Source organism: Apium graveolens, chromosome 5 (assembly GCF_009905375.1).
Source record: "Apium graveolens cultivar Ventura chromosome 5, ASM990537v1, whole genome shotgun sequence".
Lineage (NCBI taxonomy): Eukaryota > Viridiplantae > Streptophyta > Magnoliopsida > Apiales > Apiaceae > Apium > Apium graveolens.
This window is the reverse complement of record NC_133651.1, coordinates 237,197,877-237,342,055: the sequence shown is the minus strand read 5'-3', so window position 1 is coordinate 237,342,055 and position 144,179 is coordinate 237,197,877. Positions and strand designations below refer to the sequence as shown.

The window sequence follows — 144,179 nt, the reverse complement described above, 5'->3', positions numbered from 1 at the left end:
AGGAAGGGAAACCACTAGTCATATCTTCTAGCATTGTACCTATAGCAGATGGGTTCTAAACAAGCTTTTCTCCGTTATTGACATCCCAGTAAGCAACAACACCTGGGTGGATTTTCTGGTCAGCATTACACAAGTTGAGGATCGAGCCAAACGTACTTTGGCCCTGTGCTTTGCTCAAGTTTTTTGCTATCACATATGGAGGGACAGTGTAATAACCCCAATTTTTGGAAATTTTTGAAACCCTTATGAATAGTGATTTTGCAGATTATGCTGAATGAGAAAACTTTTCATGCCACACTATGTAGGGGTTCTGTTATTGATCTTCTGGAATATTATTAGTACTCTATGTGGTATATAAGTGTATGTAAAGATCGTTAGAATCCAATTTCCGAACACTTTGATTTTCCCGGAAATCCACTAGATACGGAAATAATTGAGTATAAGGTAACAGGATAAAAAGGATTTAAATTAAAGGATTATAAGAGAGGATCATAAAAGGAATACAATATATTCAGAAAGGCTAAGGGAACCTAAGTAATAAGATCCCAGGTATGATCCCTCAAATGATAAACGAAAACGAAAGTTAAGCGAACCGTATAACAGATCAGCGGTCATTAGGCAAACAATTAGGAAGTTAATCAAAGGGATTAGAGAGGATGGTGTCATCCAACCAATAGAAAGAGGACAAAGGAGGGGTGATGACATCACAAAGTGATGCAAGCATGACATAAGAGGGAAGGAAATGTGGTGGAATATTAACCACACAAAATCAAGGGTAAATGGGTAATTGACCTAAAACAAAACAAAAAAAAACCTAGCAACCAAGCAAAACAAATCACAAAACACCAAACCCTCTATTTCTTTATGAAGCTCTCGGCTTCTTTCTTAAGAATTGGGAAGTCCAAGCTCCTCCACTTGCTATTTTACAAAGTAATTATCCTAGCTTCTCCTAGTTAAGTTACATACTTCCTAGAAATCTTAGCTTCAAAATCCTTTCCTAGAATTTCCTATAAATCATTCAAGAAGATGGTGAATAGTACTTTCTTGAAATTAATTTTTGTGTTCTTGATTTCTTTTAAAGAACAAGCTTGTAGGAGGTTAGATTAAGGCTTCCATGGGCATTCCAAGGACCTTTCATGGATTAAAAGCTTCAAGGAAGGTATAACTCTTCATGGTCTTAGTTTTAAGTTTTGTTGTTTAGATTTCCTAATGTTTAGATGATGGGTTAGTGTAATGGGTGTGTAATCATGTTTAGAGCTTGTTATGAGTAGTTTAGTTGGTGAGAGGCATGATTATTGTGTGTTTAGAGATTGGTTGATTTTGTGATATTTTTGGAGTTGGAAATCTTGGTTATTAGTTAATGAACTTAAGTAAACTCTTAGTTCATAATTGAGAAATAAGTATAAATTGAAAATATTGAATTGTTGGGGCTGTTGTAGTATGGTATGGATGGATGTTGGTTGTATGAATGATTTGTGGTTGAATTGTGGTTGTTTTGAATTGGTTTAAATTTGGGAAATCGCGTAAACATAGCCGTCGTAATGTCCGATTTACTTTAGACTGCTTTTGTTCATAACATTAGGACCCTAGAACTCACTGCTAGGTTTTTACCATTGCCATGTTTAGATAGTTCATGTTACAAGCTTCGTTTTGATATGTAGTTCGTTTGATTCCGATGTACAGTTTAGGAGAAACGGCCGTTTTAAGTAACGACGTTTCGCGAACAAAACTTTTCCCCTCGCCTTACTTTGAAACATAGGTTAAAGACCAAAAAGGGTTAATTAGAGTATGAAACAATTATGGTAAGAGTGTTAGGCAGTTGGTAAGACACTCGCGAAGGAATCGCCTTAAAACTCGTAATGGTTAAATTATTAAAAATGGTGGAGCCGAGGGTACTCGAGTGACTTAAGAGAATCAGTAAGCGCAAAACAAGCGTTAGAGTCTAAGTTAGTTAAAGTATAGATTTACAAGTAACTTTGGTTTAATTCCAACTTACTTGTTGTTTATAGGTTACCAGACTCATCCCGAGCCATTTGTAACCCCCAGTCGCTCAGGCAAGTTTTCTACCCGTTATACTGTTGTTGTGATGTATATATGTATATGCATTATCTTGTGATAGATGCGTGTTGGTTAATTAGCAAATATTGCGATATATTGAAGCATGCTGATATGGTATATATATGCATGCCTGTTTCGTATTCTTGCCATATATATCTGTTGGTTCAATTGATAATATCTATGCTAGATAATAGCAGTAATTTGCATATACCCTTAGTATAGGGACCCAAAGGTGAAAATATTTTCTAAAACCGGGAGTCGAGGATCCTGAGTAGATTATATATATATATATATATTTATATATATATATGGTTATAGTTTTCAAAACTATTAATCGAATAAGGTTTATTCGATAACTTTAACTTTATTTTATTATTGAATATTATTTCGAATATTCATCCGAGGACTTATGACTCCTTTATTTTATTATTGAATATTATTTCGAATATTCATCCGAGGACTTATGACTCCTTTATTTTATTATTGAATATTATTTCGAATATTCATCCGAGGGCTTATGACTCAGTTATATTATTAATGATTATTAATTGAATATTCATTTGAGGATGTATGACTCCGTTATTTTATTTATTGAATATTATTTATAATATTCATTCGAGGTATTATGACTCCGCTTATTACATAAATATATTCTTTATTTCATTAAAGAATAAGGTATCAATAATCAAACTTATTTTCGATTATTCAAATAAAGATAGTACTTTTATATAAGTATATCTTTGGTTATTTAATATCCATTTCAAGTATAAGTTTTAATACTTCTACTTCGATTATTTTTATAAGGATTATCTTTATGAGAATATTATTTAAATAATAATATTCAGACATTTTCTAAATACATTGGGACTGATTTATCTTATTAAATCAGCATTACTCCAAACACTCTTTAAAGTGTTTTCGAGTCTTCAAAATGATTTTTAAAAGTTAGAGCGGATCCCAAAACTCATTTTTATATTTAAGATCTTCCTTTTAAAAAGGGGATTTAAATACTCGCTCAAAACCTGAGGGATCCGGCTCTATGGTGTATTTTATATTCGCAACAAGGTTGCAGTTTTGGTAAATGAATTGATTACTTACCCAACGTTCGGGAAGTAAGTCCATCTATCGAGTCGGCATAAGCAACATGGGCTCAGTGGGCGTCCATGATAGTGTAAGTGGCTTAGTGGGAGTCCATCAAATGCAAAAGTGGCTGAGTGGCAGTCCAGCATAAGGTCCTATTGCGACCAGAGTGATGACCAGTAGGGAATTCGTCCATCTACTAGTAGAAAAGGTTACTTATTGGTATATTTGCCTGATCAGCAAGATATCAGGTTTATGCCAAAATTCTTTCCTTTCCAAATTTATTGGATATTGCAATTCTGTTCATACTTTACATGACAGAGGTTTTCAGGAAACGTATTTATATATATAGGTGTATATATATATCGGGACTTAATGAAGTATATTATAACTTCATTTCCTTCAAAATATTTCAAAGATTGAATCGATTCAAGTCTTATCTTGTAGTCTCATCAGTGTGATGAACTTTTGAAACTAATTATAACTTGAACGGTGGTATTTCAAGTAGTATTCGGAAAAGATATAAGTATATTGGAGTATCTTGTAACTTCATCTTTTAAACTTATATCTAGTTAATGATTATCTTATGCATGACAAAGATTTTCAGAAAAACGTTGAGACAAGGTTAGATATATGAGATCACCTTGCAACGATATTTTTATACAGTTATACACTGGAACTCTGTGTGTATTATGCATGGAAGAGGACTTCCAATATTTTGAAAAGTATATATGTATATATATATATACTGAATATTTTGCGACTTCATCGCATTAAGATATCAACTTGGTTCATTTCTTTTGACCAAGACTTTCATGAGTACTATGAGAAGGCTCATATATTGTTAATCATTATACATATTATTTTGGTGGGCTTGCTGCTCACCCTTGCTTCTTCTTTCATCACACAACATCAGATAGACAAGATGAACAGGACCAAGCTCCCGATTCGCGAGCGGATAGGAAACGTTCCGCAGTTTCCTATAGGCGTTGATGTCGCTATAGCTGAGGTAGGAGCTACCAATAGGCTAGGCTTTCAACTTTTGATGTACCAGATTTATGTATATTTATGAATTGTAATAATGGCAAAGAAATGTAAATTTATTCAGAAACCTTTTAAGGTATATTAACATATAATTGTGGAATAAAACGACTTGTGATTATTTTTGGATATTCATCTTTGAGACTATAACTTGTGGTGTGTGTGTTTATTGCGGGGTCACAGTATAGAGTAGTTGATTGTGTATTAAGATTGGGTGATATTAAGGGAAATGGAACTCGTGACAACCCGGATCCCCGACCCCGGATTTGGGGGTGTTACAGAGAGGAATGCTAGAGCTCACGAGAAGGGTATTTTTGGCCCCTACAAGCTTCTCCAAGGAATTATTGTCGATATTAAAGCTAGGCTACTTTCTTCTAGTTGGTATCATTCTGTTGTATGCTCTAGGTCAAATATTGATATTTCTAATATTCATCTTCTGTAGTTGCTTAGTTGCTTAACTTTTTACTTTCTATCTCCAATCTAGTTTGTTAGATTGGTTATAGATAGTCCTATCTATGACTTGTCATAGAACTTAGGGTCAATCCCTTATATATTCTTTTCTCTTCTATTTCAAAGCAATTTAGCAAAAAAAAAAATATGAGATACATTTTCAAACTGAAAAAAGATTAATGAATTAGATAATAATACATTTATGTACTATGTCTTATATTATATTAATTTTTTAAAATTAATTGTACAAATATTAAAGTAACTATATTTTTTTACGGAATTCAAGTAATTATCTTTAAAGTTAAATAAAATATTCATTTAGCACAATTACATATTATGTGTATGATAAAAAACACATGTGATATTATGGTGTAGTGATATGAGGTCATATAGTTTAATGAAATATCTGGAGTTCGATTTCCACAAAACAAATCTTTTATATAAAAATTAAAAACAGGGGTATTTTAATCTTTTAAATGAGACTTTTTAATCTCACTAATTATCTATTATATATAGAAAAGAAGATATATATGAAACTAAAAATCAAGTAAAAAAGGGCGGAATATATTAAAAAGACTACGTCATAAATGACCAAATACTATAATTTGCTGGTAACACTCATTTTCTATTACAATAGACCCATATTTTTGCGGAACTACAACAATACAAAATTAGTGTTACATTATCTTAAAAACTTGTGTTGTACCTTAACTTAATTTTTATGTTCCACATTCAAACACTAAATTGTTATGTTGCACCTTGGATAGCACTAAGAAGATCAACTGCTGGATTTGCTAAATTATTGAATCATAAATTGCTGACCTGACATGGGGACACACGAAGCGGGCCCATATTTTTATCATGTGGCCAACCACATCACGAGGTGGACACATAATATGATTTCCGGTGGCCATGGCCGCTATAAGACTCTGAGATGAAATTTTTTTACATATATATAGGGGTTACTCCATTAGAAACCACTTTAAAATAAAAACTAGAAACAAAACCTAGCCCATTAAAATCGAAGCATCCCCCGACCAAGCATGATTGACATACACGCTCATACAAATATTTTCACTCATGTTACCAATAAACACATACAGTATATTTTTTACATTTGATAACCACCATCTCCTCTAACTACCATCAATTTTACATTCATAAATTATTCACGCTTCTACCATTGTTAACCTGCGATCAATAACTCATTCTCACAAATATCTAGTCATCAACACTCAATCTCTTATTGTGTTGATTAATATATCTCTGACGACTTTCATCTTCTCCAGCCTTCAGAAAAACTCACCTTCATTTCCTTCTTTTTCACACAGCAGTATTTACTTTTGATTCACAACATACTCACTATCAATACCAGCCTAACTTCAAAAAATCACCACCAACATATCAAGTATCAATTTGAATACAATAAATCAATATAATTAAGTTAGATCTAAACTCCGATCACTAATTTGTATTACATAAATCACTAATTTGAATCATAGAAATCACTAACTTGTTTTACTAAAATCACAAAATTCTTGAACAGATCTACCAACGTTTTTAGTCTCAAAATGACTAATTTCTTTGTTTTTTGATAAATTAAATTATTACTTGAGTTGTATTCCATTCACCGCAAATAAAGGGGCATTTTAATCTACTAGAAGGAAGTGGAAAAGTAAGTACATGGAAGAAAGACATATAATCTATTATAGAAACAGCGATGAGGGAGATGATGAGATGTTCCGAATAAAAGGTGGAATTGCTGAAATAAAATCAACATTGTGAATATCATTATTTGTTGGAAGTGATGATACACATATAGATAGTTGTATGTATATATATTTGGGTATACGTGTATCGGGTGAAAGGGGGTGGTGGGTAGGTGATGAGAGTGAAGTGTGCCCTGGGTGAAAAAAGAGTAAGATGGGAGAGATCACAAAAGTGAAGTCTTGGTAAAAATCGTGCGCTTCATTTTGATTATAATTTGAAATTGAATGTATATGACAAGTTTCTAGTTTTTACTATAATGTTGGTTTTTATTTGATCATCTCCCTAGATATATACACAAATGTGTTATTGTTTGGGCTATTGTTTGGTAATTTAAATAACTTGGCCCTACTAACTTTTTAAATTTTCTTGACCATTTGGCCCAATAATATCATCTCATAACTTTAAAAATATCATAGCACTCCTCCAATTGAATTTAGTTGATAATTTTTATTTAATTTTTATATACATAATTGAATTTAGGATGACTTACAATCATAATATACAATAATGTAAAATTTACAATATTGTTAATGTAAAAATTGATTTTAATAAAAAATGTTAGTTTTTGAAATTCAACGTATATATGCATGAAAAAATGTTAGTTTATTATTTACACTACGGTTACCAAATTAATATTAAGTTATATGTGTGTGTCACCATATAAATTGTCGTATGTTACATTTCTTAGTAAATTACGATGGTTTCATTTATTTATATATGGTATTCATATTATCACTGACAAATAATCTATATCTAGTTTTTACGCAACTGAGTATCAATCATGGTTGTAACATAAAAATAAATCATATATTATAAAGACTTATGATTGATATTCATGATTTTTTTTCAAGGATTCGAATGAAAAATTATAATTATATCGTTATTTAAACCTTTTTTAAGTTCCTTTCATTACTACTCTAATATTTCTTCATATAATAATTTGAGAACATTGTATACTATTCTCTTAAATATTTTTCAATTTGATAAAGTTTTTTAAATATCAATTGAACTGGTTAATTCATTCAGATTATTGAACGATGTATATTTTTTCCTTAAATAGTACAAAAGAAAATGAATCAAAAGTTACAATATAGTATGGATATAACTTTTATTTGAATAATTCAAAATATAAAAATAATTCAAAGTATTTGTAAATATTATCTTGATCAATGAATATTATTTATCTAGAAGAATTCTTTTTAAAAAGCTTATTTTTTAAAAGTCAAAAATAAAAACTAAATCGATTTAATATATCATCGTAATTTTAAAAAAAACTTGTGATATCTCATATCAAATTTCGAATATTTTTGAAATCGGGACAAGTCCCAAAAATAATAATGCGCTATCAGTGAAGTTAGTAATTTTAATATAAATAATCAATTGACTTGATCTTATAAATATCTCAAACACATTAATTTATATTAACATAAGATATTAAAAAAATAGCATTATTGGTAAGATATTCTCGTCAAACTTGTAATTTAAATTTGCTAAACTTAGAATGCGACGATGTTTTTCGGCCGGGTCATGTAGTCAAATTTCGAGTATTTTTTGAAAAATGGGTCAAGTTCTAATTTCAAATTGGAATAAAATAAAATATTTTGACTCATTATAATTCCAGCTCATCTAAATATGTAATACCATTATAGATTATTTATATATAAGCGATTCTATTTTCAACATTTTCTATAAAAAATATATATATGTATATTTTAATTACTTTATGTTAAAAATATATGAGATACATTTTCAAACTGAAAAAAGATTAATGAATAAGATAATAATACATTTATGTACTATGTCTAATTTTGTATTAATTTTTTAAAATTAATTATACAAATATTAAAGTAACTATATTTTTTTACGGAATTCAAGTAACTATCTTTAAAGTTAAATAAAATATTAATTTAGCACAATTACATATTATGTGTATGATAAAAAACACTTGTGATATTAAGGTGTAGTGATATGAGGTCGTATAGTTTAATGAAATATCTCGAGTTCGATTCCCAAAAAACAAAACTTTTATAAAAAAATTAAAAACAGGAATATTTTAGTCTTTTTAATGAGATTTTTTAATCTCACTAATTATCTATTATATATAGAAAAGAAGATATATATGAAAATGGAATGATATCAATAGATTTGTAAAAGGAATTAAAAAATTTGCCTGTGCAAAGAGAAACCCTCCAAACGGAAGTTTGAAAAAAGTCATGAAGGTGATGAAGTTGCTGACAGGATACTCTTGCCAAGCGTTGCACTGCACTGCATGCCTTAATTACCCTATTCGTATTTTTCTATCATCAAGCTTACCTATTTTCTTATTATTTACATCAACAATTTAACAATATATTATATATACACACACAAGCATCACCGACCTAGAAAACTTTCATTCTCACCTAAGCTCACCCAAAATCTCCAGGTACGAACTTGCACTAATTCGAGATTAAAATTATTTATCTAATTTATTATATTGATTTTTTTTCATTGTTCTTCCATTCGTGATTACTAATTTTTCAGTTCATGTACTTGTTTGTGATACTTGGAGACTAGGTGTCGATTTTAGGGTTTCTGTGTGCGTGTGTGTGATTTTTAGGGCTTCCCGAACGTTTAAGAGTATCTCAATTATATAAATATTCAACTTCTGTATGTTTCGAGGACTATTTAGCGTTAATTGGCAATTTATAGTGTATGTGAACTCTGCGACCTTCCTTGATTCTCAACTCTTTTGGGTCTTTGGTAACTCTGAGAAGTCGGTAGGGAATTATCTGGATAATTGTCTTCTGATTGAAGTGAATTTTAGGTTTGCAAACATGCTAGTCAGTTTTAGTGGGGCTGCTTGGAATTTTCTTCCGTCGGATTTAACCAGTTTTGTTGTATTTAAAAGCCAATTTCAGTTTTAATTGTTGATGAAAGTGTTTAACTTTTCAAAGTGTCAGCGTTGTTCTTCCTGTCTTCAAATTACAAATTCATGTTAACTGTTTAAATTGTATATAGTCATCTGCATATGCTTTCTGTTGCGATGTTTTTGTGGGTAATTAAAACAATCTCTATGTTACTGGCACAAGAGAATATCTCTAATTTAGATACCTCCCTGTAGATTATTAATATTGTAATTACTTGTTAATTAAATTTTTGAAACATTGAACTGAGACAACACATGCATTTGTCTTTGGCTAATGGTATGTGAAAATGTCCAGAAAGTTTGCACGGACGGTTGAGGCACTTGGAAGATGAATAACGCTCACAGCCACCGACTTACCTCATCTGTTCGCAGCAATGCTTATAATCCAAATAATCTTTCAATTTTCCCTGAATTGCTACAACCAGTTAATGCAACTGAAACTCAGCAACATCTTGAGCCTGTCGTACCACAACATTCTTCCGTAGAAGATTCAATGCTTCCTCTAGTAGAGAGATTATTTATGGTATGAGTGTGTGTGTGTGTGTATATATATATATGTTTTGTGTTTGTCCCATTTTCAAGTAATCATGCCTTCATATATCTTTGTGTAAGATGACTCATATTTTCTTTATGATCATAATAACTTTTAATTATGTCTATTTTATCAATGAGTAAAGAATATTGTCGAGCATTTAACAAACACGACATTGGAGTTAAATGGTCGGATTGCATCCCAGGGAGCAGGCCATGCTGGTTTGTTTAACCTTCTTTTCTCTCAGTTTTAAAATCTTATAAATTAAAAAGTTTAGTCTATTTGACCCACTTGTGAGTTTAGGAAAGTGTTGAGATGCCTCTACAGTTTATCTAGCACGATGAGTTATGTGATGATGCTTATATTGTTGAATTTCCTGGCGGTTTTTGAATCTATTGCAATAACGTTTTCTATATACTCTGTATACGACCTAGCTACACAACAGGATAATATATCACCAGAAGGAAGACCATGCACTTTAATTGGAAGGATGACAAGTCTTAAGTGCTAAAAAAGATCTGTGGAACATAATTTAAAATATGTACAAAATTTTTGTCAGTTATGGAGCCTTTACTTTTAATTAGGTCATTAAATTTTGAAGCATATGCGACGGACCAGTCCCCCAAACCTTTTAGAATCTTGAAATGTATTAAAAATGACGGAGCCTCGCTTTAAGGTTTCTATAAATTTTTGAACATTCTTAATACAGCCATATATGCTTTGATATTTGATGGATCAACTATATATACTATTATTAATCCAGAGTAGAGGTTTAACCATATCTGATATCCACATTCTATATATAAAGTATGATGGTATTAGATTTGTAACTAACTTGATGTTAAATATCTTCTATTTTCTGCTCATCATAATTTTGTTGCATGTGTGCTTGTAGTTACACCTAGGTCAACATCGAACACCCATCATCGAAGAACAAGAGCAACAAGGCCAAGGACTCTGGAAAGGCAACGAGATTCTTGTGCGGTATATCATCTATTCAATTTTGTTTTCTTCAATATTATTTTAGCTAGAATCTGTTGCAAATCTGTCTCATATAGTATGCTTTTAACCTGTTTGAAGCATTTAGTGCATGTTGCACACACCTTGGCTAGCGATGTTTGTTGCAAAATTATTGGATACTAGATATCACAGACGCGTGACCTTGTGTTATTAATTAATTTCCTGTATCTGTTAGTCGCTAGGGACCTTTATGTAGAATGCAACCTCAAAGAACAACCAAGCCTACCTGATGAACACTCTCATATATTCACCAGAATCTGACTGACTTCCACCTTATTGTATCTACTTACAATTAAATAATTGAGGATGGAGGTGAACTTAATGATTAAACTAGAAGAAGGGGTAAAGACTTAGCAAAAAAATGATAGGGGTAAAGCCTACTGAAAACGCTGATGGGATTTGAGAAGGGGTCAATTTTAGGCATATATATCCGTATAAGTGTTGTCAGGTCAGGTTTAACCTGGTCGGTTTTAGTTTTTCAATCGGAAGGAAACATGTCTGATGCAAGAAATGAGTCACATTAACTTGTGGTCTATATCCATCAGCAGAGGTTGGGAGGAGAATTTAGCGCGGGCCTAAAACTGACCGCTAATGTGATTAGAATTTTGTCTGTTTGCTGAGTTCTTGCTTACATAAACATTTTCAGACAGAAATGTGTTTTTGTAGGGCGCACTTTGATCGTCAGTCTGGTTGGTCCCATTTTCGGATTTGTATAGGAATGCAGCAAAGTAGGAAGCCGGTCGGCGTTACCGTTTAAAAAATAACACAGTCTGTACTAATGACCTGTTTTTTGTAAAGTCATTGTACAAACAATCATATACTACCTTGCCGTACCAGCACAACCACAAATTAAATTAATAGTCATATAGGTTCGTGCTTTAAACAATTAATGTACATCCTTTTTCTAGTAACAAATACATAGATGAATTATCGAGATATACACATCTTTCTTAGTAGAAGTATCTTATTTACCAATTGAGTGTTTATTATGATCTCCCTGCAGTACTTTATTTACGGGGTACAATTAAATATAAACAAATCTCGGCTATCTTGCAGAGAGAAAGCTACAATTTTTCTTTGAAACAAAGATGCAATCAATAAGATTATTTACCTTATTAAGAATGAAACTGTTTCTTTCAGAATCCAAATTCAGGTGTGCCTCAACTACCTCAGCAAGAACCTGAAGCTGAAGTTCCTAGAGAGAACAATGTCGACTGTCCAATTTGCATGGCTCCGTTTTTTCAACCCACGACATCGAGATGCGGGCATGTGTTCTGTAAGAATTGTATAAGTCATGCATTGGTAGAGAAGAAGCATTGCCCAATCTGCCGCAAGCGGGTTACAAAGAGAGACCTGTTCAGGATTTATCTTTCCTGAATGTACTATGTAAGGGGTTCTTTGCCACATTTTCATCACACTCACACCCACACCTATGCACATACCCACTCATGCACACAAACTTAATTAGCCAATATCTGTTTTCAAGAACAAAAAATTATACAGGAAACTCCAACAAAGATTTACTGCTTCATCCATCTCAAAATAATAGTCTTGTTTCGATGTTTTAGTTAAATTGACCAAATTTTGACTAAAAATTACCCTAATATTTAATTAAGATAATTGTAAAAATTGTACTATTAAAAAGTATATCTAATCTAATTTAATATGTTTTTTTAGTGTTTTAAAATTATAGTTATATAATTTATAAATTTTAGTTAAAAAATTGACCAAATAAATGCCGCACTTGATTATAATTTGATGGAGGGATTGTAGTTGTAGTGAGAAATATGTTCATTATGATTTCAAATGTATATGTTACTCTTCACGTTTGTATGGTTTTGTGAAATGATAGGAGGGGGGACACATGCATTATGTTAATTGTTTAGGATTTTAATTATATGTTTGTTAGTAGGAGTTTTTTTTGTTTACACTACAAGGAAAACAAGCTTCAACAACGGTTTATGTCCGTTGTCTGATATCCTATTTTTCCGTTGACTATTGAGCCGCCGTCTGTTAGTTGGATCAGACAACGGCTGTTGTCTGAGATTATACAGACAATGATTATGGATTAAGCCCGTTGTATTACATCCAGAAAAGATAACGTTTTTTGCTTGTTTTCGTCGTAACAAGCGACATTACTCAAGGGTTCTCACAAACTCAGAAAACCGTTGTGTAGGGTATAACATTAAAACCAATCCTACAACACTTATTATTGTATAAACGTTGTTGTGTATCCAGATAGATAACAAAAATGAAATTGAGCTCGTAGAACTCTTGTAATAAATTTCTACACACAAAAGTTTTGGATTTTAATGTATGGCATGATCTGATACATACAACTGTTTATTTGTCCAAACATATTGCATGAATACCTTTGATACAATATCTTAATATTTTATAGACAATGGTTTACTAGTGTTGTGAGAGTTAATTTTGCACCAAAGTTTTTTGTTCGAAAGCATTGTTTTAGTATTAAAGACATGATATTTTAATGAAGCTTGGTTGTTTAAAGCGTTGTCTTACACAAAATATAACAAGTAATCAAATGAAATTAACTTTGCAAATGTAAACAAAAGTTCTAAAGTTAATCTATGATCGAAAATCATAGCAACATAGTTATACAAAAGCTAAAAGCATATTGATATCACTGCCTTCATGAGTCTAAGATTTCTACTACAAATTAAAGAAAATATAGAGTCTACAAGGATTTGATGTTGGCTACCAGAGCTCACTTGGCCTTTTCAGCTTCTCTTCACGTCTTCCGCAAGAGCTATGTTGTCCTTGCAATATCATTACAGCATGTGATAGGCAATTTTCCAATCTGGAGAAAACAATCTTCAAAATAAATCGACAACATAATTACATAATTAAAACATAATCACATACAACATAATTACATAGAAAATTATTTATCCTTCTGCCAAACTTTTGGATGTGATTGACCTAAATGTACATTAGATACTGTTAGATATCATAAAGGGATGTACACTAGATTTTTTTTAAATAAGAAAGAGTAATTTGAGAGAGATTTAAAATCTGTAAGTTTTAAGAAAAATAGAACTTGACACCTGATTTTTTCTGTACATGTGGATGGTAGCAACTCTACTGGTCAGGACTATCAACATCAACAGATCACTTGCTGAATTGATTGGATTCAGTAAAAAATTACTGAATCCACTTAAAATTACCGGCTTAAAATTACTGTATGGTAAAAATTACTAAGCTTGGAAAATTACCCACTTAAAATTACCATCTCAGCTTTTTATAAACATACGATTGGATTTTTAGATAAGCGTTTAACCTTACAAATTGATTTTTCTATAGTGCAGAACTGCAGGTTAGCTATGGCTTGCCACAAATTGAAACCCATATACCTTAACAAAGTGATTAACCAGTGTATACACACTACATGAAACCTTAAACTTAACTACCAAGTACAAATAATGTACCGCAAATACTCTTGTACTTGGCATGCTATAGATATACAACAATGTATATGTTTGTCAGCACACAAATGCTTGCTTAAATGATATCATATCATTTTTTGCTCCCACTCCAGCAATAACAACTCCTAATGCAGCAAGTAGATCTCGCCTCATTTACAAAAAAAACTAATTAAGGTCCGCTTCTTTCTTATAGATGGCTTTCCTGATGAAACTATAAAAGTTAAATTCTTCACTTAACCCCTGAGAGGTTAAAATTAGAACGATTAAAGCAAACAGCATATTTAAAAGTTATACATTTCATAAGCTCAAATAATTGGTGGTCTAAATCAGAATCAAAATAATTTAATCATATTTAAATAAATGAGTTTGTACATCTAGGCATGACAAAGTACCTACCTGATTCAGTGATCGCAGCGGTATGTGTTCCACTGGTAGATACATGACATATAGGTTTGTCCCAAGGGCCTTCCACTAATCTAGGAATCAGTTCTCTTGTATAAACAGTCACCAAGAGCTCCAAAACCACCATAACCCCTGAAATTTTAAATTCCAAAACTTCATGTAGTGCAAACCATAAAAACATATCCACAAACCCGTTATGTGATATCAATAGTGCAACTGTTAGTTTTTCCATAAACATGCCAGAAATGGATAGATGCATGGATAGCATTAACTTATTCTTATCATAACATAAACTGGTCACACTTCAATTAACATGATCATAAAGTTTTATTATGCAACAACATGATTGTGGGACAAGAAAAACAATAATGAACAACTTTCAAAATATAAGTAAGAGACAAGCTAACTATGTAACGTAAACATAAAAATTTGAACTTGACCAAATATCTTGATCCTGAGGGGACGCCTCACACTAAGCAGCGTCTGAAGTGCATTAGAGAGATGTCTACCTACATGTTTAATTTTAAACATCAAATAAGGGACTATTAACAGATCACTCTGCTGGTCAGGACTATCAACAGATCAACATATCACTCTGTTTGTCTTGTTCTTCTCCTGCACGACAAAAAATAAAATCAAACTGCACTTGACATAAACATAAACATGCACATTCTCAAGGTCATAAACATGTAAACGGGCTCCAAACAACACATGAAACATGAATACATACAAAATAACTGAAAACAGGCTTAGTCATTCCAAAATATATTCTTCTCACACTAATTAACATCACAATGCTACCCTCACTCTATCAATAAATATATTTATAAGCTCAGAAACCAATAAGCCATCACAATCCTTGCAAACAAAACCTACAATTCACCAAATCTACAAAACAACTAACTCATCCTCCAACTTCAATATATACGCGGATAAACAAACGACCTCAGATAAAATAGAACATAAAAGCACTCAATTCATCACCAATATCAATACAAGCACCTATCCAAAGTTATAAATAATCATCTCTCCATAAATTCAAAAATCCGTAATCGTGCAGATCGGAAAACCAAATTGATCAAACAAACCTACACAAATCATCAAAATACTCAATTTTCTTCTTGCCTTCAATTTTCCCCTCCACATCCCCTTTACTTTTTTGTACGCACAAAATATGAACTAAAATCAGCATAAAATAAGAACTAAAATGACAGAGAGAGAAAGAGAGAGAGAGAGAGTGATACCTCAAAATTAAAGACAAGCACCTTCCATTGAATCCACAAATAAGCCCTATAGCCCTAGTTTTGAACACGAACTAAAACCCCAAATTGAAGTCGAATTGAAACCCTAAACGGAACCATACTCCATTAAAGAAACATACAAATCAATCAAATGAGGCTCAAATATATTTATGTATGTATAGATTTTTCATAACAAGGAGAGTAGAGGGGGAGAAAGAGAGGGAGAGAGGGAAGGGGAGAGACCACAACCTAAATCAAAACTCTATACATAGGTAGGGGCAAAAAATGGAACTAACGGTGGAGAGTGATGTTGAATAATCAGGAAAGAAGCAGTACCTTGAATCCAACGACCAAAGCTCTAAATTACTCCTTTTTAATTGAAGATATAGAAGAGAAAGAGAGAGATATAGAAAGAAACATCAAAGACAATGAAAACTAATCAATAATCGGTGAAACCTAATCCAAGAAAGAGAGGGAGAGGGAATTTATTCTCAGATCTAGATTTAAAGGGGGGAACGAAATTTTGTTTAGGGTGGAAATGAAAGATTGGCCCAAGGACCAAAACAAATTATTGGTTTCATATTATTAAAAAATCAAATTTTTAAATGATTGTTTTTCATATAATAATTTTTTCATTTAACCAAACTTAATATAAAAATCTAGCTAAATTTTAAACTTTTTTAATACCTTAATATTTGTACGGTTGAATTGTCGACGAGATATATTAAAAAAATTATTTATTCAATCACCTATCAATATCATGTCCAGGAGTAGTATTTTTTTTAGTTTTTCCAGTTTCCAACAAGCTAAATAAATTAAAATTATTTCATTTATATTTTTTTAATTTATCTCGTTGTCAGGATGGGTACTTTTACCAGATTTTTCTAATCCTGACATGCAAGATGAATTTCAAATTTTTTAATAATTTTTTCATATGACTAAAATTGATATATCCTAACATCCGTAAAGTTGGATCGTCAAAAAAAAAATTTTAAAAATTAATCTTGTAAATCGGGAACGAGTCTCGTTGTCGGGAGGGGTACTTTTACCGGATTTTTCTAATCTTGACGTGCAAGATGAATTTCAAATTTTTTAATAATTTTTTCTTATGACTAAAATTGATATTTTCTAACATCCATACGGTTGGATCGTCGAAAAAATCATTTTAAAAATGCATCCTGTAAATCGGGAACGAGTCTCGTTTTCGGGAGGGGTACTTTTACAGGATTTTTCCAATCCTGACATGCAAAATGAATTTCAAATTTTTTAATAATTTTTTATTATGACTAAAATCGAAATATCTTAACATCCGTACGGTTGGATCGTCGAAAAATTATTTTAAAAAATTAATCCTGTAAATCGGGAACGAGTCTTGTTGTCGGGAGGGGTACTTTTACCAGATTTTTCTAATCCGGACATGCAAAATGAATTTCAAATTTGTTAATAATTTTTTCTTATGACTAAAATCAATATATATTAACATCCGTACGGTTGGATCGTCGAAAAATCATTTTAAAAAATTAATACTGTAAATCGGGAACGAGTCTCGTTGTCGGGATTGGTACTTTTACCAGCTTTTTCTAATCCTGACATACAAAATGAATTTCAATTTTTTTAATAATTTTTTCTTATGACTAAAATCGATATATCTTAACATCCGTACGGTTAGATCATCGAAAAATCATTTTAAAAATTAATCCTGTAAATCAGGAACGAGTCTCGTTGTCGGGAGGGGTACTTTTACCAGATTTTTCTAATCCTGACATGCAAAATGAATTTCAAATTTTTTAATAATTTTTTCTTATGACTAAAATCGATATATCTTAACATCCGTACGGTTAGATCGTCGAAAATCATTTTAAAAAATTATTCATGTAAATCGGGAACGAGTCTCGTTGTCGGGAGGGGTACTTTTACCAGATTTTTCTAATCTTGACATGCAAAATGAATTTCAAATTTTTTAATAATTTTTTATTATGACTAAAATCGATATATCTTAACATCCGTACGGTTAGATCGTCGAAAAATTATTTTAAGAAATTAATCCTGTAAATCGGGAACGAGTCTCGTTGTGAGGAGGGGTACTTTTATCAGATTTATCTAATCTTGACATGCAAGATGAATTTCAAATTTTTTATTAATTTTTTCTTATGAATAAAATTGATATATCTTAACATCCGTACGGTTGGATCGTCGAAAAAATCATTTTAAAAAATAATCCTGTAAATCGGGAACGAGTTTCGTTGTCGGAAGGGGTACTTTTACCAGATTTAATTTTTCTAATCCTGACATGCAAGATGAATTTCAAATTTTTTAATAATTTTTTCATATGTCTAAAATTGATATATCTTAACATTTGTACGGTTGGATCGTTGAAAAAATCATTTTAAAAATTAATCCTGTAAATCGGGAACGAATCTCGTGTTGGGAAGTAGCGCTTTTACCAGATTTTTCTAATCCTGGCATTTGAGATGAATTTGAAATTTTTTAATACTTTTTTCATGTGACTAAAATGAGTATTTCTTAACATCCGTACGGTTGGATCCTCTAAAAAATCATTTAAAAAATTTATCTTTTTTCATGAGGTATGAAAAAAATCTAGTACGAGGCAACACCCAACGGTTTTTTTATGAAAAAGTCTTGCCTGAAAAAAATTGTGACAACAGTTTTTTTGAAAAAAAATCGTTGTCTTAGATGATCAACTTTTTAAAATCTTACGGCTGATATTAAATCTATTTTTAATCAACGGCTCTTATTATACCAACTTAGCAATCCAAGTGAATGTTTTTTCACCAATCACATGGTGCCACCTCATCACAAGCAACGCTTCAGAAATTTCAAGAATCAAACTTACAAACAACGGTTTTCTATGAAAAAGGTTGACTTAGATGAACATTGACAACATTTATAATATACACGTTATTTCCTCATCAATGTGATTATCTGTTGATACTATTAATATTCGTGTAACGTCTAGTACTAATAGGTAAAAGAATTCAAAAATCTATGAAAAAGATGATTTCAAATCTTAATACACACAAATTAATTTAGTGTAAGTTATTGGTTACTCATATAAATTAATTAACAGTGGCATATAATTTTTCCGAAAAAATTTTAAAACTAGTAAAAATATAGACAACGGTTTTTTCTAAAATCATCTTGTGATAAGTTACTTTACATAAGTGTTTTTCAGGAAATGTCGTTGTTGGAATTCTACAACAGTTTTTCTTTAAGACTGTTGTAGTATTACATATTTTATAACAGATTATAAATATTGATAACGGTTGTCTAACTGTTACAAGTGTTTTATTTTAAAAATACTTGTATAAGGTAGATTAATATAACGTGTTTTTTTGAAAAACACTTGTTTAGATTGAATAATTAACAATGTAAACTTGAAGCACTTATGATTAATTTTTTTTATTAATTATAAAGTGGATAATTAAACTATTTTGAAATATAAAATTTAAATATTTAATCTAGATGAAAGTGGATGTAATTAGAGTTTGTTGTTTTTAAAAAATTTAAAATGAATTGTCTGGAAATTATTTTTTTTGAAATTATTACTACTTTTATTGTAATAAACTAGACAACGATTTTTTTGAATATTTTGTTGTGCAATACGTTTTTAAATTTAGTAAGAAAGACAACGATTTTAAGAATTAGTCTATTGTCTGATATTGGTGACATACAATTATGTAAAACACTTGTCTATGAGATATCATTTAGACAACACCTAATTTGTACATTGTGTGATTCGAGCTTAAATAACTAGTAGAAAAAACACTTGTCTCATTTCCACAACCGTTAAACAAGATGTTATCTCAATCATTTTCAGACAATGTATTTTAAAAATCGTTGTACGATTTTACACATTTGCACAACATCACTTTAGAAAGGGTTGTCTGTCTCCATCAACTAGACAATGGATTTTAAAGCGTTGTAGTAATACTAAAGCCTTCCCATTCACACAACATCTTAATTTTGAAAACACTTGTCTGACTTGTTTTACTAGACAACATTTTTTTATCGCTTGTAGTAATCAACGTCAGACAACGCCAATTTTTTGGTTGCAAAAAAACCATTGTATGAAAAATTCGGGCAACACTTTTTTGGTCGAGTGTTGTCTAATCGGTGTTGTCTGATTGCTTTTTTCTTGTAGTGTTAATAAAACATGTAATGTGAGTATTGACTATGGATGGGTTTATAATTAGTTCAATTCAATCTAGGCTAGGTATGGCAAATTAGCAGAGCGGACAACTTTTACCATGTCATCATCCCACGTTATAATTAATTAGTTCAGTTAGTTGAGTACAAACTTTTGCAGTTTAGTTGTTTAGTTGCACAATTGTAAATTGAGAGTCTCGGTTCAATTCTCAAACCTGGTATATATCTAAGAACACAAGTATGAATATTATTTATTTAGAGCTATTGGGATATTTTTTGTTGTTGTTTAAGCCCAAATTGTGCCAAGGGGGTATTTTTTCTAAATCAAATGCTATCACATTATTCTTTAAAATTACTTCAAATATTTTAAATTCACATATATATGACTTATATTATAAAACTTAATATTATGTTCTATCCAAAATAAAATGTTTTATTCAATTTTAAACAAGCTCATTTTGTTTAAAAATAAATGATACTGTATTAAGTCCAAGCCCATGGTTGGCACGAGCACTACGTGATGCCAATTAGTTAGCGAACACAGTTGTCTACATAGGCATTTAGCTTATTTATCTAGAACCAATTAATTAGCGAACTCAGTCCATTAATTAAATTTTATATTCTCGTTTTAAGTAGTGTCCCTTATTTTCTCCCTTCTCCCGCCGAGAAAGGTGAGTGGAAACGATTTTTCTTGCATCTAGTGTTTTTGCTAACACTATATAAATTAGTTTATGAAATGTGTTGCCACAATTTTAAATTATCTTTTGGTATATCAATCCCCGAGCTAAGCATATAGAAAAATATCATTCACTACCCTTCATGAACATATGTTGCAGGGGTTGTGAAAAAGAGCCAGCAGATGTTTGGATAAGAATATAGAGAGGTTGGCAAGAAGTTCAGAAAGAAAAGCAGATGTTAATAGAACCAAGTTGTGTACTTTTTGATATGGCAGACAAATAGTTAGAAATATTTTATTGTAAATGATTGTGACCAACAGTACTTTGAAGTCGTGGTTCGGCTACGGCACGGCCCTTATATGTATACAAAGGAGAATCGGTTGTGATATATTTTATGCTGCAAAACTAAAAATGAAGTAAAAAAGGGCGGAATATATTAAAAAGACTACGTCATAAATGACCATGTACTATAATTTGCCGGTAACACTCATTTTCTGTTACAATAGACCCATATTTTTGCGAAACTACAACAATACAAAATTACTGTTATATTATCTTAAAAACTTGTGTTGTACCATAGCTTAATTTTTATGTTCCACATTCCAACACTAAATTGTTATGTTGCATCTTGGAGAGCACTAAGAAAAGCAACTGTTGGATTTACTAAATTATTGAATCATAAATTGCTGACCTGACATGGGGACACACGAAGCGGGCCCACATTTCGATCATGTGGCCTGCCACATCCCGAGGTGGACACACAATATGATTTCCGGTGGCCATGGCCACTATAAGACTCTGAGATGAAAAGTTTCTACATATATATATATATATATAGGGGTTACTCCACTGAAAACCAATTTAAAATAAAAACTAGAAACTAAACATAGCCCATTAAAATGAAAGCAGCCCCCGACCAAGTGTCATAGACATACACTATAACGACTCGTGTACTTTAATTTTATTTCTAATATTTGAAAGTGTAATAAAAGTTTAAGTAAATAAATAAAAGATGTGTATTGATTTTGGCAGCGGTTATTGATTGTTATTTAAATAATTATGATTTGTTGATACGTGGGATTGGAATTATGTGATTTATTGGTGAGTTATGTGATTTTATTTTGCTTGTAAAAGTGACTTTATTGTAATTTTAATTCCATAAATATTTGGGTTGTCTTTAAAATTGGTTTTCTAATTTTATAATTTCAATGATTATTTTTAGGACTTTATAAAATTGAGAAATTAATATTTTGTTAATTATTCATTTTCAAATGATTTTCTCCATTCGAGAAATTGACACGTATCCAATTAACAGATACGTGTCAGCAGTTGGCTTTGGGGAGAATTAAAACATCATCTCTCTATTGTTTCTCTCCCTGTTGCTCTCTCTCTTCTCTCTCGTTCTCGGTTCCTTTTTCATTTTCTTCTTCCTTCGCTTGCTTCCACCTCCTCTCGGTAATTACTATGCTTCCTGTTTTCTTGTATTCCATTGCTGTCTCTTCCTTTCTCTGGCCGCTGTTGCCGCCGGTTTACGGTTGGCGGCGGCAGTAGGCGATTGTGTGTGATTGTGTGTGATTGTGTGTGTATTGTGTGTTGTTGTGTGTGTTGTGTGTGTTGTGTGTGTTATGAGTGTGAGTTGTGTGTGTTGTGTGCGGTGTGTGCGCGCGAGCCGCGGCGCGTGTAAGCTGTGGTCGTGTGGTTTCTGTGCTGTGCTGTTTCCTTGTGTTGGATTCTGTTGGGCTTGATTCTTTTGGTTCTGTTGGGCCTGTTATTGGACCTGGCAGTTGGGTTTTGTAGTGGGCTCTAATTATGGGCTTAATTATTGTGCAGTTGGTTTAATATGAATTAATTTGTGTTATTGCAGGGATTTATGTTGACTGATTTTGTGAAATAAAATACCGTGCGGTAAAAAAATAATTTTAAAAAAATCGGTGAAATGTTGGTTGGAATCCGAATTATCGGGTACCCCGAAAATTTTGCCGCCGTACCGCGATGACTCGCTACGAGCGGACGGTGGACGGTGATGACGATGTTCTGAGTCCTAAATTCTATAAATAAATAAAATAAAATAATTATGTAAAATATTTTCGGACTTAAATAATTAGTTGTGATTGGTGTTGGGATGTAAGTTGTATAAAAGGATAAATAATATTGTGGATTATTGAGAATTGTTGACGTCGATTATAAACGACGGGTAGTCTTATAAATAAAGAAGTTGCTGCCAAAATTTTCTAAAATATATTTGTAATCATACATAATTATGTTTTACGTGATATCCCTATTTATGTTCGAGAAATATAATTGCATGATTATGTGTATAATAATAATACGAGTCGGGTTGTCGGATTTGGGTTATTAGGATTTGAGGATATCAAGCATGTCGGTATAACTAATTAGGGTATTCTGTAATTATAGATCCCAGTCGAGTTGTTCCAGGATCAAAGTCAGCGTGAAAGCTATTAGGGTTGTAAAGCGTTGCAAGGCAAGTACCCCTGACCATTCTGTTATGGTACAGTGTATATGAATAGCTAAATGTTTTATTCTCGTAATGGAACAGAAACGTTTTAAGTTACGTATCCCCCGTAGTTATAAAATCACTGTTTTCGAATTGTTTTGGGGAGAAGTAACTTCAAAAGGTACCTATCTCGAATGAAATGATTTGCAAACTGGATTTTTATATGTGTGCTGGTTAAATAAATGGTTTTGAAATGAAATAGGTACGAGTGTTTTAAAAACTGGATAAAACGGTCAGATATGGGATACATTGGGGCCAGAGTAGGCCTATTGAGGTGGCGTAAGAGGCTAATTCGGTTGCGCGTATTATAAAACCGATTAGTCCAGCAGGTCAGAGACCTAGCTAGTCTCTGAGTTCCGAAACAGGTAAATGGGATGGCAGTTAGAGCCGTCTGGTGTTGATAGCTTGATCAACTGTCTTCACATATCCGCTATGTATCTGATTGGGATTTGTGAATTATATGAAAGCATGATTTATTGATACAGCGGTTTTTATAAAATGATTAGCATGCTAAAATTGGACTCTGGTACTATGCAGCACACTATAATGTTGTTTTCACAAAGCATGTTAGTTAGTGATATCCAGTTACTTTGATTATCATTATGAAATGTTGATATCATGATTACAGCTCTGTTCCCATTATTGTTGTATTATTGTTTTAATCTGTTATTCATATTTGGTACTGCTGAGCGATTATGCTCACCCTTGCAAACTGTTACGTATATTTCGCAGATGCCTAGAAGATCTGTCAGACCGACCCGTGTTCCCGCCCCTTCTGGACCTGGCTCCTCTGAGGTAGTTTGTATCAGACCATGAGGTCTGAAGAGTTGCTGAATAAAGTTAGTGTGTCGTAGATAGTGAATAAAGAGTTTATAATAATGAGAAACCTGAATTATACTTGAACCTGGATCGGATCTTGGTTTGGGGTCAAGTTAGTATATTCTAATAATAATAACTCTGTTGTTATAATTTTTGGGTAATTGTGTTTAGTGACGTCAACTCCTGACCCCGGGGTTGAGGCCGTCACAGTTGGTATCAGAGCTACAGGTTCAAGTCCCTGATTCAGGTTAGGGATTATGTTAAGTAGGTGATAGCTTGAGTCTTTAAATGTGAGTCAGCAACTCATATAGAGGAGCAAACCTTTAGAGTCAGTCGAGGGTTCCGACGGCGTTACCCTGGCATCTATTAAATGTTTTGATAGAATTGCCTTGACCTGGTTGTGTCTTGCCTGTATATTTATTATGTTGGTAGTGGCCTATCGCGATTTCGTGTTCTCCATCTCGGGCTTCTGATTCGGATAGCTCAGATTCGGAGAAACCCCTTGATGCTGTTGCCGAGGAGACCCCTATGCCTCCTCCACCAGTCCCTTCTTTTGTGCCTCGAGACATCCCTGGATCTGGTCCTCGTCCCCGTTGGGTACGTAGGTCTGTGTCTGCTGTCAGGGATTTCCCTCCCGGCTGCGGTCCCAGTTCTTCTATGATGAGACCTCCGGCACCTCCTGTGGCCCCTAGTAGTATTTCTTCACCGATCCCTTATCATGTGCATAGGGCGGTGAATACTTCCTTTATCAGAGATCAGAGTCCAGAGTTTGCTGCCCAGTTGGACCAGGTACCTATTGCACCATTTCAGAGTATTTCTGCCCCTTCCCCTGAGGTGCGAGCCCGTGTGAGAGCATTGACCCAGATGGCTGTAGAGAGGGCTAGGTCTGTTGACCATTTCATTAGTTCAGAGTTCAGAGCTGTGCAGTATCAGGACCTAGTGAATTGGCTAGTGTTTGAGCTAGGTTCCATTGGTGGCAGTGGTAGAGACTAGACAGAGCTGCAGTAGAGGGATGCAGAGCTCAGAGTTGACTTCTAGGAGTTCTGTGGTTGTTTACTTTGTATATGTACATTATGTTGTGATAGTTTGTAGTAGGCGAGGCTGTTATGACAGCCAATTTTGGCATGTATTCGGATGGTTCTTTGTATTTGGATTTTCAGTTGTACTAGTTGGATTCTGTTGGTTACTATAGTTCAGCTGCTTTATATTATCGTTCAATTTTTATATATCGTGTGTTGCTATTATTGTTGCTATTATTATTGTTGTTTCTGTTGCTGGCATTTTTAGATTATAATCATTCACTCAGGACGGATCCAATTATAATGGGGGATGAGAATAATGTCTTGGTGGCAACGCTCTCTTGATGTATAAATATAAACTGCTGGAGCAATCCATTTTCTTATATATGACTATTATGTTTCAGGAGATGCCACCAAAGAAAAATTCTCAGCCCAATAACGGATCTGCTGGGGATCCTTCCATGAGTGATTTGATGAACTTGTTGCGTCAGCAGACTGTACAGCTGGCCCAACAGCAACAACAATTCCAGCAACAGCAGCAACAATTGCAACAGCAATAACAACAGCAACAACAGCTCATACAGCAACAACAACAGCAAATCCAACAGCAGCAACTACAAATCCAACAGCAACATGAGATGAGAGGGGCAAATCAAGGTGTTAGTTTTAAGTCTTTTCAAGCAGTGAAGCCCCCAGAGTTTAAAGGAGAGGTAGATCCTGTTGCTGCCAGGATATGGTTAAAGGAAATGGAAAAGGTGTTTGCGCTCACCAAGGTGAGTGAGAATTTAAAAACTGATTATGCTAGTTATTTTCTGAGAAATGATTCGAATTATTGGTGGAAATCTACGCGAGCCCTAGAAGGAGAAGGTCCAGTTCCCTGGGCCAGATTCACAGAGTTGTTCTTGGAAAAGTATTTTTCAGCTTGTCTCTAAAGTCAAATGGAGATGGAGTTTTTGAGCTAAAACAAGGAAATAGGAGTGTCACAGAATATGAAGCGAAGTTTACGGAGTTGGCCCGTATAGCACCGGAATATGTGAGTTCAGAAGCCCAAAGAGTGAAGCGGTTTCAACAAGGGTTGAAGCCAGAAATAAGGAGTGGAGTTGTAGCCTTACAACTCAAGACATATACTTCGGTAGTTCGGGCTGCCCTGGTGATAGAGAGTGATCAGAAGTTAGCTGCAAAGGAGCAGGGTGAAAAGAAAAGGAAATTTGAAAGTGGACCTGCAAAGTCAGAATCAGGAATAGCAAGTCGAAAGTTTCAGCGTTGGTTCGGCAGAAATAAGAATAAAAAGTTTAAAGGGCAGAACTTTCCCCAAGTTAAGCCCGGTATAACATCAGTTAACTCTGCCCCGACGAGGATGAGTAAGCTAGTAGTTGATTGTAAGACGTGTGGGAAAAAGCATAGTGGACAGTGCCGAAAGAATGTTAATTGTTTTAAGTGTGGACAGAAAGGTCACTATTCCACGGAGTGTAAGTCTGAGATTCAAGGAGTTACTTGTTTTAGTTGCGGCAAAGTGGGACACATAGCTAGGAATTGCAAGTCAGTGACCCAAGGTAATGCGGGAAGGAGTGTGTCTCAAGGACCAGCAACCAGTACTGCGAGAGCTACGACTTTTAAGATGACCCAGAAGTCTCCAGTTCATGATTCTGATGTGGTTGCAGGTACGCTTACTCTAAATTCCGTACCTGTTAACGTTTTATTTGATTCAGGAGCATCCAAATCTTTTATATCTGTGAGTTGTGTGAATAAAATGCAATTGATGCTAGAAGATTTAGATGAACCCTTAACTATATAAGTGGCTAATAAGGATAAAGTACTTGTAAAACAATTTTGTCTTAGTTGTTCCCTAGAGATTTCAGGGTATATGTTCGCTGTTGACTTAATACCCTTCGAGTTGGGAGACTTTGATGTTATTCTAGGTATGGATTGGTTGTCTCGATATAGGGCAAATATTGATTGTAAGAAAAAGAGAGTTGTTCTGTACACCTCAGATAATAGAAGGATCAGTTACCAAGGGCAGAAGCAAGATAGGAAGTTTCTCTCATTGATGCAAGCAAGAAAATTGCTGAGACAAGGATGTGAAGCGTACTTGGCTCATGTAGTGCATACGAAGAAAGAGACCCCTATTTTGGATGACATCCCTGTAGTAAGAGAATTCCCTGATGTTTTTCCAAAAGAATTACCAGGATTGCCACCTGATCGTGAGATAGAGTTTTCCATTGATTTGATACCTGGAGCTGAACCAGTTTCTAAGGCTCCATACAGAATGTCCCCGATTGAAATGAAAGAATTGGCTAAGCAACTTCAGGAGTTATTGGATAAAGGAGTTATTCGACCCAGTGTTTCCCCGTGGGGTGCTCCAGTGTTATGTGTGAAGAAAAAGGATGGAAGTATGAGATTGTGTATTGATTACAGAGAGCTGAATAAGTTGACGATAAAGAATAAACGGATCGATGATTTGTTTGACCAGCTTAAGGGAGCATGTTACTTTTCAAAGATTGACTTAAGGTCCGGCTACCACCAATTGAAGATAAAGCCCGAGGATATCCCCAAGACTGCATTTCCAACAAGGTATGGCCATTACGAGTTTCTAGTAATGTCATTTGGATTGACGAATGCGCCAGCAACTTTCATGGATTTGATGAATAGGGTATACAAGGAGTATCTGGATAAGTTTATTATTGTATTTATTGATGACATCCTCATATACTCGAAGAATCCAGAAGATCACGCGGTGCATCTGCAGATTGCCCTTCAAAAGTTAAGAGAAAAGCAGTTGTATGCTAAGTTTTCTAAGTGTGAGTTTTGGCTGACGGAAGTACAGTTCCTTGGTCACGTAATAAGTAAAGAAGGTATCAAAGTAGACCCGGTAAAGATTGAAGCCGTATCAAAATGGGAGCGACCGAAGACACCAACGGAAATAAGAAGTTTTCTTGGATTAGCAGGATATTATCGAAGGTTTGTGAAAGATTTCTCGAAGATTGCATCCCCATTAACCAAGTTGACCAGGAAGAATGAGAAGTTCGTTTGGACGGAAAAGTGTGAAGAGAGTTTCCAGGAGTTAAAATGAAGATTAGTGACGGCTCCAGTGTTAGCATTGCCAGATGAGACGGGAAACTTTGTAATTTACAGTGATGCTTCTCTGAAAGGATTGGGATGTGTGTTAATGCAGCATGACAAAGTGATTGTGTATGCCTCTAGACAACTAAAGCCTCACGAACAAAAATATCCAGTTCATGACCTTGAATTGGCGGCTATAGTATTTGCTTTAAAGTTATGGCGTCACTACTTGTATGGAGAGAAATGCGATATTTACACCAATCATAAGAGCCTGAAATATATATTCACGCAGAAAGATCTGAACATGAGGCAGAGAAGGTGGTTGGAGTTGATTAAGGACTATGATTGTTCAATTAATTATCACCCAGGTAAAGCCAATGTAGTGGCTGATGCCTTGAGTAGAAAGGAAAGGCTGAATATGATTAAGATTGCGGAAGAGTTGGCACAGGACTTAGAAAGAATGGAAATTGAAGTTCGAGGATCTAACGGAAGTCAAGAGCAACTATATGAAATTACTTTCCAGCCGGCCTTAATGGAAAAGATTAGAAGATGTCAAGAAGGAGTTATGGAGCAAGAGTTGGATACTTTGACAAGAAAAGAGTTGTGTACTAAAAAAGATAGTCAAGGTTTATATAGATTTTCATCCAGAGTATGGATTCCTGATGTAACAGAGTTGAAGAACGAAGTATTGCAGGAAGCACATAACTCTAGGTTTTCTATTCACCCTGGTAGTACCAAGATGTACCAGGATTTGAAGAGAAATTTTTGGTGGCCAGGAATGAAGAAGGATATTGCCAATTGGGTAAGTAAATGTCATGTGTGTCAGACGGTGAAAGCAGAGCATCAACGGCCGAGTGGATTGTTACAACCTCTGGAGATTTCTCAATGGAAATGGGAAGACAATGCTATGGATTTTGTAGTGGGATTGCCAAAGACGAGAGCGAATCATGATGCTATTTGGGTAATCATTGATAGATTGACTAAGTCGGCGCATTTCCTTCCGATTAATGAGAGGTATTCATTGGAAAGGCTAGTGAAGTTATACTTGGATGAGATAGTTACCAAATATGGAGTTCATGTTTCTATAGTATCGGATCGAGACCCTAGATTTAATTCTAGGTTTTGGACTAAATTCCAAGAGTGCTTAGGAACGAAATTAAATATGAGCACCGCCGATCATCCTCAGACGGATGGCCAAAGTGAAAGAACAATTCAGACCATAGAGGATATGTTGAGAGTCTGTGTTCTAGATTTTAAGGGTAATTGGGATGAGCACCTACCTTTGATTGAGTTCTCATATAATAACAGCTACCATGCCAGTATAGGGATGCCACCTTATGAAGCTTTGTATGGACGAAAGTGTAGGTCACCATTATACTGGGATGAAGTAGGAGAAACGAAAATGTTAGGCCCTGAGTTGGTTCAGCAGACTAGAGATGCTATAGTGTTGATTCGGAAAAGATTGGAAACAGCTCAAGATAGACAAAGAAAATACGCAGATTTGCATAGGAAAGACATGGACTTTGAGATAGGAGCTTTGGTGTTACTAAAAGTATCACCTTGGAAAGGGTTAGTACGATTTGGTCAGAAGGGTAAACTTAGCTCTAGATTTATAGGACCCTTTGAGGTTTTGAAGAGAGTGGGAAAGGTCGCTTATGAGATAGCGTTACCACCGCAGTGGCAGCACATTCATAATGTGTTCCACATATCTATGTTGAAGCCCTATGTCCCTAATTCGAATCAAGTTATAGAATATGAACCGATTGAGCTTCAACCAGATTTATCCTATATAGAACAACCGGTTCAAATCCTAGACCGTAAGGACCGAGTCCTTAGAAATAAGCCAATTCCTATAGTAAAAGTTTTATGGGGAAATCCTCGAGTAGAAGAGTCTACCTGGGAATTAGAGTCAGACATGCTTGATAAATATCCTCATTTATTTAGATGAGTCAGATTCTGGGGACAGAATCTTTTTAAGGGGGAAGGAATATAACGACTCGTATACTTTAATTTTATTTCTAATATTTGAAAATGTAATAAAAGTTTAAGTAAATAAATAAAAGATGTGTATTGATTTTGGCAGCGGTTATTGATTGTTATTTAAATAATTATGATTTGTTGATATGTGGGATTGGAATTATGTGATTTATTGGTGAGTTATGTGATTTTATTTTGCTTGTAAAAGTGACTTTATTGTAATTTTAATTCCATAAATATTTGGGTTATCTTTAAAATTGGTTTTTTAATTTTATAATTTCAATGATTATTTTTAGGACTTTATAAAATTGAGAAATTAATATTTTGTTAATTATTCATTTTCAAATGATTTTCTGAGTGTGTTAAATGCTAAAATCAATATTTAATTATGGGAATCTTTAAAAAATATGAAATTTATATTTTATTAAGTTCGTATTATTCGGAGAATTTTAAAATTATTTTGGAAATTTTCGGGAATCGTTTCATGCGCGCGTCGTTTCGTTATTTATTAAAAAGCGGGTATAAAGCGTACCTTAAAAATTGTTTAAAAATTTCAAAATTTAAATTTTTATTTACTTCGGGATATTTATAATATTTTAAAGATATTTTCATAATTTTTGGAGGTTGTTTTATTCGCAACTTATTTCGTTAAATTCAGTTTTAGGGGCAAAATTTCAGTTCCCGGGTATATCTGGGATACGTGTCAAAATCTTATAAAATTAATTGACACGTATCCAATTAACAGATACGTGTCAGCAGTTGGCTTTGGGGAGAATTAAAACATCATCTCTCTATTGTTTCTCTCCATGTTGCTCTCTCTCTTCTCTCTCGTTCTCGGTTCCTTTTTCATTTTCTTCTTCCTTTACTTGCTTCCACCTCCTCTCGGTAATTACTATGCTGCCTATTTTCTTGTATTCCATTGATGTCTCTTCCTTTCTCTGGCCGCTACTGCCGCCGGTTTCCGGTTGGTGGCGGCGGTAGGCGATTGTGTGTGATTGTGTGTGATTGTGTGTGTATTGTGTGGTGTTGTGTGTGTTGTGTGTGTTGTGAGTGTGCGTTGTGTGTGTTGTGTGCGGTGTGTGCGCGCGAGCCGCAGCACGTGTGTGCTGTGGTCGTGTGGTTCCTGTGTTGTGCTGTTTCCTTGTGTTGGATTCTGTTGGGCTTGATTCTGTTGGTTCTGTTGAGCATGTTATTGGGCCTGGCAGTTGGGTTTAGTAGTGGGCTCTAATTATGGGCTCTAATAAAGAAGTTGCTGCCAAAGTTTTTTAAAATATATTTGTAATCATACATAATTATGTTTTACGTGATATCCCTATTTATGTTCGAGAAATATAATTGCATGATTATGTGTATAATAATAATACAAGTCGGGTTGTCGGATTTGGGTTATTAGGATTTGAGGATATCAAGCATGTCGGTATAACTAATTAGGGTATTCTGTAATTGTAGATCCCAGTCGAGTTGTTCCAGGATCAAAGTCAGCGTGAAAGCTATTAGGGTTGTAAAGTGTTGCAAGGCAAGTACCCCTGACCATTCTTTTATGGTTCAGTGTATATGAATAGCTAAATATTTTATTCTCGTAATGGAATAGAAACGTTTTAAGTTACGTATCCCCCGTAGTTATAAAATCACTGTTTTCGAATTGTTTTGGGGAGAAGTAACTTCAAAAGGTACCTATCTCGAATGAAATGATTTGCAAACTGGATTTTTATATGTGTGCTGGTTAAATAAATGGTTTTGAAATAAGATAGGTACGAGTATTTTGAAAACTAGATAAAACGGTCAGATATGGGATACATTGGGGCCAGAGTAGGCCTATTGAGGTGGCGTAAGAGGCTAATTCGGTTGTGTGCATTATAAAACCGATTAGTCCAGCAGGTCAGAGACCTAGCTAGTCTCTGAGTTCCAGAACAGGTAAATGAGATGGCAGTTAGAGCCGTCTGGTGTTGATAGCCTGATCAGCTGTCTTTACATATCCGCTATGTATCTGATCGGGATTTGTGAATTATATGAAAGCATGATTTATTGATACAGCGGTTTTTATAAAATGATTAGCATGCTAAAATTGGACTCTGGTACTACGCAGCACACTATAATGTTGTTTTCACAAAGCATGCTTGTTAGTGATATCCAGTTACTTTGATTATCATTATGAAATATTGATATCATGATTACAGCCCTGTTCCCATTATTGTTGCATTATTGTTTTAATCTGTTATTTATATTTGGTAATGCTGAGCGATTATGCTCACCCTTGCAAACTGTTATATATATTTCGTAGATGCCTAGAAGATTTGTCAGACCGACCCGTGTTCCCGCCCCTTCTGGACCTGGCTCCTCTGAGGTAGTTTGTATCAGACCATGAGGTCTGAAGAGTTGCTGAATAAAGTTAGTGTGTCGTAGATAGTGAATAAAGAGTTTATAATAATGAGAAACCTGAATTATACTTGAACCTGGATCGGATCTTGGTTTGGGGTCAAGTTAGTATATTCTAATAATAATAACTCTGTTGTTATAATTTTTGGGTAATTGTGTTTAGTGACGTCAACTCCTGACCCCGGGGTTGAGGCCGTCACATACACGCTCATACAAACATTTTCATTCATGTTACCAATAAACACATACAGTATATTTTTTACATTTGATAACCACCATCTCCTCTAACTACCATCAATTTTACATTCATAAATTATTCACGTTCCTGACATTGTTAACCTGCGATCAATAACTCATTCTCACAAATATCTAGTCATCAACACTCAATCTCTTATTGTGTTGATTAATATATCTTTGACGACCTTCATCTTCTCCAGCCATCAGAAAAGCTCACTTTCATTACCTTCTTTTTCACCCAGCAGTATTTACTTTTGATTCACAACACACTCACTATCAATACCAGACTAACTTCAAAAAATCACCACCGACATATCAAGTATCAATTTGAATACAATAAATCAATATAATTAAGTTAGATCTAAACTCCGATCACTAATTTGTATTACATAAATCACTAATTTGAATCATAAAAATCACTAACTTGTTTTAGTAAAATCACAAAATTCTTGAACTAATCTACCATCGTTTTTAGTCTCAAAATGACTAATTTCTTTGTTTTTTGATAAATTAAACTATTACTTGAGTTGTATTCCATTCACTGCAAATAAAGGGGCATTTTAATCTACTAGAAAGAAGTGGAAAAGGAAGTACATGGAAGAAAGACATATAATCTATTATAGAAACAGTGATGAGGGAGATGATGAGATCCTCCGAATAAAAGGTGGAATTGCTGAAATAAAATCAACATTGTGAATATCATTATTTATTGGAAGTGATGATACAGATAGATAGTTGTATGTATATATATTTGGGTATACGTGTATCGGGTGAAAGGGGGTGGTGGGTAGGTGATGAGAGTGAAGTGTGCCCTGGGTGAAAAAAGAGTAAAATGGGAGAGATCACAAAAGTGAAGTCTTGGTAAAAATAGTGCGCTTCATTTTGATTATAATTTGAAATTTGAATGTATATGACAAGTTTCTAGTTTTTATTATAATATTGGTTTTTATTTGATCATCTCCCTAGATATATATACACAAATGGGCTATGGTTTGGGCTATTGTTTGGTAATTTAAATCACTTGGCCCCTACTAACTTTTTAAATTTTCTTGACCATTTGGCCCAATAATATCATCTCATAACTTTAAAAATATCATAGCACTCCTCCAATTGAATTTAGTTGATAATTTTTATTTAATTTTTATATACATAATTGAAGTAAGGATGACTTGCAATCATAATATACAATAATGTAAAATTTACACTATTGTTAATATAAAAATTGATTTTAATAAAAAATGTTAGTTTTTGAAATTCAACGTATGTATGCATGAAAAAATGTTAGTTTTTTATTTACACTACGGTTACCAAATTAATATTAAGTTATATGTGTGTGTGTCACCATATAAATTGTCGTATGTTATATTTCTTAGTAAATTACGATGATTTCAATTATTTATATGCTAAATATTTATGTATATTTTTAACCACTATTAACATTTAGTGAGACAAATAATTACTTAAATAACATGTATTTAAAATTATTCAAAAATTAAAATTATGTAGTAAATAAATTGCAATAATTTATATATGGTATTCATATTATCACTGACAAACAATCTATATCTAGTTTTTACGCAACTGAGTATCAATCATGGCTGTAACATAAAAATAAATCATATATTACAAAGACTTATGATTGATATTCATGATTTTTTTCAAGGATTCGAATGAAAAATTATAATTATAACGTTGTTTAAACATTTTTTAAGTTCCTTTCATTACTACTCTAATATTGTTCATATAATAATTTGAGAACATTGTATACTATTCTCTTAAAATTAAATATTTTTCAATTTGATAAAGTTTTATAAATATCAATTGAACTGGTTAATTCATTCAGATTATTGAACGATATATATTTTTTCCTTAAATAGCATAAAATAAAATGAATAAAAAGTTACAATATAGTATGGATATAACTTTTATTTGAATAATTCAAAATAAAAAAATAATTCAAAGTATTTATAAATATTATCTTGATCAATGAATATTATTTATGTAGAAGAATTCTTTTTAAAAAACTTATTTTTTACAAGTGAAAAATAAAAAATAAATCGATTTAATATATCATCGTAATTTTAAAAAAAATCTCGTGAGATCTCATATCAAATTTTGAATATTTTTGAAATCGGGACAAGTCCCAAAAATAATAATGCGCTACCAGTGAAGTTAGTAATTTTAATATAAATAATCAATTGACTTGATCTTATAAACACCTCAAACAAATTAATTTATATTAACATAAGATATTAAAAAAATCGCATTATTGGTAAGATATTCTCGTCGAACTTGTAATTTAAATTTACTAAACGTAGAATGCGACGATATTTTTCGACCGGGTCATGTAGTCAAATTTCGAGTATTTTTTGAAGAATGGGTCAATTTCTAATTTCAAATTGGAATAAAATAAAATGTTTTGACTCATTATAATTCGAGCTCATCTAAATATTTAATACCATTATAGATTATTTATATATAAGCGATTCTATTTTTAACATTTTTTAAAAAATATATATATATGTATATTTTAATTACTTTCACCAACAGTGTAAGGCTAACTGGAATCACAATAAGATGCTAAGTATTCAAAATGAAGAGGCAGTTCTGGTGCATGGTCAACAACAATGTGCTGTGGTTGCTGTCTCTTACTTTCAAAAGTTGATGGAAAATGCGGTTTCTCAGAGGGATGATCATACTCCTGATCTATCTAATTTCTATTGTGCTTCCTTGAATGATGCTCAATCAAACTCTTTGATTGAGCCAGTCACAGACTTAATCATCTTCAAAACTCTCAAATCCATGAAGCACAACAAGGCCCCGGGGCCAGATGGGGTGAATGTCGAATTCTTCTTGGCCACTTGGGAAATCACAGGCCCCTGTTTTTGCGAAGCAGTAAAATTTTTCTTTGATACGGGTATTATGCCTCCAGGGACTAATTCTACTTTCTTATCTCTTATTCCTAAGGTGTCTACTCCCACAAAAATGCAGGATTTTCGGCCTATTTCTTTATGCACTATAATGTATAAATGCATCTCTAAAATTTTGGCATCTCGGCTTAAAAATGTGCTTCCCTCTATCATCAATATGGCTCAATCTGCTTTTATCCCGGGGCGATCCATATCAGATAACATTCTGCTAGCTCAAGAGTTATTTCGTGGTTATGATAGAGAGACGGGTTCTTCTCGCTGTACCTTGAAAATAGATTTGCACAAGGCCTTTGACACCCTGAAATGGGATTTCATTCTTGCAGTTCTTCACAAGGTTAAGGTCCCTAACATTATGATAAACTGGATAAAGACTTGTATTTGCACTCCAAGATTCTCAGTCAAACTCAATGGAGTTGTCCATGGCTACTATAAAGGTGCTGTGGGAATTCGACAAAGTGACCCTTTGTCACACTATACTTTTGCCCTCTGTATGAACATCCTCTCGAGTTTGCTAGTCCAGTCCCTGTAGAGTACAAATTTCATTGGAGATGCAAAGACTTGGGTATTACACACCTTTTCTTTGCGGATGATGTACTATTTTTTGCCCATGGGTCCAAGGATTCGGTGTTACACATTATGAACAATTTATCTATTTTTTCTGCATGGAGTGGTTTATATCCTAGTGTTCATAAAAGCACTAGTTTTCTGAGTAACTGTGACACAGATTTTTATGAATGGTTTGATGAGAGGTTTGATATTCCTCGTGGAGAGCTTCCTGTTAGATTCTTGGGTGTGCCTCTTATTTCCTCTCAATTATGCATTAATGACTGCCTCCCTCTAATTGAGAGGATCACCAACAAACTTCACTCGTGGGCAAATTTACTTCTTTCTCTAGCAGGAAGGGCTATGTTGATCAAGTCCATCATTCATGCAATTCAGTCATTCTGGAGCAACTATTTCTTACTTCCCACTGCTGTGCATTATACTATCCAATCCATGCTGACTAAATTTCTCTGGAAGGGTAATATTAACAGCAAAGACGGTGCCAAGGTGGCTTGGAGCTCTGTTTGTTAGCCTAAAGATGTGGGAGGCCTCGGGTTTAAAGACATGGTTCAATGGAACCGAGCTCAAATTTTGCACCACCTAATCATGGTTATCACAAAATCAAACTCTCTTTGGGCGAATTGGGTTAACAAGACGGTGTTGAAGCACAAACATTTCTGGACTCTAGACATCCCTACAGACTGCTCTTGGATTTGAAAAAAGGTTTTACGGTTGAAAAACACAGCTTTGTAATTTATTTCTTACTACATTGTTGATGGATCCTTGATTTCTCTATGGTTTGAACCCTAGTGGCAGCACTGTTGTCTTGCTAGGTCGACTTCTTCTCCCATTATTGGCCAGTGTTCTCTCTCGGCTAGTGCCCAAGTTGAGTCTATAATAAACTCGGGAACTTGGTGCTTGCCTAGCATAAATCCTCGAACTCATCACAGGGATCCTATGCTTGTTTCCTGGCTAGAAGGATCTCACCTCCCCCAAATTCACTCTCGAGGCAGGGACCATATTCTTTGGGATGGTTTTGATTGTGCAAAGATCAAAACTTGGCACATATGGAACTCTCTTCGCAATCAAAGACCCAATGTTGTTTGGCACAAGGCAGTGTGGCACAAACTTTGCATCCAGAGATATGCCCATCACCAGTGGTTATCTTGCTGGGATCGTTTGAGCACTTTAAGTAGACTTCACAGGTTTGGTTTAACAAATACTCAGCAGTGCTTCCTCTGTGTCTTAGGAAGGGAAACCACTAGTCATATCTTCTTGTATTGTACCTATAGCAGATGGGTTCTAAATAAGCTTTTCTCCGTTATTGACATCCCGGTAAGCAACAACACCTGGGTGGATTTTCTGGTCAGCATTACTCAAGTTGAGGATCGAGCCAAACGTACTTTGGCCCTGTGCTTTGCTCAAGTTTTTTGCTATCACATATGGAGGGAGAGGAATGCTAGAGCTCACGAGAAGGGTATTTTTGGCCCCTACAAGCTTCTCCAAGGAATTATTGTCGATATTAAAGCTAGGCTACTTTCTTCTAGTTGGTATCATTCTGTTGTATGCTCTAGGTCAAATATTGATATTTCTAATATTCATCTTCTGTAGTTGCTTAGTTGCTTAACTTTTTACTTTCTATCTCAAATCTAGTTTGTTAGATTGGTTATAGATAGTCCTATCTATGGCTTGTCATAGATCTTAGGGTCAATCGCTTGTATATTCTTTTCTCTTCTATTTCAAAGTAATTTAGCAAAAAAAAAAATATGAGATACATTTTCAAACTGAAAAAAGATTAATGAATAAGATAATAATACATTTATGTACTATGTCTTATTTTGTATTAATTCTTTTAAATTAATTGTACAAATATTAAAGTAACTATATTTTTTTACGGAATTCAAGTAACTATCTTTAAAATAAAATAAAATATTCATTTAGCACAATTACATATTATGTGTATGATAAAAAACACATGTGATATTATGGTGTAGTGATATGAGGTTATATAGTTTAATAAAATATCTGGAGTTCGATTTCCACAAAACAAATCTTTTATATAAAAATTAAAAACAGGGGTATTTTAATCTTTTTAATGAGACTTTTTAATCTCACTAATTATCTATTATATATAGAAAAGAAGATATATATGAAAATGGAATGATATCAATAGATTTGTAAAAGGAATTAAAAAATTTGCCTGTGCAAAGAGAAACCCTCCAAACGGAAGTTTGAAAAAAGTCATGAAGGTGATGAAGTTGCTGACAGGATACTCTTGCCAAGCGTTGCACTGCACTGCATGCCTTAATTACCCTATTCGTATTTTTCTATCATCAAGCTTACCTATTTTCTTATTATTTACATCAACAATTTAACAATATATTATATATACACACACAAGCATCACCGACCTAGAAAACTTTCATTCTCACCTAAGCTCACCCAAAATCTCCAGGTACGAACTTGCACTAATTCGAGATTAAAATTATTTATCTAATTTATTATATTGATTTTTTTTCATTGTTCTTCCATTCGTGATTACTAATTTTTCAGTTCATGTACTTGTTTGTGATACTTGGAGACTAGGTGTCGATTTTAGGGTTTCTGTGTGCGTGTGTGTGATTTTTAGGGCTTCCCGAACGTTTAAGAGTATCTCAATTATATAAATATTCAACTTCTGTATGTTTCGAGGACTATTTAGCGTTAATTGGCAATTTATAGTGTATGTGAACTCTGCGACCTTCCTTGATTCTCAACTCTTTTGGGTCTTTGGTAACTCTGAGAAGTCGGTAGGGAATTATCTGGATAATTGTCTTCTGATTGAAGTGAATTTTAGGTTTGCAAACATGCTAGTCAGTTTTAGTGGGGCTGCTTGGAATTTTCTTCCGTCGGATTTAACCAGTTTTGTTGTATTTAAAAACCAATTTCAGTTTTAATTGTTGATGAAAGTGTCTAACTTTTCAAAGTGTCAGTGTTGTTCTTCCTGTCTTCAAATTACAAATTCATGTTAACTGTTTAAATTGTATATAGTCATCTGCATATGCTTTCTGTTGCGATGTTTTTGTGGGTAATTAAAACAATCTCTATGTTACTGGCACAAGAGAATATCTCTAATTTAGATACCTACTGTAGATTATTAATATTGTAATTACTTGTTAATTAAATTTTTGAAACATTGAACTGAGACAACACATGCATTTGTCTTTGGCTAATGGTATGTGAAAATGTCCAGAAAGTTTGCACGGACGGTTGAGGCACTGGGAAGATGAATAACGTTCACAGCCACCGACTTTCCTCATCTGTTCGCAGCAATGCTTATAATCCAAATAATCTTTCAATTTTCCCTGAATTGCTACAACCAGTTAATGCAACTGAAACTCAGCAACCTCTTGAGCCTGTCGTACCACAACATTCTTCCGTAGAAGATTCAATGCTTCCTCTAGTAGAGAGATTATTTATGGTATGAGTGTGTGTGTGTGTGTGTGTGTGTGTGTATATATGTTTTGTGTTTGTCCCATTTTCAAATAATCATGCCTTCATATATCTTTGTATAATATGACTCATATTTTCTTTATGATCATAATAACTTTTAATTATATCTATTTTATCAATGAGTAAAGAATATTGTCGAGCATTTAACAAACACGACATTGGAGTTAAATGGTCGGATTGCATCCCAGGGAGCAGGCCATGCAGGTTTGTTTAACCTTCTTTTCTCTCAGTTTTAAAATCTTATAAATTAAAAAGTTTGGTCTATTTGACCCACTTGTGAGTTTAGGAAAGTGTTGAGATGCCTCTACAGTTTATCTAGCACGATGAGTTATGTGACGATGCTTATATTGTTGAATTTCCTGGCGGTTTTTGAATCTATTGCAATAACGTTTTCTATATACTCTGTATACGACCTAGCTACACAACAGGATAATATATCACCAGAAGGAAGACCATGCACTTTAATTGGAAGGACGACAAGTCTTAAGTGCTAACAAAGATCTGTGGAACATAATTTAAAATATGTACAAATTTTTTGTCAGTTATGGAGCCTTTACTTTTAATTAGGTCATTAAATTTTGAAGCATATGCGACGGACCAGTCCCCCAAACCTTTTAGAATCTTGAAATGTATTAAAAATGACGGAGCCTCGCTTTAAGGTTTCTATAAATTTTTGAACATTCTTAATACAGCCATATATGCTTTGATATTTGATGGATCAACTATATATACTATTAGTAATCCAGAGTAGAGGTTTAACCACATCTGATATCCACATTCTATATATAAAGTATGATGGTATTAGATTTGTAACTAACTTGATGTTAAATATCTTCTATTTTCTGCTCATCATAATTTTGTTGCATGTGTGCTTGTAGTTACACCTAGGTCAACATCGAATACCCATCATCGAAGAACAAGAGCAACAACAAGGCCAAGGACTCTGGAAAGGCAACGAGATTCTTGTGCGGTATATCATCTATTCAATTTTGTTTTCTTCAATATTATTTTAGCTAGAATCTGTTGCAAATCTGTCTCATATAGTATGCTTTTAACCTGTTTGAAGCCTTTAGTGCATGTTGCGCAAATCTTGGCTAGCGAGGTTTGTTGCAAAATTATTGGATACTAGATATCACAGACGCGTAACCTTGTGTTATTAATTGATTTCCTGTATCTGTTAGTCGCTAGGGACTTTTATGTAGAATGCAACCTCAAAGAACAACCAAGCCATCCTGATGAACACCTCTCATATATTCACCAGAATCTGACTGACTTCCACCTTATGGTATCTACTTACAATTAAATAATTGAGGATGGAGGTGAACTTAATGATTAAACCAGAAGAAGGGGTAAAGACTTGGCAAAAAAATGATAGGGGTAAAGCTTACTGAAAACGCTGATGGGATTTGAGAAGGGGTCAATTGTCAGGTCAGGTTTAACCTGGTGGGTTTTAGTTTTTCAATCGGAAGGAAACATGTCTGATGCAAGAAATGAGTCACATTAACTTGTGGTCTATATCCATCCGCAGAGGTTGGGAGGAGAATTTAGTGCGGGCCTAAAACTGACCGCTAATGCGATTAGAATTTTGTCTGTTTGCTGAGTTCATGCTTACATAAACGTTTTCAGACAGTAATGTGTTTTTGTAGGGCGCACTTTGATCGTCACTCTGGTTGGTCCCATTTTTGGATTTGTATAGGAATGGAGCAAAGTAGGAAGCCGGTCGGCGTTACCGTTTAAAAAATAACACAGTCTGTACTAATGACCTGTTTTTTGTAAAGTCATTGTACAAACAATCATATACTACCTTGCCGTGCCAGCACAACCACACATTAAATTAATAGTCATATAGGTTCGTGATTTAAACAATTAATGTACATCCTTTTCTAGTAACAAATACATAGATGAATTATCGAGATATACACAACTTTCTTGGAAGAAGTATCTTATTTACCAATTCAGTGTTTATTATGATCTCCCTGCAGTACTTTATTTACGGGGTACAATTAAATATATACAAATCTCGGCTATCTTGCAGAGAGAATGCTACAATTTTTCTTTAAAATGAAGATGCAATCAATAAGATTATTTACCTTATTAAGAATGAAACTGTTTCTTTCAGAATCCAAATTCAGGTGTGCCTCAACTACCTCAGCAAGAACCTGAAGCTGAAGTTCCTAGAGAGAACAATGTCGACTGTCCAATTTGCATGGCTCCGTTTTTTCAACCCACGACAACGAGATGCGGGCATGTGTTCTGCAAGAATTGTATAACTCATGCATTGGTAGAGAAGAAGCATTGCCCAATCTGCCGTAAGCGGGTTACAAAGAGAGACCTGTTCAGGATTTATCTTTGCTGAATGTACTATGTAAGGGGTTCTTTGCCACATTTTCATCACACTCACACCCACACCTATGCACATACCCACTCACGCACACAAACTTAATTGGCCAATATTTGTTTTCAAGAACTAAAAATTATACAGGAAACTCCAACAAAGATTTACTGCTTCATCCATCTCAAAATAATAGTCTTGTTTCCATGTTTTAGTTAAATTGACCAAATTTTGACTAAAAATTACCCTAATATTTAATTAAGATAATTGTAAAAATTGTACTATTAAAAAGTATATCTAATCTAATTTAATATGTTTTTTTTAGTGTTTTAAAAATATAGTTATATAATTTATAAATTTTAGTTAAAAAAATTGACCAAATAAATGCCGCACTTGATTATAATTTGATGGAGGGATTGTAGTTTTAGTGAGAAATATGTTCATTATGATTTCAAATGTATATGTTACTCTTCACGTTTGTATGGTTTTGTGAAATGATAGGAGGGGGGGACACATGCATTATGTTAATTGTTTAGGATTTAAATTATATATTTGTTAGTAGGAGTTTTTTTTTTTAATAAAACATGTAATGTGAGTATTGACTATGGATGGGTTTATAATTAGTTCAATTCAATCTAGGCTAGGTATGGCAAATTAGCAGAGCAGACAACTTTTACCATGTCATCATCCCACATTATAATTAATTAGTTCAGTTAGTTGAGTGCAAACTAACTGAGAGTTGCACAATTATATATTTAGTTGTTTAGTTGCACAATTGTAAATTGAGAGTGTCGGTTCAATTCGCAAACCTGGTATATATCTAAGAACACAAGTATGAATATTATTTATTTAGAGCTATTGGGATATTTTTGGTTGTTGTTTAAGCCCAAATTGTGCCACGGGGGTTTTTTCTAAATCAAATGCAATCACATTATTCTTTAAAATTACTTCAAATATTTTAAATTCACAGATATATCACTTACTTATATTATAAAACTTAATATTACGTTCTATCCAAAATAAAATGTTTTATTCAATTTTAAACAAGCTCATTTTGTTTAAAAATAAATGATATTCTATTAAGTCCAAGCCCATGGTTGGCACGAGCACTACATGATGCCAATTAGTTAGCGAACACAGTTGTCTACATAGGCATTTAGCTTATTTATCTAGAACCAATTAATTAGCGAACTCAGTCCATTAATTAAATTTTATATTCTCGTTTTAAGTAGTGTCCCTTAATATGACGAGTAGACTTAATGAATAAAATTTTAAATTGAGTTTCTTAATCGTTGTTATGGGTCATATTTTCTCCCTTCTCCATCCGAGAAAGGTGAGTGAAAACGATTTTTCTTGCATCTAGTGTTTTTGCTAACACTATATAAATTAGTTTATGAAATGTGTTGCCACAATTTTAAATTATCTTTTGGTATATCAATCCCCGAGCTAAGCATAAAGAAAAATATCATTCAGTACCCTTCATGAACATATGTTGCAGGGGTATTGAAAAAGAGCAGGCAGCTGTTTGGATAAGAATATACAGAGGTTGGCAAGAAGTTCAGAAAGAAAAGCAGATGTTAATAGAACCAAGTTGTGTACTTTTTGATATGGCAGACAAATAGTTAGGAATATTTTATTGTAAATGATTGTGACCAACAGTACTTTGAAGTCGTGGTTCGGCTACGGCACGGCCCTTATATATATACAAAGAGAATTGGTTGTGATATATTTTATGCTGCAAAACTAAAAATCAAGTAAAAAAGGGCGGAATATATTAAAAAGACTACGTCATAAATGACCAAATACTATAATTTGCTGGTAACACTCATTTTCTATTACAATAGACCCATATTTTTGCGGAACTACAACAATACAAAATTAGTGTTACATTATCTTAAAAACTTGTGTTGTACCTTAACTTAATTTTTATTTTCCACATTCAAACACTAAATTGTTATGTTGCACCTTGGATAGCACTAAGAAGAGCAACTGCTGGATTTGCTAAATTATTGAATCATAAATTGCTGACCTGACATGGGGACACACGAAGCGGGCCCATATTTTTATCATGTGGCCAACCACATCACGAGGTGGACACATAATATGATTTCCGGTGGCCATGGCCGCTATAAGACTCTGAGATGAAATTTTTTTACATATATATAGGGGTTACTCCATTAGAAACCACTTCAAAATAAAAACTAGAAACAAAACCTAGCCCATTAAAATCGAAACATCCCCCGACCAAGCATGATTGACATACACGCTCGTACAAATATTTTCACTCATGTTACCAATAAACACATACAGTATATTTTTTACATTTGATAACCACCATCTCCTCTAACTACCATCAATTTTACATTCATAAATTATTCACGCTCCTACCATTGTTAACCTGCGATCAATAACTCATTCTCACAAATATCTAGTCATCAACACTCAATCTCTTATTGTGTTGATTAATATATCTCTGACGACTTTCATCTTCTCCAGCCTTCAGAAAAACTCACCTTCATTTCCTTCTTTTTCACACAGCAGTATTTACTTTTGATTCACAACATACTCACTATCAATACCAGCCTAACTTCAAAAAATCACCACCAACATATCAAGTATCAATTTGAATACAATAAATCAATATAATTAAGTTAGATCTAAACTCCGATCACTAATTTGTATTACATAAATCACTAATTTGAATCATAGAAATCACTAACTTGTTTTACTAAAATCACAAAATTCTTGAACAGATCTACCAACGTTTTTAGTCTCAAAATGACTAATTTCTTTGTTTTTTGATAAATTAAATTATTACTTGAGTTGTATTCCATTCACCGCAAATAAAGGGGCATTTTAATCTACTAGAAGGAAGTGGAAAAGTAAGTACATGGAAGAAAGACATATAATCTATTATAGAAACAGCGATGAGGGAGATGATGAGATGTTCCGAATAAAAGGTGGAATTGCTGAAATAAAATCAACATTGTGAATATCATTATTTGTTGGAAGTGATGATACACATATAGATAGTTGTATGTATATATATTTGGGTATACGTGTATCGGGTGAAAGGGGGTGGTGGGTAGGTGATGAGAGTGAAGTGTGCCCTGGGTGAAAAAAGAGTAAGATGGGAGAGATCACAAAAGTGAAGTCTTGGTAAAAATTGTGCGCTTCATTTTGATTATAATTTGAAATTGAATGTATATGACAAGTTTCTAGTTTTTACTATAATATTGGTTTTTATTTGATCATCTCCCTAGATATATACACAAATGTGTTATTGTTTGGGCTATTGTTTGGTAATTTAAATAACTTGGCCCTACTAACTTTTTAAATTTTCTTGACAATATCATCTCATAACTTTAAAAATATCATAGCACTCCTCCAATTGAATTTAGTTGATAATTTTTATTTAATTTTTATATACATAATTGAATTTAGGATGACTTACAATCATAATATACAATAATGTAAAATTTACAATATTGTTAATGTAAAAATTGATTTTAATAAAAAATGTTAGTTTTTGAAATTCAACGTATATATGCATGAAAAAATGTTAGTTTATTATTTACACTATGGTTACCAAATTAATATTGAGTTATATGTGTGTGTCACCATATAAATTGTCGTATGTTACATTTCTTAGTAAATTACGATGGTTTCATTTATTTATATATGGTATTCATATTATCACTGACAAATAATCTATATCTAGTTTTTACGCAACTGAGTATCAATCATGGTTGTAACATAAAAATAAATCATATATTATAAAGACTTATGATTGATATTCATGATTTTTTTTCAAGGATTCGAATGAAAAATTATAATTATATCGTTATTTAAACCTTTTTTAAGTTCCTTTCATTACTACTCTAATATTTCTTCATATAATAATTTGAGAACATTGTATACTATTCTCTTAAATATTTTTCAATTTGATAAATTTTTTAAATATCAATTGAACTGGTTAATTCATTCAGATTATTGAACGATGTATATTTTTTCCTTAAATAGTACAAAATAAAATGAATCAAAAGTTACAATATAGTATGGATATAACTTTTATTTGAATAATTCAAAATGTAAAAATAATTCAAAGTATTTGTAAATATTATCTTGATCAATGAATATTATTTATCTAGAAGAATTCTTTTTAAAAAGCTTATTTTTTAAAAGTGAAAAATAAAAAATAAATCGATTTAATATATCATCGTAATTTTAAAAAAATCTTGTGATATCTCATATCAAATTTTGAATATTTTTGAAATCGGGACAAGTCCCAAAAATAATAATGCGCTATCAGTGAAGTTAGTAATTTTAATATAAATAATCAATTGACTTGATCTTATAAATATCTCAAACACATTAATTTATATTAACATAAGATATTAAAAAAATAGCATTATTGGTAAGATATTCTCGTCAAACTTGTAATTTAAATTTGCTAAAGGTAGAATGCGACGATGTTTTTCGGCCGGGTCATGTAGTCAAATTTCGAGTATTTTTTGAAAAATGGGTCAAGTTCTAATTTCAAATTGGAATAAAATAAAATGTTTTGACTCATTATAATTCCAGCTCATCTAAATATGTAATACCATTATAGATTATTTATATATAAACGATTCTATTTTCAACATTTTCTATAAAAAATATATATATGTATATTTTAATTACTTTATGTTAAAAATATATGAGATACATTTTCAAACTGAAAAAAGATTAATGAATAAGATAATAATACATTTATGTACTATGTCTAATTTTGTATTAATTTTTTAAAATTAATTATACAAATATTAAAGTAACTATATTTTTTTACGGAATTCAAGTAACTATCTTTAAAGTTAAATAAAATATTAATTTAGCACAATTACATATTATGTGTATGATAAAAAACACTTGTGATATTAAGGTGTAGTGATATGAGGTCGTATAGTTTAATGAAATATCTCGAGTTCGATTCCCAAAAAACAAAACTTTTATAAAAAAATTAAAAACAGGAATATTTTAGTCTTTTTAATGAGACTTTTTAATCTCACTAATTATCTATTATATATAGAAAAGAAGATATATATGAAAATGGAATGATATCAATAGATTTGTAAAAGGAATTAAAAAATTTGCCTGTGCAAAGAGAAACCCTCCAAACGGAAGTTTGAAAAAAGTCATGAAGGTGATGAAGTTGCTGACAGGATACTCTTGCCAAGCGTTGCACTGCACTGCATGCCTTAATTACCCTATTCGTATTTTTCTATCATCAAGCTTACCTATTTTCTTATTATTTACATCAACAATTTAACAATATATTATATATACACACACAAGCATCACCGACCTAGAAAACTTTCATTCTCACCTAAGCTCACCCAAAATCTCCAGGTACGAACTTGCACTAATTCGAGATTAAAATTATTTATCTAATTTATTATATTGATTTTTTTTCATTGTTCTTCCATTCGTGATTACTAATTTTTCAGTTCATGTACTTGTTTGTGATACTTGGAGACTAGGTGTCGATTTTAGGGTTTCTGTGTGCGTGTGTGTGATTTTTAGGGCTTCCCGAACGTTTAAGAGTATCTCAATTATATAAATATTCAACTTCTGTATGTTTCGAGGACTATTTAGCGTTAATTGGCAATTTATAGTGTATGTGAACTCTGCGACCTTCCTTGATTCTCAACTCTTTTGGGTCTTTGGTAACTCTGAGAAGTCGGTAGGGAATTATCTGGATAATTGTCTTCTGATTGAAGTGAATTTTAGGTTTGCAAACATGCTAGTCAGTTTTAGTGGGGCTGCTTGGAATTTTCTTCCGTCGGATTTAACCAGTTTTGTTGTATTTAAAAGCCAATTTCAGTTTTAATTGTTGATGAAAGTGTTTAACTTTTCAAAGTGTCAGCGTTGTTCTTCCTGTCTTCAAATTACAAATTCATGTTAACTGTTTAAATTGTATATAGTCATCTGCATATGCTTTCTGTTGCGATGTTTTTGTGGGTAATTAAAACAATCTCTATGTTACTGGCACAAGAGAATATCTCTAATTTAGATACCTCCCTGTAGATTATTAATATTGTAATTACTTGTTAATTAAATTTTTGAAACATTGAACTGAGACAACACATGCATTTGTCTTTGGCTAATGGTATGTGAAAATGTCCAGAAAGTTTGCACGGACGGTTGAGGCACTTGGAAGATGAATAACGCTCACAGCCACCGACTTTCCACATCTGTTCGCAGCAATGCTTATAATCCAAATAATCTTTCAATTTTCCCTGAATTGCTACAACCAGTTAATGCAACTGAAACTCAGCAACATCTTGAGCCTGTCATACCACAACATTCTTCCGTAGAAGATTCAATGCTTCCTCTAGTAGAGAGATTATTTATGGTATGACTGTGTGTGTGTGTGTATATATATATATGTTTTGTGTTTCCCATTTTCAAATAATCATGCCTTCATATATCTTTGTGTAAGATGACTCATATTTTCTTTATGATCATAATAACTTTTAATTATGTCTATTTTATCAATGGGTAAAGAATATTGTCGAGCATTTAACAAACACGACATTGGAGTTAAATGGTCGGATTGCATCCCAGAGAGCAGGCCATACAGGTTTGTTTAACCTTCTTTTCTCTCAGTTTTAAAATCTTATAAATTAAAAAGTTTGGTCTATTTGACCCACTTGTGAGTTTAGGAAAGTGTTGAGATGCCTCTACAGTTTATCTAGCACGATGAGTTATGTGACGATACTTATATTGTTGAATTTCCTGGCGGTTTTTGAGTCTATTGCATTAAAGTTTTCTATATACTCTGTATACGACCTAGCTACACAACAGGATAATATATCACCAGAAGGAAGACCATGCACTTTAATTCTTAAGTGCTAACAAAGATCTGTGGAACATAATTTAAAATATGTACAAAATTTTTGTCAGTTATGGAGCCTTTACTTTTAATTAGGTCATTAAATTTTGAAGCATATGCGACGGACCAGTCCCCCAAACCTTTTAGAATCTTGAAATGTATTAAAAATGACGGAGCCTCGCTTTAAGGTTTCTATAAATTTTTGAACATTCTTAATACAGCCATATATGCTTTGATATTTGATGGATCAACTATATATACTATTATTAATCCAGAGTAGAGGTTTAACCATATCTGATATCCACATTCTATATATAAAGTATGATGGTATTAGATATGTAACTAACTTGATGTTAAATATCTTCTATTTTCTGCTCATCATAATTTTGTTGCATGTGTGCTTGTAGTTACACCTAGGTCAACATCGAACACCCATCATCGAAGAACAAGAACAACAACAAGGCCAAGGACTCTGGAAAGGCAACGAGATTCTTATGCGGTATATCATCTATTCAATTTTGTTTTCTTCAATATTATTTTAGCTAGAATCTGTTGCAAATCTGTCTCATATAGTATGCTTTTAACCTGTTTGAAGCCTTTAGTGCATGTTGCGCAAATCTTGGCTAGCGAGGTTTGTTGGAAAATTATTGGATACTAGATATCACAGACGCGTGACCTTGTGTTATTAATTAATTTCCTGTATCTATTAATTTCCGACTTTTATGTAGAATGCAACCTCAAAGAACAACCAAGCCTTCCTGATGAACACTCTCATATATTCACCAGAATCTGACTGACTTCCACCTTATTGTATCTACTTACAATTAAATAATTGAGGATGGAGGTGAACTTAATGATTAAACCAGAAGAAGGGGTAAAGACTTGGCAAAAAAATGATAGGGGTAAAGCTTACTGAAAACGCTGATGGGATTTGAGAAGGGGTCAATTGTCAGGTCAGGTTTAACCTGGTGGGTTTTAGTTTTTCAATCGGAAGGAAACATGTCTGATGCAAGAAATGAGTCACATTAACTTGTGGTCTATATCCATCTGCAGAGGTTGGGAGGAGAATTTAGTGCGGGCCTAAAACTGACCGCTAATGCGATTAGAATTTTGTCTGTTTGCTGAGTTCATGCGTACATAAACGTTTTCAGACAGCAATGTGTTTTTGTAGGGCGCACTTTGATCGTCACTCTGGTTGGTCCCATTTTCGGATTTGTATAGGAATGGAGCAAAGTAGGAAGCCGGTCGGCGTTACCGTTTAAAAAATAACACAGTCTGTACTAATGACCTGTTTTTTGTAAAGTCATTGTACAAACAATCATATACTACCTTGCCGTGCCAGCACAACCACACATTAAATTAATAGTCATATAGGTTCGTGATTTAAACAATTAATGTACATCCTTTTCTAGTAACAAATACATAGATGAATTATCGAGATATACACATCTTTCTTAGAAGAAGTATCTTATTTACCAATTCAGTGTTTATTATGATCTCCCTGCAGTACTTTATTTACGGGGTACAATTAAATATATACAAATCTCCGCTATCTTGCAGAGAGAATGCTACAATTTTTCTTTAAAATGAAGATGCAATCAATAAGATTATTTACCTTATTAAGAATGAAACTGTTTCTTTCAGAATCCAAATTCAGGTGTGCCTCAACTACCTCAGCAAGAACCTGAAGCTGAAGTTCCTAGAGAGAACAATGTCGACTGTCCAATTTGCATGGCTCCGTTTTTTCAACCCACGACAACGAGATGCGGGCATGTGTTTTGCAAGAATTGTATAACTCATGCATTGGTAGAGAAGAAGCATTGCCCAATCTGCCGTAAGCGGGTTACAAAGAGAGACCTGTTCAGGATTTATCTTTCCTGAATGTACTATGTAAGGGGTTCTTTGCCACATTTTCTTCACACTCACACCCACACCTATGCACATACCCACTCACGCACACAAACTTAATTAGCCAATATCTGTTTCCAAGAACTAAAAATTATACAGGAAACTCCAACAAAGATTTACTGCTTCATCCATCTCAAAATTATAGTCTTGTTTCGATGTTTTAGTTAAATTGACCAAATTTTGGCTAAAAATTATCCTAATACTTAATTAAGATAATTGTAAAAATTGTACTATTAAAAGTATATCTAATCTAATTTAATATGTTTTTTTAGTGTTTTAAAAATATAGTTATATAATTTATAAAATTTAGTTAAAAATTGACCAAATAAATGCCGCACTTGATTATAATTTGATGGAGGGATTGTAGTTTTAGTGAGAAATATGTTCATTATGATTTCAAATGTATATGTTACTCTTCACGTTTGTATGGTTTTGTGAAATGATAGGAGGGGGGGACACATGCATTATGTTAATTGTTTAGGATTTAAATTATATATTTGTTAGTAGGAGTTTTTTTTTTTAATAAAACATGTAATGTGAGTATTGACTATGGATGGGTTTATAATTAGTTCAATTCAATCTAGGCTAGGTATGGCAAATTAGCAGAGCAGACAACTTTTACCATGTCATCATCCCACATTATAATTAATTAGTTCAGTTAGTTGAGTGCAAACTAACTGAGAGTTGCACAATTATATATTTAGTTGTTTAGTTGCACAATTGTAAATTGAGAGTGTCGGTTCAATTCGCAAACCTGGTATATATCTAAGAACACAAGTATGAATATTATTTATTTAGAGCTATTGGGATATTTTTGGTTGTTGTTTAAGCCCAAATTGTGCCACGGGGGTTTTTTCTAAATCAAATGCAATCACATTATTCTTTAAAATTACTTCAAATATTTTAAATTCACAGATATATCACTTACTTATATTATAAAACTTAATATTACGTTCTATCCAAAATAAAATGTTTTATTCAATTTTAAACAAGCTCATTTTGTTTAAAAATAAATGATATTCTATTAAGTCCAAGCCCATGGTTGGCACGAGCACTACATGATGCCAATTAGTTAGCGAACACAGTTGTCTACATAGGCATTTAGCTTATTTATCTAGAACCAATTAATTAGCGAACTCAGTCCATTAATTAAATTTTATATTCTCGTTTTAAGTAGTGTCCCTTAATATGACGAGTAGACTTAATGAATAAAATTTTAAATTGAGTTTCTTAATCGTTGTTATGGGTCATATTTTCTCCCTTCTCCAGCCGAGAAAGGTGAGTGAAAACGATTTTTCTTGCATCTAGTGTTTTTGCTAACACTATATAAATTAGTTTATGAAATGTGTTGCCACAATTTTAAATTATCTTTTGGTATATCAATCCCCGAGCTAAGCATAAAGAAAAATATCATTCAGTACCCTTCATGAACATATGTTGCAGGGGTATTGAAAAAGAGCAGGCAGCTGTTTGGATAAGAATATACAGAGGTTGGCAAGAAGTTCAGAAAGAAAAGCAGATGTTAATAGAACCAAGTTGTGTACTTTTTGATATGGCAGACAAATAGTTAGGAATATTTTATTGTAAATGATTGTGACCAACAGTACTTTGAAGTCGTGGTTCGGCTACGGCACGGCCCTTATATATATACAAAGAGAATTGGTTGTGATATATTTTATGCTGCAAAACTAAAAATCAAGTAAAAAAGGGCGGAATATATTAAAAAGACTACGTCATAAATGACCAAATACTATAATTTGCTGGTAACACTCATTTTCTATTACAATAGACCCATATTTTTGCGGAACTACAACAATACAAAATTAGTGTTACATTATCTTAAAAACTTGTGTTGTACCTTAACTTAATTTTTATTTTCCACATTCAAACACTAAATTGTTATGTTGCACCTTGGATAGCACTAAGAAGAGCAACTGCTGGATTTGCTAAATTATTGAATCATAAATTGCTGACCTGACATGGGGACACACGAAGCGGGCCCATATTTTTATCATGTGGCCAACCACATCACGAGGTGGACACATAATATGATTTCCGGTGGCCATGGCCGCTATAAGACTCTGAGATGAAATTTTTTTACATATATATAGGGGTTACTCCATTAGAAACCACTTCAAAATAAAAACTAGAAACAAAACCTAGCCCATTAAAATCGAAACATCCCCCGACCAAGCATGATTGACATACACGCTCGTACAAATATTTTCACTCATGTTACCAATAAACACATACAGTATATTTTTTACATTTGATAACCATCATCTCCTCTAACTACCATCAATTTTACATTCATAAATTATTCACGCTCCTACCATTGTTAACCTGCGATCAATAACTCATTCTCACAAATATCTAGTCATCAACACTCAATCTCTTATTGTGTTGATTAATATATCTCTGACGACTTTCATCTTCTCCAGCCTTCAGAAAAACTCACCTTCATTTCCTTCTTTTTCACACAGCAGTATTTACTTTTGATTCACAACATACTCACTATCAATACCAGCCTAACTTCAAAAAATCACCACCAACATATCAAGTATCAATTTGAATACAATAAATCAATATAATTAAGTTAGATCTAAACTCCGATCACTAATTTGTATTACATAAATCACTAATTTGAATCATAGAAATCACTAACTTGTTTTACTAAAATCACAAAATTCTTGAACAGATCTACCAACGTTTTTAGTCTCAAAATGACTAATTTCTTTGTTTTTTGATAAATTAAATTATTACTTGAGTTGTATTCCATTCACCGCAAATAAAGGGGCATTTTAATCTACTAGAAGGAAGTGGAAAAGTAAGTACATGGAAGAAAGACATATAATCTATTATAGAAACAGCGATGAGGGAGATGATGAGATGTTCCGAATAAAAGGTGGAATTGCTGAAATAAAATCAACATTGTGAATATCATTATTTGTTGGAAGTGATGATACACATATAGATAGTTGTATGTATATATATTTGGGTATACGTGTATCGGGTGAAAGGGGGTGGTGGGTAGGTGATGAGAGTGAAGTGTGCCCTGGGTGAAAAAAGAGTAAGATGGGAGAGATCACAAAAGTGAAGTCTTGGTAAAAATTGTGCGCTTCATTTTGATTATAATTTGAAATTGAATGTATATGACAAGTTTCTAGTTTTTACTATAATATTGGTTTTTATTTGATCATCTCCCTAGATATATACACAAATGTGTTATTGTTTGGGCTATTGTTTGGTAATTTAAATAACTTGGCCCTACTAACTTTTTAAATTTTCTTGACAATATCATCTCATAACTTTAAAAATATCATAGCACTCCTCCAATTGAATTTAGTTGATAATTTTTATTTAATTTTTATATACATAATTGAATTTAGGATGACTTACAATCATAATATACAATAATGTAAAATTTACAATATTGTTAATGTAAAAATTGATTTTAATAAAAAATGTTAGTTTTTGAAATTCAACGTATATATGCATGAAAAAATGTTAGTTTATTATTTACACTATGGTTACCAAATTAATATTAAGTTATATGTGTGTGTCACCATATAAATTGTCGTATGTTACATTTCTTAGTAAATTACGATGGTTTCATTTATTTATATATGGTATTCATATTATCACTGACAAATAATCTATATCTAGTTTTTACGCAACTGAGTATCAATCATGGTTGTAACATAAAAATAAATCATATATTATAAAGACTTATGATTGATATTCATGATTTTTTTTCAAGGATTCGAATGAAAAATTATAATTATATCGTTATTTAAACCTTTTTTAAGTTCCTTTCATTACTACTCTAATATTTCTTCATATAATAATTTGAGAACATTGTATACTATTCTCTTAAATATTTTTCAATTTGATAAATTTTTTAAATATCAATTGAACTGGTTAATTCATTCAGATTATTGAACGATGTATATTTTTTCCTTAAATAGTACAAAATAAAATGAATCAAAAGTTACAATATAGTATGGATATAACTTTTATTTGAATAATTCAAAATATAAAAATAATTCAAAGTATTTGTAATATTATCTTGATCAATGAATATTATTTATCTAGAAGAATTCTTTTTAAAAAGCTTATTTTTTAAAAGTGAAAAATAAAAAATAAATCGATTTAATATATCATCGTAATTTTAAAAAATCTTGTGATATCTCATATCAAATTTTGAATATTTTTGAAATCGGGACAAGTCCCAAAAATAATAATGCGCTATCAGTGAAGTTAGTAATTTTAATATAAATAATCAATTGACTTGATCTTATAAATATCTCAAACACATTAATTTATATTAACATAAGATATTAAAAAAATAGCATTATTGGTAAGATATTCTCGTCAAACTTGTAATTTAAATTTGCTAAAGGTAGAATGCGACGATGTTTTTCGGCCGGGTCATGTAGTCAAATTTCGAGTATTTTTTGAAAAATGGGTCAAGTTCTAATTTCAAATTGGAATAAAATAAAATGTTTTGACTCATTATAATTCCAGCTCATCTAAATATGTAATACCATTATAGATTATTTATATATAAACGATTCTATTTTCAACATTTTCTATAAAAAATATATATATGTATATTTTAATTACTTTATGTTAAAAATATATGAGATACATTTTCAAACTGAAAAAAGATTAATGAATAAGATAATAATACATTTATGTACTATGTCTAATTTTGTATTAATTTTTTAAAATTAATTATACAAATATTAAAGTAACTATATTTTTTTACGGAATTCAAGTAACTATCTTTAAAGTTAAATAAATATTAATTAGCACAATTACATATTATGTGTATGATAAAAAACACTTGTGATATTAAGGTGTAGTGATATGAGGTCGTATAGTTTAATGAAATATCTCGAGTTCGATTCCCAAAAAACAAAACTTTTATAAAAAAATTAAAAACAGGAATATTTTAGTCTTTTTAATGAGACTTTTTAATCTCACTAATTATCTATTATATATAGAAAAGAAGATATATATGAAAATGGAATGATATCAATAGATTTGTAAAAGGAATTAAAAAATTTGCCTGTGCAAAGAGAAACCCTCCAAACGGAAGTTTGAAAAAAGTCATGAAGGTGATGAAGTTGCTGACAGGATACTCTTGCCAAGCGTTGCACTGCACTGCATGCCTTAATTACCCTATTCGTATTTTTCTATCATCAAGCTTACCTATTTTCTTATTATTTACATCAACAATTTAACAATATATTATATATACACACACAAGCATCACCGACCTAGAAAACTTTCATTCTCACCTAAGCTCACCCAAAATCTCCAGGTACGAACTTGCACTAATTCGAGATTAAAATTATTTATCTAATTTATTATATTGATTTTTTTTCATTGTTCTTCCATTCGTGATTACTAATTTTTCAGTTCATGTACTTGTTTGTGATACTTGGAGACTAGGTGTCGATTTTAGGGTTTCTGTGTGCGTGTGTGTGATTTTTAGGGCTTCCCGAACGTTTAAGAGTATCTCAATTATATAAATATTCAACTTCTGTATGTTTCGAGGACTATTTAGCGTTAATTGGCAATTTATAGTGTATGTGAACTCTGCGACCTTCCTTGATTCTCAACTCTTTTGGGTCTTTGGTAACTCTGAGAAGTCGGTAGGGAATTATCTGGATAATTGTCTTCTGATTGAAGTGAATTTTAGGTTTGCAAACATGCTAGTCAGTTTTAGTGGGGCTGCTTGGAATTTTCTTCCGTCGGATTTAACCAGTTTTGTTGTATTTAAAAGCCAATTTCAGTTTTAATTGTTGATGAAAGTGTTTAACTTTTCAAAGTGTCAGCGTTGTTCTTCCTGTCTTCAAATTACAAATTCATGTTAACTGTTTAAATTGTATATAGTCATCTGCATATGCTTTCTGTTGCGATGTTTTTGTGGGTAATTAAAACAATCTCTATGTTACTGGCACAAGAGAATATCTCTAATTTAGATACCTCCCTGTAGATTATTAATATTGTAATTACTTGTTAATTAAATTTTTGAAACATTGAACTGAGACAACACATGCATTTGTCTTTGGCTAATGGTATGTGAAAATGTCCAGAAAGTTTGCACGGACGGTTGAGGCACTTGGAAGATGAATAACGCTCACAGCCACCGACTTTCCACATCTGTTCGCAGCAATGCTTATAATCCAAATAATCTTTCAATTTTCCCTGAATTGCTACAACCAGTTAATGCAACTGAAACTCAGCAACATCTTGAGCCTGTCATACCACAACATTCTTCCGTAGAAGATTCAATGCTTCCTCTAGTAGAGAGATTATTTATGGTATGACTGTGTGTGTGTGTGTATATATATATATATGTTTTGTGTTTCCCATTTTCAAATAATCATGCCTTCATATATCTTTGTGTAAGATGACTCATATTTTCTTTATGATCATAATAACTTTTAATTATGTCTATTTTATCAATGGGTAAAGAATATTGTCGAGCATTTAACAAACACGACATTGGAGTTAAATGGTCGGATTGCATCCCAGAGAGCAGGCCATACAGGTTTGTTTAACCTTCTTTTCTCTCAGTTTTAAAATCTTATAAATTAAAAAGTTTGGTCTATTTGACCCACTTGTGAGTTTAGGAAAGTGTTGAGATGCCTCTACAGTTTATCTAGCACGATGAGTTATGTGACGATACTTATATTGTTGAATTTCCTGGCGGTTTTTGAGTCTATTGCATTAAAGTTTTCTATATACTCTGTATACGACCTAGCTACACAACAGGATAATATATCACCAGAAGGAAGACCATGCACTTTAATTCTTAAGTGCTAACAAAGATCTGTGGAACATAATTTAAAATATGTACAAAATTTTTGTCAGTTATGGAGCCTTTACTTTTAATTAGGTCATTAAATTTTGAAGCATATGCGACGGACCAGTCCCCCAAACCTTTTAGAATCTTGAAATGTATTAAAAATGACGGAGCCTCGCTTTAAGGTTTCTATAAATTTTTGAACATTCTTAATACAGCCATATATGCTTTGATATTTGATGGATCAACTATATATACTATTATTAATCCAGAGTAGAGGTTTAACCATATCTGATATCCACATTCTATATATAAAGTATGATGGTATTAGATATGTAACTAACTTGATGTTAAATATCTTCTATTTTCTGCTCATCATAATTTTGTTGCATGTGTGCTTGTAGTTACACCTAGGTCAACATCGAACACCCATCATCGAAGAACAAGAACAACAACAAGGCCAAGGACTCTGGAAAGGCAACGAGATTCTTATGCGGTATATCATCTATTCAATTTTGTTTTCTTCAATATTATTTTAGCTAGAATCTGTTGCAAATCTGTCTCATATAGTATGCTTTTAACCTGTTTGAAGCCTTTAGTGCATGTTGCGCAAATCTTGGCTAGCGAGGTTTGTTGGAAAATTATTGGATACTAGATATCACAGACGCGTGACCTTGTGTTATTAATTAATTTCCTGTATCTATTAATTTCCGACTTTTATGTAGAATGCAACCTCAAAGAACAACCAAGCCTTCCTGATGAACACTCTCATATATTCACCAGAATCTGACTGACTTCCACCTTATTGTATCTACTTACAATTAAATAATTGAGGATGGAGGTGAACTTAATGATTAAACCAGAAGAAGGGGTAAAGACTTGGCAAAAAAATGATAGGGGTAAAGCTTACTGAAAACGCTGATGGGATTTGAGAAGGGGTCAATTGTCAGGTCAGGTTTAACCTGGTGGGTTTTAGTTTTTCAATCGGAAGGAAACATGTCTGATGCAAGAAATGAGTCACATTAACTTGTGGTCTATATCCATCTGCAGAGGTTGGGAGGAGAATTTAGTGCGGGCCTAAAACTGACCGCTAATGCGATTAGAATTTTGTCTGTTTGCTGAGTTCATGCGTACATAAACGTTTTCAGACAGCAATGTGTTTTTGTAGGGCGCACTTTGATCGTCACTCTGGTTGGTCCCATTTTCGGATTTGTATAGGAATGGAGCAAAGTAGGAAGCCGGTCGGCGTTACCGTTTAAAAAATAACACAGTCTGTACTAATGACCTGTTTTTTGTAAAGTCATTGTACAAACAATCATATACTACCTTGCCGTGCCAGCACAACCACACATTAAATTAATAGTCATATAGGTTCGTGATTTAAACAATTAATGTACATCCTTTTCTAGTAACAAATACATAGATGAATTATCGAGATATACACATCTTTCTTAGAAGAAGTATCTTATTTACCAATTCAGTGTTTATTATGATCTCCCTGCAGTACTTTATTTACGGGGTACAATTAAATATATACAAATCTCCGCTATCTTGCAGAGAGAATGCTACAATTTTTCTTTAAAATGAAGATGCAATCAATAAGATTATTTACCTTATTAAGAATGAAACTGTTTCTTTCAGAATCCAAATTCAGGTGTGCCTCAACTACCTCAGCAAGAACCTGAAGCTGAAGTTCCTAGAGAGAACAATGTCGACTGTCCAATTTGCATGGCTCCGTTTTTTCAACCCACGACAACGAGATGCGGGCATGTGTTTTGCAAGAATTGTATAACTCATGCATTGGTAGAGAAGAAGCATTGCCCAATCTGCCGTAAGCGGGTTACAAAGAGAGACCTGTTCAGGATTTATCTTTCCTGAATGTACTATGTAAGGGGTTCTTTGCCACATTTTCTTCACACTCACACCCACACCTATGCACATACCCACTCACGCACACAAACTTAATTAGCCAATATCTGTTTCCAAGAACTAAAAATTATACAGGAAACTCCAACAAAGATTTACTGCTTCATCCATCTCAAAATTATAGTCTTGTTTCGATGTTTTAGTTAAATTGACCAAATTTTGGCTAAAAATTATCCTAATACTTAATTAAGATAATTGTAAAAATTGTACTATTAAAAGTATATCTAATCTAATTTAATATGTTTTTTTAGTGTTTTAAAAATATAGTTATATAATTTATAAAATTTAGTTAAAAATTGACCAAATAAATGCCGCACTTGATTATAATTTGATGGAGGGATTGTAGTTTTAGTGAGAAATATGTTCATTATGATTTCAAATGTATATGTTACTCTTCACGTTTGTATGGTTTTGTGAAATGATAGGAGGGGGGGACACATGCATTATGTTAATTGTTTAGGATTTAAATTATATATTTGTTAGTAGGAGTTTTTTTTTTTAATAAAACATGTAATGTGAGTATTGACTATGGATGGGTTTATAATTAGTTCAATTCAATCTAGGCTAGGTATGGCAAATTAGCAGAGCAGACAACTTTTACCATGTCATCATCCCACATTATAATTAATTAGTTCAGTTAGTTGAGTGCAAACTAACTGAGAGTTGCACAATTATATATTTAGTTGTTTAGTTGCACAATTGTAAATTGAGAGTGTCGGTTCAATTCGCAAACCTGGTATATATCTAAGAACACAAGTATGAATATTATTTATTTAGAGCTATTGGGATATTTTTGGTTGTTGTTTAAGCCCAAATTGTGCCACGGGGGTTTTTTCTAAATCAAATGCAATCACATTATTCTTTAAAATTACTTCAAATATTTTAAATTCACAGATATATCACTTACTTATATTATAAAACTTAATATTACGTTCTATCCAAAATAAAATGTTTTATTCAATTTTAAACAAGCTCATTTTGTTTAAAAATAAATGATATTCTATTAAGTCCAAGCCCATGGTTGGCACGAGCACTACATGATGCCAATTAGTTAGCGAACACAGTTGTCTACATAGGCATTTAGCTTATTTATCTAGAACCAATTAATTAGCGAACTCAGTCCATTAATTAAATTTTATATTCTCGTTTTAAGTAGTGTCCCTTAATATGACGAGTAGACTTAATGAATAAAATTTTAAATTGAGTTTCTTAATCGTTGTTATGGGTCATATTTTCTCCCTTCTCCAGCCGAGAAAGGTGAGTGAAAACGATTTTTCTTGCATCTAGTGTTTTTGCTAACACTATATAAATTAGTTTATGAAATGTGTTGCCACAATTTTAAATTATCTTTTGGTATATCAATCCCCGAGCTAAGCATAAAGAAAAATATCATTCAGTACCCTTCATGAACATATGTTGCAGGGGTATTGAAAAAGAGCAGGCAGCTGTTTGGATAAGAATATACAGAGGTTGGCAAGAAGTTCAGAAAGAAAAGCAGATGTTAATAGAACCAAGTTGTGTACTTTTTGATATGGCAGACAAATAGTTAGGAATATTTTATTGTAAATGATTGTGACCAACAGTACTTTGAAGTCGTGGTTCGGCTACGGCACGGCCCTTATATATATACAAAGAGAATTGGTTGTGATATATTTTATGCTGCAAAACTAAAAATCAAGTAAAAAAGGGCGGAATATATTAAAAAGACTACGTCATAAATGACCAAATACTATAATTTGCTGGTAACACTCATTTTCTATTACAATAGACCCATATTTTTGCGGAACTACAACAATACAAAATTAGTGTTACATTATCTTAAAAACTTGTGTTGTACCTTAACTTAATTTTTATTTTCCACATTCAAACACTAAATTGTTATGTTGCACCTTGGATAGCACTAAGAAGAGCAACTGCTGGATTTGCTAAATTATTGAATCATAAATTGCTGACCTGACATGGGGACACACGAAGCGGGCCCATATTTTTATCATGTGGCCAACCACATCACGAGGTGGACACATAATATGATTTCCGGTGGCCATGGCCGCTATAAGACTCTGAGATGAAATTTTTTTACATATATATAGGGGTTACTCCATTAGAAACCACTTCAAAATAAAAACTAGAAACAAAACCTAGCCCATTAAAATCGAAACATCCCCCGACCAAGCATGATTGACATACACGCTCGTACAAATATTTTCACTCATGTTACCAATAAACACATACAGTATATTTTTTACATTTGATAACCATCATCTCCTCTAACTACCATCAATTTTACATTCATAAATTATTCACGCTCCTACCATTGTTAACCTGCGATCAATAACTCATTCTCACAAATATCTAGTCATCAACACTCAATCTCTTATTGTGTTGATTAATATATCTCTGACGACTTTCATCTTCTCCAGCCTTCAGAAAAACTCACCTTCATTTCCTTCTTTTTCACACAGCAGTATTTACTTTTGATTCACAACATACTCACTATCAATACCAGCCTAACTTCAAAAAATCACCACCAACATATCAAGTATCAATTTGAATACAATAAATCAATATAATTAAGTTAGATCTAAACTCCGATCACTAATTTGTATTACATAAATCACTAATTTGAATCATAGAAATCACTAACTTGTTTTACTAAAATCACAAAATTCTTGAACAGATCTACCAACGTTTTTAGTCTCAAAATGACTAATTTCTTTGTTTTTTGATAAATTAAATTATTACTTGAGTTGTATTCCATTCACCGCAAATAAAGGGGCATTTTAATCTACTAGAAGGAAGTGGAAAAGTAAGTACATGGAAGAAAGACATATAATCTATTATAGAAACAGCGATGAGGGAGATGATGAGATGTTCCGAATAAAAGGTGGAATTGCTGAAATAAAATCAACATTGTGAATATCATTATTTGTTGGAAGTGATGATACACATATAGATAGTTGTATGTATATATATTTGGGTATACGTGTATCGGGTGAAAGGGGGTGGTGGGTAGGTGATGAGAGTGAAGTGTGCCCTGGGTGAAAAAAGAGTAAGATGGGAGAGATCACAAAAGTGAAGTCTTGGTAAAAATTGTGCGCTTCATTTTGATTATAATTTGAAATTGAATGTATATGACAAGTTTCTAGTTTTTACTATAATATTGGTTTTTATTTGATCATCTCCCTAGATATATACACAAATGTGTTATTGTTTGGGCTATTGTTTGGTAATTTAAATAACTTGGCCCTACTAACTTTTTAAATTTTCTTGACAATATCATCTCATAACTTTAAAAATATCATAGCACTCCTCCAATTGAATTTAGTTGATAATTTTTATTTAATTTTTATATACATAATTGAATTTAGGATGACTTACAATCATAATATACAATAATGTAAAATTTACAATATTGTTAATGTAAAAATTGATTTTAATAAAAAATGTTAGTTTTTGAAATTCAACGTATATATGCATGAAAAAATGTTATTTTATTATTTACACTATGGTTACCAAATTAATATTAAGTTATATGTGTGTGTCACCATATAAATTGTCGTATGTTACATTTCTTAGTAAATTACGATGGTTTCATTTATTTATATATGGTATTCATATTATCACTGACAAATAATCTATATCTAGTTTTTACGCAACTGAGTATCAATCATGGTTGTAACATAAAAATAAATCATATATTATAAAGACTTATGATTGATATTCATGATTTTTTTTCAAGGATTCGAATGAAAAATTATAATTATATCGTTATTTAAACCTTTTTTAAGTTCCTTTCATTACTACTCTAATATTTCTTCATATAATAATTTGAGAACATTGTATACTATTCTCTTAAATATTTTTCAATTTGATAAATTTTTTAAATATCAATTGAACTGGTTAATTCATTCAGATTATTGAACGATGTATATTTTTTCCTTAAATAGTACAAAATAAAATGAATCAAAAGTTACAATATAGTATGGATATAACTTTTATTTGAATAATTCAAAATATAAAAATAATTCAAAGTATTTGTAAATATTATCTTGATCAATGAATATTATTTATCTAGAAGAATTCTTTTTAAAAAGCTTATTTTTTAAAAGTGAAAAATAAAAAATAAATCGATTTAATATATCATCGTAATTTTAAAAAAATCTTGTGATATCTCATATCAAATTTTGAATATTTTTGAAATCGGGACAAGTCCCAAAAATAATAATGCGCTATCAGTGAAGTTAGTAATTTTAATATAAATAATCAATTGACTTGATCTTATAAATATCTCAAACACATTAATTTATATTAACATAAGATATTAAAAAAATAGCATTATTGGTAAGATATTCTCGTCAAACTTGTAATTTAAATTTGCTAAACGTAGAATGCGACGATGTTTTTCGGCCGGGTCATGTAGTCAAATTTCGAGTATTTTTTGAAAAATGGGTCAAGTTCTAATTTCAAATTGGAATAAAATAAAATGTTTTGACTCATTATAATTCCAGCTCATCTAAATATGTAATACCATTATAGATTATTTATATATAAACGATTCTATTTTCAACATTTTCTATAAAAAATATATATATGTATATTTTAATTACTTTATGTTAAAAATATATGAGATACATTTTCAAACTGAAAAAAGATTAATGAATAAGATAATAATACATTTATGTACTATGTCTAATTTTGTATTAATTTTTTAAAATTAATTATACAAATATTAAAGTAACTATATTTTTTTACGGAATTCAAGTAACTATCTTTAAAGTTAAATAAAATATTAATTTATGTGTATGATAAAAAACACTTGTGATATTAAGGTGTAGTGATATGAGGTCGTATAGTTTAATGAAATATCTCGAGTTCGATTCCCAAAAAACAAAACTTTTATAAAAAAATTAAAAACAGGAATATTTTAGTCTTTTTAATGAGACTTTTTAATCTCACTAATTATCTATTATATATAGAAAAGAAGATATATATGAAAATGGAATGATATCAATAGATTTGTAAAAGGAATTAAAAAATTTGCCTGTGCAAAGAGAAACCCTCCAAACGGAAGTTTGAAAAAAGTCATGAAGGTGATGAAGTTGCTGACAGGATACTCTTGCCAAGCGTTGCACTGCACTGCATGCCTTAATTACCCTATTCGTATTTTTCTATCATCAAGCTTACCTATTTTCTTATTATTTACATCAACAATTTAACAATATATTATATATACACACACAAGCATCACCGACCTAGAAAACTTTCATTCTCACCTAAGCTCACCCAAAATCTCCAGGTACGAACTTGCACTAATTCGAGATTAAAATTATTTATCTAATTTATTATATTGATTTTTTTTCATTGTTCTTCCATTCGTGATTACTAATTTTTCAGTTCATGTACTTGTTTGTGATACTTGGAGACTAGGTGTCGATTTTAGGGTTTCTGTGTGCGTGTGTGTGATTTTTAGGGCTTCCCGAACGTTTAAGAGTATCTCAATTATATAAATATTCAACTTCTGTATGTTTCGAGGACTATTTAGCGTTAATTGGCAATTTATAGTGTATGTGAACTCTGCGACCTTCCTTGATTCTCAACTCTTTTGGGTCTTTGGTAACTCTGAGAAGTCGGTAGGGAATTATCTGGATAATTGTCTTCTGATTGAAGTGAATTTTAGGTTTGCAAACATGCTAGTCAGTTTTAGTGGGGCTGCTTGGAATTTTCTTCCGTCGGATTTAACCAGTTTTGTTGTATTTAAAAGCCAATTTCAGTTTTAATTGTTGATGAAAGTGTTTAACTTTTCAAAGTGTCAGCGTTGTTCTTCCTGTCTTCAAATTACAAATTCATGTTAACTGTTTAAATTGTATATAGTCATCTGCATATGCTTTCTGTTGCGATGTTTTTGTGGGTAATTAAAACAATCTCTATGTTACTGGCACAAGAGAATATCTCTAATTTAGATACCTCCCTGTAGATTATTAATATTGTAATTACTTGTTAATTAAATTTTTGAAACATTGAACTGAGACAACACATGCATTTGTCTTTGGCTAATGGTATGTGAAAATGTCCAGAAAGTTTGCACGGACGGTTGAGGCACTTGGAAGATGAATAACGCTCACAGCCACCGACTTTCCACATCTGTTCGCAGCAATGCTTATAATCCAAATAATCTTTCAATTTTCCCTGAATTGCTACAACCAGTTAATGCAACTGAAACTCAGCAACATCTTGAGCCTGTCGTACCACAACATTCTTCCGTAGAAGATTCAATGCTTCCTCTAGTAGAGAGATTATTTATGGTATGACTGTGTGTGTGTGTGTATATATATATATGTTTTGTGTTTCCCATTTTCAAATAATCATGCCTTCATATATCTTTGTGTAAGATGACTCATATTTTCTTTATGATCATAATAACTTTTAATTATGTCTATTTTATCAATGGGTAAAGAATATTGTCGAGCATTTAACAAACACGACATTGGAGTTAAATGGTCGGATTGCATCCCAGAGAGCAGGCCATACAGGTTTGTTTAACCTTCTTTTCTCTCAGTTTTAAAATCTTATAAATTAAAAAGTTTGGTCTATTTGACCCACTTGTGAGTTTAGGAAAGTGTTGAGATGCCTCTACAGTTTATCTAGCACGATGAGTTATGTGACGATACTTATATTGTTGAATTTCCTGGCGGTTTTTGAGTCTATTGCATTAAAGTTTTCTATATACTCTGTATACGACCTAGCTACACAACAGGATAATATATCACCAGAAGGAAGACCATGCACTTTAATTCTTAAGTGCTAACAAAGATCTGTGGAACATAATTTAAAATATGTACAAAATTTTTGTCAGTTATGGAGCCTTTACTTTTAATTAGGTCATTAAATTTTGAAGCATATGCGACGGACCAGTCCCCCAAACCTTTTAGAATCTTGAAATGTATTAAAAATGACGGAGCCTCGCTTTAAGGTTTCTATAAATTTTTGAACATTCTTAATACAGCCATATATGCTTTGATATTTGATGGATCAACTATATATACTATTATTAATCCAGAGTAGAGGTTTAACCATATCTGATATCCACATTCTATATATAAAGTATGATGGTATTAGATATGTAACTAACTTGATGTTAAATATCTTCTATTTTCTGCTCATCATAATTTTGTTGCATGTGTGCTTGTAGTTACACCTAGGTCAACATCGAACACCCATCATCGAAGAACAAGAACAACAACAAGGCCAAGGACTCTGGAAAGGCAACGAGATTCTTATGCGGTATATCATCTATTCAATTTTGTTTTCTTCAATATTATTTTAGCTAGAATCTGTTGCAAATCTGTCTCATATAGTATGCTTTTAACCTGTTTGAAGCCTTTAGTGCATGTTGCGCAAATCTTGGCTAGCGAGGTTTGTTGGAAAATTATTGGATACTAGATATCACAGACGCGTGACCTTGTGTTATTAATTAATTTCCTGTATCTATTAATTTCCGACTTTTATGTAGAATGCAACCTCAAAGAACAACCAAGCCTTCCTGATGAACACTCTCATATATTCACCAGAATCTGACTGACTTCCACCTTATTGTATCTACTTACAATTAAATAATTGAGGATGGAGGTGAACTTAATGATTAAACCAGAAGAAGGGGTAAAGACTTGGCAAAAAAATGATAGGGGTAAAGCTTACTGAAAACGCTGATGGGATTTGAGAAGGGGTCAATTGTCAGGTCAGGTTTAACCTGGTGGGTTTTAGTTTTTCAATCGGAAGGAAACATGTCTGATGCAAGAAATGAGTCACATTAACTTGTGGTCTATATCCATCTGCAGAGGTTGGGAGGAGAATTTAGTGCGGGCCTAAAACTGACCGCTAATGCGATTAGAATTTTGTCTGTTTGCTGAGTTCATGCGTACATAAACGTTTTCAGACAGCAATGTGTTTTTGTAGGGCGCACTTTGATCGTCACTCTGGTTGGTCCCATTTTCGGATTTGTATAGGAATGGAGCAAAGTAGGAAGCCGGTCGGCGTTACCGTTTAAAAAATAACACAGTCTGTACTAATGACCTGTTTTTTGTAAAGTCATTGTACAAACAATCATATACTACCTTGCCGTGCCAGCACAACCACACATTAAATTAATAGTCATATAGGTTCGTGATTTAAACAATTAATGTACATCCTTTTCTAGTAACAAATACATAGATGAATTATCGAGATATACACATCTTTCTTAGAAGAAGTATCTTATTTACCAATTCAGTGTTTATTATGATCTCCCTGCAGTACTTTATTTACGGGGTACAATTAAATATATACAAATCTCCGCTATCTTGCAGAGAGAATGCTACAATTTTTCTTTAAAATGAAGATGCAATCAATAAGATTATTTACCTTATTAAGAATGAAACTGTTTCTTTCAGAATCCAAATTCAGGTGTGCCTCAACTACCTCAGCAAGAACCTGAAGCTGAAGTTCCTAGAGAGAACAATGTCGACTGTCCAATTTGCATGGCTCCGTTTTTTCAACCCACGACAACGAGATGCGGGCATGTGTTTTGCAAGAATTGTATAACTCATGCATTGGTAGAGAAGAAGCATTGCCCAATCTGCCGTAAGCGGGTTACAAAGAGAGACCTGTTCAGGATTTATCTTTCCTGAATGTACTATGTAAGGGGTTCTTTGCCACATTTTCTTCACACTCACACCCACACCTATGCACATACCCACTCACGCACACAAACTTAATTAGCCAATATCTGTTTCCAAGAACTAAAAATTATACAGGAAACTCCAACAAAGATTTACTGCTTCATCCATCTCAAAATTATAGTCTTGTTTCGATGTTTTAGTTAAATTGACCAAATTTTGGCTAAAAATTATCCTAATACTTAATTAAGATAATTGTAAAAATTGTACTATTAAAAGTATATCTAATCTAATTTAATATGTTTTTTTAGTGTTTTAAAAATATAGTTATATAATTTATAAAATTTAGTTAAAAATTGACCAAATAAATGTCGCACTTGATTATAATTTGATGGAGGGATTGTAGTTGTAGTGAGAAATATGTTCATTATGATTTCAAATGTATATGTTACTCTTCACGTTTGTATGGTTTTGTGAAACTGATAGGAGGGGGGGACACATGCATTATGTTAATTGTTTAGGATTTAAATTATATGTTTGTTAGTAGGTGTTTTTTTTTGTTTAATAAAACATGTAATGTGAGTATTGACTATGGATGGGTTTATAATTAGTTCAATTCAATCTAGGCTAGGTATGGCAAATTAGCAGAGCGGACAACTTTTACCATGTCATCATCCCACGTTATAATTAATTAGTTTAGTTAGTTGAGTGCAAACTTTTGCAGTTTAGTTGTTTAGTTGCACAATTTACAATTGAGAGTGTCGATTCAATTCTCAAACCTGGTATATATCTAAGAACACAAGTATGAATATCATTTATTTAGAGCTATTGGGATATTTTTTGTTGTTGTTTAAGCCCAAACTGTGCCAAGGGGGTATTTTTTCTAAATCTGATGCTATCACTTTATTCTTTAAAATTACTTCAAATATTTTAAATTCACAGATAGATGACTTATATTATAAAACTTAATATTATGTTCAATCCAAAATAAAATGTTTTATTCAATTTTAAACAAGCTCATTTTGTTTAAAAATAAATGATACTCTATTAAGTCCAAGCCCATGGTTGGCACGAGCACTACGTGATGCCAATTAGTTAGCGAACTCAGTTGTCTACATAGGCATTTAGCTTATTTATCTAGAACCAATTAATTAGCGAACTCAGTCCATTAATTCAATTTTATATTCTCGTTTTAAGTAGTGTCCCTTAATATGACGAGTAGACTCAATGAATAAAATTTTAAATGGAGTTTCTAAATGGTTGTCATGGGTCATATTTTCTCCCTTCTCCAGCCGAGAAAGGTGAGTGAAAACGATTTTTCTTGCATCTAGTGTTTTTGCTAACACTTTATAAATTAGTTTATGAAATGTGTTGCCACAATTTTATATTATCTTTTGGTATATCAATCCCTGAGCTAAGCATATAGAAAAATATCATTCACTACCGTTCATGAACATATGTTGCAGGGGTTGTGAAAAAGAGCCGGCAGATGTTTGGATAAGAATATAGAGAGGTTGGCAAGAAGTTCAGAAAGAAAAGCAGATGTTAATAGAACCAAGTTGTGTACTTTTTGATATGGCAGACAAATAGTTAGGAATATTTTAGGGAAATGTTAAATCCAGAGCTGTTTTTCAATTTCCAGAGCAAATATACTGTTAAAAGACTATATTACCCTCGTATTAAAATTTCCTGAAATGGTTGATGTACTTTCAGGGATGGCGATTTAGTCTTTTCATAACTCATTTGTTCTGGATCTTAAAAACAAGCTCTGGATTTAACATTTTCCATATTTTATTGTAAATGATTGTGACCAACAGTACTTTGAAGTCATGGTTGTGGTTCGGCTACGGCACAGCCCTTATATATATACAAAGGAGAATTGGTTGTGATATACTTTATGCTGCAAAACTAAAAATGAAGTAAAAAGGGCAGAATATATTAAAAAGACTACATCATAAAAGACCAAATACTATAATTTGCTGGTAACACTCATTTTCTGTTACAATAGACCCATATTTTTGCGGAACTACAACAATACAAAATTAGTGTTACATTATCTTAAAAACTTGTGTTGTACCTTAGCTTAATTTTTATATTCCACATTCCACCACTAAATTGTTATGTTGCACCTTGGAGAGCACTAAGAAAAGTAACTGCTGGATTTTCTAAATTATTGAATCATAAATTGCTGACCTGACATGGGGACACACGAAGAGGGCCCACATTTTGATCATGTGGTCTGCCACATCCCGAGGTGGACACACAATATTATTTTCGGTGGCTATGGCCGCTATAAAACTCTGACATGAAAAGTTTCTACATATATATATAGGAGTTACTCCACTAGAAACAAATTTAAAATAGAAACTAGAAATTAAATCTAGCCCATTAAAATCAAAGCAGCCCCCGACCAAGCGTGATAGACATACACGCTCATACAAATATTTTCACTCATGTTACCAATAAACACATACAGTATATTTTTTACATTTGATAACCACCATCTCCTCTGACTACCACCAATTTGATAACCACCATCGCCTAAGAATATGGGATCAGACATCGGTTCTGAACCGATGTTAAAGAAAATCTGAACCGATGTCTTCGCGTGTGATGTTAAATGTTATCAGCCTTTCACATCGGTTAACAGCCGATATCTATTACAGTGCTATACATCTGTTTAAAGATTAAATGTGATGTCTTTGCAACAAATTTCACCTTATATTACATTATTTTTAGGTGAATATGAGCATATTATGAGGTATTTATTCATTAAAACATGAAACCTACAAGTTCTAAAAGCCATTTATTAAAATTTTTTCGAAAAAACCGATGTGAAATGCTAGATTAGACATCGGTTAGATTAGTTGGCCGATGTGAAATGTTTGATCAAACATCGGTTAAATTAGCTCCCTGATGTGAAATGATGGATAAGCATGGGTGTTCTTCATGAAACCGATGTGAAATATTTTTTTTTAACATCAGCCAGTTCCTCTAACCGATGTTATTTGACTTCAAATATATTGAGTTTCTTTTCAGAACCGATGTCAAATGACTAGTTCACATCGGTTTTTTAGTTCTTTTTTGTTTAATATTATTTTACCTGATGTCTTTTTATATTTTTTACATCGTTTTATATTTACCAATGTGATGTTAATTTTTGTATGCCATCCTGATACAGTTCACATCCACATGAACCAATTACATTTACAAACAAAAAAATACCAAACAATGCAACATAAACATAAAGCTACTAATATCTACACTGCAGTGAACACCAGACTTAGAGTCTCGATTATTAGCTTCAGCTAAAAATTTATTAACGTAAAGTTAGTATTATAATTTAGAGACATAATCTAAGGGGATATGACATCGAAGAATATAATCTACATCCAGCATGCGAGCTTAATTTTTGAGTTTGTGAACTTAGTAACAAGAACTAAATATTGATGTGGCTGCTGATCTTGTGTCAGTGAATAGGATTGCGGTTGAGACATCCGATAGTAAGGTTCTTTAAGATCAAGCTTGCAAGAGGATGTTTGCATAATTCCTCCTTGTTCAGCACCAGCGCCCCACATTTTAACTAATCAAAGACATTTGATAACACATCAGATTAGATCAAGTATACTGATCACACAACTACAGAAAATAACAAGCTGGCATAGTTAGATTGATTGCGTAACTCTAAGCACTGTGAGAAATCATATGAAGATGACCAACTATTTCTTGTCCTGGCATGACATATAGTGGTTGAAAAAGAACGCAGTGTAGTTGGTACCAGTGGGTTGTAGGTGCACCAGGAGCAGTGGTCAGCCACCTCTGAACCATGATGTGGATCGAACATTTTAACTTCCGTAAGGAATTACAACTTTACGAAGTCCAGTGACATGAAAAAGAATAGTAATCATGGAGAGAACCTTCCATCAAACAATACATCAAACCAGAAGGCCAATCCGTGAATCCCGGTACCAGCGGATGAAGTATACTTTAATGGTACATTAATTTCATACAAATCTTCCTCCTGTAAGATGGAAACAAGTAATATAATTCATCATCTTTAACAAAGACGTTAATAATGCATTATTAACAATAAAACTAAATATGATTTACTTGTATTTTCAACAATAAAATAACACCACTTAAGGAGGAAACTAAAGAATAAGCACCCTCCCAATTTCCAATACTTAATCTGAATCTAAAACAATAAAACCAACCAAGATTTAATCAATTTATAAAATATAAATTACCCAGTTGCTAAAAATTCTATCTTTACATCTCAAAAGTTCTAAAAAACAATTCTTTGCCAAAACCAAGAAACCCCATATGAGTAAACATAAAACCATACTCAAAAAACAATATTTAACAAGAGTGTGAACATTTTGAGGCGTAAAATACAATTTATCTTCAGATATATATATATATATATATATATTACAAAATATAACTAATAGTACAATAGAAGAGCAGGGAGTTCAACTAAAAATCAACACTAAAAAAACACCAGAAGGATATCGGAAACACTAGTATAAATTATGACAGTGGTTTAAGTGAGCCTTAAGCTATCACATGGAACATCTTATAAAGTTTGCATTAAAGAGAAATATCAATGAATTTAAATTATATGGTTAATCATAAAAGATTGTCCCTGATTACCTGATTCAATATCCCCGCCAGTTTATTTTTCTACTTTTTGAACATAGCTAACGGCATTCCTACATTTGCTCAATATAACATCTTCATCCAGTTGACTGCCATACACAATTTAATAACCAGAAACTATTTTGTCCAATACATTTCAAGTTTAACTATAAATATAAATACACCTAAAGAGAGAACATCTTCTGATATGTCAAGTGGAAAGATAGAAGGAGCTACTCACATGGCAAGTTTAATTGGTATAAATACAAGCATCACAATAAGACTTCCATAAATAACAACAGAAAAAAAACTCTGCGTGCATGCTTGTGAACAGGATCATCAATCAGATCACGAAAAGGATTGTAATTAGGATCAGCAGGATCACGTAGGAAGTAAAGAACCCCATTACGCAAAACCTATACATAGCACAGAGTATTCGAATAGCCTGTGACAACTGACAAGATAAAAAACCACGCAGTAATGATCACTAAAGAGAAATGTATACCCCTGAGGCCCTAGAGGAGGTGTGACTCTTATCATCTTGAGGCCCGAACTTAGCTAGTCCGAAATCTTAGATTTTTGGTGTATAGTCCTGAACATTTTGGTAATTAGTAAAAATAAAAATTTGCGCATTAACTAAAGAACAGGTGCATCAAACCCAAGAAAGTTTATTGGAGAATTAAGGTTATAAATTAATGACATTGTCGAGAAAATGTTAGAAGACTTCATATCACGGTGAATGACTGGTGAGCTTGTTTCGTGCAGATACTCTAAACCTTTGGCAGAGCCAACTGTTATTTTGAGTCTTGTTCTCCAGTTCAGGTCATTGTTTCTTCCCGGCTTGTGCCAAATAACATTTATTTACTGATTCCAGTTTTTGTGCCTAAGTTATTGTATTTCACCTTAAGACTTACCTTCGAGTAGAAATGCCTCTAAGCTTCCTTTTGGCATGAATTCCAAAACTAATATGTTATGGTCATCCTCTGAACAGTTATAACAGTATCCTATGATTTTAAGTTTAACCACATTTGGATGGTTCAGCCTTTTCAGAAAACTTAGTTCAGTCTGCAACAAGAAGTATCGGTACAAACACTGGTTTAATAGCTCAAAAAAAAGCATGGACATTATAAAGTTATCATACAGAAAGTACAAACAATGGTTTTTGTTTTATATATTATTCAGAATACATTAATGTCCAACAGGTACTATCACCCTCTCCAACCTCTCAACTCTTGTGGGAGGCCTTTAATTTGTAACTGTGATTTGTAAAGACTAAAGAGTAATAAAGGGCAGGTGGGAAAATGAGAATGAGAATCAGATGCAATCCAATGTTCCATGTGAGGAATGTATTACCAAACATCCAGTATTCATCCCAATCCAGATAAACTGCTAAACCAAACACTATACAGTACTGATTCCCAACTTTTTGTAAAGCGATCATTAACCTTGAATCAAACGTCCGCCTTCTTTTTTTTGCTTGAAAACAGAGTAAAGGCACGAATACATATTTGATATACAACACTCTGCTTTTAATCTTGGACAGACTGTAATCTTGCTGTCAAAAAGTTCTGAAGTGCATATACGCGCACAAAGGAGACTCTTGATTACAAAATGTACTAGTACTTAAAAAATGCTTTTTCAGGAACCACCTGCCAAAGAACATTATTATAGTGATTATAAGTCTATTTATATTTTAATGTTTGTACTAGGTAGACAGCACTTTGTGAGTCTATTGCATTTTTCTACATATTTAGGATTTTGTATGGAAAATCTATAAACAATCAATGTTTAACAACTCCATATATTTAGTAATACAATACTCCTACACAATTTTAAATTACCTGATTCGAGAGTAAATTTATATCTCAATTAAACAAAAACAACAGTGCAACTAGACTTCTTTCTACGACCGTAATTTCCACTGTCGCTCTGCAATTGCTTCACGCACTCGGTTGGCTGCTTCTGTAGTATCAATGAGTGGCGGATAGCTCCAAGTTTTTGAAATCTAAATTAAGGATAAGGAACATAATTTACAAATGGAACAAATTACAATAAGCATCTACAGTTTTTCAAAACAAATCAGATTGATCTTACCAGTTACCCCTTTTTCATTTTTACCAAGTTGTTGCAGCACATCAACTTCAATCATTGTTGCTTTCAGATATTTTTCAACACCTCGGACAACTTTAAAACTTGACCAAAGGTACCTTCACCCATCTTGCTGTGAATCTCACTGTAAAAGTCCAATTTAAAAAGGAATACAAGAACACATTCAGAAACAAATATTGATGAATCGAAACAAGAAACATAATATCTATATGGTGGAGAAGGTAGTTACAACGAGATGTTAGATTATAATCTCCAACAGCAAACACATAATGCCCATCTTTGTCATCTTCTCGCCATGAGGGAGAGTCATTCCGAGCCAGTTCCTTCAAAGACAATGAATTTGTATTCTCTGTAGGTATTCCTGAGGAAAAGCTTGTGAAATTTGCAACTTCTTGCGCACAAAATAATTCAAGCAGAGCCTGCACCAAGGAATAAACGATTAGACATACATATATTGCTCAATACAAAATCAGATCTTCATCCCTCCTTAATACCTACAAATATTTAACATAAACTATGACACCAATCATCTATAATAACAACAATTCATACAGAAAACTTTCAAAATAATAATTTAATTCCTGAAACAAGGTACAAATTTTTTACGCCCCCTTCCACAAAATAACAAGTTTCAACAATTCGTAAAGAAAACTATCAAAATAATAATTCAGTTCCGAAAAACAAGATACAAATCATTACACCCTTCTTCCAAAAAGTAACAAGTCTATATACCAACATAATTGATAAACCAAGATAGTAAATCAAAAAACATCTAAGTTTTGTCAAAGGCAGCAGAAGCAAAAGAAACCCCCAAAACAAAGTAGTATATATGAACAACCCCCACAAAACACTTACTTACTGCAAACACATAATTAACAACACATTATGATAAAAACCCTCAATAAGAAACCACCCAAAAGAAACAAACCAGAACAAAATAAACCCCCAAAAACAAAACATCAAACCCCCCAAAAAACGTTTCTTATATACATGCACAGAGAATATAAACAGGATATAAACCATAAAAAAGTGGGAGATAAACCATAAGAAGAATATACCTCCAGATGCTCTTTAGTGTTACAAAACTCGAGATGCTCGAAAACCTCAATGTTTAATTTGCTCCAACTTCCAGATGCTCTATAACGACCCGTGTATTTTGAATTATTTAAATATGTGATTATTATGGAAATTATTAAATAAAATATATATTGGTTTTGACCGCTACGTGTTGTTTGATTATTATCTAAGTGTGATTTATGATGTATCGGGTTGTTCGTGTGATTAATTAAGGAATTGTATTGAATTGTTTCACTTTTAAAGTGGATTTAATGCAAATTTATTTGTATGAATATTTGAAGTGTCTCTAAAATTGTTTTTATGATTTTATAATGATTATAATTATTTTTAGGAGCTCATAAAATTGAGAAATCAATATTTTATTGATTATTTATTTTTTAATGATTTTCTGATTTCTTTTACTCGTAAAATCCGTAATTAATTCCAGAGTTTCTCAAAAATCACAAAATTCATATTCTCCTAAGTTTATAATATTCTGAGAATTTTAAAATTATTTGAAAATTTTTGGGATTAATTTCACCCGCGTGTTGTTTCGTTTAATTGTTAAAAAGCGGATATAAAGTGCACTTCTAAAATTGTTCTAAAATTTTGAAAATTATGTTTTTATAAACTTCGGGATATTTCTAACATTTTAAGACTGTTTCCGTGATTTTCTGAAATTATTTTAAGTGCAGTTTGGATCATTAATTATTAAATGCGGATATGAGTTATGTTCCAAATATACTTTGAAAATTACGAAAAATTTATTTTAATAATTATGAATTATTTGTGATATTTTAAAAACTATTTTGGTAATTTTAGGGTAAAATTTTACCAATAAAGTTGTTCGTTATTTTGTAAAACGCGAACAAAATCGGTGACTACAATACGAACCAGGACACGTGTTAAATTCTTGTGGGATTGCAGCAATGTGGCAGTAACAAAATAATTCGAATAAGAAATATAATCAAGCAGATAAATAAAAGCAAACACAACCATCCCCTGTATCAATTTCAGTCTCATCTCTCTCTCTCTCTCTCTCTCTTTGTCTCGCTTCTCTCCTATCTCTGTGCTCTCACCTTTCCTCATTCGTGTACTCTCGATCCCCTCTCTTCGTTTCTCTATTTACGGCGTTTCGCCGCTCCTGCCGCCGGTACTCCGGTTTCCGGCCACTGCCATGTTTTTCTGGTGAGCCGCCTTGTATTTTCCGGCCTGTTCCTGCTTACAGTTTGATGTGTGTGCGTTTAGGTGTAAACTGTGTTGTGCGGGTGTGTATTTGTGCTGTTACCACCCTGTTCCATCTCTTCCTCGCCACCAGCATAACTTTTCCGGCGAGACTGTGCTTGTATCTGTGCTTTAGTGGTGATGTTGTGATTGCTGATGAAATTGAATCGTGGACTGTTCCTTTGATTCAAGTGGATATTCTGAAATTAGTTCGGATTGTTTATTGAATTTGTATAATTTGAATAATTTCTTTGAATAATTCGAACTAGTGATTATTGAACCATTCGGGGGTTTTTTTAGGGCGAAACTCTGACAGGACGCCTGTACGGGAACCGTTGGAGTTATGCCGCCGTCAGCGATGAACTCGTTGAGCTGACGGATAAATGGCAATGATGATTCTTGAGCCTAATAATAATTTGTAAATTTTATTTTTAGAATATTTGAAATAAAAGTAAAAGTTAAATATTCGGTTTTGAAATTGTTGGATGCATGATTAGTTTGGACTAGAATTGATTGATTGTTGGGTTGTGGTTGATTGAGACGTCGATATTGTGTTCGATGGGTAGTCCGATAAATAAAGGAGACGCTGCCCGATTTCCGGGAAACTGAACTACGTAAATACAGGAACGTATCCGATGATTATCGGGACATCGAGTGACTATATATGGTATATCTGTGTGTTTTATACGAAACTTGATTGTACGATGTGATAAAATACTTTACCAAATCGATAACCCTGATATCATAAAATAAGGTATATATTTTCCAAAAACGAACACTGAACCGATCTTCGAGATTTTTAAACCCTATTTGTTGTATGTGTGTTATTATAATATTCATAATTACGAGTCGGGTTTGAATATCGTTGGGTAAGAACTAGTATCGAGGATATGTCAAGCATACCTAGACGTCTAACGTAGGGTATTTCGACCCTGTAGGTTATAATCGGGAACCTGTAAGTGGACGATGGACTAGAGATGACCTGGTAGTCAGTCGGCGAGCTCAATAGAGTTTCAACAGAAAAACTTGAGTATCAAAGTCGAATCTAATGGGATCTAGTGATTGGACGTAAAAGCCTAAGCGGCAGAAGTGGCCCAGACTTGATCAGTAATAGTTATAAAGCCTTGTAAGGCAAGTATTTCTAAACTTTTCTTCAAGACATATTACCAATGTTTTCGAACTGTTTCATAACATGTTGCTATTATTAAACATAACTCCTGTTTTATAATGCAAGTGTTTTAAACTACTTACCCTTGAACCCTGATTCTTTCTTGATCTTGAGTCGTAAGCCTTATTCTTTGTAAACCATCCTTGGTTGATTCTCAGATATCAAATCACACCAATATGATACTACTCCCCAAAGTTACAACTACCAAACACCAAACACTAAAACAAAATTGTTTAAAAACACAGAAACTTTTATACTGCAACCATTCTTTATAACATCAAAGAACTATACCTTGAAAAATCACTTCTGACCTAATACCGGAGACTGATACAAATTGAAAACCATTTCTTATACATACCCTGAAATCCACTTGAGATATCCATAAGCTTCTTTATGCTTTTATTCAAGTGCTTAACTATCGTTGATTATGCACTTGTTTTATTGAATTATATCGTTTATTATATTGAACTACTTTAGGATTGGATAGTTTTTATATATGTGGACCAGATTCGTGGTCAGACCATATAATGGTCAAATTAGGCCAATGTGTGCCTTGGATCCAGTAATTAGAGCAGTGTTGTGTGCTTTCTCGGGGTTAGTGCGTGACTGATCAGCAGCCTAACCTTGGTTTTAAAACTTAAAATGAATATCCAATTCTAATGATGAGTTAAAAATAAACTTGATTCCTGTGAATCATCTCATTTGATCATTGTTTAACTTCAGTTATCGTTATCGTGACTTGCTGAGCTAGTTAGCTCACCTTTGCGATTCTTTTATATATTTTACAGTTGAAAAGAATATGGATGATAGTGAAGTTCCTCAGTCCAAGGTGCGGGCTAAGGTTCCAATCGAGTTGGATCGAGCTAGCAGAAGTTTCATGCGGTAAAGAGATAGTTAGATTGTAAGAATGATTTTATTATCAATTGTAAGTTAAATTAGTTGGGGTTTGGTATAATATAATAAATTAAGGTTGTGGCTTGTTTTCGTACTTTAACCTGTTGCGATCCGTGGTTTTGTGAAGCAGGGTCATTTTAAATAATATTTCTTATACAGGTTCATATATTGTGTTTGTGTTATGGACCCCAAACTTCTGACCCGGGTTTGGAGGATGCCACAGGTTTGTATCAGAGCTACAGGTTATAAGTCACTGAAACAAGCCTAGATTGTTGGGTTTGGGTAGAGGGTTAGGATTAGGAATAGGGAATATAAAGATAGGATGTTGTGAGGTTGAGTGCGACTGTATAGTAGGTCTCCGGTACGGTTTATGTTGCGATTCGGGATTCCTAGCTTGTGATGTGATTTCCAGACAACGGCAATGGCAGATCCTGATTTCCCGGTATCCTCTGATCATTTGGAGCCTTCCATTCGAGGATCGTCATCTTCTATCAGATTTGATTTACACCTTGTTCTTCCATCAGTATTAATGGTACTACCTTCCGTTATGACAGTTGCACCTCTTCAAGCTATTCTACGCTATTCTACTATCTTTTGATACGAGACTACCTATTCAAGAACCTCCATCTATTTAATTTTGTTTTACTGGACATTTGGCTGTGAGTGTATCTCTTTAGTTTACCCTACACCCTATTTTATACCCTCAATTTAAAACTTGTCCTTTGAAGCAATTGTACTTATGAGGATGGATGCGGGAGTCGCAGTAAATGGTGAGTATCGAGATACAAATAAAGGTGAGAAGAAGTTTAGAAAGAAGATTCAAGTGTTTCGGAGCATAGTTGTTACCAGATTTAAAGAAGCCCTTAGTGATTAGGCCACCCATGACTAGCTTGTGAAATGGATTAGATAAGTATTGAAAAGAGAGTTAAAGAAGATTATGGTTCTGGAGCTTTCTTGAAGATAATTAGTGGTGTTATGACAATGTGATATATTTATAGTAACAAGGTGATGTGACATCAACCGATTTATTGACTATTGGATAGCCTGTTCTACTTAGCTACTGCAACGATAATGTCAGGAATATTACCAGTATAGAAGCTTTGATGTGGAACTACAAATGCGATAACATTCGATGACAATTGAAGGGATCGTCGATTAAGGAAAACAAATGGACCCCATAAAGGAAAGAAGGTAGATTAAAGTGAACGGACTTGTATGTGATCGTTTCTTTAATTTGGTACCTTGTTATAGGTCGGAAGGGCAACAACCAACTCATATAGTAAGGACAACCAGATTTGTGATTTTAAAAAAAAAAAAAAAATTCTAAACAAGTTTTCGAAAAAGATTTATCTTACAAAATTCCTAAAAGCCTTTTTGAATAAATGAGTTTTAAATATTGGTTTTCAAGTTATTACTTGAGTTTCTTGTTTGCTAAAAGACCCGAATCACTTGGAAGGATGCTTGTTTCAGATTTAGTATTGTTAATTCAGAGAACAAAGTAACCCGTGATTATGAAGAAGTTGATTATTCCTAACGGTAAGGTGCAAATATTATTTGACAAGATTAATACCAGAATCTGCGTACAGAGTAATTATTCATCCAGTTGCAGAGACCATTAAAGTTTAAAGAATTTATTTGATTTAAAAAAAAAGGGGGGGCTTGGGCGTTATCGCAGAAGATTGGGAAGATTTCTAGATTTTTCTAAAAGAAGAATATTATTAACAAAAGGATCGTTATGTTGAATGATTCATGGTTATTCTAAATTAAAAAGAGGAAACTCGAACTTATCTGATGGGAACGCCATTATGATTGAATTATTAAAGTATTATACGTGTAGGTGCGATGTCAGGGATGCAAGACTTAACAAGTAAGAATCTACCATAATGCTTAATTTACGAAGACATTTCAGCGTACTTTCTAAAATTATTATATGGAACAATGGGAATAGGATCGAACAAGCTCGAAAGATGAATACAAATGAAATGTGGATGGTGACCAATGGTATCGTTCTTGCCTTCAATATTATAGCGTATATTCCTTTTGATTCTTAAATAAGTATAAACTTATTTCCTTAAACAAACTCTTTGCTATGATATGGAAAAGGAGGATATTGCATTCCTCTCAAATTTAATTGTTTCCTCAAGTTTTGCTTTCTGATTGGGACAAACAGTGTTATGGTGAGACACTTTATCGGAATGACGAAGAGTCGGGTGGGACGCCACCTAATCATGTGCTGTATGCTACATGGTATAAAAGACTGGCCATCTTAAGTACCAATGTGGTTGTCTCATTCATATTCAAATCCTTGTTTCTTCTCTCTCTTCAATTCTAAATTTTGTTGAATTGTGAATAATTCCAGTTGCTTCGTTGTACTGTCGTTCTTTGTAAGAGTTTTTCAAACAGAAATCAACGAATTATGGACCAAGCGGGCAAAGTTCCATCTACTTCTCACACACGGGAAGCAAACACGGGCATATGGCGAGAATTGCAAATCACTAACCCAGTCAGGGATGCACTAAGGACCAAAGGAATCTACTCTAATAAGGAATACGTCTTTGAGAACGAGAATATGCGGTTTTCCTGTGAAATATGTTGTTCAAATTACGGGCATGATAACATGGATGATTATGGTAAATACCTCATGCGTTAAAAAAATGCGAGAGAAACTTAATTGTTTATATCCTAAGGTTTTGTCGATAAGATGAATTACCCTGTTGAATTGAACAGATTATGGTTAAAAAGATTAGTAAGTCAAGAATGTGTAGTTGTTAAGTAAGTAAGTACTAATGGTGGAGTTGAAATTTCTGGCAATAAGTTGTGAAGAATTGATACCATGGAAGATAAGAGGATTTGACATTATTCTAGGGAATGGATTAACTTTTAAAGCGTGATGTCCAGACAGACCGTCGTGATGAAAAGATAAATCTGAGGACGCCAAATGAGAAGGTGATGAGGTTCAGAAGATGAAAGAAGGTAAAGAATTTGTTAATGATGATTATGGTGATCAAGATATGAGCATTATGGTAATTATGAGATAAATAAAAGTTAGAAGCAAACAAAACTTGAAGATTTTATAGAAATTAAGGAGTTTCAAGATATGTTTCCTGATGAGTTATCGATATTCCTCCAGATAGAGAAATGAAGTTCGTGATTGACTTAGCACCTGAGACGAAGCCAGTGACCAAGGTCTTACATAAAATGGCACCAGTTAGAATAAGGGAGTTAGCAAAGTAGATGCAAGAGATGCTAGAAGAAGAAGTGATTAAACCCAGTGGATTTCATGAGGTGCACCGGTACTAATTGTTAATAAGAAAATGAAAGTATGAGATTATGCGTCGACTAAGGAAAGCTTAATAAATTTACTATCAAGAGTAAGTATCTGTTACCTCGAACTACTGATTTGTTGATCAAACAGAAGAAGCAAAGTATTTTCTAAAATTGATTTAAGATTTGGGCGTTACCAATTGGAGATTGAACCTATGGACATAATCTTTAAGGAATATCTAGATGAGTTGTAATTATGTTATTTAAAGTCAACGGAGGACCACGCAAAGCATTTTAATGACAACTGAGGAGTCGGAGATGAAAGAAGTTGTATATAAAGTTTGCAAGGTGAAAGTTTTGATGATAGAAAGCATAAGTAATCAGTGAGGAGGAGACCAAAGTAGATCCAGTAGAAATTAAAGTTACTATGAATAAAGAAATGCTAAAAGCACCAACAAAAGTAAGAAGTTTTACCATGGACCGGTTATATTGCAAATTTGCGTAAGATTTCTTGAAAGCTGCAATACCTTTGATGAAGCTAATCAAGAAAAGCAAGAAGTTTTGTGAAGTGGAGAAGGGTGAAGGAAAGTTTTGCGAAGTTAAATGAAAGAATGGTTATAACACCTGTTTTATCAATTTAAAAGTATCAAGGAGGTTTGATAGTTTATAGTGATACTTCTAATTAGGAAATAGGATGTGTGTTGATGCAGCACAATAAAGCTATTGTATATGCATTCGGACAACCGAAACCTTATGAGCAGAAGTACCCTACTCATAATGTGGGATTAACAGTAATAATATTTGCTTCGAAAGATAGGGAAACATGAGATGTATGGAGAAAGGTGTAAGATCTATACGAACCATAAAAGGTTGAAGTATGTATTCACGAGGAAAAACAAAGATAAAGGAAAGCGATAAGCAAAAAGGAGAAAGCGAACATAGAAACTGTATCAGAAGAATTTTCTATAAAATTTTAGAAGCTGGAATTGGGAGTCAGAGTTATAATCCAAAAATGAGCAAGGATGGATAGTATGACCTTTCAGTCGAAGTTGTTAAGGGAGAGATAAGGAAATGTCAAGAGAAGTTAATGGATCGCGATGTTAGCGATTAGAAAAAGGAAATTTATGTGCCCAGGAGAACGATTACGATATTCCTAGGTTTTCTTCCAGCACCTGGATGCTATAAGTAAAAGGATTAAAAAATGAGATTCCACAGGGAATTCACAATATAAAGTATTTAATTTATCGAAGAAATGCCAAGATATACAGACATTTCAAGAAAAATAGTGATAACCAGGTATAAGAAGGAAATTTCAAGATAGATCAGGAAGTGTTGAACATGTCAAAGGATTAAGACGCAGTATTGGAAGGCCTAGTAAATAAGGCAGACCCAGGAAGTGGTTTTACAAGAAGCGAATCGTGAATTGTACCAGTGATGTTAAGGGAGAAAAAGGAATGAAAGTATAAGAGTATGTACTGATTATCAGGAGGTTAACAAAACAACGAATAAGGAGAAGTGATACCCTGTAAATAATTGATTACTTACGAGACCTAATTCAAAAAGTAGGTTATATCTCGGGGATTAACTTAAGATCCGACCTGAGAACATATCAGAGATTATGATTAAAGTAAGTTAAGAGCATTGCAAGCTCTGGTGATATTATGTGAAATAACAAGTATATCAGGTGATTATAAGGAATTAAGGATCATGGTGTATAAGGAGTACTGAGATAAGCAAATTGTATTTATTGATAACATCCTCAGCTACTCAAAGAATAAGAAAGCCTGCGTGGAATGCCCAAGAATTTTTTTTTTCTCCAAGGATCAGAAGGAAAGCAACTATGCGTTAAGTCTTCAAGAATGAAATTTTGACTAAGGTTAACAAAAGATTCTGAATTAATCCATTAACAACTACCTAAGCAAAGTCGTATGATAACAGATGCCTTATGCGGAAAGAAAGGATTGGATGTAATTAAGACCATCGAGGAGTTAATAAACGAATAGGAGATGTTTAAATATTTGAAAGCTACAGTTGAAAATAAGCACCGCCTATTATCCTTAAACGGAGAATTAAAGTGAGGAAGTGATTCAGGAAAAACTAGATATGTGGAGAAGTTGAGTTTTAAGGAAAACTGGGATAATCAGTTGTCATCAATGTCAGCTTTGGAATGCTAGTTTACCAAGCTTCACGTGAACGCAAGTGTAGGTGCCCATTTTTATTGACATAGAATGAGAGAAGAAAGTTGTCAAATTCTAAGATAATTCAGCACACCAAAAACATAGTAATATCGATTAAAGCAGCTCGGAGTAGACAAAGAAAGAAGACGAAAGTGTATCGAGAGAGAATATGAGTATAGAAATAGGACCAGTAGTATTAATACGAGTTTTACCTTGAAAGAGGTTGGATAGGTCTGAATAGAAGGGACATGCTGAGTCCTAAATTTAGTAAACCATTCGGGGTATTGATAAACATAGATAAAGTTGTTTATGAGTTGATGTTACTGTCGCAACAGTGTGTACATATAGTGCGTTTGGCCTGTTAAAGTTAAAAATAATAAGTATTTGATTTAAATTAAGTAATTGATCAGGAGCCAATGGGGCTCTTGTCCAAGTTTGTTTTGCATAGGGTGATCAATCCAAACTCTTGATCGTTAGAGGCGAGTCTTGGGAAATGAGTATATCTCTATAGTAAGTACGTTCGAAATCTTCAAGTAGAAGATTCTACTTGGAACTAGAGTCAGATATGCTTGACAAATATCCTCACAGGTGTAATTAGACCAGATTCTGAGGACAGAATCTTTTTAAGAAGGGAAGGATATAACGACCCGTGTATTTTGAATTATTTAAATATGTGATTATTATGGAAATTATTAAATAAAATATATATATTGGTTTTGACCGCTACGTGTTGTTTGATTATTATCTAAGTGTGATTTATGATGTATCGGGTTGTTCGTGTGATTAATTAAGGAATTGTATTGAATTGTTTCACTTTTAAAGTGGATTTAATACAAATTTATTTGTATGAATATTTGAAATGTCTCTAAAATTGTTTTTATGATTTTATAATGATTATAATTATTTTTAGGAGTTTATAAAATTGAGAAATTAATATTTATTGATTATTTATTTTTAAATGATTTTCTGATTTCTTTTACTCGTAAAATCCGTAATTAATTCCAGAGTTTCTCAAAAATCACAAAATTCATATTCTCCTAAGTTTATAATATTCTGAGAATTTTAAAATTATTTGAAAATTTTCGGGATTAATTTCACCCGCGTGTTGTTTCGTTTAATTGTTAAAAAGCGGATATAAAGTGCACTTCTAAAATTGTTCTAAAATTTTGAAAATTATGTTTTTATAAACTTCGGGATATTTCTAACATTTTAAGACTGTTTCCGTGATTTTCTGAAATTATTTTAAGTGCAGCTTGGATCATTAATTATTAAATGCGGATATGAGTTATGTTCCAAATATACTTTGAAAATTACGAAAAATTTATTTTATTAATTATGAATTATTTGTGATATTTTAAAAACTATTTTGGTAATTTTAGGGTAAAATTTTACCAATAAAGTTGTTCGTTATTTTGTAAAATGCGAACAAAATCGGTGACTACAATACAAACCAGGACACGTGTTAAATTCTTGTGGGATTGCAGCAACGTGGCAGTAACTAAATTTTTCGAATAAGAAATATAATCAAGAAGATTAATAAAAGCAAACACAACCATCCCCTGTATCAATTTCAGTCTCATCTCTCTCTCTCTCTCTTTGTCTCGAATCTCTCCTCTCTCTGTGCTCTCACCTTTCCTCATTCGTGTACTCTCGATCCCCTCTCTTCGTTTCTCTATTTACGGCGTTTCGCCGCTCCTGCCGCCGGTACTCCGGTTTCCGGCCACTACCATGTTTTTCTGGTGAGCCGCCTTGTATTTTTCGGCCTGTTCCTGCTTACAGTTTGATGTGTGTGCGTTTAGGTGTAAACTGTGTTGTGCGGGTGTGTATTTGTGCTGTTACCGCCCTGTTCCATCTCTTCCTCGCCACCAGCATAACTTTTCCAGCGAGGCTGTGCTTGTATCTGTGCTTTAGTGGTGATGTTGTGATTGCTGATGAAATTGAATCGTGGATTGTTCCTTTGATTCAAGTGGATATTCTGAAATTAGTTCGGATTGTTTATTGAATTTGTATAATTTGAATAATTTCTTTGAATAATTCGAACTAGTGATTATTGAACCATTCGGGGGGTTTTTTTTTTTAGGGCGAAACTCTGACAGGACGCCTGTACGGGAACCGTTGGAGTTATGCCGCCGTCAGCGATGAACTCGTTGAGCTGACGGATAAATGGCAATGATGATTCTTGAGCCTAATAATAATTTGTAAATATTATTTTTAGAATATTTGAAATAAAAGTAAAAGTTAAATATTCAGTTTTGAAATTGTTGGATGCATGATTAGTTTGGACTAGAATTGATTGATTGTTGGGTTGTGGTTGATTGAGACGTCGATATTGTGTTCGACGAGTAGTCCGATAAATAAAGGAGACGCTGCCCGATTTCCGGGAAACTGAACTACGTAAATACAGGAACGTATCCGATTATTATCGGGACGTCGAGTGACTATATATGGTATATATGTGTGTTTTATACGAAACTTGATTGTACGATGTGATAAAATACTTTACCAAATCGATAACCCTGATATCATAAAATAAAGTATATATGTATTTTCCAAAAACGAACACCGAACCGATCTTCGAGATTTTTAAACCCTATTTGCTGTGTGTGTGTTATTATAATATTCATAATTACGAGTCGGGTTTGAATATCGTTGGGTAAGAACTAGTATCGAGGATATGTCAAGCATACCTAAACGTCTAACGTAGGGTATTTCGACCCTGTAGGTTATAATCGGGAACCTGTAAGTGGATGGTGGACTAGAGATGACCTGGTAGTTAGTCGGCGAGCTCAATAGTGTTTCAACAGAAAAACTTGAGTATCAAAGTCGAATCTAATGGGATGTAGTGATTGGACGTAAAAGCCTAAGCGGCAGAAGTGGCCCAGAATTGATCAGTAATAGTTATAAAGCCTTGTAAGGCAAGTATTTCTAAACTTTTCTTCAAGACATATTACCAATGTTTTCGAACTGTTTCATAACATGTTGCTATTATTAAACATAACTCCTGTTTTATAATGCAAGTGTTTTAAACTACTTACCCTTGAACCCTGATTCTTTCTTGATCTTGAGCCGTAAGCCTTATTCTTTGTAAACCATCCTTGGTTGATTCTCAGATATCAAATCACACCAATATGATACTACTCCCCAAAGGTACAACTACCAAACACCAAACACTAAAACAAAATTGTTTGAAAACACAGAAACTTTTATACTGCAACCATTATTTATAACATCAAAGAACTATACCTTGAAAAATCACTTCTGACCTAATACCGGACACTGATACAAATTGAAAACCATTTCTTATACATACCCTGAAATCCACTTGAGATATCCATAAGCTTCTTTATGCTTTTATTCAAGTGCTTAACTATCGTTGATTATGAACTTGTTTTATTGAATTATATCGTTTATTATATTGAACTGCTTTAGGATTGGATAGTTTTTATATATGTGGACCAGATTCGTGGTCAGACCATATAATGGTCAAATTAGGCCAATGTGTGCCTTGGATCCAGTAATTAGAGCAGTGTTGTGTGCTTGCTCGGGGTTAGTGCGTGACTGATCAGCAGCCTAACCTTGGTTTTAAAACTTAAAATGAATATCCAATTCTAATGATGAGTTAAAAATAAACTTGATTCCTGTGAATCATCTCATTTGATCATTGTTTAACTTCAGTTATCGTTATCGTGACTTGCTGAGCTAGTTAGCTCACCTTTGCGATTCTTTTATATATTTTACAGTTGAAAAGAATATGGATGATAGTGAAGTTCCTCAGTCCAAGGTGCGGGCTAAGGTTCCAATCGAGTTGGATCGAGCTAGCAGAAGTTTCATGCGGTAAAGAGATAGTTAGATTGTAAGAATGATTTTATTATCAATTGTAAGTTAAATTAGTTGGGGTTTGGTACAATGTAATAAATTAAGGTTGTGGCTTGTTTTCATACTTTAACCTGTTGCGATCCGTGGTTTTGTGAAGCAGGGTCATTTTAAATAATATTTCTTATACAGGTTGATATATTGTGTTTGTGTTGTGGACTCCAAACTTCTGACCCGGGTTTGGAGGATGCCACATGCTCGAAAGCCGCTACCTCTACTTAATTTGAAGCTTAATTTGCTCTAATTCGGAGCTCTAACGCTTGAATTTGAATTTGGGCTGAAATTAGGGTTTAGGTGAAAGGAGAGAAAGAGACGGGGAGAAGATGGGATATGAGATGAGAGGTGAGAAGACGGTAAGAAAGAAAGAGGGTAGAGATGAGAGAGATATGAGAGGTGAGAGACACGAGAGAGACGAGAGAGATGAAGGTAGTGGGAAAGATGAGGGTCGCGGGAGAGATATTTTGGAAAAAGGGGGAATAAAGATAAAGTGAATAATTTGTTAAAATTAAAGGGGGAAAGTGTACTGAAACCGGGGGAAAAAAGACAAGTACATTTTTATTTTTTAAAAAATTGCCAGAGATAACCGTTAACAAAATCAACCGATGTCAAAGTTAAAAGCATATATTTGGCCTTTTTAATTTCTGAACATAGACAACGCTTAATATGTGAAACCGATGTCAGTATTCGTATTTAACATCGTTTGTTTCTAAACTGATGTTAAACATGATTTTAATATCGGGTGCATTACATGCCGATGTCTAAGCACCGATGTCGTATCTACTATTTCTAGTAGTGGCAAGAAGTTCAGAAAGAAAAGCAAATGTTAATAGAACCAAGTTGTGTACTTTTTGATATGGTAGACTTTTATAATAGTTAGGGATATTTTATTGTAAATGATTATGACCAACAGTACTTTAAAGTCGTGGTTCGGCTACGGCACGACCCTTATATACATACAAAGAAGAATTGGTTGTGATATATTTTATGCTGCAAAACTAAAAATGAAGTAAAAAAGGGCGGAATATATTAAAAAGACTACGTCATAAATGACCAAATACTATAATTTGCTGGTAACACTCATTTTCTGTTACAATAGACCCATATTTTTACGAAACTACAACAATACAAAATTAGTGTTACATTATCTTAAAAACTTTTGTTGTACCTTAGCTTAATTTTTATGTTCCACTTTCCAACACTAAATTGTATGTTGCACCTTGGATAGCACTAAGAAAAGCAACTGCTAGATTTGCTAAATTATTGAATCATAAATTGCTGACCTGACATGGGGACACACGAAGCGGGCCCATATTTTTATCATCTGGCCTGCCACATCCCGATGTGGATATACAATATGATTTTCGGTGGCCATGGCCGCTATAAGACTCTGACATGAAAAGTTTCTACATATATATATATAGGGGTTACTCCACTAGAAACCAATTTAAAATAAAAACTAGAAACCAAACCTAACCCATTAAAATCAAAACAGCCCCCGACCAAGCGTGATAAATATACACGCTCATACAAACATTTTCACTCATGTTACCAACAAACACATACAGTATATTTTTTACATTTGATAACCACCATCTCCTCTGACTACCACCAATTTTACATTCATAAATTACTCATGTTCTTACCATTGTTAACCTGCGATCAATAACTTATTCTCACAAATATCTATTCATCTACACTCAATCTCTTATTATGTTGATTAATATATCTCTGACGACCTTCATCTTCTTCAGCCATCAGAAAAACTCACCTTCATTACCTTCTTTTTCACCCAGGAGTATTTACTTTTGATTTACAACATACTCACTATCAATACCGGCCTAACTTCAAAAAATTACCACCACCATATCAAATATCAATTTGAATATAGTAAATCAATATAATCAAGTTAGATCTAAACTCTGATCACTAATTTGTATTACATAAATCACTAATTTGAATCATAGAAATCACTAACTTGTTTTACTAAAATCACAAAATTCTTGAACAGATCTACCAACGTTTTTATTCTCAAAATGACTAATTTCTTTGTTTTTTTTATAAATTCAATTATTACTTGAGTTGTATTCCATTTAATGCAAATAAAGGGGCATTTTAATCTACTAGAAGGAAGTGGAAAAGGAAGTACATGGAAGAAAGATATATAATCTATTATAGAAACAGTGATGAGGGAGATGATGAAAGCCTTTGAATAAAAGGTGGAATTGCCAAAATAAAATTAACATTGTAAATATCATTCTTTGTTGGAAGTGATGATACAGATATAGATTGTTGTATGTATATATATTTGGGTATACGTGTATCGTGTGAAAGGGGGTGGTGGGTAGGTGATGAGAGTGAAGTGTGCCCTGGGTGAAAAAAGAATAAGATGGGAGAGATCACAAAAGTGAAGTCTGGGTAAAAATCATGCGCTTCATTTTGTTTATAATTTGAAATTTAAATGTATATGATAAGTTTCTAGTTTTTATTATAATATTGGTTTTTATTTGATCATCTCCCTAGATATATACACAAATGGGCTATTGTTTGGTAATTTAAATCACTTGGCCCCTACTAACTTTTTAAATTTTCTTGACCATTTGGCCCAATAATATCATATCATAACTTAAAAAATATCATAGCAATCCTCCAATTGAATTTAGTTGCTAATTTTTTTTAATTTTTAAATACATTCAAATCAAAGTATGAGTGAAATATAAAGTTTAATACTACTAACATTTATATAAAGTGTCAACGATCATGTGCGTAAAATGTAAGTTATAAAAACTAATAGGGCACAGGGGCCACAGTTGTTGATGTTGCAGTCTTCTAGCACCCACAATATGCTGATGTGGTACTGCTATGCCTTCATGTGTGGGATTTACATGTTGGTGTTTGATTGCTGAGGTGGAAGCATGGCAGCTTTTACAGCCGTGACAGTCATGTGGGACATATGTGGCAGTGCAACGTTATCACATGCGAGGCCCCATATTAATGTGTCAATACTGATATGGCAGTATGTCTGCTTTTGCTGACATGGCAGTCACGTATATCTGATCTATTGATGTGGTGCGATGTAATCACGTGTGGGACCCACTTACTGATGTGTCACTACTAACGTGACAGCATGACAACTTTTGCGGACGTGGTAGTTCGGCAGGAGGTACACGCTAGCCTGTGGTTAACATTTTTCTAATGTGTCCTTGTTAATGTTTTACCGAAGCGTTAAATTTGGCCGTTTAGTAGTGCATTTTCTTGGTTTTGTGTTGAATTTACATTTTTAAGCATTTTTATTATGATCTGAATGCATTTTTATTTTTTTTAAAAACCTTTTTGATAATCCATCCATAGAAATGTTATAATCTAATTATTTTAGTGATCAATTTCTTTTTAAAAGATACTGATTTATTTGGTTTCGTCACAATGGCCAAGAATAAATGGTACAAGAACGCATTAGTATTAAAAATTAAACCTTAAACCTTAAACCCCAAACCCCATCCCCAAACCTGAATATTTATAAAAATGGTTTTCGATGATTCAACCATACAGATGTCGAAATATAAAAAATTTAGTGATACAATATATTTTTTTTTAAAAAATTAATTTTATGTTGTGTGATTTTATAATGGTGAAAGTGCGTATTTGTTCGAACTACTCCAACCTGAGTCGTGATTATTAATTTTGAAAATTATTTTTCAACGATCCAACCATACGAATGTGAACATCTAACAATTTTTTTGATGTAATATTTTTTAATAATTTTTTAGATTTTTTTGTGTGACTTCATTATAGTTAAGATGTACAAAATATCTAAATTACCATTTATAAATATAAAAAATTATAATTAAAAATTGCATATTTTTAAATATCATTAACTTAAATGAATTATTATGCATGTTTTTTTAAAACAAATTACAAGAAATAATTTGCAGGAAATTTTTCCCCAACCATATTATTTAAGCAGTATACTCATTCCCTCTGCAAGAAAATTAATCTAAGTAGACTTTTCGTATATTTCTCTTCCCCACTCTCACACCCATATCCTCTCCACCAGTCTCACACCCATCTCTTCTTCTTCTTCTTCTTCAACGAACCCTAAATAAATTTAATTTTGAATTAGGGAAGTGAAAATTGGGGGTTCTCTCATCTTCTATTAAATTAGGGTAAATTCCTATTCTATCTTCATTTGTCTATGTTAAATCATAGTTTTGTTTACAATTTTGATACCTCTTATTTAGCTGGTGTTTCGACTTTCAATTAGGGTTTTAATTCGAGGCACTAATTAGGGCTTTTAGTTTGAGGTAAAATTTTGGGCTTTGAAATTATGTCTATGTACTCTCTATGTACATACATGTAGGTGTGTCTTTTAAAAATAAACTTTTAGGCTTTCAATTGAGTGTTTGTGAAAACTGCAAAAATTCAAATATCTTGGATGTTGGTGATATTTTGTGTCTTTCTTTTATTTTTGATTTATCTTTTGGGAACATTTATGCATGTGTACTTGTGTTTTGTTCGGTGGTCCAATCCAAACAAGAATGCACATACACGTATGTATATATATGTGCCGCAAAAATTGTAATATCTCATTACTATGTTCAATAAAGTTTTAGGTGTGCATATACACTATCATAAAAGTTCCTTTCTGTTGATTGGTATTTATGAAACTTTATTATGCTCTAATAAGCTTTGAATTGGTGTATTTGTACACAAGTTGTTAAGTGTTTTAATTTGTTTTCTAGTGTTTTTGCATTTCAGGCACTATTCAGGTAATCAGGTGAATTAACATTGTTTTAGTGCTAATTTGGTGTCCAGGTGGTGCTGGAATAAAAGCTCGTGGAAAGTCGGCTCGAAGCAGCAAGATTTAAGAAGAAATCTGAGTTTTTCCCAAAAGGACGGCGTGCCCGCGCTGTGATAGCGCGCGGCTGCGCCAGGGTTCCACAAATGCAGTGCGCCCGCGCAGTGATAGCGCGCGCCCGCGCCGAGACCGAATTTCAGAATCCTGTTTCTACCACAATTATAAAAGGGAAGGCTTCCGGAATTTTGAGGGCTGCTATATAAAGAACTTTAGGTCATTTTTAATATATATCAAGTCAGAGACAGACCAGAGCGCAAGGAGAAGACGGCAAGAGACCTTTTGCACAATTCAACAAAGGCGAAGACGATCTAGTTTATTCTTGTGAATCTTTCTTTTGAGTTGCAACTTGGATGCTTGTTTCTTGTTTTATTGAACCTATATTCTTGTTTGTATTTGGTTTTATTTATTTGTATAAAGACTACGTTTTCTATATCATGTTTTCATCGGAACCCACGTTGATGATGAGTCCGATTATGGGTTAATCATTTTCATGGGGTTCCAACGGATTTATTTATGGATTTCTTTAGTTAATTTGTTTGATGCCTTAGTATGTGGTGATTGTATGATATTCTAGTATTGGTTGTGCATATTCGTCTTATGAGCGTCGCGAGCTTATAAAATAGTGTGTTAATTCTTAATGAAACGAAAGTGAATTAAGAATTAACATAGGTTCATGTATTTGTTATGCATGATTCGTAGGTAATTTTAACTATCTTACTTGCCTATGTAATCAAGATAGATAACTTGTGCTTAAACCTTTATATTGTCAAATTTTATAGACATATAGGGTCTCAATATAATTGACGCCTATTCAGCTTCTATCTCTTTTGTGGATGTCTGGTAGAATGGTACTCGTGCAATGAAAATTGGCGTTTATCAGTTTCGTATTATCTGATTAGTGTCATCACCATTGCATGCCAAGGTTAAGAATAATAAAGCTATTGAATGAAGTATTTAATGAAGTTAGAATCCCATGTTTGTCATATATCAATTCAGTCAATCTTATTCTCGTAGTTATTATTGTTAGCATAATTCTTAGTTATAAACAATCTCAACTTGTTATAGTCTTAGCATTGGATAATAACCATACATTGTTACTTAGGTGCATAAATTAAATAGTTAACCAATACAGTCTCTGTGGGAATGAACTAGAAAAGATTATATACTACTTGCGAACTTGTATACTTGTGTGTATTATTAGCGCGTGTTTAGCGACTAACAAGTTTTTGGCGCCACTTCCGGGGACTGCATTGTTAATTTATAATTTATGTGCTTTCCATCAGTGGTCGTTAAATTTCATTGACTCAGACATTGTTACTTATTTGTTCTTTGTCTGGTTTCAGGTACTCTAGCGAGGGTGTATGCAGACGCATTCGCGTACTCGTAATAGAACACTGGATAAAGCCGAGGAAGAACTTGTGGTAGTTCGTAGGGAATTTTCTGAGGAAGATAAGAAGTTAGAGGAAGAAGAGAAAGTTGAAGAGCCAATTGTAGTAGCTATGGGTGATCAAGCAGAAAATCCGATGGCTTTGGTGGATTATTCGAAGCCTAAGATTAATGACATTCAGTATAGCATCATCAGACCATCCATCAGGGATAACACGTTTGAGATTAAGTCGAGCACGATTCAGATGATACAGAACTCAGTTCATTTTGGGGTTTCTCCTACTGAAGACCCCAACATGCACATCAGGGATTTCATCGAGATATGCGACACTTTCAAGTTCAATGATGTGACTGAAGATGCTATTAAGCTACGAATCTTCCCATTCTCACTGAGGGACAAAGCTAAGTGCTGGTTACATTCTCTACCAGCAGGGTCTATCACCACTTGGGAAGATCTTGCTCAAAAGTTTCTCACTAAATTCTTCCCCACGGAGAAGACTGCAACAATCAGGAATGCTCTTACTCAGTTTGCTCAACAAACTGGAGAATCTCTGTGTGAGGCTTGGGATTGATATAAGAAGATGTTAAGGAAGTGCCCACACCATGGCATGCCTGATTGGATAATTATCAACTATTTCTATAATGGATTGGTTCCTACTTCTAGGCCCATGCTTGATGCAACATCAGGAAGAGCCTTGTGGGTCTATCACCACTTGGAAAGATCTTGCTCAAAAGTTTCTCACTAAATTCTTTCCCACGGAGAAGACTGCAACAATCAGGAATGCTCTTACTCAGTTTGCTCAACAAACCGGAGAATCTCTGTGTGAGGCTTGGGATTGATATAAGGAGATGTTAAGGAAGTGCCCACACCATGGCATGCCTGATTGGATAATTATCAACTATTTCTACAATAGATTAGTTCCTACTTCTAGGCCCATGCTTGATGCAACATCAGGAGGAGCCTTGTGGGCCAAGAGCTACGATGAAGCTTATAAACTTCTTGAACTGATGGATGTGAGTACCAGAATCCTTCCCAGAGACTGACTCAGGGAATAGTAGCAGGAATTCTGGAGTTGGACGCAGCAACTGCTATCGCTGCCCAACTTAAGGCTTTGACAATGAAGGTGGACACTTTGGCTAATTATGGAGTTAATCAAATCACTAGTGTCTGTGAGCTTTGTGTTGGTGCCCATAAGACTGATCAGTGCGCAATTTTTAGTGAATCAGCTCAGTTCGTGAGCAACTTCTAGTGATCGCAGAAACCTGTTCCAGCCATCTATCATCCTAATAACCGCAATCATCCTAATTTCAGTTGTAGCAATGCTCAGAATGCGGTTCAACAGCCTTATCAACAGTATCCAGCTAAGCAGTACAACCCCCTGGTTTTCAGCAACCGCAGTATGCACCAAGACAACAACTCCAGCTGCAACAAGCTACTGAAAAATCTGAATTAGAGGAGTTGAAGCTTATGTGCAAGAGTCAAGCTGTTTCTATCAAGACCTTGGAAAATCAAATTGGGCAAATTGCCAATGCCTTGCTAAATCATCAACCTGGTACATTTCCTAGTGACACTGAAGTGCCAGGAAAGAAGGAAGCTAAGGAGCAGGTAAAGGCAATCACTTTGAGATCTGGGAAGGTTGCGAATCCCGAACAAACTTAAGAGTTTACTGAAGAAGTTGGGGCTGAGAAAGAAGCAAAGCAACATGATGAAGAAGTGGAACCAAGGAAGACTACTGTTAAACACACTTCGCCTGAGGGTAATACAGGGGAGAAACAGATCTATCCTCCACCACCTTTTTCTAAGCCGCTGTAAAAGAAAAGGTTGGACAAGCAATTTGAAAAGTTTCAGGAGGTGTTCAAGAAACTTCATATAAACATACCTTTCGCTGAGGCTCTCGGGCAGATGCCTAGTTATACAAAGTTTATGAAAGGTATTCTCTCTCGAAAAGTGAAGCTAGATGATTTAGAGACTGTCGCTCTCACGGAGGAATGCAGTGTTGTGCTACAACAGAAGTTACCTCCGAAGCTTAAGGATCCAGGAAGCTTCACTATTCCATGTACTATTGGAAAAGTGTCTTTTGACAGATGCTTATGCGACTTGGGAGCTAGCATCAATCTGATGCCTTTCTCAATCTTCAAGCAGTTGTATCTACCTGATCCTAAACCGGCGTATATGACTTTACAGTTGGCAGACCGTTCTATTACATATCCATGAGGTATTGTGGAGGATGTCTTGGTCAAGGTTGATAAACTCATCTTTCCTGCTGATTTTATAATTCTTGATTTCGAAGAGGATAAGAAGATTCCCATAATCTTGGGAAGACCCTTTTTGACAACTGGCCGAACCTTGATCGATGTACAGAAGGGTGAGCTTACAATGCGAGTATTGGATCAGGATATTACCTTTAATGTGTTCAATGCTATGAAATTTCCTACTGATAATGAGGAGTGCTTAAAAGTGGAGTTGGTCGATTTGGTGGTCACATCGGAACTTGATCAATTGCTAAGGTCTGATGCCTTAGAAAAAGCCTTATTGGGAAATTCGAACAGTGAAGATGACGAAGATGAAGAGCAATTGCAATATTTGAATGCATCTCCTTGGAAAAGGAAGATTGATATGCCTTTTGAATCTCTTGGAATGGAAGAATGGAACAAGGCTCCTAAACGCCTCAAGCCTTTTATTAAGGAAGTTACATCTATAGAGCTTAAGCTTTTATGTGAGCATTTGAGGTATGCGTTTTTAGGTGATGCATCTACTCTGCCTTTTATTATTGTATCTGACCTTTCAGGTAGTGATGAGGAAAAGCTTTTGAGGATTCTGAGAGAGCTCAAGTCAGCAATTGGATGGACTATAGCAATTATCAAGGGGATCATCCCTTCTTACTGTATGCATAAAATTCTGCTAGAGGAAGGTAATAAGGCTACAGTTGAGCAGCAAAGAAGGCTTAATCCTATCATGAAGGAAGTAGTGAAAAAGGAAATTCTGAAGTGGCTAGATGCATGGATCATCTATCCTATCTCTGACAGTTCATGGGTAAGCCCGATTCAATGTGTACCAAAAAAAGGTGGAATTACTGTGGTAGCAAATGAAAATAATGAGCTTATCCCTACCAGAACAGTTACAGGGTGGAGGGTCTGCATGGAATATCGGAAGCTGAACAAAGCCACTAGGAAGGACCACTTTCCATTGCCCTTCTTTGATCAGATGCTTGACAGGTTGGCCGGTCATGAATATTACTGTCTTCTGGATGGCTGTTCGGGTTACAATCAGATTTGTATCGCTCCAGAAGATCAGGAGAAGACTACCTTCACTTGTCCATTTGGTACTTTCACCTTCACACGAGTTTCTTTTGGTTTGTGTTGTGCACCAACCACATTTCAGAGATGTATGATGGCCATCTTTTCTGACATGATTGGCCAGAATGTGGAGGTGTTCATGGACGGCTTCTTAGTCTTTGGCGATTAATTTGAAGAATGTTTGCAGAATCTGGGACACAATCGCAAGAGGTGTGTTGAGACCAATCTGGTTCTTAATTGGGAGAAATATCATTTTATGGTGTGTCAAGGCATTATTCTCGGGCACAAGGTTTCTAATAAAGGTCTAGAGGTGGACAAGGCCAAGGTGGGGGTCATTGATAATCTTCTTCCACCTATTTTTGTTAAGGGGATTCGCAGTTTTCTTGGTCATACGGGTTTCTACAGGCATTTCATCAAAGACTTCTCAAAAATTTCAAAGCCTTTGTGCAGTCTGTTAGAGAAAGATGTTCCTTTTAAATTCGATGATGAGTGCCTTGCAGCTTTTGATACATTGAAGAAGAGTCTAATTACGACACCTGTCATAACTACACCTGATTGGAATGAGCCTTTTGAGATGATGTGTAATGCAAGTGACTATGCAGTTGGAGCAGTTCTTGGGTAGAGAAAGAACAATATATTTCATGTCGTCTACTACGCTAGTAAGACTCTAAATGGTGCTCAACTGAACTACACTACTACGGAGAAAGAACTTTTGGCTATTGTCTACGGTATTGAGAAATTTCGATCTTATCTACTTGGGACTAAGGTGACAGTTTTCACTGATCACGCCGCCATTCAATATCTCGTCTCAAAGAAGGACTCGAAGCCTAGATTGATTCGATTGGTTCTTTTGCTCCAAGAATTTGAACTAGAGATCAAGGGCAGAAAAGGAACTGAAAATCAAGTTGCTGATCATCTCTCGCATTTATAGAATCCTAATGCTACTTCATTAGACAAGACATTGATAAATGAGTCTTTTCCCGACGAGTAGCTGTTTGGAGTGCAAGAAGAAGAACCGTGGTTTGCAGACATAATGAACTATCTTGTGAGTAATATCATGCCTCCTGACTTATCTTATGCTCAAAGGAAGAAGTTTTTTCATGAGGTGAAGTGGTATATGTGGGATGATCCATTTCTTTTTCCCCAAGAAGCTGACCAAATCATCAGGAGATGTATTCTTTATAACGAAATGGGGTGGATCTTGCGAGATTGCCACTCAATGGCTTATGGAGGACATTATGGTGGAGAAAAGACAGCAACTCGTGTTCTTCAAGCAGGTTTCTTTTGGCCAACATTATTTAAAGATGTTCATCAGTTCGTTTTGAAATGTGATCGATGTCAACGTGTGGGTAACATGTCTAAAAGGGGTGAGATTCCTCTTAATGTGCTTCTCGAGGTTGAGGTCTTCGATGTTTGGGGAATTGAATTCATGGGGCCATTTGTCTCATCTTGTAACAATCAGTATATCTTGTTGGCAGTTGATTATGTGTCGAAATGGTTGAAATTAAGGTGTTGCCAATAAACGATGCGAAAGTGGTACTTAATTTTCTGCACAAGCAGTTATTCACAAGGTTTGGAACTCCAAGAGTCATAATCAGTGATGAGTGGTCGTGAGTGGTCGCTTTTTTGCAATCGCAAGTTCACTGCTATGATGAAAAGGTATAATATGAATCATCGCAGTTAAGAGGGGGAAAACGAGAATTTTATCCCAAAATCAATTCTCAATCGAATTTTACTCCCCCACATCCCATAATTCCCTCTCCAAATCAAACCCATTACTCCCATTATTTCCATAATGAAATACCACTTCTATTCCATATCTAATTTTCTTTCCACCACCTATATATACATACACCCTATACACAAACTTCTTCACCAATTCACAAACTCTCAAACACAATTTCTTTCTCAAACATAACTCTTATTCTCTCTAATCAATTTCCATGGCACCCAAGAGACAAAGAACTCAAGTCGATAGCAGCGCCACCGATTCTTCAACTTCGAGTGGTGTGAGACCCAGGTTTTCTACTCCCGAGGCTGAGGAGGAGTACACGAGGCTTCTTGCGAAGCCTATTGCTAAGGAGAGAGGTTTCCTTCCATCTGGGAACGATGGTAAGCTTTTGGAGATGATCTTGGAGATGGGATGGGTTTCTTTTTACGAGGCACCAGCTGATGTGCCTGTGAGTATGGTTCACGAGTTCTATGTGAATGCCAAGGCCGAGAAGAATGGCTTCACTATGGTGCGAGAGGACGGTGGAGTATAGTGCATAGGCTATCAGGACTGTGATTGAGCAGCCCACGAGGAAGGTGGGGCAGGATACCTGGAATGATAAGACTCCAGAAGACTTTGATCTGGATCTTATTATTGATACTCTGTGCCGGCCCGACACACATTGGAAGAGAGGGGCACAGTCGCCGAGTATTCTACGTTCTCGGAGTCCGGCATGAACAGGTTTGCCCGTGCATGAAACGCTTTTATATGTGCTAATATTATGCCATCTTCGCATGTTCATGAGGTTACTGTGGAGCGTGCACGTCTGCTATGGGGCAATCTGCAGGGTGATTATGTAGATTTGGGGATGGTGATATACCAGGGGATTTTGGAGGTTCTTGAGGGGAGGCACTACGGGATCTATTCGGTATGCGTCAGTGGTGACAAAGCTGTGTGTGGCAGTTGGTGTGCATTGGCCCGCACATGAGCAGTTGCAGATTCTGAGTGCTCTGATCGATAGCACTACTTTGGCTATGATGCAGGAATGGGATGGAGGCAAGCCCGATCTGAAGGGGATTGGGTATTCTTTTGACCACCTACCTGGTCGGAGGCCAGCTGTTAGTCAGGCGAGCAGGACTGAATTGAGATCTCAGTTAGGAGATGAAGGAGGACCATCGCAATAGCAGCAAGAGGCAGCAGGAGCGAATATGGGAGCTGGTTTGAGTTCGACGTAGTATAGGCGTCTTACGAGGAGGATGGATGCGATGCACGACATCCATAGTTGTTTTGCATAGGATCTCACCCAGGCACTTGGGACTGCATTTAGAGCCACCGGAGTTGACATTCAGTGACCAGTTTTTGGTGAGGACTCTGTGTATCCGCCTCCTGAAACACCTGACACTCCACCCATTGAGGGTGAAGATTCTGATTCAGATTAGGTATGCCTGATTCCTTGCTATTACCTTCACTGAGGACAGTGAATATTTTAAGTTTGGGGTAGCAGTTGAAGGAATATGTTTGTGTGAGTCTCATATAGTTACATGTTCATGATAGTTTAGTTCATATAGTTTGCATATTTTGCCATGTAGTTTTTTTATTTTGATAGTTTTATGATAATTTATTCATGTAGTTTCATGCATTTGCATTATAACATGATCCCTTAGATAATTTTTCTGATTGACTTGCGATATTGATGCTAGTGTAGTAATGTCGTATTTAGTGATGTTGAGTCTTATTGGATTGATTTGCATGCTAGAGATACTTGTATTTCACTAAGTCTTATATGTTGTTAGAGTGATAGATCATGATCATGGTTTATTTGATTTATCGAGGTTTAATCGCTTGTTTATATTTAGAATTTAGGGTATTCTCTTAACAATAAAAGACATGGATATTGAAAAATTGGAGAAATTGGATTTCATTGCTAGTAGTGTGGCTAGGTGTCAAATGGCTAGTAGTCGGCTCATATTTTTATGAGTAGTCTAGGGTTGAATGAGATGGAGCGAAACACACTCATTCAGAAATTGTGAATAAAAAAAAGAGAAAAAAAAGAAAAAGAATATAAAAGAATAAATGTTATGTATAATTGATCACGAGTGGGCTCTTTAGTACTCGAGTTATTAAGTTCTTGGGGGACTTTGTGCCTAGTGACCTAAGGCTTTTATGGTCTGGGATCCGCTAACCTAACGCTCGCTACATGGGTGCTATAGTATAAGTCTTTTGTGGACCTCACTCATTGCACGATCAAATAAGCATACTTGTGTTGTTTTGTTGTGAATAAAAGCATGAATCCGTATAAAACTCCAATATAAGAATTGAAGTGTTATAAGTTATTTTGAATCTAGCTTTTTATTTTATCTATAACCTTGCGATTGCCTTGATGAGTAGTGAGTCATGATTATTGATCTAGTTGCAATAGTATATCTGTAAATATCTTCACACACACATGTTTCTAGTTTGTAAGTTGATTTGTATGATTTGATTGATCTTCATGCGAATAACTGCATTTGTTGATATGTTGCTTGTTGGTATAAAGAGTTATTCTATTGGGGGGTCGTTACATTCATATAGTTGCAATCATTCATTATTGTTTCTCATTCTTTGAGTCTGTTTATGCTTGAGGACAAGCCTCGATTCAAGTTTGGGGGTATGTTGAGTGGCATTTATGACACTTTATTATGCTCTAATATGCTTCAAATTGGTATATTTGTACTCAAGTTGTTAAGTGTTTTAATGTGTTTTCTAGTGTTTTTGCATTTCAGGCACTATTCAGGTAATCAGGTGAATTAGCATTGTTTTAGTGCTAATTTGGTGTCCAGGTGGTGTTGAAATAAAAGCTCGTGGAAAGCCGGCTCGAAGCAGCAAGATTTAAGAAGAAATCTGAGTTTTTTCCAGAAGGCCGGCACGCCCGTGTTGTTATAGCGCGCGGCTGCGCCGAGGCCGAATTTCAAATTCCTGTTTCTACTACAATTCTAAAAGGGAAGGCTTCCAGATTGTTGAGGGCTGCTATATAAATAACTTTAGGTCGTTTTTAATATATATCAAGTTTGAGACAGACCAGAGCTCAAGGAGAAGACGGCAAGAGACCTTTACCACAATTCAACAAAGGAGAAAACGATCTAGTTTATTCTTATGAATCTTTGTTTTGAGTTATAACTTGGATGTTTGTTTCTTGTTTTGCTGAACCTATATTCTTGTTTGTACTTGGTTTTATTTATTTGTATAAAGACTATGTTTGCTATATCATGTTTTCATCAGAACCCACGTTGATGATGAGTCCAATTACGGGCTAATCGTTATCGTGGGGTTCTAGCGGATTTATTTATGGATTTCTTTAGTTAATTTGTTTGATGCCTTAATATGTGGTGATTGTATGATATCCTAGTATTGGTTGTGCGTGTTCGTCTTATGAGCATCGCGAACTTATAAGATAGTGCGTTAATTCTTAATGAAGCGAAAGTGAATTTATGGATTTTGAACTTTCCATGCTAGCATAGGTTCATGTATGTGTTATGCATGATTCGTAGGTAATTTTAACCATCTTACTTCCCTATGTAATCAAGATAGATAACTTGTGCTTAAACCGTTATGTTGTCAAATTCTATAGACATATAGGGTCTCAATATAATTGGTGCCTATTCAGCTTCTATCTCTTTTGTGGATGTCTGGTAGAATGGTACTCGTGCAACGAAAGTTAGCATTTATCAGTTTCGTGTTATCTGATTAGTGTCATCGCCATTGCATGCTAAGGTTAAGAATAATAAAGCTAATGAATGAAGTATTTAATGAAGTTAGAATCCCATATTTGTCATATATATCAATTCAGTCAATCTTTTTCTCGTAGTTATAATTGTTAGCGTAATTCTTAGTTATAAACAATCTCACCTTGTTATAGTCTTAGCATTGGATAATAACCATACCTTGTTGCTTAGGTGCATAAATTAAATAGTTAACCAATACAGTCTCTGTGGGAACGAACTAGAAAAGATTGTATACTCTTGCGAACTCGTATACTTGCGTGTATTATTAGCGCGTGTTTAACCGATCAACACTTTTATTATTTAATATGTCTATTTTTTATCACACTAGTTTATAACTATATAGAACTAGTTTTTTTTAATGACTAAATTTTTTTGTTGTGTTTAATTGCCATTTAATGACGCTCAAATTGTAAGTTATATTCACTACAAGAAAAAAGCTAATAGACATTGGTTTATGGCCAATATCATTCTTTTTGTGACCGATATTGATGTTGGTGATGTTTATTATACAAAGGATGCCTTAACCAATATCACACATCATTTTTACAAGAAAAAAATGCATTAACACTACAAGAAAAACATGAATAGTCATCACCTCTTTTACAACAGTCCCAAAAAATCGATGTTAAAAGAATTTTTAACATCGGCTTGATCTAAACTGATGTTAAACATATATTTTAACATCAGTTTTACACTTAATCATTTTCTATAATCGACTTTGAAAAAAATAAAAAAAACACGGGGAACTATTCTCTCTCTTTTATAACAAAAATACAAGGGCGAATTTCTACTTAGCCGAAATTTTTATTATTACCCAATATTCCCCCTTCCCCTTTGACTGCCTTGGCTCTCATCTCAATCTCTTTGGCCGCTCCTTCTCTCCCATTGCTTCATCTCTCTCCCCGCTCAGGTCAACTCACCTCTCTCTCGTCTCTCTCACCTCCTTAACCTCTCTCTCTCATCTCTCTTCTATCTATCTCAGTGGCCCTAAGTTTAATTCCAAATTACAAGCCCTAATTTTGAGCAACACTAAATGGACCAAGAACCACAACCCTAAATTGAGTACTACAATCTGATGGGTCCTATATGCTTTCTCTGCTAAAGCTCATACAAGACCTATTTAGGCATGGTGAAGGGAGTTTACAACCTATTTCATAAAATCGGTAACAAGGTTCTAAAAGGCTCATATCTGGTTATATCTGGTTTTGGTAAGAAAATTATTTTAGTTTCCCTATTTCCTGCGACGTGACTTAATATTGCAGTTTATGTCCTTGATTTTAGTTTACTGGATAAGAATGGAATTAGGCTAGATCGAGCATGTTCTCATAGCCGAAAAGATGCAAGGACTCCTGAATTTGCGGGGACAGTTCTTCTGGATGCTGTCACAGTCTTTTTCAAGGAACAAGTATGTTCATTCTTTGATTTTTTTATAACAATTATTTACCTATGAACAGCGCAGCGAACCCACATATAAAATTGGTGGTGATAGAGTAGAAAATAAAACTTAAATGGGTAGCTTGATAGGTGTATTTACTTTAAATATTTGAACTATCATGACTTTATCTTTGTTAAATAGGGATATATGCACGATGACTGTCATTTATCTTCAAATAAAAATGGGGAAAGCAGTGTAGGCCCATTGAACTGTTCATAGTTCAATGTTTCTCGTCTTGATATACAGAGTGAAGCAGGAAAGAAATTATTACAGAGATCCGGAAGATCTCCTGATGAAATTTCAAGTGTTGTCCTGGTGGAAGAAGATAGGTAATATTTCCCGCTAGCAACTAATTTTGAGACCTCAAAGTTTAGTATAAGTACTAAAAATTGACAATTTAAGGATGATTTTTTTATACATAAGCATGTAACTACCTGATTTGCATTATATGATAGCAGAAATAGGCTAAATAAAAATATGTTGTTTCAGGGCATATATAAAATCAGAAGCAGTATTCAAGATTATGGAATATATTGATTTGTCATTTCCTCCGCTAGCTTTCTTTTTACAGTTTGTGCCACTATAAGTTTATCGATTATGTTATTGAAGTTCTAAATTATTGTAGTCATTTTTCTTATATTTATGTTTTTAGATTAATAATCTAATTTTGACTGCTTATTATAGGTTTGTGGGGGATTTTGTATATGAAAACATTGCAGACAATCGTTATTTATTTTTTGGACACTCTGATTCATGTGAGCTATAGAAAAACTCTGTAGTTATAGGCATAGCTGGTAAAGGCATTCAACTAAGAGATCATGACAGTCTCCACTGTAAATACAGTACATATAAGTTTTATACACTTAAAATCTTGATACATTTTTGCAGCTTATACACAGTTACACATCTGTACAATAATATGTGCTAAATATTAGCTTTATGAATTGTGGCACCCCAAAACCCGAGGTCAGGAGTATCGGAAGCCACGCTATCTAAACTCACACAACTCACACTACAATATGTAAATACTCACGCTTCACGACCCCACCCTTAACACACACACACTACAGGTTATTGTCTTGGAAACGAACCATCATTTACTAGAGAAATTTTATTACAACCCAAATGTAATTAGTCTTACCGGGGGTGACCTTTAAGTACGGTTAATCCGCCGGCCGAATATACGCTTCTTATTTCTTATTTTACATAAACCATACTTATAAATAAGCTGAACTATAAACAACTGAAAACTAATCCAGCTTATTCCGACTACCTGAGGTACTGCACCAAACAATCTACGGAACAGCTGGCCATTTCCTACCCGTTTCTTGGCTGTGGTTCTCATGGCAGGCATCTTGATTCACTATTGTGTTGTGTCAATTTAAGAAAATAAGTGTGAGCTAAGATGCTCAGCATAATAATGTACAGTATGAAAATGACTGTATAATAACATCATATATTATATATATGTTTTATTTAAAAGTAGATTTCTCGGTGTCCCACACCTTCTTATGAGAATAATTCTTTTAAGGGGTTTTTATAACCTGCGAATACCTTAATAGTAATCCCAGCACCTAGGCTTGGGTTACGGTATTGCATATCAATTCCAATTGGAAGATTTTTGGACATCTCACAGGAACCACCGCATATGATGATCAGTCGTCCTACGGAAAGTAACCTTCTTTACTAGTAAAAGGACTAATACCGTCATCTCTCGGGTATCAGCCTGGCCGCATTCGGGCTACGTGTTCCATTTTCGGGTATACACATACTTCACAAGTTCCTGAGTACACAAAGTACCTTCGCCTGCGGTACCTTTGGTAGCCCATCCAGTACACGTAGTACCAGAGTCTACCCCTCCATTGTCCTTCAATAGGATTCTATCCATCCCGGGAACTTGAACCACATCGAAGTTCCCCAAGCGTTTTGCTTGTTGATAGAGATTATTTATCTTTTTAGAATATAAGTGTATATATATGTATATACGTACTTCTGAGAATTTCGGAGGAAGTACTAGGGATGTGAGTTGACCGTTGTCAACAGATAATTAATAAGGGGAAAAGTTTCTTCTTGAAACTATATTCAATATAATAATAAGTCGGGATAATATTCACCGATGATCTGAAATTATTCGAATGATACTTCTAAATCAGAAGGTATATCAGGATCTATGATCTTTAAATCAATAACAATCCTTAAATAAATAATCATTAATTAAATAGTAGTCTTTAAATAATTAAATGATAATTGATATTCATCATACCTCGAATGAGTTATTCTTTTAAAAGATTTATTTAAATAGTGTTCCTCAACTAGTTTGTGTTTACATAATTAATAATCTATAATGATTAATCGGGTTTGAAATAAATAAACGTTGAAGTATACTACTCCTATAATAAAGGAATACGTATATAATATTTAATATCCGAATCAATAAAATATAGTTGAGGGAATATGCTCATTGGGAAATCGTTTTAAAAGTTCGCGGTGTTTTAATGTTTCGTAAGTGGACGGTGAGTCCCTTTAAAACGTACTATTATGGACTTATATCCGTCCTATAATATCTCCGGAACTATTCCCGGGTTTTATCTTAAATCCGGACCAACCCTCAGTCTTCTATCACACATTACGCTTAAAGCGAAATAACATTTCACGATATATACTTATCGTACAACATCGCTATATCATGCGAAAATTCAAAACTACGTATCATGGCAAACATAGTATTTATGCGATGATAGTAAAACAATCTTTTCACAACACAACAGTAAAATGGAGTTGGGTTTGTAAACTTGCCTGGGTATCTCGAGGTGGAGGATGCTCTAGGTTCCGCTCGGAAATCTATAACCATAAACACATTTCATTTCGTTAGGTTCCGTCCTAATTCACGGTAATTCGCACTCCTGCGCTACTCATTATACACCATCTCAACTCATACTACCCTTAACATTTCTTTTAAGTCATAAACACTTTATGGTCACTTCATTTTCCTAAGTATCTTGAGTTCATTCTCATTATCGTTGTCGGCTCCGCTTAAGGATTCTTACGGTTTCTACTCGCGCGGTCTCGGCTCCGATATTTTTATAAAATTGAGAAATCATTATTTTCACTGAAAATTATTATGACAGTTAGGAAACTCCACATGTTACTCTCTGTAAAAATTTCATGATTTATGAATACTTTTAAGTCTATCCTTTATATTTTCAAAGTTCGTGATTTGTAGCAGTTTTTGTCGCGTAAAACACTTTTACTAAAACGATCATAACTTTTGATCCGTAAATCGGAATTAAGAGATTCAAGCGCCTAAACGATCCTTATAACATTGTATATCTTAAACAAAGGTTATTTCTCAAGAATCTACAGTTTACAACTTCGATAATTTCTGCAGAAACTTAAAGTTACGGTTTGTTGTACAAAGGTAGAGGTGTACAAAGGGAACTTGCTTTGTTTTTGTTTGAATTGTTTTACTATTTTCTGCAAGCGCTTTAAGTTACAGAGTTGTTTATAGATTGTCTTGTTGCTTGTATTATTAGATAAGTTGGTATTTATGTCTTTGAAAATGCATGTGAACCGAGATTTAACGTGATATTTTTAGGGAAAAGGTTAATATCCCTCCGTAAATCATTTATTGTTGGTTTCAGGCTGATGTTCCTAACACACACGATATATATATATATATATATATATAACACCTGTTTGAGTAATACGTTGAAAGGAAAACAAAAGCCTACTGATATACTTCTTAACATAGAAAAGAACTGAGTTACAAAAGAGAGAATATAAAGATAACCCCCTTACTGCTAAAAAATAGCAACTTACTCCTAAAAAGACTATACCAATACTTCACTTATTCAAAACACTCCTACTATTTCTAAAACTGAACACGACCCATTCAAAAGCAAATAACACGTGTTGACAGCCACAAAACTTGACATTAACATATTTATTCTAACTTAGTTTAGACTATATTCCAACATGCTCCCCCTTAGTCTAAACTCCTTTCTGCAACTTCTTGACACCCAATAATGCACACATTCTTTCGAACTTCACAGTAGCCATTTCCTTGGTCAAGACATCTGATTTTTGATCTTCAGTTCTTATATGCTTGATAACAATCTCCCCCCACTCCACACGTTCGCGTATAAAATGATAACGAACGTCAATATGCTTACTACGCCCATGAAAAACCGGATTTTTTGCTTACTAAGAACCTCGCAGTTAATATGCTTATTAGGAGAGGTTCCCAATGAACAACATGAACGTCATAACGAATTGTTGTTATGGAAAGTCGCTCTATTTCCTTGGATCTCTTAATCCAGTATGTTTACCCTCACTGACAGTATGAAAGAAGGTAGCTCACCACCAAGTCTAGGTACACCATCATATGTCACAGTAGGGGATCAATGCTCATTTACATAAAAATGAGCTAGACCTGCAGTGAAGTCTTGGGAGCTAATAAGCCTAGTAAGAGAGGACACCTTAGTATAGGAAAACAAGAAGCATAAGACACGAGTTCTGGTATTAGTACCTCCCATTCTCTGATGACTTTCAAAGGAACAAAGAGGTAAGCCCTATAAAGAGGGAAAAGCCCTATTAGTTAACTGCCGCCGGTGCTACTTCCTTACTTAGTCAAATATCCTGATCTATTCATTCAAGAAAAGAAGATAGTGATTTGGCTAACCTCAGGTACCTTCCCAATTGAACTATCGTGCGTGACACATACCTGCCGATTCCATATAAGCTTATTTCACTCATTGCTATTAGTGGAAAAATGCCCTCAAATGCGGCTGACTTGAACGAATCCCATTCTCTTGAATGAAGAATTACAACGATCCATGTTCAGAAAGGTGTTATAATCATCTATAGACCTTAACATGCTAGCTGGAGCCACGTGTTCAAGACCAGGCGTAAACGTATACCAAATTGTAATACCTACACCTAAGAAGACAAGAATTCTGAAATGACCATACATACCTTTGTGATAAGTGAATATCTCCAACAATGATCTTTTTGAAAATTGATTGTTCGATATGCTACGCAAACCTAGACCAGAGTTGCTATATGGTAACAAGGAGTCCCTTGATAAAGGGCATCTATAAGATGATTGACCTAGAGATTGAAACAATTACGTCAAAGACGACAATGATTTTGGTAACCTCAATTCTTCTAGAATGAATGAATCTCGATGGAGAGGAAAAAAGCGATATGTTATACCCAGTTTGTTCAACCTATCATCTAGCAAACCCAGTCTTCCCACTAAGGGGATTTAGACTTCCTTCTTTATTGGCGTCATATGTGGAGAGCTTTTAATGCTAGTCATAAGACTACTAAACATATTGGTGCTATCATAGAAAGAGGGGGATAGTATGTTATATAACAATGGTGATTTCATCATATTGGTTCTATCAACATACGAGACCTTATTCGTTTTTCCATCACTTTCACTACCTGGTAAAGACACATTTTTGCACACTTAAAATACTTTAATGTTTTATAAGGCATGTTGAACTACACACTTTTTCATGATTACATTTGTTTTACTAGAACGACGGATCTTGCCAAACTCTGTCATGCCCGTCCTCCTTTGAGTTTATAAAACCAATATCCCCTTCTATTTTTCCGTCTTCTTCTCTGCCTTCAAGTCCCAGAGCTGATGAAATAGCTGTTCTGTCTTCTTTCTTTTACCACCAGCAGCGGATATGAGTACTCCAGCACTAACACAGCTTAGTGATTCAACCACGGCTGATATTTACTCAGCTGCGGTTATACCAAGAACTCCTATTGCATCAAGAGCTGATTCAATTGCAGCACTTACTGTAACAAGAAGAGCGTGAACTCATTCTCAAGCACTTACAGCGGCAATGTAGTATTCTCTTCTAGCAGCGCTTCCTGATTCAATTGCTTGATTCACCGGGCTGGGCTAAACCTTCGACACCGGCACTAGATTCGCACAAAGACAAAGACAAGACCGTCTAAGGCGCAAAGCCCTTCTTGTCCAATCCTAACACCCCTCACAGCTGCCTATTCTGTAACAAGAGCATTCGATGCATTTTCCTTATTAGAATTAGAAAGAAATTCTGTAATTTCCTTGCAGAAAGAGTCTATTGAAGGTTAGCCCTCTAACTCGGCTAGTGACACATCAGACCTCTTTCTTTTTTAGAAAGGCCTTGATTTAAGCATCTTCACAAGAGTGACAGGGGTACCAGTAAGTGACTCTATTTTTTTTTACCGATTGATGGTGTCTATCTCATATCCCTTTCTTGCGCAAAGAGCTTATTCGAGCGCAGCGGAGTAATGAAAAAGAATAGCCACTTCCTTATCTACGCTATTTATTTAGTTTCCTCCCCTCTTCTCTGTTGAGTTCATCTCGTAAAGGGGGCTACAGTTCAATAGTATGGGCATTTATCCTTATAACTTATAGGAGGGAGGGCGTATTAAAGCCATTGCATAGGGGCTACCATAGTTGCTCCCACAAGGATTGATAAGTTGCATCAATCCGGCCTTCTGCGGAGATAAAAGGAAGAATCTATTTCTTTCAAATATTCTCTTTATTTCCATCTCAAGCTCGGTCATTGGCTATTCTCCTCCTTTAATTGCGCAAGCTCAAATGCTTGCATGAAGGTGGTAGGCCTAAGCAGCAGTACTCCTCCCCAACTCTCGTCCTTCAGGCCGACAATTTAAAACTCCACCAAAAAGTCTTCGGGTAGACATGGGATTTTATTAGAGAACGTTCAAACTTTGTTTGGAAGTCAGATATGGTTTACGTTTGTCGTAGCCAATCCTGTTGGCGCTTTGAACTAAAGGATGAACGAATGCTCTCATCTTTGGCTGACTCTCGTTTAGAGGAAATTTGACCCCTACCCACTTTTTTAGGCTCCGCACCTTTACTTTCACTTTATTCACTTTAATGGGCTCTACTTTGCAAATGAAATTAATGAAAGCCCGTTGCGACCACCTTTCGAGGAAAGGTGGGGCACACATCGCTTTCTTCTTCAATCTCTCATCTGGATAGAGGCCTATTCCTCGCCAGGACTGGACAATTTTCTTCTTTTTAGGGGTTAGGGGGCAGTCAATAGAGAGTCAGCAAAATGCACAGGTAGGCCCTTTTGACCCTTTAATTCTTTAGGAGGAAAGCGAGTTAGCTGGTACGGGCAGACCCAGAGGAGGGTTCACCACCAAGGATCGGAAAAGATAAAAAGAGTATGAATCCATCAGGTTAGTTTCTTGATCCCGTACCGCAGGCTTCTTCAGGCGATGAGGCAATATCTAATTGTCCGGCGTCACTCTATAAAATGAGCATCGGCAAAGGGTGGAGGCTGGCTGGCATTTCAAGCTGCCTTTTTTTAGCCTTTCCTTGCAATGAACCGAAAGGTGAGAGTAAGGGCTTGGTCTCAAGGTTCAAAATCACTAGTCAGTCCAACTGCACGAGTGAAAGGCGAAAGTCAAGATTACGTGCAACCACGTATAACGTGTCAAAGGCCACCGAGTCGTCGGAAAGGGGAATAGGTTGTTTTGCGCATCCAACAGCAGAGAAGGGTTGAGTTGCGTAATAGCAGATTTGTAGGTAAATAAATCGTTAGATTTGAAATTGCCTTAGGCGGATAGGAATTGAGACTTTCAATGGTCCGCTCTTCTCTCCTCGTGATCGAAGCTGACCCCAGAAGTGGGGTATTCCTTCTTAAGAGGACAATAAACCTCCCGATCTTGCTAGCCGGGGGCTCAATCTTTCAAGATTGAATCTTTCCCTTTCCAGTCCCAGGGAATCGCTCTTATAGTAGGAGGTTGACTATGTCCCCAATTTCTCTTTATTAAGAAACTCGGTTGTTCGAATTCTAAGAAATAGATTGTACCCTAAGCGCTGATCCCAAAGAAAGCAGTTAGTTCTTCCTGCATCCATGCATAAAGAATTAGTAAGTAGGGTCTTCTCTCAGCACGCTATTCCTACGCCTATGGCTAATAGAATAGAGTCAAAATTGCTTTGACGGTTGAAGCCGACTAGGCCCTAGCGTCACTATAGCCTACTTTATTCCATTCCCCCTTCTTGCCGCTCTATGATTGAGCAGCTTTGCAAGCTCCCTCTCGATTGCAAACTCATGATTCCAAGAAAGAAAGCAGATGTTCTCTCGCTAAGTGAGTTTTGTGTTATAGTCTATGTTCTCGTTAATGTTTTAGCTGAGTTCTGCGCTCTTTTGATGGTAGCCTATCTCAGAGAGCCCTATCTCTACCTGTGGAAGGAGGTGACTATTGTTACAAGTACTTACATTTCGATCCCTGATCTATAGCTATGGCTTTGTTCGATTTATTATGGCATTTGAACAAAAGTCTCCCCGAAGCAGAACTTGAAAGTAGAGGTGATCCGGTGCATGCAATCAATCCCGTTCTTATTACAACCTACTCCTATTTTTATTCATTACTTGCTTTCAGTAAAGGGAGAGCGCCTCACGTCGAAGAAAGAAAGCGTCGAGGAGTTGAGGTGATCATAATTTCAGTTGCAATGAAAACAATGAAAACGAATTTACTTCAAATATCGTATACAGGATGTTCTATAAGAAATTATTCATCTTTCATAGTGAAGTCGGATTATGAATTGAGGAAGCAGCGCCCAATAGTGCCCAGCTGTAATAAACCTAAATGGTTCAGCTCGGGTCCGTAACCGTATGCCTAAGATTCTATCTGACTCCACTTTTAATTCTTGACGATATCGAACTGGAACAACCTGTTCTTCCTGAAGACCCTGATTCAAGGCCAAAGGATTTCCCGCCGCTACCATATAGTATTCATCTTTACCTGGTGATAAATAAAGCATCTGTGTTGATCCTCAGAAATCTCATAAAACGGGCTTTCTAGAGATCCCCAACGACCAATCTTCGCATGAATTGCTAAGGATGCTTTCAATTCATTGAATTGACTTTCCAACATTTCCATTTTTTATTCCCAACCGTGTTTTGGTTGTATTATAGATTCGCCAATGAGTCGCTCCCTTTGCTCGGTCCAAAAAGGATCCGGATCCAATTCCGACATACGTTTTAAATTCTTCCTGTTTTCACAGCAACAGCAAAGAATTGTTGTATGCTTTCTGGGGGGAATACATCATCATATTACCGAAATAAGCGAAAAAGTCTTTTGTTGTTCGGGGGATGGTCCCTCGTTCCACAGGCGCCGCATGGAGGGGAGAACGAATGGCTCAGGAATCGGCCGGTTCCGAGTAGACTCGTGGAGCTGTGGTTTGGATTCTCGTAGAATAAGAGGAGCTGTATGAGGAAATGACTTCACTTAAAAGACAAATGCCGCCGCTGCGAGGTGAGGGAGCAACTTGTCCGGTCTTGCGGTGCACTCATTCCCGTTACGAGAATGAAATGGCGCCCCCGAGACCAAGACTCCTTACAACTTGCACCAATAGCGGCACTGAGCGGTCGGAGATTTATTGAAAAGGCAGCCCCCCCTAGCCGCCTACCTACTCGCTCATGTTCGTAGCTCGATCGGAGGTCAAGACTTTGGTCCGGCGAAAAAACAGGCGTCGTCCGTATCAAGTGATACGTGAATTGCTTAGTAGTGCTTCGCCACTACCGTAGCTGGCGGAAATAGCTTAATGGTAGAGCATAGCCTTGCCAAGGCTGAAGTTGAGGGTTCAAGTCCCTTCTTCCGCTCCCGGCTTCGTCGTTTAGTGGTAACGAGTGGAGTGCATAAGCCCCTTGTATTGTATAGGGTTCCAAACCTATCTTACTAATAACATAGAAAGGGGGCAAGCCAACACCTACTCCTAACAAGCTGCCGGCTTTTCATCAGCGGTTGCGCGCTTCTGTTTTTCAGCAGGCTTCTTCAAATACCCCATAAATGAAGAAGGAAAGGCAATCGAGTACTACCTTCTCTAGGAGCAGGAACTTGAATGGGACTCTTTCTTAGGGCTTGAAAGCTTCAGTGTTCTAGTTACACCAGTTTACTTCACTTGGAGTTGCTCTGTCCCGTATCCCTCTGAAAAGATGTAGTTAGATTTTCTAGTGTTATAACGTGGCTAAGCAGTTTCCCGGCCATACCATAGTTCTTTCAGAACCTAGCTGTAAAAGGAGCGGTTTCTCGACGGCCGTGTAAAAGCAAACGAAGGATGGCTGTCAAGCAAGTCTGTCTGTTGGTGTAGAGCATGTGCCGGTTGTTGGTGTGAGCCAATAGTTAGAAGAAGGGGAAAGCTATGAAGGTAAAGGTATCAGGTGAAGTTCCCCGTTAAGTAGAAAGGTTTGCAGAATAAATCCCCGACACTGAAATGAGCTGTTGCTTCCCTGAGCTGAAGATGCAGAAGCAAACCTGAAAGCCTCTATAGCAGCTGATTCAGATACCGCATAATAGTCTTTTTGCTGTAAGGATTAGCATGGGTAGGAGCATAAGTCCTGCAAGCTAGAGCGAATTCCTTCTCATTGCCAATCCGGTGTTGTAACCCTATTTCAAGTCTCTTGTTAATGTCCCCATCGTAGGTGCAGTTTTGTACCCCGTTGTTGCTGATGTTGTTGCCGATGGAGAGGATGAAGAAAGAAGGAATAAGGGATTCCTGAGATGGTTCGGATGTCTTGCTTTGAATAGAACTAGTTGATGAACCAAGCACTAGAGGAAACTTGACTTCAGATCCTAGTTTTCTTTTCTATGTCGGTAGAGGAAGAAAGAGCAAATCGGCCAGCGCTTTCTCTTTGCAAGAATCCTGTTATCGACCGGATTCGACTAGCTGACTAGCTTGATAGCTTGCTTCGGATACTAGGCGCTGTAACGAATAGTAGTTTACTAGGCTAGTTGTAATGAAAGAATAGTAGTAGTAGCTTAGCGAATAGTTGTTTTAGCGAACTAATAATAGTACAAGGTTGTAAAGACTAGTTGTTCGCTCATTAGACGTCTTTCAGAACCTCAGAAGAAAGAAGCCTTTTCGGGTACAAGACAAGAGAACTCAAAGGTGCGTAGCTTGGGGTGGAAAGGAGAGTTCTTTTCTTTTCTTTCTTTTGGAGTTCAAGCTGCTAATGAAGTCAGTGTAGCATCTACTGTTCCCGTTCCTGTTGCTGGAGTTGTTAATAAAGCAAGGAGTCAGCGAACGAGTGGTATACACTTGTTGCTAATCGAGTAGGTGTGCTGCCGAAGGCGAAGCACACTGGTTACGGCTAATGCAGCTAATCTAGCTGGCAGTTTCGGGGAGCAGGCAGTTTTTAAATCTTGGAGAACGGAAAGCGTTGCCACCACCTGCTAGCACTGAGGGCTCCTTCTGTAGAACTTAAGCAGTTACCCACACACCTTCAATATGCCTTCCTGGGACCATAAAATACTTACCCGGTAATAGTATCGTCAGCTTTCACTCACTTAACACTAACTTAATCCTTCTTCTCTAGTGTACTCTCGAGCTTTCAGAAAGGATCTTAGCCAAACATTTACCGGCTTCGCGAGACCATTTTGGTCTATACATGGCTAGGCACTTTGGTCGTTGGTTTCTCGATAAAAACTCTCTGACGTCGAAGATCTCACAAGCAGGACTGACGAAAGTCTCTCAAGTGATTAGGCGGGGACAGGATTGGAACCTGCAGTCTTCAGGTCATGAGCCTGATGAGTTGACCATTCCTCTACCCCGCTTCTTCCCCTTCTCTTTCTTTCACTATTCCCACCTAGGTCCCCGGCTTTGATTACTTGGACGGGATAGAACCAGCGCTTAGTAAGCGGCGGGGATAGCCCCTTGTATAGGTTGGAGCTATAAAGCTGACCTTATTCGTTATTAGAGAAAGGAGAAAGGACTTTTTCAGCTTGCTGACTGGGCCAAAAAGCTGGTGCATCGCTAAATATTAATGAATTCCGTTCGTGTTAGCTATACGATAGTTATTTAGGTGAAGGAGGTTACTGCGGTTATTCTGCCAAAAGTTAGGCCAACAAGCCCAAGGTGAGACAACCCTGCTAACTCGTACTCTTCTTTTAAAGCCTTTTCATTTATAAAGCCTTTTAAAGCCCTAGGATCGGATTCAATAGTAGCTGAGTCAATAGCTGGGGATTCCTTCTCCCTCAAAGCCTATTCTGATTTACTTTTATCCTCGGGAATCTTTTTGGCATAAACTACCACCCTCATATGCAGGGGATTCGATAACCCGGTATTCTTCCTCCTCATGGACAAAATAGGAAGCTTAAGCCAATAAGGTTGCACCTCTGTCTAACCTCTTATTTTACTATGCATATGGATCTGGGGTAGTGCTAACTAATCCTTCTTGTTCTAACTCTTCTCTTTCTCTCTGCTTTGACTATGGGGATACCATGCCCATTACGGGTGTCAAAGAGCGGATGCTGTCCATCAATCCTCTTCTCTGCCCTTTTTTATACTATGCGTGGCATGCCTCCTGTTCGTATCTTAACTGGGCAACCTTCTCTTGCAAACAATCCCTCCGTCGCTAACACCGGTAATGCCCCATCCCTTTAGTACTACCTTCGAGGAATTCCTCTCGCGTCCCTATATTGATAAGAGCTGTTATAGAATGTGCCTTACCTTCAGACTTTACTATTGATTAAGGGCTTTGATGGGCAAATGCCAATAGTACAGATATCCACGAACACAGAATAGGAGATGGAGCTCATTTTCACATGAAGAAGAATATGCTCAGGCTAAGGGCGAGAGAAAGATTGAATTAATCTCAACAACTCACGAAAGCAGTTTGTTTAACTAATGGCCGAAGTCAAGTTCTTCTTCGCGCACAGCCAGACCTTCTGCTCGATTGTTTGTTGCGGAAAGAAGGCTGGAATCTGTCTCTCCCTAGCCCAAAGGCTCTTTCTCGCCAGAAGAGGGCACGCTTGTTTTAGGATGAGCAAGTACCGCTGAAGGGCCGACCTCTATTCACTAGATGTAAAGAAACCTTCCTAATGGTGGGGGAACCCACTAACCCACTTCCCCCCCACGATGCGGAGGCCTCGCCTAGACTAAAGGCTACATTGAATTCCGATCTATATAAAAGGAAAGCCGCTGCCCAGCTCTACATTTATGTATGCCGGAATCGACCAAACGGAACTAGTCAGAACGGGATTTCACACCTGGCGAATCTTTCACTCTACCCAGAAGCAGAAGGTCCAGGATGACCCCTCTTTCCATCCTGGTTTTTACTCGATGCTTCTTTTATTTCATTAAAGATGGAATTGGTGGTCGGTCGGTTTGTTAAGTCCTTCTCCTCTTGCTCTTTTTCGATTTGTTTGATTACGCAAAAAGAGCCCGCCTTGCCGCCGGCGTCCAAGTCCTCTTTTACCACTTCTTGCAATTGATCTATTTTTTGATCTTTTGCAAAATCCCCCCTTTCCTCCCGAACTTTATCTTTTATGGAATCCTGCAGCTTTTGATCCAAGCCAGATGGCGCCTCCCCCTGTTGTGGTGAAGGGTTTAGAAAATCGCGCCAGTTCCCGCTCCCGCTGGAGCTATTAGCGAAATCCACTGATTCGCTCGACATCATCTGATTAATAAGGTTATCCGTAGGCCCAAGAATTATAATTCCTACCCCTAATAATTTACCAAATCCTGTAATAAGATGAGCATTTAGCTCAATCCGTCCATAGGAAATTACGATGGCTGCATAAACAAGAATAACAAGATAAGTAGAAATACAAAAGGGACGGCCTCATAAGTTCATAAAAAATCTATAGAAAACTCGGAAACATAATGAAATTACGAAAACGGCAAAAACCATAATAGAAAGGGTTGCAGCCGAAGGAACAACCACGCGTCATACTAAGTAACTGGTTATTAGGAATCCACAACAACCTATAAAGAAACGGAGATCTGTCATCGGCAAAACCACATCTAACTATCGCTCCTACTCGGAGGAGCGGCATACCTAAAAAAAGAAACCCTTATTCGGATTCGAACCGAAAACTTAGAGCCTCTTTCTTAAGGGTGAGCGGTCAAGCCCTGCAGGGCTCATGGTATGGAATCAGTAAAAAATTAAGATAACTGAACACTTTCTAAATACATTGAAATTGGTTAAAATGGCAGGTTCTATTTTTATTGTCGCCTTCGCAATCGATGCTTAAGTCGACCCACTTGTATTGGTGATCTCTCTCTTCCTTCATCGCATGCGCTTCGCTTTGCTTTTAAGCCGGCTTCCTTCTTAGAATCCACAGCAGAAGTCTGATCCTTGGCTTTTTCTAGAGCTCTAGTTAAGGCATGATTAGTTTTCTGCTAAATTGACTTAAAATAAGCTTTTGATTAATAGGAAGAGGAGGAAAATAAATAGCTTATGATGACCATCTATTTGAGTCGATCATTTCCAAGATCTAATTCAAGTTTTTTCTTATGTAGTGGAAACGCCTTAAAGTCTGAAGTTTTACGCTTAAGGGAAGACATTTTCTTGATGGATGCAGGACTTGGGACCCCCAGAATTTGTATGCAAGATGCGCCTACAGGAGTGCCAATCAACCGAACCACCAGGTTTGAGAATAAGGTGGGATCCCTGGATCTAGTGGCCGGTGAATCACCGATCAAAAAGCATATTTTGGAGAGATTCTTCATCGATCTAGTGGCCGGTGAATCACTGATCAAAGAGCGAGCAGCCGTCAGGTTTAAGAAATTGGTGGGATCCACAGATGTAGAGGCTGGTAAACCGCTTCTTCTTCCACGAAGATTCAGAAAAAACCGAGCTTGGATGAAACTGAACAAGATTTGGCGAACGAATACAAAGGTAAAAGGCCTTATTTGTCGTAAAATCAAAAGAGGTTATTCAGTAGCCATCGCAGGCTTTCTTACTTTTCTGCCTTTCAGGCACTCTCGCAAAAGGAAATATTTTCCTCGATTCACCATTGAAAGCATTAACCCCAAAAAGGCGGTTACTATTGTGGTATTCTAACAGCGGCAGTCAATGGGTGCCAGAGCTGCTACAATTGCTCAGCAGGAGTCTTCTTATCAGTCTCGCCGGACGCCAATGTCAACGCCCTTAATAAAGGATTACGTAACTTCATTGTTCCGTACCATCGTAATTCTTATAATTGGGGTGACGACATGAACGAGCACTTCTTCTTCGACCTAGTCCGCCGCGACCCATAAGGGGGCGATAAGAGGGGCGCGGTTCTATTTGAACATAAGGTCTTGGTAAGACGACGGCGCATAAGAATAGGGGGTGGGTTAAAAGTAAGGCAGCTAGGCAAATACCTCGCCGAAAGGTGGAGGGGGGCGCCGAGACCCCCGGCAGCGGGATTTTCCCGTCATGATCGACTAAAGGAAAGTCGCACGTAGATATGGGTTCGAGTCCCATTCATGATTCCAGTTCAGAAGGACTTCATTCAATCGAAGAAGGAAGCATTACGAACAGATAAGCAGACAGGGTGACAAGATGCGACAACCAGGTAAAGTACTTTTTTCTTACAGAGTTCTTTTACTTTTCTGTAATCACCTCACTCACTCTAAGGTGAGTGAAATGCCCTACTTCTACCTGCAAAAGGAAATCCAATTGGAAAAACCTGACTGAATGTTAGGATGTTATATCGACTTAATCCGTGATTTAATATGTTCTGTAGGCTTAGCCTGAAGTTGAAGATTTCGAAGGTCTAGCCCGAAATGGGAGTGAGAAAAGTCTCTTAAAAGGAGAGCAGGGCTCATTTCATCTTTCATTTCTGCACGAGCAAAGCTCAATAGTACATCCAGGTTCAGATATCATAATAAACTAAGTGAACATGGCTTCAATTCAAATTGAGAAACAAGAGCATAAGATTGCCTACGTCACCATAAAACTCGACACATAAATTTATAAGTAAAGCGGCGTAAGTTACTAACATGCCACATGTGAGGGACATAACTGCCATTGACAGCCTCCAGCTCCCAGCTCGGCTTGCTTCTACTACCTTTTAGGGTCCTCCCCAGTTAGGAGCAAACTTGCGCTTTCACTTAAGTAAGGAAAGTCCGATTCTAAAATAAAAACTTGATTTATCCCTGGATGCTTGGAAATTTTAATTACTCCACCACCTTTCCCGGTGAACTTATAACCATCCTTTTATAGAGAAGAATAGCTATCTTTTGTCAGAATTTATTCATTTTATACCCGAGTTAATTGAAGCATTCCTTTATGTGGGAACGTCCATCTCTAGCGTGGATAAGCCTGAAGGTCCTACTAAGCGGTCTAACTCGACTCCCGGAGATGTGGACGAAGGCTAGCTTTCGTTAGGTAATTTCTCATCACAGAAGGAATGAAGTAGCTTGATCGAAGATAAGAGAGAGAGGATAAACCCATACGGGATGATATGATAGTACTTTATAGCACAGTTTACCTGTCATTGATAGGGGCCTGGTATTATGGTTGAGCAAATAAACAACTACCTTTATTTCAAAGCGCAACCGTTGTTCAAAGAATATCAATGCGGCGGGAGTATAACAATGGCATTAATAATTATAATTCGGAAACCTTTGTCAGTCAAGTCCCTCTCTCGAAAAAGCTTCGCCGTCGTAGAGCGGTCGACCTAAACGAGAGGCGGTACGGACGAGTCATAAACACGGTCGGGGGTCCCATCCCTTTTGCAGGGAATGGTTTTTTCCTGTGCGCACTGACTCATTGAAACAACAAAACTTTTCTGTAGGATATATGTGGTTGCACTGGAACTACTCGACTTTTTGTAGGGGCTCATCAAGCGCTTTCTCCAACTTGCTCGCGGGTTGGCCCAATTTCTTCTTATCTATATTCCTCAACTGGTACTTGATCGTCATTATGTGAGAATCCCCTTTCTTTTGAAACTGAGTCTAACTCTCCCTCGAGTTCACTTCCATTAAAGATACCGAACTAAGTCTCTACTAAAGTGAAATCCGCCCCTTTTCATTCATAAGGATAAGGATAAGCAGAGCGAAGTCGTGTTGTCAATGGCGCTATAAAAGCAGGATGAGTTGGGATGTTCATATAGAAACTAGGGAATTGATAGATTCCGGTTATCGTGTCACTCTACGGGTATCAATCCATTCCAGAAGTTCCAACGGCAGCTCTTTTTAGCCGATATTCTGCGTTTAGGCATTAATGTAACGTAACCAACCACCTATGGAGTCCTATTCTTGCGATAGAATGCTCAATTTTAGCCGATTTCCGAGATCTTAAAAGAAGGATCTTCAAGAGCTCGATAAATTAAGGTAATTTGTTGCTTCTGCTTCTGCCTTCAGTTAAGGATAATGTGACTGAGGAAACCACTATTGTTGCTTTTAATTTTAATGAGTCCATTCGGGATTCCCTTGAAATGAAGTACTTAGATCCACAAACTTAGGATCAAGCCATTGCTACTGCCCATAAACTGGTATAAGATGAATGTAAAGCCTGAGCACATAGAGCATAGAGAATGCCCGCACTGTGTGTAGCTATCAAGTGAAGGACTTCCGGGAGGTGGGCCGGAATGATATAACTGTGCTGCTTTGTTGTTTGCATGTCTTCAACCACCAAGAAATGACTAACATTAACAGCGGCTGTTAAAGCAAGGGCATGGGGAGAATGTAGATTCATAAGCCAAGTAGGATAGAAGTCTAGATTGTGGCTAAGAGCACATACCAGTATGAACAGACAGAAAAAAAAGCGGGAGTAATCAAAAGTGCGGTGCACAGAAAGGCTTATCTAACAGGAAAAGGATTGACCGCTACTACGCGTAATCATTCTCAGATCGAGAAGGTAAAGATAAGCGTATTTGTCGTGCGAAAGCTTGAGTTTTGTTCACAACTAAGAGTCTAAGAGTGATTGATGTAATACCAGTAGCCCTTCTTCCAACAAAGGTTATTCTGCCTACGAGTAGAAGATTGAAGAGGTTCTTAGTAGAAGATTTTTTGTTCCATTTGCTTACTAAGAGTGATGGGCATCGGCATGGTACTTTCTCAACATAGATACGTGAAACACATTGTGTACTTGTTGCAAATTAGGAGGCAAGGCGAGCTCGTAAGCTAGAGGTCCTATCCTCCTCAAAATTTCAAAGGGTCCTATGAATCTGGGACTCAGCTTCCCTTTCTTTCCAAATCTCATCACTCCTTTCCACGGAGATACCTTCAATAATACCGAATCTCCTACTTTATATTCCCTATCCTTCCTGGTCTGATCGGCGTACTTCTTTTATCTGTCCTGGGCTGCTGCCAGTCTCTTCCTGATGAGTTTCACCATATCTCTGGCCTGCTGGACTAACTCTGGTCCTAATAGCTGTGTTCTCCAACTTCATCCCCACACAGGGGAGAGCGACATCTTCTCCCGTAAAGAGCTTCATACGGGGGCATTCTTATGCTAGCGTGATAGCTATTGTTGTAAGAAAATTCTATCAGGGGTAAGTGATCATCCCAATTTCCTTTGAAGTCTATGGCACATACTCGCAGCATATCTTCTAGGGTCTGTATAGTCCTTTCGCTTTGTCCATCCGTCTGGGGGTGGTAATTGGTACTCATATTTAGTCTGGTGCCTACACATTCCTGGAAGCTTCTCCAAAATCGGGAATTAAACCTCGGGTCTCTATCTGACACTATGGCTACAAGAATGCTGTGTCTTATTACAATTTCCTTCAAGTAAATATCTACCAACTTGTTTACGGTGTACCTTTCATTGATTGGTAGGAAGTGTGCGGACTTGGTCAGTCTATCAATGATAACCCATATAGCATCGTGATTGGTCTTTGTCCTAGGTAAGCCTGTCACAAAATCCATGGCTATGTGTTCCCATTTCCATTCCGGAATTTCTAGGGGTCATAACAGTCCACCAGGCCGTTGGTGTTCCGCCTTCACTCTTTGACATGTCAAGCACTTGCTAACCCACTCCGCTACTTCCCTCTTCATGTTAGGCCATCAATAATATTCCTTAAGGTCACGGTACATTTTCGTACTTTCTGGGTGGATTGAATATCTAGAGCTGTGCCCTTCATGCAACAACTCGTCCTTTAATTCTTGCACATTCGGAATCTAAATCTGGGACGCATACCTCATGATCCCTTCCTCATCCTTCTCGCATCTCACTTCCTCACCGGTCAATGTCCCTTTTTCCTCGCTCATCTTCTTTTCCTGACATACTCGTATCTTTGTAGTCAGTTCTGGTACTAGCTTAATCTCAAATAATCCTTCCGTTCTCTTACCGGTCATTCTTACGTTGATTTCCATCTTCTCAAATTCCTTAACTAATTCCTCCGATGTCATTATCATTTTGAGTCTTTCCTTCCTACTAAGGGCGCCAACCACCACATTGGCTTTACCCGGGTGATACAAAATTTCACAATCGTAGTCCTTTATCAACTCTAACCATCTCCTCTGTCTCATGTTTAGTTCCTTCTGAGTAAAAATATATTTGAGGCTTTTATGGTCAGTGTAGATCTCGCATTTCTCACCGTATAGGTAATGTCTCCAAATTTTTAGGGCAAATACTATGGCTGCTAATTCTAGGTCATGCGTAGGGTATCGGCTCTCATACTCCTTCAATTGTCGAGAGGCATACGCTATAACCTTGTCGTGCTGCATTAGTACACATCCTAATCCTTTAAGTGATGCGTCGCTGTATATCACAAACTCTCCCTTTCCATCGGGAAGAGCGAGCACTGGTGCTGACACCAGCCTCTTTTTCAGTTCTTGAAAACTCTCTTCATACTTTTCCGTCCATACGAACTTTTCTGCCTTCCGGGTAAGTCTAGTCTGTGGACCGGCTATCTTAGTGAAGTCTTGCACGAATCTCCGATAATAACCTGCTAAACCTACGAAACTCCTAACCTCTGTCGGGGTTGATGGTCTTTCCCAATTGGATACCGCCTCTGTCTTGGCGGGGTCAACTAAAACTCCTTTGCTACTCACCACATGTCCTAAAAACTGAACTTCTCTCAGCCAAAATTCGCACTCCGAAAACTTGGCATACAATTTCTCATTCCTCAAGATTTCTAAGACTATCCTCAAATGTTCCACATGTTCTTGCTCTGTCCTTGAGTAGATCAGAATATCATCTATAAAAACTATCACACATATGTCCAGGTACTTTTTGAACACTCTGTTCATCAAATCCATAAAGGTTGCGGGTGCATTGGTTAATCCAAACGACATGACTAAGAACTCATAGTGTCCATACCTAGTGTGAAAAGCAGTCTTTGGTATATCTTCCGGTTTGATTTTCAACTGGTGATATCCTGTCCTTAAATCTATTTTGGAAAAATGTATAGCTCCTTTGAGTTGGTCGAATAGGTCGTCAATTCTGGGAAGAGGGTACTTATTCTTTATAGTCAGCTTATTCAACTCTCGATAGTCTATACATAATCTCATACTACCGTCCTTTTTCTTTACGAATAGTACTGGTGCTCCCCATGGTGATACACTGGGCCTTATCATTCCGTTATCTAATAATTCTTGCAGTTGAGAAGCTAGTTCTTTCATCTCAACTGGGGCTAACCTATATGGGGCCTTGGATACGGGTGTCGTTCCTGGTGCTAACTCTATAGCGAACTCGATTTCTCTGTCAGGTGGTAATCTTGGTAAGTTTTCTGGAAATACATCCTCGAATTCGTTTACTATGGGTATGTCCTGTATGTTGGGGACCTCCTTCTGGGTATCTATCACATAAGCCAAATAGGCCTCATTACCTTTCCTCAACAATCTTTTTGCTTGAAGCATGGTCAAAATTTTTTGGTTCTGTCGTTGACCTTTAAACACTACTTCTTTATCATTCTGCACTCTTATCTTAACTTTCTTCTGTTCACAATCTATTTGCGCTCCGTTACGGGATAACCAATCCATTCTTAAGATCACATCAAATTCTCCTAACGCGAATGGTATTAAGTCGACCTCGAAAATCTCCTCTTCTAATTTCAGCTTGCACTTAGGGTATATTTGATTTACAGGGATTATTTCTTTGTTTGCTATTTCCACTCGTAATACCTCACGTAAGGGTATGGCATTAAGTTTTAACTTGCTAGAAAAATCTTGAGATATAAAAGACTTGGTTGCTCCAGAATCAAATAGGACATTTGCATGTTCGGAATTTAACAAAAGGGTACCTGCTATCACGTCAGTGTTTCGAACAACATCCTGAACAGTCATGTTGAAGGTCCTAGCAGCTGGAGGTCGGTTAGAGGCAGCTCTACTCATTCCTGAGGCTGGGGGCTTCAACGTTAGGCAATCCCGCTTCATGTGTCCTACCTTCCCACATTGGAAACACGTTACTTTGGGCCGAGTGCAACTGTTGGCAAGGTGCCCGATTTGGTCACACAGGTAACATCTCAGAGGGGCTCTTGTCTGGTTACACACTCCAAGGTGCCTCTTCTTACAGGTTTGACATTCTGGTATTGGGGCACGTGGTTGGCTATGAAATGTTGCCCTAGATTGTCCGCCGCCCTGGCCAACGCTCTCATTTGGGGCCTTTCTGAACCCGGGGCCTCTTACAGATTGGGACACCGCTCCCCTGACGAACCTACTTGGAAGGCTCCTATTTCCGGTTCCTATTCCTTAGCTTCCTATCTTCCTCTTCCTATTCTCCTTTTCTTTCACAGTCTGCTCACTACCAGCTTCAACAATTGAGGCTTTCTGTACTAAAGTGGCATAGTCTGTCAGTTCTAACACTGCTACTCGGTTCTGTATCCATTGTTTCAGACCAAGCTGGAACCTTCGCGCTTTCTTTTCTTCAGTATTCACAAACTCAGGCACAAATCTAGACAACTCAGTAAATTTGGCCTCATATTCTGCCACGGTCATCTTATCCTGTTTCAACTCCAGAAACCTAATCTCCATCTGGGTTTCTATAAACCTAGGGAAGTACTTGTCTAAGAACAGTCGGGTAAATCTATCCCATGGGATCACAACATCAGTTTCTAGGTTTCGTTTGGACTCCCACCAATAGTTAGCTTCTCCTTTCAACATGTAAGAAGCGAAAATGGTCTTATATAGTTCCTCGACTCCTAGTATCTCGAAGGACTTTTCTATCTCTTTGAGCCAGGCTCGTGCTTCAACGAGGTCAGCAGATCCTAGAAACTCTGGGGGTTTAAGGGACTTGAAGGCTCTAAAGATAGTAGCTGCAGTCTGTTGGGCAGCAGGGGGCTGTGGTGGAATAGGCTGTTGGTTCAGATTTGCTCTTAGCAGTTCCATAAATTCATTCACGGGGTTCCCTCCTTGATGGGTATCCTCAGCCTCTTCTTCTATATATTCTTCCTCATCATATTCATTATAGTCTATGTCTTCTTCACTTCCCTCATTTACTACTGGGTCACCTCATTGTTGGTTAACAGACTCTGCGGGCTGTGCCCTGGTTCCTCTTCTAGGGGGTGGCATTATTCTGATAAGGAAAATTGGTCACATGATTATGACAGTTAGGTTATTTTATTCATATATAAGCATGTCATTTATTATTTAACAGGTTTTATAAAGTGCATTAATATAGACATCAATTCTTTAATAATTGCTTCGATATATATTCATTAGATCTCCCAATTATATCTTGGGGATGAAACAACTAGCCGAGTTCATACATGCCTGATTATAATCTATCACGGCTATTTCTAAATACTGAAAGGAAAATACATAAGCCGTGTACCCTGAAAGGCTAGGAACGCTATCTACTACTAGCAATCCTATCAAAATTGGTGACAAGTCACTCAGCCTTCTTCAAGGTCTACATCTAGTCACTAATCTCTCAGTCACTATCACTGCGAGTGAGGTCACGCACCCTCCTCATCGCTCCTGCAATCATCATCTCGGCATCGACTACCGGGATGTATCCTCCTACTGATGTCATCCTCATCTGATCCCTGGTACAGAGCTCGATCCCATCGATCTCTCTACGGGCTATGGCTGGGGAAGCAGCTCTGAAGTCTCCGGGGTATCCTAGTCGGGTAGCTCTCTCAGCTGTCAGTGCCTGGCATAACTCAGCAATGCGGGCAGGCGCCGCCGTGATCTCAGCGTTAAGCTGACTCACTACCCAGTCATGTACGGCTACATGCATGGTCGCCGGTTGTGGTAGAGGTGAGTCTGGGTCGCTAGAGGATATGTTCTGGACCTCATGGAACTGTGCTCGTATCGCCTCCTCATCATCGTCATCCGTATAGGACTTAGGGCTCTGGATCCCTGGGGGTGGTGTAGGAGAGCGAATAGCCTGGTGTGGGTACATCTCTACATCTCTCCATACTACACCATTAGCTATGGGGACATGAAGCTCAGTCTCCTCTTCTAGGACATCCTCAGTAGGGTCATTGTCTGAATCATCAATGGGTGGGCTCTCTGGCTTGGGAATAGGGTTATGCTCATAAATCATCAATTCATCAACAGGGTCAACCTCCCTCCTAGGCTCCACTGGTACCTGACACAATAGGCAAGGTGTTACTAACTTAGAGTTGGAATTCCCTTGAGGGTAAAACAGTCAAGACTACCCGTGTAGCCTGACGATGAACTCGACTTGGGCTCTAATTGATTGTTTTATTATTCTTAGGTCTACATATTTTATATCCTATCATTTCCAAGATTTGATAACCTAAGGCTCTGATACCATTTCTATAGTTATAGGCATAGCTGGTAAAGGCATTCAACTAAGAGATCATGACAGTATCCACTGTAAATACAGTACATTTAAGTTTTATACACTTAAAATCTTGATACATTTTTGCAGCTTATACACAGTTACACATCTGTACAATAATATGTGCTAAATATTAGCTTTATGAATTGTGGCGCCCCAAAACCCGGGGTCAGGAGTCTCGGAAGCCATGCTATCTAAACTCACACAACTCACACTACAATATGTAAATACTCACGCTTCACGACCCCACCCTTAACACACACACACTACAGGTTATTGTCTTGGAAACGAACCATCATTTACTAGAGAAATTTTATTACAACCCAAATGTAATTAGTCTTACCGGGGGTGACCTTTAAGTAAGGTTAATCCGCCGGCCGAATATACGCTTCTTATTTCTTATTTCACAGAAACCATAATTATAAATAAGCCAAACTATAAACAACTGAAAACTAATCCAGCTTATTCCGACTACCTGAGGTACTGCACCAAACAATCTACGGAACAGCTGGCCATTTCCTACCCATTTCCTGGCTGTGGTTCTCATGGCAGGCATCTTGATTCACTGTTGTGTTGTGTCAATTTAAGAAAACAAGTGTGAGCTAAGATGCTCAGCATAATAATGTACAGTATGAAAATGACTGTATAATAACATCATATATTATATATATGTTTTATTTAAAAGTAGATTTCTCGGTGTCCTACACCTTCTTATGAGAATAATTCTTTTAAGGGGTTTTTATAACCTGCGAATACCTTAATAGTAATCCCAGCACCTAGGCTTGGGTTACGGTATTGCATATCAATTCCAATTGGAAGATTTTTGGACATCTCACAAGAGCCACCGCATACGATGATCAGTCGTCCTACGGAAAGTAACCTTCTTTACTAGTAAAAGGACTAATACCGTCATCTCTCGGGTATCGCCCTGGCCACATTCGGGCTACGTGTCCCATTTTAGGGTATACACATACTTCACAAGTTCCTGAGTACATAAAGTACCTTCGCCTGCGGTACCTTTGGTAGCCCATCCAGCACACGTAGTACCAGAGTCTACCCCTTCATTCTCCTTCAACAGAATTCTATCCATCCCGGGAACTTGAACCACATCGAAGATCCCCAAGCATTTTGCTTGTTGATAGAGATTATTTATCTTTTTAGAATATAAGTGTATATATATGTATATACGTACTTCCGAGAATTTCGGAGGAAGTACTAGGGATGTGAGTTGACCGTTATCAACAGATAATTAATAAGGGGAAAAGTTTCTTCTTGAAACTATATTCAATATAATAATAAGCAGGGATAATATTCACCGACGATCTGAAATTATTCGAATGATACTTCTAAATCAGAAGGTATATCAGGATCTATGATCTTTAAATCAATAACAATCCTTAAATAAATAATCATTAATTAAATAGTAGTCTATAAATAATTAAATGATAATTGATATTCATCATACCTCGAATGAGTTATTCTTTTAAAAGATTTATTTAAATAGTGTTCCTCAACTAGTTTGTGTTTACATAATTAATAATCTATAATGATTAATCGGGCTTGAAACAAATAAACGTTGAAGTATACTACTCCTACAATAAAGGAATACGTATATAATATTTAATATCTGAATCAATAAAATATAGTTGAGGGAATATGCTCATTGGGAAATCGTTTTAAAAGTTCGAGGTGTTTTAATGTTTCGTAAGTGGACGATGAGTCCCTTTAAAACGTACTATTATGGACTTATATCCGTCCTATAATATCTCCGGAACGATTCCCGGGTTTTATCTTAAATCCCGACCGACACTCGGTCTTCTATCATACATTACGCTTAAAGCGAAATAACATTTCACGATATATACTTATCGTACAACATCGCTATATCATGCGAAAATTCAAAACTACGTATCATGGCAAACATAGTATTTATGCGATGATAGTAAAACAATCTTTTCACAACACAACAGTAAAATGGAGTTGGGTTTGTAAACTTGCCTGGGTATCTCGAGGTGGAGGATGCTCTAGGTTCCGCTCAGAAATCTATAACCATAAACACATTTCATTTCGTTAGGTTCCGTCCTAATTCACGGTAATTCGCACTCATGAGCTACTCATTATACACCCTCTCAACTCATACTACCCTTAACATTTCTTTTAAGTCATAAATACTTTATGGTCACTTCATTTTCCTAAGTATCTTGAGTTCATTCTCATTATCGTTGTCGGCTCCGCTTAAGGATTCTTACGGTTTCTACTCGCGCGGTCTCGGCTCCGACATTTTTATAAAATTGAGAAATCATTATTTTTACTGGAAATTTTTATGAAAGTTAGGAAAATCCACATGTTACTCTCTGTAAAAATTTCATGATTTATGAATACCTTTAACTCTATCCTTTATATTTTCAAAGTTCGTGATTTGAGCAGTTTTTTTCGCGTAAAACACTTTTACTAAAACGATCATAACTTTTGATCCGTAAATCGGAATTAAGCGATTCAAGCGCCTAAACGATCCTTATAACATTTTCTATCTTAAAAAAAGGTTATTTCTTAAGAATCTACAGTTTACAACTTCTAGACATTCTGCAGAAACTTAAAGTTACGGTTTGTTGTTTTTAACGAAGTTACGTTTACGATCGGGGTTTCGTTTATACCTTAACTATCAACACAACCACCAACAATCATCATATCATCATCAACACACAAAATTCTCTCAAGAACATCATGTTCTTGAGGCAACAACAACCAACCTTAAATCTACTTAACTTAATTATCAAGATTTCATAAACAACACTTAGTAAGCTAGGTTTACTAACACCCACTAAATGGATCTTAAACATGAACCTTTAATAAAGTTAGGTCAAAGATTTTTACCTTTCTTGAAAGCTTGAGATGTGTTCTTGAGGATGGTGGAGGCTTGGAAGTGCTTGGTATGATTTTTGGAACCTAAAACCACCATTAAAATCAAGAAACCAAAGAGAGGTTACTATTCACACTATTCACTAGTGAGTTTCTTGAATTTATTCCACCAATCAAACCTTGATAAAAAGAGATGAAAGATTTTTCTTACCTTATTTTAGTTGCTAGGAGGCTTGGGAAATAATTGTGGGATTTTACAAGAACTAGAGCTTGAAGTTTTGAATTGTAATTCCTTCTTTTTTTTCTTCAAATAGCCGAATGGGAGCAAATGGGGGTGGGGGGTATTTATAGCCCTTGGTTGCTTCTCTTGGATGAATTCTAGGTTGCTTCTTGGAAGGTGACTTGATATCTTTGCAAGTTAATCTTTATTCTTCCTAGGATAGCTTAGGTTTATTCCTTGTCTCCAAATCCATGGACAAATCTTTGTAGCTTGCTAGCTTACAAGCTAAAATACAAGGTTAGCTCCTTAGCACACTATTTGCTAGCTAGCTTGGTCATCCTAGGGTTAGCTTACTATTTGATGAAGTAACCATGGTTACTTCCTTACCATGGTTTAGTAGTGCATTACGTTTAATTAATCATTTACGCGTTCGCTCGGTTACTTAAACGTTCTCCACAATACTTATTCGTAAATGGTTCGCAATGTAATTCTTTTCGTATTTATTCCTTATATTTTTATTTATCCTAATTGAATATAAATCCGTAGGATTTTAATCTCGTAATTATATTGTGATTCCCGTAGTCCTTGATAAGTCGTAATTACGGTTGTTTTTCAAAGTTCGTTTTCTTCGAAAACTAATAGCGTTTACATACACTTATTTGGTACGTATAGTCGTAATATCTATTCCGAAACTCATTTTCTTATGCACTATATAGTGTGGGCTCAAAAGTTTTCCCGTCTGTCAGGGTTACTATTCATTAAACGTTTTACAGGGTCTCAAAAATTCGAGTTATTACATGAATGGTAGAGGTGTACAAAGGGAACTTGCTTTGTTTTTGTTTGAATTGTTTTACTATTTTCTGCAAGCGCTTTAAGTTACACAGTTGTTCATAGATTGTCTTGTTGCTTGTATTATTAGATAAGTTGGTACTTATGTCTTTGAAAATGCATGTGAACCGAGATTTAACGTGATATTTTTAGGGAAAAGGTTAATATCCCTCCGTAAATCATTTATTGTTGGTTTCAGGCTGATGTTCCTAACACACACGATATATATATATAACACCTGTTTGAGTAATACGTTGAAAGGAAAACAAAAGCCTACTGATATATTTCTGAACATAGAAAAGAACTGAGTTACAAAAGAGAGAATATAAAGATAACCCCCGTACTGCTAAAAAATAGCAACTTACTCCTAAAAAGACTCTACCACTACTTCACTTATTCAAAACACTCCTACTATTTCTAAAACTGAACACGACCCATTCAAAAGCAAATAACACGTATTGACAGCCACAAAACTTGACATTAACATATTTATTCTAACTTAGTTTAGACTATATTCCAACATGCTCCCCCTTAGTCTAAACTCCTTTATGCAACTTCTTGACACCCAATAATGCGCACATTCTTTCGAACTTCACAGTAGCCATTTCCTTGGTCAAGACATCTGATTTTTGATCTTCAGTTCTTATATGCTTGATAACAATCTCCCCCCACTCCACACGTTCGCGTATAAAATGATAACGAACGTCAATATGTTTACTACGCCCATGAAAAACCGGATTTTTTGCCAAATCGATAGCAGATTTGTTGTCATTATAAATTGTGACAGGACCTTGTTTCTCACCTGTTAGCTGACTGAGCAAGTTACGGAGCCATACTCCTTGGTAGGCTGTAGCAGTGGCTGCCATAAATTCAGCTTCATACGAGCTTAACGCCACACACCGTTGTTTCTGCGATACCCAGGTGATTAAACTCTCGTTCAAGTAAAAGACCATGCCTCCCGTACTCCTTCGATCCTCAATATTCCCTGCCAAATCACTGTCGGAATATCCAGACAAGAGACAGTTTCCTGAGCCTTGCGAATATACCAACCCATAGTCAATAGTTCCCTTTACATACCGTAATATACGCTTGAGTGCATTCTGATGGACCACTGTTGGACGCTCCATGTATCTACTGATAATACCAACTGAGAATGCGAGATCAGGATGGGTGTGTACGAGGTACCTCAACCCTCCCACTAAGGACTTAAACTGAGTAGAGTCCACAGCTTTCCCTTGCTCATCCTTGCAGAGCAACATGTTTGGCTCCATCGGATACTTTACTGGATTACATCCAGCCATACAACCTCTCTCAAGCAATTTCCTTGTATATGCTGACTATTTAAGCTCCGTATAACCCTTCTGTTGATTAACCTCGATGCCAAGATAATAAGTTAATTTTCCAAGGTAACTCATATCGGACTCCTTATTCATTTGACACTTGAAGTCATTGATCATTGACATGCTCGTTCCAGTTATCAGTAAGTCATCGACGTATACACCAACAATCAGTGAACCAGCTACCTCCCTTTTGGTGTAAAAGACGTGCTCATTAGGACATTTAACAAAACCCAAGTACTCCAGACATTTGTTTAGTTTTGTATACCATGCCCGAGGGGCCTGACGTAGCCCATACAGCGCTTTCATTAATTTATAAACCAAGTGCTCTTGATTCTCTTTGACAAACCCTTCTGGTTGACATACATACACTGTTTCCAGCTGTAATATCCGGGATATATCGTGTAATTATTTTTGCTAATAAACAATTATTATATGTGTTCCGTATCTATTCTATGAATTATTTGTTAAGTGTTATATGTGTTTGGATGTTTAAAAATAATATTAATTGAGTATTTTAATTTTTATATATCCAAAATAAAATATAGATAATTGTCATATCTTCCTATTTATTTTTATGATGATTTATGATTTTATAGGAAATATATGGATTTTATAAAATCTTTTTCCGAGTATTTAAAAACTATTTTATTCAATCGGGAACCAACCAACGTCATCCGTTTTTACGTTTTTATAACCCGAAACTCTTCCGAGAACTCCTTCCTAACCTAATTGCAATATTCCGAGCATTTTCCATGTTTCGACTTTTTCGATCCGGCATACGGTTTGTCCTACGCGGGTCCCGGCGCAACATTTTCGATACATTATTTGTTTCGGTAAATCAATAAAACTCGTATTTTCGATAAACGGGATCTTTTTATTAAACTATCACAATTATCACCTCGTAATACGTGTAACCAGGCGCTGAGACCAAGACCGCAGTACAAATTGTACTAATATGGATATTTATCCCGAAAATCGGTACCGTCTACATCAGTTTTTATAAATAAACGTATCATTTCATATCCGGAATGATCCAACGGGATACTAATTTTCCGTAATCATAAATAGCCTTTACCGTATTTTATTTTGTATCAAAAATCATTTGCAGTCAGCTAAATATATAATTTTCCAGAGAAAAACCCTAATTTCATAAAACCTTCTGAGAATCAAACCACAGTTTCAAGGTGTTAGTGAAATCCGTTTGGAAAGTTGGAGTAACCAAAACGAAGGATTTTGAGTGTACTTTCAGATTCTAGGACTCGTTTTACTGCAGAAATCAAGGTTTAATTTCTATATTTTTAATTATTTTCGAATTATTTTTATTAAAAATATGAATTTTTGTACGGATGATTGTTTGGATGATTTGATGATTGTATGTTGTAGAGCTTGTTTTCCTGATGATTTTAATATGTCATATGTCTGATTTGGAGTTCAATAACATGTTCAAAATTGAGTTTAAATTTCGAATTTCAAAATTAGGGTTTATAACCTGTATGAATGTTTTCAATTGAAATTTGGGGCTTTTTGATTTAGGGGTTATTAGCTGTTGATTTATAGTGGGTTGTGTTCCTTATGAAATTTGCAATCGATTGGTATATAGCTCGTTAACAGAGGATTAATGAATCGAAGGGAGTTGTGTTTTTAAATTTTCGATGTTTCGCCGGAAACCGGCGATGTTCTTGGCCAATTTCCGGCCAAGTCTGGGGTTATTGAAATGTTTTGATTGCATAAATAGATTCCCGGTGATGAGTAGAAGTGATCTGGAGGAGATGGAGGGGTGACGGTGCCGGAGATGAGTTCTCCGGCGAGCCAGTCATTTTTCCGGCGACTAAACTGCAAAATTGCAGTTTAGTCCCTGAACTATTAAAGATGGTGAAGTTTAGTCCCCCAGGTTTCCAAAACTTGCAGAAATAGGATTCCTGTTTATAAATTATTTAAAAATTATATTTCCTATTTATTTTAATTATAAAAATTCGTTTTTAATTTCTGAAAATTCCAAAAATTATTATTTTAATTCCAAAAAATTATTTTTAATTCAAAAATAAATCTGAATTAATTAGTTAATTAATTTTAGTTAATAATTAATTGATTAATTGGTCAATTAATTCGAAAATTAATTGATTAATTAATTTAATTAATTATTAATTAATTTTAATTAATTATTTAATTAGATTTAATTATTTAAAAATGATTTAAAAATTTTGAAAAATAGTTTCGAGCTTTAAAATATTATTTTAAATTGTTTTCAAGGCTCGATAATGATTATAAAATTGTTTTGAAGCCAGATTTGGCCAACCGAACCATGTTTATTACTCCGAAATTGATCCAACGACCCGTTTTAATTCCGAAAAATATTTAAAAAATCATTTTAAATACCCGAAAGCCTGTTTATGACCCGAGACTTCTTTATAAATGATATATCCTTGATTATTTGATGTGTTATGTGCTATATGTGACCTGTTGGTTAACTATCGGTCTATATGTTCGGTATCTACTTGTTTATAGTATAACTTTCAATCCGTTAATCGGATTTGGGTGAAACGAAGGGTAGATAGAAGTACATGTCAAATAAGATCGTATGAGTTGAATATTGATCGATGCTTATAATATGTGAACAGAAGAGGCAAGGCGTAGGAAAGAGAAACAGATAGTTGAGGAGTAAGACAGTTGTGATTGAAAGTGAGCGCAGTATAGCAAGCTAATACCAGGCAAGTGTTCTGAACTTTCTCGAGATATAGTGTAGTGGATTGATAGTCCTGTTCTATATTGCAAGTGCTTTGAAGTACTGAACCCAAAACCCTGATTCCAGTTATTGATCTTGAGCCGTAAACCTTATTCTTTCCAAACCATTGATTGTTGTACACCCAAATATGAACCACCAATATACGATACTACTCCACAAATACATACAAACTACATACCAAACACTGAACCGAATTACTTATATACTCAAACCATTGTACCTTATGATTTGAAAGACCAATTCATGGTAACCCTGAAACACTGATTCCTTTGTTATCCATTTCTTTCATTACCTAACAGTCAAGCTTTAAAAATGCCATATTGATCCTCATAAAGATTGAAACCATTTCATTATTGAATGTCCAATGTTGTTAATGATTCTGTTTATTGCTTATTATTGTTTATCCTGTTATTATGTTAGAATTGGATTGTTTTTATAAAATTGTGGACCAGATTCGTGGTCAGACCATATAATGGTCAAGTTAGGCCAATGTGTGCCTTGGATCCAGTAGTTAGAGCAGTGTTGTGTGCTTTGCTCGGGGTTAGTGCGTGACTGATCAGCAGTCTAACCTTGGTTTTTAAAATGAAAATATAATATCCAATTCTAAATCATAATTCATTGTTCACTCAATATCATAAACCTTTTTCACTTGATGATCATTATTCTCAGTTTTGTCATTGTGACTTGCTGAGCTAGTTAGCTCATTTGTGCGATGTTGTTTATGTTCTTTTCCAGTGAAGAAGGAACCTGTTGGTACCGAGGATCCCCAGTCCAGCGTGAGAGCTAGGGGTTCAAGTTGATCGAGTTAAGCTAGTAGGCACCTTTTGGAGTAATTTAAGTTTGTTAAAGTTTGTAATAATGTTTAATACTCAGTTCTGAGTTTGGATAGTTTGGATTTGAACGGTTTGTAATATAAGTGTGTGTTTGGCTTGTGTGCATACTTTAATTTGTTACGGTCCGTGGTAGTTGGTAAGTAGGGTCACTGCATATTATTATTATCTTTATTATTGTTATAAGCAGGTTATAAATAAGGTGTATGTGTGTGGACCCCAAACTTCTGACCCGGGTTTGGAGGGCGCCACAGGTTTGATATCAGAGCTACAGGTTATAAGTCACTGACACAGGCCTAGGTTGGCGGGAATGGTTAGAGGGTTAGAATTAGAAGTAAGAAATAGAAAGATAGAACATTGAGAGGTTGAGTGCTACAGTATAATAGGTATTAGTATAATTCACGTCGTGGTTCGAGATTCTTATACACCGATATGATTTCAGATAGCAGCGATGGCCGACTCTTTCATCCCCGTATCAGGTGATCACTCAGAGCCTTCCGTTGGAGTACCATCATCAGATCCACGTCCTGTTGTTCCACCAGTGTTGGCTATTCAACCTCCACCTATGTTGCAGCTCGTACCATTACAGGCTATTCCACCCCCAGGCATGAGGCCACCTATCAGAGGACCCCCACCTGCTGATTCAGGCTTTACTGGTCATTCAGTTACAGGAGTACCTTTCCAGTTCTCTTCTTATCATGTCCCATATCATCAGTTTGAGGCTTGCCTTATGGAGCAGCGATTCCTACAGGGTCAGATTCGGGAGTTATTGCATATCATGCGTACTAGAGAGATTGGGAGTGGTGAGAGGCGACTTAGAGAGAGGCTTCAGGTGTTTCGTAGAGCAGCTACTGTGAGGATTGCTGAGGCTACACATGAGGACATCACCCCTGATTTCCTAGTGGAGTGGGCTAAGTGGGTTCTGGAGGAGCTTGAGGAGATTGGAGGTTCAAACATGCCATGAGTCAGAGATCCAGAAATGGAGATGCTGATTAGAGTTGTTATAGTTGTGTAGTATGTACAGTTGTGTGTAGTATGTATCAGTAGACTTTTGAGTTGTATTTATAGACTAGATATGCTGACTAATGAGTAGGTTGTTGTACCCTTTTACTTTTACTTTCGAAGCATTTTTACGCTTGTACTACCCAAAACTTTTGATCTATATATATATCAGTACCTTTTCCTTTTCAGCATTGTCATTTACTTTACTGCACTTGTTCTACTTTACCTTATTTATTGCACCAGTTATACCCCTGTGATACCATGTACCCTGTTCCCTTAACTGTTTATATTATGTAAAGAAGCATGCAATTTACTTAGTTCAACTGTTACAACTATTTTTAAAAAGAGATATTTCTGTTCTACAAAATTTTTCTTTTATGCAAAGATTTGATTTAAAAGCTAAATAAGTTGTTTGATTCTTTACAGAAAATGCCTCCCAGAAGAAATACCCGCACCAACACCCAAAATGAAGAAACCAACAATAACAATAACAACCAAGATGATACAAACCAGAGTATGCACCCAGGACACATAGATCCAGCAATAGCCCAGATTCTTCAAATCTTGGCCCAACAAACAGTTCACCTGGCACAACAACAGCAAAGACAGACCAATCCCCAGGTAACTTTCAAAACTTTTCAGGCAGTACACCCACCAGAATTCAAGGGTTCCTTAGAGCCGATTGAAGCAAATGTTTGGTTAAAGGAAATAGAGAAGACATTTGCCTTAGTGAAAGTGAAGGAAGAATATAAGGTTGAGTTTGCCAGCTATTATTTGAAAAATGAGGCCACCTATTGGTGGGAAATGGTGAAGACATTGGAAGGTACTGATGTTATTGCTTGGGAGAGATTTAAGGAATTGTTTTTAGGAAAGTATTTTCCCCGGTTAGTCTAGGATCAGATGGAGTTGCAGTTTTTAGAGTTGAAGCAAGAAAATATGTCGGTGGCTGATTATGAAATCAAGTTTGAAGAATTGTCAAGGTCTGTGCCGTCATATGTGGATACTGACAGGAAGAAGGCTAAAAGATTCCAGCAAGGTCTAAAACCATGGATTAGAGGGAAGGTAGCCATTTTTGAGTTGGATACCTATGCAGGAGTTGTACAGAAGGCCATGATCGCAGAGACAGAGAGCGAGATGTCACAGAAGGAGAAACAAAGTAAGAAAAGGAAATTTGAGGGAAATGAAGGTCAGTCACAACCAGGGAAGTTTCCAAATTTTAAGAAGGGCAAGTTTCAGCCAGGAAGAAATTATAATTTCAGGAGACAAAATGCAGGCGATGGAGGCCAGGGCAACCGTCCAGTTAATGTGAATCAGCCGAATCAGTTGAGATTAACTTTTCCAGATTGTCAGGTATGTAGGAAGAAGCATGGAGGAGTTTGTAATAAGTTGAATGTAGTTTGTTTCAAGTGCAATCAGAAAGGGCACTATTCAAGGGAGTGCCGAAATCAGCCAGCAAAAGAGCCAGCAAATAAGGATCAGCCTATTCGAAATCCAGTAGTTAAGGTTCCAGCTATTGGATTTACATGCTTCAAATGTGGGAAGCCAGGACATATAGCAAGGGATTGCAAGACACCAGCCCCAGTCAGTAATGTATTGAGGATTATGGGATCTACCCCAACAGTGAACGAGACTCTAAGGGCTAGAGTTTTTGATATGTCTGTGAAGGACGCTATCCAGGATACTGATGTCGTGGCAGGTACGCTTAATGTGAATTCTTTAAGTGCCAAAGTGTTAATAGATTCGGGAGCAACTCGATCATTTGTTTCCCAAGATTTTGTTAGTAAGTTAAATTGTTCAGTTGAGTTTTTAAATAAAATAATGACTGTAGAGTTAGCAAATCAAGAACGTGTATCTGTTAATCAAGTTTGTGGGAATTGTGAGATTGAGATTTCTGGTAGTAAGTTTTGTGTAGATTTGATACCACTTAAGTTAGGAGAATTTGACGTTATCTTAGGAATGGATTGGTTATCTAAGCACGATGCCCAGATAGATTATCGAAATAAGAAGGTAATGGTGAACACACCAGACGAAAGGATAGTAACGTTCAAGGGCCAGAAGCAAGTAAAGAAGTTCTTAAAAATGATTCAATCCAAGAAGTTACTACGGCAAGGATGCGAACATTTCGTGGCATATGTGATTGACAGAAGTTAGGATCTAGCAAAACTTGAAGATATTCCAGTCGTCAATAAATTTCCAGACGTGTTTCCCGATGAGTTACCAGGACTTCCTCCAGACAGAGAAATTGAGTTTGCAATCGACTTAGCACCTGGAACAAAACCAGTATCCAAGGCCCCGTACAGAATGGCGCCCGTTAAAATGAAGGAGCTAGCGAAGCAATTGCAAGAGTTATTAGAGAAAGGAGTCATCAGACCCAGTGTATCCCCATGGGGTGCACCGGTATTGTTTTTCAAGAAGAAAGACGGAAGCATGAGACTGTGCATCGACTATAGGGAGCTCAATAAGCTTACAATTAAGAACAAGTATCCATTACCCAGAATTGACGATCTATTTGACCAGTTGAAGGGAGCCAAGTACTTCTCCAAGATTGACTTAAGATCGGGATATCATCAACTAAAGGTTAAGCCAGAGGATATACCAAAGACAGCTTTCAGGACAAGGTATGGACATTATGAATTTTTAGTTATGTCTTTTGGATTGACCAATGCCCCGGCAGCGTTTATGGACTTGATGAGCAGGATTTTCAAAGAATACTTGGACAAGTTTGTTATTGTGTTTATAAACGATATTTTGATTTATTCAAAGATGGAAGAGGATCATGCGGAACATTTAAGAACAACTTTGGAGATTTTAAGGAAAAAGAAGTCATATGCTAAATTCTCGAAGTGTGAATTTTGGCTACAGGAAGTTCAGTTCTTAGGACACATAGTCTGTAATGAAGGGATCAAAGTGGACCCAGCAAAGATTGAGGCCATTACAAATTGGGAAAGACAAGGAACACTCACAGAGGTAAGAAGTTTCTTGGGATTAGCGCGATATTATCGTCGATTCGTTAAAAATTTCTCAAGGATTGCAACACCATTGACAAAGCTTACGCGGAAGAATGAAAATTTTATGTGGAATGATAAATGTGAAGAAAGTTTTCAGGAATTAAAGCGAAGATTAATCATGGCACCTGTTTTGTCACTTCCAGACGATCAAGGGAATTTCGTAATTTATAGCGATGCTTCTCATAAAGGACTAGGATGTGTTCTGATGTAGCATCATAAGGTGATTGTGTATGCGTCAAGACAATTGAAACCACACGAACAGAAATATCCTACTCATGATTTGGAGCTAGCAGCCATAGTTTTCGCTTTGAAAATTTGGAGACATTATCTATATGGAGAAAAATACAAGATTTACATGGATCACAAAAGCTTGAAGTACATATTCACACAGAAGGAGCTTAATATGAGGCAAAGGAGATGGTTACAATTAATCAAGGATTACGACTGCACGATTAATTATCATCCCGGTAAAGCGAACGTTGTAGCAGATGTGTTGAGTCGGAAGGAAAAGTTAAATGTGTTATCAGTGCCCGGAGAAATATATAAGGAATTTCAGAAATTGGAATTGGAAATTAGAGGTTGCAAGCCTGGTGAAGCAAAACTGTATAGTATGACTTTCCAGCCAGAGTTGTTAGAGAAGATAAAGAAGTGTCAGGAAGATGTAATGGATCAAGATATAAATCGTTTGGTAGGTGAAGAATTGTGTACGCAAAAGGACGATCAAGGTATTCTTAGGTTTTCTTCTAGAATTTGGATTCCACCGGTGACAGAGCTGAAGAATGAAATTTTACAAAGGAAGCTCATAATTCAAGGTATTCAATCCATCCAGGGAGTACCAAGATGTACAGAGATTTAAAAGAAAATTATTGGTGGCCAGATATGAAGAGGGAAATTGCGGAATAGGTTAGCAGATGTTATACATGTCAGGAGTTAAAGCAGAGCATCAGAGACCAAGTGGATTGCGATAGCCATTGGAAATTCCAGAGTGGAAGTGGGAACATATTTCCATGGATTTCATAGTTGGATTACCAAGGACAAGGGCTAATCATGATGCCATTTGGGTTATAGTGGATAGACTTACCAAGTCAGCTCATTTTCTGCCTATAAATGAAAGATTTTCGCTCGACAAGTTAGTTCGTATGTACCTGAAGGAAATTGTAGTTCGTCATGAAGTTCCTGTGTCTATCGTATCTGATCGAGATCCAAGATTTAATTCAAGATTTTTGAAAAGTTTTCAAGAATGTTTGGGAACAAGACTGAATATGAGTACAGCTTACCACCCACAGACGGACGGCCAGAGTGAAAGAACGATCCAGATGATTGAAGATATGTTACGTGTTTGTGCAATTGATTTCAAAGGGAGTTGGGACGAGCATTTACCTCTGGTAGAATTTGCATACAACAACAGTTATCACGCCATTATTTGGATGCCACCTTATGAAGCCCTTTATGGACGCAAATGCAGATCTCCAGTGTATTGGGACAAAGTAGGAGAACGCAAAATACTTGGACCTGAATTAGTGCAACAGACAAAGGAAGTTATTGAAGTTATCCAGAAGAGATTGATATCCGCACAGGACCCTCAAAGGAAATATGCAGATCAGTCAAGAAAAGACATGGAATTCGAAGAAGGGAATGTGGTATTACTGAAAGTATCACCATGGAAGGGATTGACGAAATTTGGAAAGAAAGGAAAGCTGAGCCCAAGATATGTCGGACCTTTTAAGATTCTAAAACACGTTGGCAAAGTAGCTTACGAGTTGGCGTTACCTCCGTACATGGAGGACATTCACAATGTTTTTCACGTATCGATGCTTAAGAAATATAATCCAGACTCTAGGCATGTAATAGAATATGAGCCAATAGAGCTTCACGCAGATTTGTCATATGTAGAGAGTCCGATAGTGATTCTAGAGGAAAGAGAGAAAGTATTGAGAAATAAAGTGGTAAAGTTAGTAAGAGTATTGTGGAGAAACCCAATGTTTGAAGAGTCAACCTGGGAATTAGAAAGTGATATGAAAGAAAAGTACCCTCATTTGTTTTCTTAGGAGATTCTGAGGACAGAATCCTTTTAACGGGGGAAGGATATAATATTCGGGATATATCGTGTAATTATTTTTACTAATAAACAATTATTATATGTGTTCAGTATTTATTCTGTGAATTATTTGTTAAGTGTTAAATGTGTTTGGAAGTTTAAAAATAATATTAATTGAGTATTTTAATTTTTATATGTCCAAAATAAAATATAGATAATTTTCATATCTTCCTATTTATTTTTATGATGATTTATGATTTTATAGGAAATATATAAATTTTATAAAATCTTTTTCCGAGTATTTAAAAACTATTTTATTCAATCTGGAACCAACCGACGTCATCTGTTTTTACATTTTATAACCCGAAACTCTTCCGAGAACTCCTTCCTAACCTAATTGCAATATTCCGAGCATTTTCCATGTTTCGACTTTTTTGATCCGGCGTACGGTTTGTCCTGCGCGGGTCCCGGCGCAACATTTTCGATACATTATTTGTTTCGGTAAATCAATAAAACTCGTATTTTTGATAAACGGGATCTTTTTATTAAACTATCACAATTATAACCTCGTAATACGTGTAACCAGGCGCTGAGACCAAGACCGCAGTACAAATTGTACTGATTTGGATATTTATCCCGAAAACCGGTACCGTCTGCATCAGTTTTTATAAATAAACGTACCATTTCATATCCGGAATGATTCAACGGGATACTAATTTTCCTTAATTATAAATAGCCTTTACCA

The 144,179-nt window shown here is 35.2% G+C and overlaps 7 protein-coding genes, 1 long non-coding RNA gene and 2 other non-coding genes across 13 annotated transcripts; 7 read left to right on the top strand and 3 right to left on the bottom strand.

Moving 5' to 3' along the window:
• The first annotated feature begins 8,583 nt into the window (after positions 1-8,583).
• On the top strand, positions 8,584-12,413 carry LOC141661659 (uncharacterized). The gene is made up of 4 exons (XM_074468669.1): positions 8,584-8,824; positions 9,603-9,830; positions 10,735-10,823; positions 12,000-12,413. Exons 2-4 carry the CDS (start codon positions 9,636-9,638, stop codon positions 12,148-12,150), a joined length of 435 nt encoding a protein of 144 aa, XP_074324770.1. The 5' UTR covers positions 8,584-8,824; positions 9,603-9,635; the 3' UTR covers positions 12,151-12,413.
• Positions 12,414-38,476: 26,063 nt separating this feature from the next.
• On the top strand, positions 38,477-43,782 carry LOC141661658 (uncharacterized). Of its 2 annotated transcripts, XM_074468667.1 has the most exons (6): positions 38,479-38,723; positions 39,501-39,728; positions 39,889-39,964; positions 40,639-40,730; positions 41,880-42,125; positions 43,591-43,782. In XM_074468667.1, the coding sequence occupies exons 2-5, from the start codon at positions 39,534-39,536 to the stop codon at positions 42,114-42,116; spliced, it is 600 nt and encodes a 199-aa protein (XP_074324768.1). In that variant the 5' UTR covers positions 38,479-38,723; positions 39,501-39,533; the 3' UTR covers positions 42,117-42,125; positions 43,591-43,782. The 2 variants fall into 2 exon arrangements, with proteins under 2 accessions (XP_074324769.1, XP_074324768.1); XM_074468668.1 differs by lacking the exon at positions 43,591-43,782 and having other exon boundaries at positions 38,477-38,723; positions 41,880-42,334.
• A 3,453-nt stretch (positions 43,783-47,235) lies between these two features.
• Positions 47,236-52,509, top strand: LOC141661657 (uncharacterized). Of its 2 annotated transcripts, XM_074468666.1 has the most exons (6): positions 47,236-47,480; positions 48,259-48,486; positions 48,639-48,714; positions 49,374-49,465; positions 50,611-50,856; positions 52,318-52,509. In XM_074468666.1, the coding sequence occupies exons 2-5, from the start codon at positions 48,292-48,294 to the stop codon at positions 50,845-50,847; spliced, it is 600 nt and encodes a 199-aa protein (XP_074324767.1). In that variant the 5' UTR covers positions 47,236-47,480; positions 48,259-48,291; the 3' UTR covers positions 50,848-50,856; positions 52,318-52,509. The 2 variants fall into 2 exon arrangements, with proteins under 2 accessions (XP_074324767.1, XP_074324766.1); XM_074468665.1 differs by lacking the exon at positions 52,318-52,509 and having other exon boundaries at positions 50,611-50,999.
• A 3,449-nt stretch (positions 52,510-55,958) lies between these two features.
• On the top strand, positions 55,959-61,234 carry LOC141661656 (uncharacterized). 2 transcript variants are annotated; one of them, XM_074468664.1, is made up of 6 exons: positions 55,959-56,203; positions 56,982-57,209; positions 57,364-57,439; positions 58,099-58,190; positions 59,336-59,581; positions 61,043-61,234. In XM_074468664.1, exons 2-5 carry the CDS (start codon positions 57,015-57,017, stop codon positions 59,570-59,572), a joined length of 600 nt encoding a protein of 199 aa, XP_074324765.1. In that variant the 5' UTR covers positions 55,959-56,203; positions 56,982-57,014; the 3' UTR covers positions 59,573-59,581; positions 61,043-61,234. The 2 variants fall into 2 exon arrangements, with proteins under 2 accessions (XP_074324765.1, XP_074324764.1); XM_074468663.1 differs by lacking the exon at positions 61,043-61,234 and having other exon boundaries at positions 59,336-59,724.
• A 3,444-nt stretch (positions 61,235-64,678) lies between these two features.
• Positions 64,679-70,123, top strand: LOC141661655 (uncharacterized). Its single transcript, XM_074468662.1, has 6 exons — positions 64,679-64,916; positions 65,695-65,922; positions 66,075-66,150; positions 66,810-66,901; positions 68,047-68,292; positions 69,738-70,123. Exons 2-5 carry the CDS (start codon positions 65,728-65,730, stop codon positions 68,281-68,283), a joined length of 600 nt encoding a protein of 199 aa, XP_074324763.1. The 5' UTR covers positions 64,679-64,916; positions 65,695-65,727; the 3' UTR covers positions 68,284-68,292; positions 69,738-70,123.
• Positions 70,124-92,655: 22,532 nt separating this feature from the next.
• LOC141661654 (uncharacterized) lies at positions 92,656-93,953 on the top strand. Its single transcript, XR_012550074.1, has 2 exons — positions 92,656-92,834; positions 93,484-93,953. It is a non-coding gene; the product is annotated as an uncharacterized LOC141661654 (long non-coding RNA).
• Positions 93,954-95,415: 1,462 nt separating this feature from the next.
• Positions 95,416-95,522, bottom strand: LOC141663152 (small nucleolar RNA R71). Its single transcript, XR_012551236.1, has one exon. It is a non-coding gene; the product is annotated as a small nucleolar RNA R71 (small nucleolar RNA).
• Positions 95,523-95,683: 161 nt separating this feature from the next.
• LOC141663139 (small nucleolar RNA R71) lies at positions 95,684-95,790 on the bottom strand. Its single transcript, XR_012551223.1, has one exon. It is a non-coding gene; the product is annotated as a small nucleolar RNA R71 (small nucleolar RNA).
• Positions 95,791-119,330: 23,540 nt separating this feature from the next.
• LOC141661722 (small ribosomal subunit protein bS1m-like) lies at positions 119,331-120,302 on the top strand. The gene has a single exon (XM_074468721.1). It carries the CDS (start codon positions 119,342-119,344, stop codon positions 119,945-119,947), a length of 606 nt encoding a protein of 201 aa, XP_074324822.1. The 5' UTR covers positions 119,331-119,341; the 3' UTR covers positions 119,948-120,302.
• A 12,707-nt stretch (positions 120,303-133,009) lies between these two features.
• Positions 133,010-133,774, bottom strand: LOC141660811 (secreted RxLR effector protein 161-like). Its single transcript, XM_074467795.1, has one exon. It carries the CDS (start codon positions 133,772-133,774, stop codon positions 133,010-133,012), a length of 765 nt encoding a protein of 254 aa, XP_074323896.1.
• Positions 133,775-144,179: the final 10,405 nt, after the last annotated feature.

What these genes read in the sequence shown, in the direction of transcription:
- LOC141661722 (XM_074468721.1), top strand. Translation starts at nt 119,342, where the DNA reads ATGATGACCATCTATTTGAGTCGATCATTTCCAAGATCTAATTCAAGT.
- LOC141660811 (XM_074467795.1), bottom strand. Translation starts at nt 133,774, where the DNA reads ATGGCTGGATGTAATCCAGTAAAGTATCCGATGGAGCCAAACATGTTG.
- LOC141661655 (XM_074468662.1), top strand. Translation starts at nt 65,728, where the DNA reads ATGAATAACGCTCACAGCCACCGACTTTCCACATCTGTTCGCAGCAAT. An exon ending in CCAGAGAGCAGGCCATACAG is followed by an intron (nt 66,151 to 66,809) that starts GTTTGTTTAACC and finishes GTGTGCTTGTAG; the next exon opens with TTACACCTAGGTCAACATCG. An exon ending in GGCAACGAGATTCTTATGCG is followed by an intron (nt 66,902 to 68,046) that starts GTATATCATCTA and finishes TGTTTCTTTCAG; the next exon opens with AATCCAAATTCAGGTGTGCC.
- LOC141661657 (XM_074468666.1), top strand. Translation starts at nt 48,292, where the DNA reads ATGAATAACGCTCACAGCCACCGACTTTCCACATCTGTTCGCAGCAAT. An exon ending in TAGTAGAGAGATTATTTATG is followed by an intron (nt 48,487 to 48,638) that starts GTATGACTGTGT and finishes CAATGGGTAAAG; the next exon opens with AATATTGTCGAGCATTTAAC. An exon ending in CCAGAGAGCAGGCCATACAG is followed by an intron (nt 48,715 to 49,373) that starts GTTTGTTTAACC and finishes GTGTGCTTGTAG; the next exon opens with TTACACCTAGGTCAACATCG.
- LOC141661659 (XM_074468669.1), top strand. Translation starts at nt 9,636, where the DNA reads ATGAATAACGCTCACAGCCACCGACTTACCTCATCTGTTCGCAGCAAT. An exon ending in TAGTAGAGAGATTATTTATG is followed by an intron (nt 9,831 to 10,734) that starts GTATGAGTGTGT and finishes GTGTGCTTGTAG; the next exon opens with TTACACCTAGGTCAACATCG. An exon ending in GGCAACGAGATTCTTGTGCG is followed by an intron (nt 10,824 to 11,999) that starts GTATATCATCTA and finishes TGTTTCTTTCAG; the next exon opens with AATCCAAATTCAGGTGTGCC.
- LOC141661658 (XM_074468667.1), top strand. Translation starts at nt 39,534, where the DNA reads ATGAATAACGTTCACAGCCACCGACTTTCCTCATCTGTTCGCAGCAAT. An exon ending in TAGTAGAGAGATTATTTATG is followed by an intron (nt 39,729 to 39,888) that starts GTATGAGTGTGT and finishes CAATGAGTAAAG; the next exon opens with AATATTGTCGAGCATTTAAC. An exon ending in GGCAACGAGATTCTTGTGCG is followed by an intron (nt 40,731 to 41,879) that starts GTATATCATCTA and finishes TGTTTCTTTCAG; the next exon opens with AATCCAAATTCAGGTGTGCC.
- LOC141661656 (XM_074468664.1), top strand. Translation starts at nt 57,015, where the DNA reads ATGAATAACGCTCACAGCCACCGACTTTCCACATCTGTTCGCAGCAAT. An exon ending in TAGTAGAGAGATTATTTATG is followed by an intron (nt 57,210 to 57,363) that starts GTATGACTGTGT and finishes CAATGGGTAAAG; the next exon opens with AATATTGTCGAGCATTTAAC. An exon ending in GGCAACGAGATTCTTATGCG is followed by an intron (nt 58,191 to 59,335) that starts GTATATCATCTA and finishes TGTTTCTTTCAG; the next exon opens with AATCCAAATTCAGGTGTGCC.